Genomic DNA, 144179 nt, shown 5'->3' on the forward strand with positions numbered 1-144179 from the left:
GTGATGTGGAAATGTCGGTGTGCTCCTGCAGTTGAATGTGCACAACAGGGTAGGCTTAAGGAGACAACGTTTTCATCGACTGATTAGTTAATTAATCATCTTATTTGAAATCCCTAAACGACAGATTATATTCAGAGTAATAATATGGATTTTACTGTATTTTCCAGTTTTTTGTCATGTATTAAAAGACAGAACCTAGAGATTGACAACACATGTGTGTTCATTATTTTATTATTTCATTTTTACATGTGATACATATATATGTATATTATTGTTCTATAGTTGTAGAATGTGGTGTAATGCCTCTTTCTGTCGATGACCAAGTCTGGCGTGTGATAACCATTACAGTGACATAGGAGAGTGCCTGTGGGGCCACGCCAATTATTGTCCGTGTCTGTGTGTGTTAGTGATATTCAATGGACTCCCGGTGAAACGCATCGTCCTGCCCTCTTTTATATCTCCAAGAAAGAGTGGGGAGTCATGAACCGCTGCAAGGTGACGCGTCCTCCGTCAAAAATCGAAACTTCAACCTAAAAGGAGAAAGAAAGGTTTTTTTCTTAAACACCAGCCATTTAACCATTGGACTCCTCGTCGACTATCACTGGGACCATCTTGCGCAGTAGTATACTACGGGCGGAGTGAGAGAGTGGTAGCGGCGGACACTTCGGGGAATGTCGGCCGGCCGTCAGTCTCTGACATCGGCCTCTCTCGTCTCAAGACAGCGGCGGCGTAACAGCGGGTTGAGTAGCCATCATTTCTAAAAAAAAAAAAAAAAAAAAAAAAAGAACTACTGTTAGCATAAATGCTGTGGCTTCTCTTGTTTCATTTGATCGCTTTTTCCGTGAAACGATGTACATGTTAACTTTCTGTTCCCAAAAGTCTCCGTTAAACAAAGTTTAAAGCCCCGTTAGCTAGCGTCGGTTGACGGCGACGTCAGTGTACCTAGCGCTTAGCATGCTACGTTAGCCGCTAGCTCCAGTCTTCACTTAATGATTACTGGTGGAGGGGGGGGGGTGACACATCACATCACATCATGGGGGTGGGGGGCATGTGACTTCTCATTACCCCCCCAACACGCATACACTTATTGTCCATCGTCATCGTCATTGCACTGGTTTTGTTTGTGCTTTATGCCACATTTCCCTTCCAGATGTGTCAACAACAACTAACGTTACTACTACTAGCTAGGCGGCGAGCTAATGTGAGTGATAATGTGAACGCTTGCAGCTAAACGGCTAACTGAGACCCAGTGACAGGCTATACATGACTAGAGCTGTCACTCCTACCGTACACGCAGTCTAGCAACTCAGCCACAGGGATTCAACGACCATGCACTTTCCGCCGCATGACATGACATGCAACTGTTGTTATTACCTGTGAATTATGATTTACGCGACTGCGCTTGTCTTCCCTCTCTGTCTCTCTTTTCTCTTTCATCTGTGCTCCTTCCAGCAATACTATTTTATATATTATTAATATTCCCAGTAGCACATATTGGGAGGCTAGAGTGCATTTACTAACCACATGCCTAACAAAAAGGAAGAGAATATAAAATAGATGTACATTCTCTTGTCATGGACTTCGTGGTTGTGATGGAGTGGACTGGAGGTTGCTCCACGAAGGCTATGCGTCCACTTCAGGTATCGTCACGTTTGAACACTGCTTGTTTTATTCTTTAACATATCAATACTTTTTTACTGCATGTACAACTGAAATACACACACGCTGCTGTGTGCCTGTTGAATATGAGATAGCATAGGGTTTGCTTCAATTTGTTGGTGGGTAGTCTCAATACAACCTCTGTCAATCAATCGTGTGTGTGTGTGTGTGTGTGTGTGTGTGTGTGTGTGTGTGTGTGTGTGTGTGTGTGTGTGTGTGTGTGTGTGTGTGTGTGTGTGTGTGTCAGATCCATCCCAGTCAGCTATATATAGCGCCTAACAGAGTTTGCAACTTGATCCACATTTTCTTTGAGGGCTACAGACTCAAATCTGCTTACATGTAGACCTTTTAGGTTTAATATTGGGAAATATTTTGCAACCTATTAATTTGGGAATGCAGTGTGAATATAAGTAGAATGCTCAAATATACATTTTAATAAATTGTGGTTGATAGTAAGTGTGCTCATTGAATGAACTGGAAAAAGTGTACAAAGGAAATTGGAGTTGAGTCGTTAAACCGACAGTTATTTTCCTAATTTCTAAACAAGCCAAGGCTACAGCCTGCATTTGACTTTGAGAATAGGTTTGAATATTGGAAAATTCAGTGAAGCGTCAAAATAATGACCAGATATAAAAACTAAACAAGTCTAAACATGAAATAATTTGGTATTAAACTGATCCTTAATATTGCTGCCTTAATATTGCACAATAAAAATCAGTGGCTCTTCATGTGGAAACCGTTGGCAATTGCAATTGGCATAGCTGAGGGCATAGCTGAGCATGTGAATATTGCACCAAACTCGAAATGTCTGTTTTGATTATAAATATTTGTATGAATAATTACTTTTTCTATTTGTTAAAATTGTTCCTTTGGCTTTATCTGGGCAAACCGCATTTGTATAAGTCTTGAGGGTTACATGACCTATGTTCAAATATGGGTTCTCACATTAGATGGTATTTTAAGTAATGTGGGTGGCATAATAGGTAAATGTTTTGAAGTTCAGGTGGTGTTGGTGACGTCAGTGGTCAGTAAATGTCAATGGAGTGGTTTGCTCAGCCATGACTAATTTAGCAACACCAATGCAAGGTCGTCTTCCTTTCCATCTGGCTAGTTGGATCTCTGGTACCAACTAGTGCTGTATGATGCGAGACCGTGTCACTCACCGCACCTGTGACACAGACGATTAGAAAAACCAGAGTAACCGCTAAAGGAAACTGCATTCAACCATTTTATTACATCAGCTAGCACACTGAAACTGCTAGGAGAAGCCCATGAAAACATTGAGATTTTTATTTTTATGAATTTGAATGAGAATTATAAGCAATGTCTCTACCTGAAAGTCTCTCTGAGTGAGTTGTGACATATGGCGGTCGACTCCGATGCAAGCAGAGCCCCAAGGTGGTGAACAGCTCGGCAAATGTGTGTCTTATCTGGCCAGGTGATCTGAGAGCAGAGGGGTGAGTTACAGGGAGCTCCGCGAAGGCGAGCTATGAAAGAATAATGTGATATTGAGAACTTTTCCACCATCAGGCTGGATGAGACCGTTCAGTGTGTTGTCACAAACTCCCAGCGAGAACAGTAGTTCCTCTTGAACTGTCGGCCTCGCGCTCTTGGCCTCTGCTGTGTTCTCCCGGGAATGAGAAGTTTTTAAAGATGACACAGGGAGGGGAAATGGAAATTACCTCACAAAATAAAAATTTGTGAGGTGGTTTCCTTGTAAACCAAACAAAATATAAAATCTGAATGAGATTCAACAGCGGTGGTGGGATGTCCTCTCGGTACTTCACCTATCAATTATCAAATCCTGAACGATAAATACACACCAATTGTTAATTCAGTCCCAACCCAAAAACCCTGTTTTACATGCAAATGTATTATTCTTCTCAGAACTATGAATTCCATTGCACTCCATAGATAAAGAAGTAGTCTGATCTCAGTCAGATTATTGAGACACATTGGTGTGTATCTTCTTCTAGCCACTATTACTATTTCGGACAATATCTTTTGCATCATAATTTGCATGATTTGCTTTGTGGCAAGGATTGGGTTCTAAAGTTCTGCCTGAACTTTGACAGGATGTCGCAGAACTAGCTCACCAGAGATGAGCACAACCACAATAGATAATTTAACATAACCTGAAGTGTTGCATCTTTTTTCCCCAATCAACTCTGATTCAGTTATGCAGATTTGGGTTAGGTTTTTAGCAGAAAAGCTATTTAACAGTGATAATGTTGGGAGTACTGAGGTTAAAATCAGAAATTACCCTGGCAAGACAGATGACTCTATCTGAATCAAATCTAGACATAAACCCATTGTTTTCCTCCTTGTAATGGAAGTGGCCTAACCTGCTGCTTAACTATTTACCAGAGCATCAAGTGCTTTTATCTAACCTGCAAAACGGAAGGCTTGAAACAGTGCTTGAAACCACTGTTTCAGTAGAGGTGTGGATAAATCCATCCTAAATGCTATTATACAAAAATACCTTATGCTCCTCATTCCCATCTACGTGAGTGGAAGTGTTCCCGCAAGAATTGGCCTTTGAATTTTTCATAGGCGCTGCAGATAATCAGACAGTAGAGTCTTAACGTGTGTACCCCTGCATGTTGCCAATCGCCAGGTGTGAACCACGGACCCGACGGCCAGACAAGACTGATTGTCAAGACCAGTCTTGTTTACTGCCGAATTCGGCCATGACTTCTCAAGTCGTCAAGTGTGCAGGAGCCATAAGTCCCTCTGCTCCGGTATTACCTCCCATATGCGCCTAGAAAGGGCAACTCTTACTGTAACATACCATTCACATAAAGATCCATACACCTTTCCCATATGAACTGCAATCATCATAATGAAAGTATTGGTGTATGTGGGCCATTATGTTGGCATTTATGCTCATTTTAAGGCCACACTTTATATTTCCCACAATATGTTTTGATTTACTTACAGTTGGTTTATCCATGCATTGAACCTCCTATGCTCTTTTTTTTTTCTTTTACTTTTTTTGTTAAACTGTATTACTTAACATTCATCTCTGATCCATATTCATTGTTTCCTATTTTGTTACGGAAATATTCTTCCCAAGATGAGCTCATTCACGAGTGCAAGATTGGTTGTTTAATTTGAATAAACATATATCTCTTCAGGGGCCAGTCCAATACATAGGGGTGATTTCAAACAGTTCAAGACACTTTATCTAAGAACGTTGGTGACCGGCCTGGATGATTTGCCTTATCTCCCCATCTGCTATGGGAAAAGTGTAGTTTATGAGGGCTTGCCGAGTTTGCGTGCATTAGTTACACTAGTTATCAGTCCTCTTCTGAAGCCGAGATTGATGGTCAGCCATATTACGTATGTTGTGGCACCTTCCAGTCAGCTTGTTTTCAGCAGCGAGGCCCATTCCATGTAGCGACTGCAGATCCCTGCCCCCAGCGACATGATTGGTCCAAATAAATTTGAGGTGAAAAAGGTTTTGAGCTTGTCTACCATCAGACTTCAGATGTTAATCTAACGTCTGATTTGTGAGACTACTTCAAAATTGACTGACATGGGAAACTTTGCTCATTAATGCTACATGTTATTTTGTCCACCCCTGGCTGTAAGCTGTCATTCCCATAAACAATATGCAATTCATCACATCCCTTAAGACTCCTTCTTTCTCCACCAACAGAAACCGGTTCAACAACATTTTCCCGCCATAAACACATTCCGTCAACTGTCACAACCTTGGAAACAACATTCATCCAATGGCCACACATAAGCAGCCCTGATACTTTCCATTTTGTATGGCACTGAACTTGACTGTGTGTGTGTATGTATGTACGTATGTACGGACAGACCTATATTATCTGGTGGAAGTTTGACTCGGCTCCTTTTAGTGTTGTTTGGTTATTTAACGCGGCGTCCAGGCTGGTGTTTGCTAAACACAAGTGTGTGCTGGAGAGTACAGGCAGTCTCTTCTCTCGCTGCCAGTCAGGGGTGTGTGAGCGCTGAGCGTTAAACAGAATGCCCTCTGTCCCTCCCGCCTACATAGGTTTTTTGTATTTCTTCCAGCTCTGTGTCGTACGGCCTCCCTTCTGTCTGCAGCTCGGTCTTTTCTGCATTGCTCCAGTTGGCGCACTTCCCAGAATGCGTCGGAAAGGATACGACCCTCGACCTTTGACCCGCTGTACGGAATGAGCCTAGCGCTTCCTCCCGGTCCGCGGTGGGCCCAGTTACCGATGTGACCATCAAACGTAGGCCACACGCCCTTCATTTCTCCCGCGAGCCTACTCTGATTGGTGGACATTGCCTCAACCCGCCTACTTGGATCGCACACGCACACACACTATATGAGTTTTCTCATATAGAAACATTCGGGTTGAATGATGAGTTATTGCAAAGAGGGCATGAAATATTGCATGGGGTACATAGTAAAAGACTAGGCCTAACGCATTGTTATACTTCAAACCAAATGTTCACATTAGGCTGTCTCTTCAGTTCTCACCAGTTTAAAATGAGATCTTGTTACCAGTTTTGGGTGTTACCAGATTAACTAGGTTTGTTAACAAATAAGGGCCGTACCAGTTTAACCAGAATGGATTATCCAAGAGTTCTCTCTAGTTTGTTGACCAGACCACTTGTTGCAACTTACCAGTTTGGCTTATTAACGGTTTGGCTTATTAACGGTTTCACAAGATAACTTAAGACTAGTTCATCATCATATTGCCTTTGCGTGTTTGTCGCACGTTCATGGGGCCATGTAGTTTATCTGTGTAGACTAAAGCAAGATCTTTATTGAAAGCTTTTGAAGGATGGGTTGTGAATTGGACATAGCGTTGAGGCAGGAAATATGTAAATATTCCTTTAGCGTCGGCATTATTCTACTATTTCAGCTTCTCTCGGTTACACAGCATTGCCAAGCCTATATTTACCTAGCTCCATGGCATGTTTTGTTGCCGCAGCAACCTGCCTCCCCTCACGGCCTCATGTCCCTCCAATGAGGTGATTTCTTGGCTGTCACCTGTGGGCTGTCCCACAATGCACAGCAATTTAACCTCGGCTTGTAGTCGTTCAGCACAGGAGCTGCTGGCACACAGAACTGAAGTTATGCAAATCACCTCTGGAAAAACACATCACTGATGGGCTGCGTCTTTTCTTCAAGGAACCAAAACTAGGAGAGCAGCCCCCTGCTGAGAACTCATCTAATGCTGAACAATGTGAGCATGTAGCGCCTGTGCCGAAGCTGATGCTGATGGTGTCTGGGGTATTCTGCTCAGCTTAATGCTGTGATTTGTTTTCTGACCCTGTACGGCAGATTTTCTTGTTATCCTTCCTGCCTGATGCATCACCACGACAACAGGCTGCAGGAAAATAAACTGCATGCTGGGAGAGAAGAACAAAGGTGCGAGTGAAAAAGGGAGCGTGTAAAGATTGCCCTGGCGGGGAGTGGGAGAGGTGTGAAGTAGGTTTTATGAGAGCAGACCGGCTGGTTCAACGGTCGCGCTGTGAGGAGATACTTTGAAAAGACTCATTAAGGTTTCCTTTCTTACATCTGAGGGGGAGCGAGGGCTTATCTCTCGCTATGCTCCTCAATGCCAGAGAGACACTCTGCAGCCATGCCAGCTATCTCCACTATCCCTGCTCTGTTTGGATTAGTACAAGGAATAACAAGATGTCCTTCACACAAACTGCACATTCATCACATTTGTTAGCGTTGATGAGACACAAATACGGATAGTGAAACCTTTGCCACACACCGGCGGCACGCTAAAAGCAAATCACGTAAATAACCTTGGATGAATCCCCCTGCTGATGCGTTTCAACCATCTTTTATATTAACGTTGACCTCTGAAAAGTCAGGTCACTGAGCAATAAGTCCTGTATAGGCATTGATTTACCTCTACACGGTGACGTTTATATATTCAGCCGAAACCTCAATCTGAACAATTGTGCCCTATAGAAACCGTCTGGGTTGGAGTGGCTGCTATTACGTATAAAGGCATGTTTTTCTGTAGACCTGCGGTGTGTTTTCCTCCTTCCCTTGAGAGCATTATTTTCTGTATCAATAAGCATCAGTCCATTTTAGTCATCCTCTTCTGAACATAATAGCTTTTCATCTCCGAGCTATCAGACTCGCTCCCGCTGCTAAAGCCTTAATATTAATAACTAGGTCTGTCTTCCTGGAGACTGTACTATTTATTCATGTTTATGTTTTAAATATTCCACTCGCTATGGAATTTGCAACTTCTTTACGGAATCTTAATTCTGTTCTGTTCTCCACATTTCCCATATCAGAGGAATGTGTGGGTCTGATCATTTAAGTATTTCCTTCTTAGCTACTTATTCAATTTTATTCCCCTCTGATCCAATCATCATTAACTATGCTATAACGTGTCTTTTTTTTCCGTGGGGGTTCTCTCCACCACTTGTAACAAGACCCAAAAATGTTCTTGTTTCACTGTTCTGCCGATTATATAGTGTTTGTATATTCCTGTTGCTTACAGTGACCAGGCTGCCATAGTGTAGTTCTTAACATCTCAAATCATCTTCTGGACTAACCCTGAATTCATCTTAATATTGCAACAAAAGATAAATTCTAATCCTTCCCGCATAATAGTCCCGTCATAGCGTGTCTTTGAATCTTTGGGCTCTTGACCTCTTTGAGCAGACCTTGATTCTTTAGCCCAATGAACAAATCCTTGTGCAATGCTATTTTCAGTATTTGGAAAATATAGCCAAAGTTAGGTTCTTCTGCCTTGGCCACAGATTTAAAGAAAGTCACACAGACCTTTTTATCTCTGTTGGCCTTGACAGCCTTTTACTCCCTGACCTAGCTCGTTCGAAAACTGATCCACCACTGATGGTTAGCCGAAGCATGGCTGATTGCCTCAAACCACTACTGGTCCCTTCACCCGGGAAATTAAACTCCTGTTAGTTTGAATCTCCCTTTAACCCGGATGCCTGTTGCTTTTAGGATTGATTCTTTTTTTTGCTCTTACACTTCTTTTGAACCACTTTTTAAGTTCAGGCAGGAGCTCCTCTACAGGTTCCGCATGAGGCAGGTTATGCAGGCTAAGTAAGATCCTATGGCACCGCTGGCTGTTCCAAGGTCTCGGCCATAAAAAACTGAAGGAGACAGCGTTTTATGTTTTAATGCTCCCTCACTGTCTGCTACAGGAGGCCCTGCTCGCACAGCCGGGTCCCTTCGACACATTTTCTCAGACACATCTTTACAGAAGAGCTTTGGATCTATGAAGATCTGTGATCGTCCCCATTTATGTTACTCTTGATTTCATTATACCCTGAATCCATTCCTTTTTGGTTCTTGTTATGCCTATTGTATCATTGTGATCATTTCGGATGTTGAATGTAAGGCACCTTGTTAGACTGATTGGCATTAGTCGCTTGGATCTTTCTCTACGCTTCATGTATAGAAATAGCTCCATGTGCTGTGTTTAAAGTGCAAAAATGATGAGTACTGTTCTCTGTGTGCGTGTGTGTGTGTTTGGTTTTTGTGACATGCTCCCGCAAAACAGGTGATTGGATAACTTGTATGCCAACTGGCTTATTAGACGAAGGAGGATTGTTTTCCTTGCGGTAAACAGCTTGATTTTGACGGTTGGTTCGTCTGCACACGTTCCTTGGAATTTCACTTCTCCCTTTTGTAGGGGGACATGGATGTGAGAGAGACCAGAGTGGGTTGTCCATCTCCTGTGTAATTTAACCAGCCTCTATCCCTGGTTCTCCCTCTATTGTGGGGACATGGATGTGATGGAGAGCCCAGGGTTGGTTGTCCATCTTTGGGCGCCGGGCAAAGCCTCTATCCCTGGTTCTCCCTTGGTCGGCTCTGTTCTCAGCCTGCCTGCCAGTATGATTCTATATCAGACGGTCCTGCAACCCTTTGTATATGTTTCTACATGTAAAAATACACAAGTCGCTTCAACTGAGCAACATCGGCCACTTCCTCCTTGTGGTGCATGAGGGGACATTTACATTCGGCAGGATCACTGTTACCATCGATCCGACCAGGAAGTCGGTGCCCTGGGTCCTACAAGGACACCACTCCCTTTAGTCCTCCCGCAGCATGGCTGTCTTGACAACAAACATCCACCCTTAGGACTCGCTGTGGCCCCGCCCCCTTACGCCTGTCCACGCCACCGCCGTCTGTTTCAAGTGTTCATCAGTCCAGCCGGTGTCACAAAGTCTTGCTGCGTTTGTAAGCGTGTGTGGGCGGAAGCTGAACTGTGGTTGCACGTGTAGGCTGAGCTGTATGTGTGTGCGTGTATAGGCTGCGCTGCGTGTGTGGGCTTAGCCTTGTGTTTGCATGTTTTTGTGGAGGCTGAGGGTACAGACGGTATGTGTGACTGTGTGAATGCACATGGCTGAGGGGTGTGTGTGTGTGTGTGTGTGTGTGTGTGTGTGTGTGTGTGTGTGTGTGTGTGTGTGTGTGTGTGTGTGTGTGTGTGTGTGTGTGTGTGTGTGTGAGTTTGTGTGTCGTATGCTGAGGTGTGTCCGGTGTCCTCCTCTTTCCTGTCCAGCATGTCTCTATACAGCCCAGCGCTCTGCAGGTCGCTATTAATATCTCCCTGCCATCTATAAATACAGCGTACTATGTGACCCACTGGGACAGAATAGCACCGCATTCTCCAAACTGTAGACACACACACGCACGCACACACACACACACACACTGCTATAATGCTCTCCTATCTGACCTACATGTTACTCGCGATGCCCTTGTCCATCAGAATGTGTTGAATCCTGAAATCCGTTCCTTGATTTTCATCTTTCTTATTTTGTTTGTCGACTGTGGCTCTAGGGACCCTAAAATGTATTTAACAAATCATTTTTTAAATGAGTCTCTTTTAAAACTGGGTGGGAGGTAATTGGATGAACTGGTAGCACTCTTCAGAACCGTCCGGGCTGATTGAGAACAGGGATGCTTGTTTCCACGGATACTCAGAAATACAAGGGCTCCTTGTGCAGCATCTTGAGCTGTGTGTGTGTGTGTGTGTGTGTGTGTGTGTGTGTGTGTGTGTGTGTGTGTGTGTGTGTGTGTGTGTGTGTGTGTGTGTGTGTGTGTGTGTGTGTGTGTGTGTGTGTCCGGCATTTACAACAGTGTGGATGTGGTAAAGTAAACGCCATGTGCTCTGCATTTCTAAATAATTTAATAATTTCTCGGGCGTAGAGAGCTGTGGGAACAGATGTCAACCAGATTTAACTCTAAAAGACTTCTCCGAGAGCTCCTTGAAAGGGTCAATCATCATGTTGTTGAGGTAAAACCCATAACTAATATTACAATGAAGAACTGGCTGGTCTCCTCTGTCTAGTAAAGCTTTCCGTAACATACGGCGTAGTGAAGCCCTGCACTGTGTGCATGTCTTGTAATATCTGTATGAACTATAAATGTTAGTTTTATTTTCAAGTTCATCTGTGTCTTACACCTTGGAATAAAGTCTTTCCACTGAGAGAATTTTGGACAAAGGCGTGATTGTGCCTGATGCCTCTCTCGTAAGTTGGGACATGGATTTGCTCTAATAACTTCAGGTTGGATTTTTAGCTCGGAAAAAGGACTGAAAACTGTTGAACTGGCAGTAGCGCATGAGTTTAGCATGTCTAGCTATTGGGAGGCTGCTGGTTTGATTTCCTGCCAAAGAAAGTTGTCCCCGAGCAAACGTCTTATGTGTGAGTGTGTTCACACTTTAAGTGGCTAGCAAGGCACTGTATCTGTATATAGTGTATGTGTCACTTCAGTACAACTTCTTACTCTTTTGCTTTTCTTCTAAAATCAGCTGACAGAATCTGTGTGACTCACCCTGAAAGAAGCCCACAAAAAGTTACGTTCTTAATTTGAGTGTATGACATTGTATTCAGCTCTCTTCCGCTATCTCGATTAGTAACTTTCTAAACAGCCTCATCTTATTCATCTTAATACTAAACTGTGAGCTTAAAGGAGTACCTGGTCCCTGCTATTTTGGGTATAGGGGACTAATGCAGGCAAAATAAATGTAAATTTGTCCAGTATTGTTTAGTGAGAACAATGTAGTTGTAATTCGCAAAAACGGACTGCATTGTAATCCTTTGGGGCAATAGTGCAGCGTCAATGTACGTCCTCTAAAAGTGCTTGTTTTTACCACTGACAGGCTCAAATCATATTCTAACATTATGTAAAGGATCCCTACAGAGAAACACAAATTGTCCTTTACCTTTCGTTAGATCCTGTCTGTTTTGTTATTGTGTCCCGCCAAGTCTCTCCAAAGGAGAAGTCGATAGTAGATTAGTGTAGATCGGTGATATGGATATGAGCCTGTACAGTCACACACACTTTTGATATATCTACCAGCTAAATATTCCACATAATGGAAGAATGCTTCACATTGAACAGAACTAGTTCTAGAGTGAAATACAAACTAAATCAATATAAAAGGGTATCATCTTCATCTTACTACTATTTATGCTCCAGAGTAAGGAGTACGCTCCAAAATTGGCCATTTGATTCACTTTAGGTCCATGATTTGTTTGAATGTTGCTGTGATATTGTGTTCATTGAAGGACAGAATGAGCAATAAGTTGCATTCACCTGATTGGCTCAGTCCTAATGAACGAATGAACAGGTATTAAGGACCACAATTCATGCTGGTGATTTTGGATTTGTCAATTTGATGTTTCTTATGACCCAATAGAATGGTGCCTTCCATGATGTGACTACTATTACACTGCATTGGCTTAGCCACTGCATTGGAGATGGGTACAACAAATTGGGCTGAGCGGGAAGCAAAAACATGGACCGCATTTAACCTTTCTGGCGTGAGATTTGTTCACTATTAAGTCAGGGTATACTCTGAGCCGAGCTTGTCATTTCCTACTGATGATACGGACAGTAGTTGTAGGAACGTTACAGAAAATAATGGATTTCAGAGAGTACCTCAAAGCCAAGTGCATCCTATCTGCACAACCTCACCAGTGGGCTGCTAGCATCTTTAGCCAGGGAGAAAGACCACAGAAGTTAATGAGAAGAAGCATAGCCCTGTTCTTCCCAGATGGAGGCAAAAAGGTTTCTGTGATATGATGCTAAACTCATTAACTGTTTATGACAAACTAATGACTTGGCCTACAGGAAAACATGTAATCAAATAAATCGACAGATAATACAAAAGATAGTCCCCTGTAGAAAACACTTGCGTTCAGTGGAATTGCAATCATCATTTTACTCATTTATTTTAATCTACGATGTAAATGTCACTACCATTAAGCAGTAATGGATGATCAGACCAAAATGTCCGTTAGTGCTCGTAGACCTCTCCCAATAATAATAAGTGTCTCTGATGCTGTTTGGTTCAGGAATAAAACCGCAAAGGTCGTTTGTGCAACGCGTTGTCTTTAAGAAGATGGCGGTGTGGTTACTTCATTCTTGGTGAGTCCAGTCCATGTGTGTTCTCTAATGAACAAATGTTCATTAACCCATCCACTATAGGCTAAGTTGACCAATACACAGCCCTTACATAAATACATCACTGCATACATACAACCTGGACACAGGTGAGTCTAGAAGCTAACCACAGATAGCCCTTGACCAATGAAAAAATATCCTGGATATATATATAAATATAAATGGAACCAATATACTCTTGATACATTCATACTCCACCCATTTTAACACGTCAACTTAAGTTGCGATTAAGTTAAGTTGGATGCGACGGCTACGATTGGCTAAGCCACCATCCAATGCGTCCTCCTATTAATAGGTTCGGCATGCAAACTTGTGGGATCCTAATCCCTCCCTTATGTTGCTTTGTTTTGGCACGGTGCTCCAGTAGTCCAGTATTACATCATAGAAAAACACCAGGTCAGAGCCCGTAGTGAGAGAACAGCCCGTAGCATAAAGCCTCTGCCGAAACCAAGCACGGACATGTTGGTAGAACATGAGGCCTTGGTGGACGACAGGAGCAGAGATGCAGCCTGAGTGGATTGCGCCCTGCCACAGTATATGTGTTGTTTTAGATTTACTTTGAGCTGTTTATGGTGTACTACCAACAAGCTACAAAATAAATTACTGCACAACCTAGGAACAATTGCATTAAACGCATTCGCGCTTTTTAATGCGTGTTCACAAGTCTGATGAACTTTACTGGGGCAGGATAGAGTATTGATTTGATGTTTTTCTCCCAGCTGAAAGGTTCTGAGTTTGAACCCCAATGTCCACAGTCTATGTGTGTGCATCCCATGGCAAGAAGACTTGGGCCTACCTGAGCTCCGCCTGGCCAGCGGTTGTTTTTTGACAGTCTGGGTGTTAAGATTCTTGGACTCATAGTAATCCATTGGTTTGTAATGTCTACTGTAGAGTCAACCTAAACATGAGTACAATATGCTTCATCATTCTTCCTATTGGTGGGGTTTCAGTTCATGGTTTTCGGAATTGTGTGATCAAATGCTCGGTTCCTTGTCCATGCCCTAACAGGATTGTGTGCCTTAAAGAGTATATATTGTACTTTAATTATACTTTTATCTTTTCATTCTTTACATCATATCAAAAATGAGAAGTAAACATAACACAAAATAAACCAATAGGCATTTAAAGTGCAATAATCATATGTTTGTAAATCCTGCTCCTTCAACCCTGGAAAATGGCTGTGAATGCTATCAACGCCCCAAGCCTTTAGAGACTTCCTTGTATCGATCTGAGTTGGTTGAAAAATGTTGGCTGTAGAGAGAGCGAGTAAATTAGTAAGTGGGTGTTTAGGTTCAGCCCCCACCAACTTTGCACCCCTCAAGTCGTCACATATCGGATGGCGTTGCCATAATGGCTCAACCTGTTTGACGTGCTCAAGCTTGCAAGGTAATGCAAGTCGAGAATGGGCGGTGATTTATATCGCTTTTGGTGCCATTGCATTTTGTCGTTTACCGGATTTGAATGAGGTGAGGTGATATAACAACTGCTCTCTCTCTCTCCGCCTGCCATTCTCTGCCATACCCCAGTTAGTTTAATAAAGTTTAACTTATAATCAAACTGACCAGAGATCAGTCGGTGCCGCAATCACTGACGTAATCAATGGTCGTCGTTGTAACTGTTCTGTGTAGAAGTATTATAAGTCTCACTGATATAAAGGGTCACTGTTTTTAATGATTATATGTCATTATATGTCATTCCCTTGAGCCGGGCTGTGACATATGTGACTCCCAAAGGGGCTCAAATCAGGCATCTCTCTTTCTATGCCGTCCTGTATTTCAATCTGTCCCGAACTCTGTGTTTTCCAGTATGATATGTTATTTTCCATCATCCCTGCTTCCTGTGCTAGTCTATCTAGTATATTCATTCAGTTCTTTTGTTCACTTTGAGTGAACAATGTAAATGTGTGAAAAGAACCAGATTAATACATTTCTTTGGTGTAACTCAGTCTTCTCCACCTTGTGTTGCGAGAGTCGAACGAATGTAGTCTCACAAAGGTGAATTGTTAGAATATCTTTCCATTCAATCATACTCTATAGTATGGAGTCTGTGCAAACACAAGGTCTTCTCACTTGCGATGCGGGAATACTAAGCAATGGTAATCAAGTGGTACCTTGAAAAGCGTTTTATAAATTCAATTTATAATTAATTTTTAGTTGTCCTTTGGCCCTGAATGTTTGAAACCTTTTTATTATTGTGGCATCTGCAATATTTAATATTCAGAGTGGAAAAGTTTAGTAAAGACATATCTTTGCGAACTTCACCCTAGTTAATGTGATTTCTGTCACAAGAATTCAATGTCCCCAAATGACCTAGCATTTGAACACTTTGTCTCTATTCATAAAAGGTTTTCCCCAAAGGACTATCATAAGTTTGATATCAGACCAGCAGTCTTGTTTTTCAAACGATAACAACACCTGTAAAGAGGACAACCCTAACTCACCCAGCTCACTATTTTGTGTATATATACAGTATTACATTGAGTTGCAGAGATTGCTGTGGTTGTGTGCAAAACCTCAACATGACTTCGCTCTGTAATGAACAGCTGCAGTCACCTCATGTGAGGCTTTAATTTAGGTCGAGGGGACATATGTTGGTCTCGTATTCTGGTGTGTTTCGAAGTAACACACAATATAAACGTGACGTAGAACTGAGGAATGGTATCTAGTCACTCATGAGTTCATGGCCACTGTACCCACTGATACTTTTACCTTGAAAGTAGAGCCAACCTCATACTGTTGGTTGGGCTGTTCGGACTAAATGCTTGCTTTGTTCAACAGATGTATGTATGAATAAATGTGCTAACCAGGAGAGTCAGTTTCCATGTAGTTATAAAGGTTTGTTGAATCAGTGAGTTCCTCCTATCATGTCTCTTAGGACTATCATGTCTCAACCCAGCCTCTACTCCTGGTACTATATGTCTCAACCCAAGCCTCTACTTGTAGGTCTTTCTTGTCCAACACTAGCCTCCACTTGTAGGACTATCATATGCAACACTAAACTCTACTCGTAGGACTATCGTGTCTAACGCCAACTTCTACTCGTAGTACTATCATGTCTCAACCCCAGCCTCTAGTCGTAGAACTATCATGTCTCTACCCTGGCCTCTTTTCAAAGTCATCTCATTTCCTAACCCTATTCTCGTAGGACTATCATGTGTCAACCCTAGCCTCTACTCGTAGGACTATCGGGTCTTAACACCCACCTCTTCTCTTACAACTATAAGGCTCCAACCCTGGCCTCTGCTTGTAGCTCTCACACAGCCCTACATTGTGAGTAGATTCCACACAAACACACACACACACAGCCTCCTCCCCCAACATTGTTTTGCTGAGATCTAAGTGAACCAGACGGTGTGAGTCCCTCTCCCCACTCGGGTTAATGACTGATTGAGTCCACCGGCGGCGAACAAGGGCTGGCTCTGTGTTGACCTGAGCCGGCATTGGTTAATGACTAATAGAACTAAAGGCATTGTCCCCTTTTTGTCTTTACCAGTACCTGTCCAGGTGAGCAGACTGGATAGTTACCCCCACATCCCCTCCACCCCCTCCTCCCCCCCGTCAGATTTTTCTCTTTCCCTTCTCTCGTTTCTTTTGTTTACAGCTGTCCTGAAAGACGGGTCCGCCCGTGGTCTGTTGGGTGATGTCATAGTTCTGAGTCATCCCCGGAGACATTGCAGCGGTGTTGAAATGTAGTGGAGAGGTTTGCAGGGAATGTGGAATGCGTAGGTTGAGGTTCACAACAGTTGCCCGACACTTAAGGCGGGGGGTGGCAAAATGGCTGCTCTGACAACGATTGGCCAACTTGTGTTTCGTTGGTCCCCATTCGTACTGCTTTTCACATTGGTGCTTTTTCATATTGTTCATGTTGTTGTTCACCTGTGCTAAGGTGTGGGGAAACAGTTCATGTCGAGACCTGTTAATATATGCAAAATGCTCAACACACACAAACACACATTCACATACACATTCACATAAACACACACACTGTCCCCAGAAGGTATATCTGCTATAGGTCTGAATTATTTAATGACATTTTACGCATGTTTTGAATTCAATGAACACACACTTGTGTCGTGTGTGTGTGTTCATTGTCAACCATAACAACATACAAGTGTGGTTTCAAAACAAGTTAGAGAAAGACTTTACTAGATACATATCCACATTTTTTTACTATTAAGAAAACTTGTTGTTTGGAATGCTGACATGATGTCTTCACTTCTCATTTCCTTGTTCTAAACTGATTAGTTAAAAGGAAGTGGTTTGAGTTTCTGATCTCATTAGAGTGTAAGTGGATGAATAAAATGGACGAATAGATGACAGGACAGCAGTCAGAGAATGCCTCTTCCCGGCCTGCTCATCATATCCACTTTACTGTTAATAATCCTTTCATATCCCTCAACATTCGCAGTACAGGACAAAACAGCTAAAGACTTTTTTGTTGCCGATACTCCCACCTTTTACGTTGAGAGCTGCAGTAGAACGGTAGAATCCTAGGATTTGAAAAGTGATGACACAAACAAAGACAATTTATTCCACAAGCATATTACTACCAACACAATAACTAACATGCTACTAAAATGGAGGCGGGCGTTGCGTTGTGACGTCACGATGTCCAAGCCGGCCCTATTGATTACTGCGGTTATGGGTCATCAAATATTTGGACCATTTTAGCCCAGCTCTGACGATACTAAACCCACTGTCCCAGTGGAAAAGGTCAAAGTTCAGCGCCAGAAGTCTGGGGTTCACAGGCACAGGCAGGTGTGGGTGTTTTGACGAGCGCAGGCCAGCAGCTTTGGACTTGAACCCTGGGTCCTTTGGCCGGGGGGGGTGCCTGTTGTGGCTCCACAGTCCCATGGACAGCCCGACACGATGGTAGCTTAGCATCGAAGCATCTGTGTGCTACAGAATCTCCGCACATTTTGGGAAATGCAGGAGTTAGGCATCGGGTTGCCTGCTCCGAAACATTCTGGTGTGCGCTGCTGTAATAATGGGAAAAGCCGAGGAAATGTGTTTCAACTTAGAATCTGTGTGACGTGTAGGAAATGATTCCTGTGTGTGTGTGTGTGTGTGTGTGTGTGTGTGTGTGTGGAAAGTGAGTGAGGGACTTTACTAAAGTAGGGGCAGGTAGTGTGAGTTTGAGACACACAGTTGTGTGTGTGTGTGTGTGTGTGTGTGTGTCTCACACTCACACACAGGAATGTGTGGTGGAGTTTTTGCGGTTTGCAAACTGTCGGGGAGGGGGTGGTACCCTGCGCAGCGCGGAGAGTCCCTCCCCCTCACTAAACCTTTCTCAGTCTGCCCTCTTTTCCTTAAAGGGGAGGTCACAGCAGTGATCCAGGGTTTGGGCTCTTAAAGGGGTGGTCACAGCAGTGTTCCAGTGTTTGGGCTCTTAAAGGGACGGTAACATCAGTACACCAGTGTGTGGCCTGGCCCTGAAAGGGACAGTAACAACATTAACTCAGTGATTATTTGACCAGGCTCTTAAAGGGATAGCCGGATCTCAGTTCCGCTGCTTATCAACACCCTCATTGGTCATCTAATCGCTGACATAACCCCCTTTCTATTTCTTTTTTAACTTAAAGATTTGACTCTTCAAAGCCTATTCCACAGACACGCACACGCAGGTCACAAAGATAGTGTTGTCAAGGCAGTGCTTGTGTTGTGTTGTTGTGTTGATGTTGTTGTTGCTGTGTTCCCCAGGTCAGCGTGTGGCCAATGAGGATCCCTGTAGACCAGCATGTCCTGCTCTCAGTTCACCCTCTGGGGGAGATGAGGTGAGGTTGCCAGACTTGTGGTTTTTACCCAGGCCCAGACTTTATTTTGTAGTCTTGTGCCACGAGTTTGACTCATTATCTGTAATATTTTGGATATACTAATTGCCCAAATACTGATTTTATTTTCCATCTGGGAGGAAAGAACATCATTACTTACTGAGTCTATCCCGGGGCAGATCAGTCCTGATAGTTGGGGAATTTAACTCCCAGCCGAAAGGTACTGGGTCCGATCTCAAATGTGTGTGGTCTACATGTACATGCCTTGAGCAGGATGCCCGAACCCCTGCCTTCTCCTTAATGACATGTATTTTAATTTATTCTTTCACATTGGAAGAAAGCCTCTGCTCAATATCTTAAGGGTAAAAGCGGGAGTCCTTATTTTTCTGGGAAATAACACAAATTGAATAAACAAATGATTGAATTTATCTTTATCTTGTTTTTTTCTTCTCAGTGTTGCTCGCAAGCGAGTCCAGAGCCACTCAGGCGCAGCTTAACCACCAGCCAATCAGATGCATCCGGACAATAAACTGGCCAATCATGGCAAGCAAGTGACCGGTGACAGCCGATCCCAACTAGCCAATGTAAATCAGCAGAGTCAGCAGAAGGCGGGAGCTGTGGCCCACTGTCAGAGTCCAAAGGGGGTTGGCGTCGGGGGCCATGCAGTCAAGACCAATCAGATGGCTCCGGCGAACCCTGGGCTGAAGGCCGCCAGCCAATCGGCGAGCGGCGTGGGAGCCATGCTGAAAACCAAATCGAAGCGGGAGAGGAGCGTCTCCGTCGACTCTGTGGAGCCCAGAGATGCCCTCGCCTCGGCTCTGGAGGCAGAGGCCAAAGCAGGTGAGCCGGACAGACACACAGGCGGGCAGACACACAGGCGGGCAGACAAACACACAGACAGGCAGTCACAGATGGGCATACGCATCGACAGAAGAATAAACAGACACACAGATGGACACACAGATGGACGCATAGATAGACAAACAGAAGCATAGAAACAGTTGGATACATAGACAGATGGACACAGACAGACAGACATACATAGACGGCAGACACAGAGACAGACGGACACAGAAAGGCGGACAGACAAATGCAGACGTGCGCATAATGAACGCGGAGGCACACTGAAAGACGCAGATACAGCGACACACAGTCACAGGCAGACAGACGGACCGTGAGAAGATTGTGTGGTGACGTGCGCCTCTGTGCGAGAGTGACTTCCTCCAGCTGCTTATCAGCCCCCATCTCGAGCAGAAAAGCCACAGTAGGTGCTTTCACCACCTCCACCAGGAACCTCCAGTGTATGTGCTCCTGACCTTTCTCTCGCTCTTCTGGATTCCCCCTCCGGCACTCTGAGCACTGTTGCACGCTGGTGTTTTTTTTTTTTTATCTTTTACCATGCGTGACATTTGTCAAAATACCCCCCACTCCCTAACAAATGCTGAGTTATTTGAGGAGCTCGGGGTTTAGAGGCTGTGTAGATTTGGGTTGTTTTCTGTGAAGTTGTTTTCCTCATCCCCAGTGAGACCAGGAGATGGGGTTAGGGTTGGATCAGCTGAGGATTCTTCACAAAATGATTCAGCGGCTGTGTTATTCCATTTAAAACGTTAAAATAAAAGACTTAGAAAGTGTCAAAAGCAGCGGTGGAGAGATAGCTCCTTAAACTAGAATTAGATCTGTTTTGATTCTCCTCTCGTACGGAAGTGGGTGTTCTGCTAGAGCCCGCTCACGGGAGACCCCTGTAATGTGATTTTTATAAAGCAACATCCTGCTTCAGCCTGCTGTGTGTGTGTGTGTGTGTGTGTACGCAAGCACATGCACATACACACCCACACCCACAGATACGCGTGCACACATTCACACGCATACACGCGTGTGCACATCCATAAACATACAGTCACTCTAGTTACTTAACATACAGGGTGGGGGAGAAGTATGGTTCTGACACAAGAGAATGAAAGCTTTTTGTAGATCCTCCCCTGGCACCATTTTCTCTCTCTCTCTCTGTCTCTCTCCTCCTGTGATCTTAAAACGAAAACAAAGCACATTCAAATTCACCGCACCAGGGCGTGCTGTTTGAAGTGTGCCGCTGCCACACCTGTGACCAGCCAATCACAGGGGGTAGCCCTCCAGTAAAGTTCTAGAATGCTGTGTCACCCACCAATCACGGCAGGTCGCCCTCCAGTAGAGTTCTAGAATGCTGTGTCTCCGACCAATCACAGCAGGGCGTCCTCCAGTAGAGTTCTAGAAGGCTGTGTCTCCGACTAATCACAGCAGGGCGTTCTCCAGTAGAGTTCTAGAAGGCTGTGTCACCGACCAATCACAGCAGGGCGTCCTCCAGTAGAGTTCTAGAAGGCTGTGTCACCGACCAATCACAGCAGGGCGTCCTCCAGTAGAGTTCTAGAAGGCTGTGTCACCGACCAATCACAGGAGTTGGGTCGCCTGGTGGAGTTCTGGAAGGCTGTCTCACAGACGAGTGACAGGAGGTCACCCTCCAGTAGAGCTCTAGAAAGCTGTCTCGCTCAGTGTCTCAGCGGCGGGAAAACTACTGTTTTCACACCGCTAAAGGTCAGCTATATATCTCCCTGGTCTTTGAGACGGCCTGTCGTCACTACGAAATACCATCCGGAAGCGCACTGCGCTCTGCTAAAGGCTGGACCCCACACTGAGTAAAGCGGCTGCGTTAATGTCGGACCTTCACAAGCAGCACATTTCTCTGTTCTCCTGACTTGAGTGTCTCCCTCTGCCAGCACAACCCCCCCCCTAACCCCCCCGAGAGCTGCCAGACATCAGTGTTGACAGAATGACTGAATTAATATAGGTCTGCGCAGGTAAGTGTTGGGGATACTGGTCGGTAGAATCAAGACCAGTCAATACTTGTTAGGCTCTGAGTTGCTATACGTTTAAATGAAAGGATAGAGGATTGGATGGATGGATTTAGTTTTTATATAACTATTCTGAATAATTTTTCCATTCTGGTTGAATTCTGCAGCTTGTTGTATGTTTGTTTATCATTTATTTCTGATCTAACTGTATAATTTGAGCCACTGGTCAGCTCACTGTGTGTGTGTGTGTGTGTGTGTGCGTGCGTGTGCCGTCCTTCACCTGTGCAGAGGGTGTGATGCGTAGCAAGCGGCGCTGCGTGCTGGAGAGGAAACAGCCGTACAGCGGGGATGAATGGTGCTCCGGCCCCGACACCGAGGAGGACGAGGACAAGCCACGCGCCGCCGCCCCCCCCCACCGTGAGTACAGCGCCAACACAATGCCCTCCCCCCCCCCACCTCCGTCCGACCGCCACAGCACCAGCTAACCCCACCCTCGCCCCCGCCTCACGGCAGTGCAGGGCCCCACCACAACAGCAGGAAAAGGTGCAAGAAAGGGGGGCCTTTATCCCGTCTGTTGGATGGATGAAGGGAATAGGTGGTCTTCAGCTGTTGTTTTTGTCCTGTACCGCGAAGGCAGAGGGATTTGTGCCTGGGATATTTTTGCCCTTTTCTAAAGGACTTTGTGTGGTGTATGGTACTGGGTGCACTTTGTGTTGTGCGTCGGCCTCATTGTCAAATTTTCTGTCCGACTATGGCACTTGTGACTCAGTTATGACAATGACGCCTGTGACAATTTTCTGAACAGATCAGACAATAAGACGATATCTTATCTGAACGCCCCCCCCACTGTCCATGTTACACAAATGCTCGTTTGACCTCCCCCTCCCTGTGGGTTTGAACAGTTTTCGCCAGAACACACCCAGAATCCTTTGCTTTACATTCCAGTGTTGTTGCTATGGAGAGGACCGGTTTAGGCTAGAAATCGCTATCATTACGTGTTTTTATTTTTTTCCCCTCGTGTCATTGACAAACATCAGTACAGAGCATGTGACTCTCCCCCCTCCCCAGCTAAGCCTCTATTTTGTGGTGTTTGGCTCCACCTAGTGGTCAGACGGCTAACCTGAAGAATTATGTCTGAGTTCCAGACATCTTTATATATATTATATTATAATGATCTTTCGCAACTTCGCTAGATTTCAGTTCATCAGCAACTTTTTTCCCCCTATGTTCATTCTACAATAAATGTAGTCAATTTAAATATCCAAACACACTCTTGCTTTCTGTCTTTTTCTTTCCCTCTGTCTATCTATCTGTCTCGGCCCCTCTCAATTTCAACCTCTCTGTCTTCCTCCCTCTCTGTTTCTCTCCCTCTGTCTTCCTCCCTGTCTGTTTCTCTCCCTCTGTCTCCCTCACTCTCTGCCTCCGTCTCCCTCCCTCTCTGTTCCCTCTGTTTCTCTCCCTCTGTCTCTCTCCCACTGACTCTTTGTATCCGCTCTCTCTGTCTCTGTCTCTCTCTCTCAGGGGATCGAGGGGGTCCTGGTCCCGGATCTCTCCAGGGCCTCGTTGGGCGTCCCTCTGGGGGCTCGGGGTCAGACCCCGGGGGGCCGGCGCTCCGGCGTGGAGGGGCCACTGGGCCTAAAACAGAGCCTTCCCTGCCTTCCTCCCAGCAGGTTGTGTACGTCTTCACGACCAACCTGGCCAACAGGTAAAGCGCCTCATGTACTGTTGCCAACTATTACCGGAGCCTGCGTACTGACACTTAATGCCACATATACATTAACGTATCTTAAAGGGGAGTTAACCGCCAAATCCTTTTTGCTGTAGAAACTGATCCTGTTCGGGTCTGACAAAGTGTGAATAAAATATCTTAAAGTCATCAAACGGGAAATTCTCTGGAAAATGCAGTCTGCTAATTCCGGTTAAATACACTTAGTTTGTGGACATCGTATGTGGGGATGTCACTCAAAACCATTGAAAATGCCCCATGGAGACTTTTTTTCATCAAAGACGGAGGCTGCTTGAAGAATAATATCCTCACAGAAACCTGTTCTCTATATCTTTTGACGTTACCAAATTCATTGTGCAAATTCATTTCTATTTTGGATTTTCTTTGAGGTGGCTGACAGACTATGTTTTTTTGCCGTTGATGGGATTTTGGTGTATCTTTTGAAATGTGTGTATCATAACGCTAAATGATGAGCACATGATTTGAGTGTGATATGTAGTAAATCCATTGTTCTGCTTTGACTTTTTTTATAATAAAGTCTTCATCACATATTTATATCCCAATAAACAATCTAATGCAATGTTTATGGACTGCAGCTGGGTCTCCATCTTGGCCCAGGCTCCTCTAAATTACTTTGTGCTTTGTTCCTATTTAGTTAGGGCTGGTAATATAACCGTTTAAGTATGCAATATTCATGTTTGTGTGCTTTTTTGTGTGTGTGTGTGTATTTATAGTGCTGCCGAAGCAGTACTGAACGGACACTCTGGATCCATCCTTCAGTTTCACCAGCAACAAGTTCCACGCAGCAAGCTTGAACAGGTCAGTAGACATAGGAGGAGGATGAAAGTACTCCACTCAAGTGGCTCAAACCACGCGTGCCCCAACCATGTAGGCGGTACGTGTTGTAGCAACCCAGGCTCGATTCCCACCGGTGGGCCGATGCTACAGTTCATTCCCTCTCTTCCTCAACCCACTTTCCTGTCACTCTTCACTGTCCGGTCTATAAAGGCACCAAAGCCTGATGCTGATAGACTACTTACTTGGCGGTGGTTTTAGATGTGTCTATAAAGCATACAATTAGGGTGGTGTGAGATCCTGGGTTAAATATGTAACTGTGTTTACTTCTCTACTCCTTCAGGGCCTCAATGCGGGGAAGATCCCCAGCCTCCCGGAGAAGATGAGTTCCAGTGGCTCCCCGCCAACAGGAACGCCGAAACCCCAGGGCGGGACCCCCAGCTCTGGCTCGGCCGGAGGGGTCGGGGGCCCCCTAGCTGCGGGAGGGCCGTCGTCGGCGGGACATTCTGACAATGAATCTCCTCACAGCAGGACGGGCGGCCCCGGGCCCTGCAATAACCTCCGCCTCGCCAGCCTCAAGGCCCAGGGAGGAGGCGGCGGCGGCGCCACCCCCGCCGGCCCGGCTCTGGGGCCCGGCGCCGGGGAGGGTCCTGGAGGGATGGCTCACCCCAACGCGGGGGTCTCTCCATCAGACAGCCCGTCGGCCGTGGCGGCCCACCTCCAGGTGGACCCGGGGGGGCTGGAAGGGGCGGGCGGCGTGGACGGCCTCTCCAAGGAGCAGCGGGAGCACCGGGAGCGCTCCCTCCAGACGCTCCGAGACATAGAGCGGCTCCTGCTGCGTACCGGGGCCCCCGGAGGCCCCCCGAACCCAGGCGGCCCCAACGGCAATCCGAACAACAATAACAACAGCAGCCCCTCCAGCAACAACAACAACAACAACAACCTCCCCGACGGCGGCGCGGCGGAGGACGGGGACAACGGTACGAACAGCGGCGGGAACGGCGGGAACAACGCCCCCGCGGCTCCCATGGGGGGGCCGAAGAAGTACGAGGAGCCGCTGCAGTCCATCATCTCCCAGACCCAGTCCCTGGGCGGCCCCGGCATGGAGGGGCCCCCCGTGGACGCCCAGCACCACAGCATGCCCCAGCATCCCCACCACCCCCACCACCCCCACCACCACCTGTTCTCCCCGGGCCTGGACATGGGCTCCATGATGGGGCCCGACGGCCTGACCCCGGAGCAGATGGCCTGGAGGAAGCTCCAGGAGGAGTACTACCAGGAGAAGCGCCGGCAGCAGGAGATGCAGCCGCCGCACCCGCACGCGCAGCACTTCCGGATGATGTCGGAGCACGTGGGCGTGCACGGCGGCCCCGTGGTGATGAGGGGGCCCCCGCCTCCCTACCACAGCAAGCCCGACGACCAGCCCTGGGGCCCGGGCGGCATGATGGGCGGGCCGATGGGAGGGAACGGGCGCCTGATGGAAATGCACCCTGACGACCCCCGCGGGCCCCGGTTCCTGGGGCAGATGCAGAGGGGGGGGCTCCCGCACGGCAGCGGGGGAGGGGGCGGGTTCCCCGGTAGCCCCGGGTCGGGTCTACCGATGGAGGCCATGGGGCCTCAGAGACCTCCCCGCGCTGGGGTGGTGTGGCTCGACGACATGCCCAACAACATGGGCGGCGGCGGCGGCGGCGGCGGCGGCGGCGGCGGTGGCGGGCCGCCTTTCCAAGGGGGCTGCTATCCCGGCGGACCGCCTCAGCACCTCCAGGGCGACCCCGAGCGCCTCCTGACCCGCGAGGAGATGTTCCGCATCATGGAGAAGCGGCAGCTGCAGGGGCTCCACCGGCTGGAGATGGAGCGCCTGGCCAAGCAGCAGCAGCAGCAGCAGCAGCAGCAGCAGCAGCAGCAGCAGCAGATGCAGCAGGGCGGCCTGGGCCAGAGGATGGTGGACCACCCCGGGGGACCGGCCGGCTTCCCCAGCATGGGGATGGGTCGCTGTGCGCCGTCCCGCGGGGACCCCATGGACTTCCCCGGCTCCCGGGAGATGCTGGGCTCCCCCGGAGGAGGAGGGGGGCCGCCCCAGATGAGAGACTTGGTGGATTCCCCGATGGGGAGCAACCTGAACCTGAGCATGAACGCCCAGATGAGCGCTCAGCAGGAGCAGCAGCAGCAGCAGCAGCAGCAGATGATGCTGGCCCAGAAGCTGTGTGGCCGTCCTGGAGGCGCGGGGCCTTTAGGGGAGATGCTGAGCCCGGAAGCCATCTCCAGAATATGGGCAGCGCAGAACGGACGGCCAGTGAAGAGAGGAATGGGGCCCGGGCCCGATGGCGGGCTCCATTTCCCCAACCAAGGGCCCTTTTCTGGCGGGCAGATGGAAGGGCCGTACCTCCAACAGCCCGGTCCAGAGATGTTTGGGCCGGAGCAGCAGGGACCCTCCCAGATGGGAGGCACGCCCCGGCTCAGTCACATGACCATGGCTGGAGGCATCCGAGGCCCCGGGCCGGGTTCTCGCCGCCCATCCGACCTGTCGATCAACGTGAACCCGATGGGGTCCCCCTCCATGCCTCCTCCACATCAGCTCAAGTCCCCGTCCCTCAGCCAGGAGCCCTCCCCACTCCTGCCTTCCCCCTCGGCACCTGGGCTCAAATCCCCCTCTCAGATGTCCTCGGCGGGGCCTAACCCCCCTCTTCCACCGGCCTCGGGGGCCGGAACGCCCTCCTCTGCTTCCATGAAGTCCCCCCAGCTGATGGGCTCTTCCTCCCTGAATATGCGATCGCCGTCCGCCTCCCCTGGACACCTGAAGTCCCCGGCCCTGCACGGGGGCTCCCCAGGGTGGGCCTCCCCCAAAACAGCTCTTCCAAGCCCGGGCAGACCGGCCAGTGGCAAGGGCCTGGGCAACGGAGGGGGCAGCTCCACTGAGACGGGTACGGTCAGAGCTCACCCCACTTACACAGTGCCTTTGTACTTTTGAAGTAGTTTGGTATTCATTGGTGAACCATTCCACATACTTGCCCTGCTGCGCGTACTTAACTTAACTTTATTAATTAACTTTATTTATTCATCCCGAGAGAAATTGTCAATTTTTTTTTTGAGCAGAGCCTTGACAATTGCTCTGCTCAAGATGAAAAAACTTTGATAAAATAGTGGACAGTGTTATATATGATGATGAAGATGATGATGATATTCGTGTGTGTGTGTGTGTGTGTGTGTGTGTGTGTGTGTGTGTGTGTGTGAAATATGTATATAAAATAAATATGCAACCTTAAACGTAGTAATGTATTCATCTGTTTCCCCAGGCCCGTCCCTCCCTCCCAGGAGCTCCAACTCCACGCCGGGCAGCCAGCCAGGCTCGCTGAATCCCAGCATGCCGTTCAACTCCTCCTCCTCCCCCGACGCCCCCCCTCCTACCCAGAATCCCCTGTCCCTCATCATGAATCAGATGTCCAAGTACGCCATGCCCAGCACCACGCCGCTCTACCACGACGCCATCAAGACCATCGCCACGTCCGACGACGAGATGATGCCAGAGCACCCTGCTCTGGCCGGCGTCAGCATGGGGGGTAGGAACGTTACGCAACTGGTTTTACATTCAGCCAAGATGACCTCATTATATTGTGGAGATCTGTCGAAAAAATTGGTTATTTATTAAAGCGTCTTTGCTGTTTGCAGCCATTGCTGACAAGCTGTAGTAAATAAATTGTCGAAACGGCACAATCTCAACGGTGTTACCTCATGGATGACGATCTTAAAATGTATAACCTCCCACCAGGGAACATGGGGAACCCACAGGGGAACCAGATGCTGGTGTCCCAGGGCGCCATGGGACCCAACGGGGAGCCCCAGAGTCCCATGGGCGTGATGCTCCACGGCCAGCCACAGATGGCCCACGACGGGCCCCGCTCCATGTTGTCCTCCCCCAATCCCATGGCCATGGCCGGGATGAACCCCGGCATGATGGGCCCCGGCCAGGGCGACGGCATGGGACACTGCAACATGTCCCCCATCCCTCAGAGCCAGATGGGCGGCTTCCCCCGAATGCAGCAGCAGCTGCAGCAGCAGCAGCAGCAACAGCAGCAGCAGTCCCACGGACCCATGCACTCTCCCCTCGGGGGACTGTCGCACCACTACCCCCAGCCCGGGGACGACGTCATGCCCTCGCAGCAGCAGCAGCAGATGCTGCGGGAGCAGATGCTGTTGAGCAAGGCCCACCCGCACCACCGCCACCCGCACCCCTCCCACCCAGACTTCTCCTCCATGGGAGACGGCCCGGACCTGAGCGAGGTCATGCGCACTTCGCACACGGGGATCCCCGAGTTCGACCTGTCGCGCATCATTCCGTCCGACAAGCCCAGCAGCACCCTGCAGTACTTCCCCGCAAAGAGACCCCCGCAGAACCCCCACCAGGGCCAGGGCCCTGGCCAGCACCCGGGACCCCCGCCCCAGCTCCTCAAGCAGCTGTCCTCCGGGGGCCCCCAGCAGGGCGGCCCCATGTCCTCCAACCCCCACCTGGCCCACCTGCAGAACATGATGGCCGAGCACCAGCTGCCCGCTCACACCGCACAGGGAGGCATGCGCCAGGGCATGGGCATGCCTCCAGGTGCTTCCAGGGGCCTGGGGCCCGGCGGTGGAGGCATGGGCCCCGGGGGAGTGATGGGACCTATGGGCTCCATGGGCCCCATGTGCCCTCCAGGACACATGATGGGGAGGACAGGTATGATGCCCCAGCAACATCTCCAACAACAACAACAACAACAACAACAACAACAACAACAACAACAACAACAACAGCAGCACCATCACCACCACCACCACCACCAGCAGCAGCAGCAGCAGGCCATGATGGCCAGCCTACACCAGGCCTCCCAGCCCCACCCAGGCATGATGTCACCCCAGCAACACCCGCACAATCTCATGGCTCAGCAGAACCTCATGATGATGCAGGCCAGGGGCTCCCAGGGGCCTCTCATGTCCCCCCAGGGCCCCATGATGGGCCCTCCGCACCGGGGCATGTCTCTTGACGGCCCCCTGGGGCCTGGAGGGATACCCAACATGCCATTCTAGTCCAGCTCGCTGATAATCGACAACAAAAAAAAGAAAGAAAACAAAAGAAACAAAAAAGCTTATTTCCATCATGTTGTTCCTGCGTTACATCAAGAATGTTTTCATTCATGTTATTTCTGCAATTATTTAAAAAAAAGAATTGTAAAAAAAAAATGGATCACTGATAACCTTCGACTTTTGGAGTTCCAGCTGATAAAAAAAAAAAGGAATAATGAAAAGCACCGTCACATGGTTAAGACATATGAACCTGTTTTCTAAAATACTGTAACATGTGTATATTGCACTAATGTGTGTATTTGTTGTGGGGAAGCATTGCGGTTGAGGGGAGTAGTGCCTCACATTTCTATTTGTTTTCCTATTGATTCTTTTCTTCAACTATAAACTGTTGTGCAAAGGAAAAAAAATAATATAATATATAGTTGCTGTACATAAAAATGCAATTTGTGATTGTTTGCCATCGTTGTGTATAACTGTTTTAATAGAAGTCTACAAAAGAATAATACTGTTCAGTTGATCCCATCGCGTTAGTCTCCGTTTATTGTCTGATGTGTGTTGCATTGATAAAACCAATGAGGAGACGTGGTTGAAATATACAATTAAACTTTATTTGTTAACTTGAAGGTATCTGTAAGAGGACATTCTGGTAAAACGTTGTACATTATTAAACGACATCTAAGTGCAATTACAAAAGCTGTGCGGATTCTCAGTACATCTTGGAGACTTTTTCTTTCTTTCTTTCAACATCTACTTTACTACAAGGTCCAAACGACGGGCCTGATTATGTCGGCGACATTGTGTGGCCGCGACTCTTTGTGTGGCTTTAAACTGGAGCAGAACCAAGACTGGGTGAGCGGCTGGTTTGACCTCGAGCCAAGGTCCAATGGAGGCCAGCACCACTGCATCGTTCCCCCCCCCTCTAGTGGATCTACCATGGTCTGCTTAGATTCACCCTCTCTTTTAGTCTTGAATGCGACCATGTGTGTCTGCCACGGCGGTGAGGTTATAAGCCAACCGGCAAAGATGGAGCACAACAGGGAGGAGATTGGCGCTGGGTTTCTTCATGTCTCCTCTGACTGTCATAAAGTGGAAACCACAGCCCCGAAGCGACAGCACATAATAGCTAGATGCAGGAAGGCCAAATGTGGGGCTAAGGAAGGATGATGTGTCATTTGCATTTAATCAGCACAGCTTCTTGTTGAGCTGATTTAAATGGGATGTGTTAGGCAATGTCTCTGAACTGAGAGGAACAAAACTTTGTGAACCGATTCCAGGCCTAAACATTGGCCAAATTCTAGATCAAATGTACAAGGCCAAACACTTATTTACCTCAATTCTAAAGTAAGTGTACTAAATATTAAACCCTACCTATTAAATAAGTTAACTTAGACAAATACACTCCATATACACAAACCATTTTTTATCTGATAAAAATGTTACCTATATCTTTTACGTTTCAGAATTTGGGATTGATGTATATTGGATCACTGGGTAAAACATGTATGGGTTAACACATTTCAATGTTCTTCGAGACTTCTAAAGTGGCCGCTTGATTCTCAAGTGAAATCCGCTGATGGCGTTGCGCGTGGGCGGGGTTACATAGGAGCCGAAGCCTTCGGGACCGTTCGGTTTAACTCGGGCGATTTTATTCCGACAGACCCGCTCCGTAGTCCGCAAAAATATATACTGCGTTCAACGCACAAACATTTACAAGAGTGAAACGGCGCTTTCATTCATTCGAAGGTACATTTCTGCTAACCCTAATGTCGAACTAAATGCTATTTAAATGTCCAGGTTGAGTTGTCCTGCGTTTGTTTAGAGGTGGCTGTATACTGTGTGGAGCGGTAGTCCGGCTAGCTGGATGCGGCTAAGCTAAGCTGACGTTAATGTTGGCAAAGGTAAACTTTTTGTTCCTGGCAAATGTCACTCCTAGTTCTAGGTACCGATATCCACCCGATACATTAATGTATACTTGCAGACACGTCCACGGTGAATAGGATTAACCAGGATAGCACAACAGGGCTTGTTGGCAGCTACGTGCTACTATTGCTTGCTATTAGCCGTTAGCTTGTCCTGCTAGCTTATTGGTTAGCCGAGTGACGGGTGAGACAGCAATAACAACAAGGATTAAAATGCCATGAATCTGTCGTTTTTATCTAGTTTGTCAGTTTATTATGAAGTATTGCCTGGCTGTGGTTAATTTATTTTGGAAATGTGTGTACTACTCCGTTCCGAAATGGACGAGACCTCATTAAGATTAATTGGTAATTGGTGTTACGGTCACAGTTGTTTCCTGAATTGTCATTTTTTTCCCCCAGGTTTCTGAAAACACCTAGAAGACGAAACGGTGATGCTAATCCAGATTAGATAACCCGGTATTTGATAGGTTCTAGGTGAGACGATACCAGCAAACACTTTCAGAGTTATAGGTGTGCTCAATTAATTCGTCCCCAGCTTTTTTTTTTCTATTTACCTTGCGCAAGGACGATTTCATCGATTTGCTCCAACGTGGGATGCTCAAAAAAGATTTGATTGAAGAAACAGCTGAAAAAAATAGGGTTCAGGCCATACTTAAGGTGGGGGAACGGACAATCCTCCAATATTTTGAGTAGTCCCAACGGGGTGGACTAACTCGCAATTTAAAGACACTCAATTAAAGGAAAAGTGAAGGAGTGCGGAGTCGTCCACATGAGCGCCGCCAGAACAGAGAATCCAATTATTTTGGGCTTGTCCAACCAGAATGGACAGATGCGGGGCTCGGTGAAGCCTGCCGGGGGCCCTGGAGGAGGGGGAGGGGGAGGAGGTGGTGGAAGTCAGCATCAACCAAGCCAGATTAAGGCCTCCTGCACAATCAACAATGGCAGCTCCCAGCCCACCACAACAGCCAACACGGTCATCAAGTAAGATTGGTCAAGAGGCAATGGGGTAGATTGCTATCTTATATGCTATAAAAGTTATTTGGTACTACATTTTGTATTTATAATTATTTGTGTTGGGTAAGGCCCTTGTATACCTAGATTTCAAACGTGAGGATTATTCCGGCTGGTGGGTTCCTTGCTGAAATGAAACCATTTGATGGCTGGTTGGACAAATGCAATCTGAATGAGAGCATGCACTTAAATGTTTTTTCTGCTTGTAATCGTGTTGATGGGACTTGCATTTATCAAACTTCTAGAGTGATGTTGTTGTTTGAATTACTTTCATGTGTTAAATATTTTCCCCTCATAGGCCCGGAGATGATTGGAAGAAAAATTTGAAGCTTCCTCCAAAAGACACGAGGATGAGAACTTCTGTAAGTGTTCAGCAGTAATTATTATTTCCCTTGCATAACTTACTTTATATTAATGCTGTAGGGTCAATTTAGCTTGGAGCCCTATAATTAAAATAATGACTACAGTCAACAAAAACAAAGCTGCCAAGCAATATGGGTTTGGCCTTTACAAGTGCATTTCTAAATTCATTGTTATGCATGCTTGATGAGGTAATTGATTGTCAGGTAAAGTGCTGGAAAGTTCCCCAGTTTGAAAACCACTGGTTATAGAGCAATACAGTTCCTATATTGCTTCAGTTCAAACTAGATAAAAAGACTTGCGTTCAATTTGCGAGCTTTTTGAAAATTGCGCCACCATAAATAGTGGGTCTTTGAACACAATGCATTTTCTGTGTTTTCTATAGTTTTATAACTTTTTAAAATGTCCTCACTCATTGTAATCCTACTGCCGTGATCTTTTGAAACAATTGTTGCTGGGGCAACAATTGCCACGGCAAGATTAAGTTAATAAAATAACTGCCTTTCTGTGAATTACAGGATGTTACAGCAACTAAAGGCAATGAGTTTGAAGACTACTGCCTGAAGAGGGAGCTTCTCATGGGCATCTTCGAGATGGGCTGGGAGAAACCGTCTCCCATCCAGGTAGGTTCTGCAGCCTCTCGGTACCTCCAAAAATTTTTGATTGTGGTAAACCATGATCAAAGAGGCAAATAAATGAATGTCACTCAAACTTAAATTAGTTTGAAAGTTTATAAAAAATGTTAGTCATTATTATTGGAGGTGCTCCTTTTTTTGTTTTACAAGAGTCCTAAACATTATTTTTGATCTTTTGTCACTGTCATGATTCTATTTAAATGCAGCATATTTGCTGATGTAAATATGTGATTCTGTGTGATTATGTGATTCTGTTGGTCCAATCTTTCACACAGTATATCCTTTTCATGTCCTTTATTCATAATGTACCTGATGTAGAAGGACTTTAATTTGTCTGACCTTCGGCTCTTTAGACCATGGTGGAAACACAGAAAACGGGCTGAAGGATTTTCATTCCCTCTCAAAACACTACTACTTTTACACTTTATTTGTATTATATTTTGTGCTTGCATATATATACCATCACAGTAAACTGACAAAAATCCCAAAGCACACGCATCCTTCCCTCAAGGTGTACTGGTTGGGAACTACTGCAGAGACCTTGGGGGACCCTATTGATGTCTGAATGTCCATCACAGGAGGAGAGCATTCCCATTGCACTATCAGGACGGGACATCTTGGCCCGAGCCAAAAACGGCACAGGAAAGAGTGGGGCCTACCTCATCCCCTTACTGGAACGCATTGACCTGAAGAGGGACTGCATACAAGGTGAGGAAGCTATTAGTTATGTTGTCATAACCGTGTTGAATGTTGAAACCTCGTTTAGGTGTTCACCCCCAAGGTAGTGAACAGAATACTTTTTTATATGGTCTATGAAGCAGACGGGTTGTGTTGGCATTAGGCTTGGGTGGTCTCTTGGATCAAATTCAATTTTGTATTCTCATGATGCCATTGTTAAACCATGCAACACTTGAGATTTCTCCTTTTTTTTGGCTAAATTGTGTGCGTTTTGCTTTTACAAAATATAGTAAGCAAACCAAGTCTATTGTATCCCCTTATCGTGTTCGTGAACATTTCTGTGGTATTTTGAACAAAATGTATATATTTGATGGCTGGAGAAAGCTTATTCTGCTATGAATGGTGTTTGTTGACCCTTTAAAAGATATTTTCACCTTACAAAGGGCTTTTTCAGTGCCCAGCTCATCTGCAGTGCTTTGGAAGGGCCACACATTCTTGCAAATACGTTTTTGTATTTATATACTATCGTTTTAGTATCGTTTGTATAAATAATGGCTTTATCCCATATCATTTTTAGTATTAAGTTATATTTTTAATCCTCAAATATAGCCTATTAATATTTACTATGTACCTGTACATTGCCAATGCCACTATTGTCATGTTGTTGTTAAACGTTCTGACCACTAGAGGGCTTTCTACCATAAGCTTTTCTTTCTTGGCAAGCAAATAATATTGGGCACAAAATGAGATTAACGGAGGTAACTTCCTATTTTCAATTCTTAGCTGTGTTCTTACTGCATCCATAGTGCCAAACTACAATCATAGGAGGTGCTTTAAGCGAATGTTTAATGTGAACTCTGTACGGAGTTATAGGTTGCTTTTGATAACATGGAGTACAGTTGTATCCTAACAGTTTTGTTTGTCTACCAAGGTATCTGTTAATCTGACTTGGATTCTGATATTGACTATCTGATTTAGTATCTGATACGCTGACTCAGTATCTCTATCAGATACTCTGACTCAGTATCTGATACTCCATTTTAACTGCCGATCCGGCAGTTAAAATGTTATCCGCGAGTTGTTTGCTGACGTGTGGTTTATTCCCCCAGCGGTGGGCATCGTGCCTACCAGAGAACTGGCACTACAGGTGAGCCAGATCTGCATCCAGGTTGGCAAACACATGGGCGGGGTGAAGGTCATGGCAACGACGGGTGGCACTAACCTCCGCGATGACATCATGAGGCTTGACGAAACAGGTACAGCGTGACTCGTTGGAGGTCTTTTCAAGTGAAAGTCAATCTAGGGTGAGGTTTCGTTTCAACTGGTAGTTTTGCTATTAAAAATGGATGACAAAACAAATTGCTGCCCGGCAGCATATAAATACCGCCGCCTTTGCTTGTGGGTGTCCCATGTCATACATTTTGATTAGAAAAGGTTGGCGGTAGTAGTGCCTCATGGAGGGAGTGAAGTGATCAAATGAAAATGAATCCCGGGTCCATCCATCTGAACATATTGACTTCAGCAGTGAAAAAAGCAATTAGAAAAGATCATTAAAACAAACTGAAGAAGCTGTTTATGGAAAACTTAATTGCCTATTTTATGTGCAAATGGAAATGAGACTGTTTCTACTGGTCGTGTTTTCAGTGTAATGGCTCATCTCTAACAATGTACAATGAACCACTTTAGTATTATGAAGTCATCACCAACATGCAAATGCTTTGATGATTCCCCCCCTTTCCAAGCACAATATTGGCAATTTATCAAACGTAATCATGACCATGGGGGTTCTATTCCCCTCTGGGGGCAATGTTTACATGCAAATGTCTTTACGACTTTTCTAGGAATTAAGTGGAAAACTACTCTACTCTAAATTCATGTTAGTTTTGATTTAGGATAGGCTACTGGCTGGGGTGTTTTGAATCCTTGAATAATAATCGGAGCCACTACCTACTCATTAAAGACGTGCATCTGGGAAAATGATGTATAATTCACTTAAAGTTGTTTTGGAACGAATTGGCTTCTAAATGGTGAATGGTATTTCATCATGGCTGCCTACTCAGTTGTTGCAATGCTTCTGACCTTCCTTGGACTCTTAACGCCTTTTTTATCTGAACCACGTCTAAATTTGATAAAGTAGTTGCACAAATCGACTAGATATGCGAAGACATCAACCTTGGTGAATCAATAGATCAAGGCTTTGGTTTGGGCAGAACTGATCTTCAACCTTTACTGGCTGACGAATCAATCGCTCTTTCAACTTGAATCAGTCTTGTGTGTGTGTTTGTATGTTTGTAGTGCACGTGATCATCGCGACCCCTGGGAGAATCTTGGACTTAATCAAGAAAGGAGTGGCCAAGGTCAACCAAGTGCAGATGGTCGTTCTGGATGAGGTCAGTTGGTTTAACGCTTGGTTTCCCGACCATTCCTCCCTGGTTTTAATCAATCATGGGCTCCGTCTGTGAAGACGGACCAGTGAGTGATCACGGTTCAAACTACCTCCTCGGATTTATTAACCTCTTCATCACTAATGTTTGAGTGTTTTTCTGAAAATGACTAAAGTAAAGTGTGTCAACTGCAAGGCCTATAATATGCGATCTTTGTACCAAAACAGACTGCTGTGAGAATTTGAATACTCCTTGTTAGAGAGTAAAGCTAGAACATGACATAAGTGGAAGATTTCCTGATGCGTTTCGTTGATGCACTGCGAACAGAAAAAGGTGCCAGTCAAGCCTTATTTAGCTGCGCAACTCCTTGTCTTGCTGTTCCTTTCCCTTTCTCCCTCCAGGCTGACAAGTTGCTGTCTCAGGACTTCATGGCAATGATGGAGGAGATGCTGAGCTTCCTGCCCAAACAGAGGCAGATCCTGCTCTATTCAGCCACCTTCCCCCTCAGCGTTCAGAAGTTCATGGTTGGTTCCCTTCTTTAGCCGTTGGCCTTGTCTCACAAATCAGATTTTAGATTAATATCTCGAGTCCAGTTGTAGACAATCTCAAATCTGGGTGACCGGGAGGTTTAGCTTTCTCTCGCTTCAAATTAGTTTTGACCAATCACCTTGCTGGCGGCGGGGTGCTGCATGCGTCTTAATTGGGAACACAAACCCAGCCAGCAGCAATGAACATCAAGAAATAAACCCTGTAGTCTGCCCCCTGTAGAAATACTTATTAATTTCCCCATCTGAAGCCCCTTACCCTTTAGTTTAAGCACTTGGGCCCGTTATTTGTTTGAGCTTTGTTTGTTTGACCATGAGACTCCATGCTAACTTGTGGTGTGTGTGTGTGTGTCAGAATGCTTACTTGCAGAAGCCTTATGAGATCAACCTGATGGAGGAGCTGACCCTGAAGGGAGTCACCCAGTACTACGCCTACGTGACCGAGCGGCAGAAGGTCCACTGCCTCAACACGTTGTTCTCACGGGTACGCATGAATCCCTTGCACTCTATATCACTGACCAAACAAGAATTGGCTCAAGTAATATTGGCCTTTTTTATGTCTTATTTCAATGGCCTATAACTGGATAAATTACAACTGTTTCTATCTAAATAATATTTCAAACATTCAGTTTGTTTTGCACAACTTGAAGGCATCCAGGTCGCTTTCTTTGTGATAGATTCAGTCTAGAAAAAGATTCAGTCAATACAAGAACTACTACTGCTGAAGTGCCAACTGTTGGTAGTCGACTTGTATAAAGTAATTTATTTAGAACTTATGTTGCGTGCGCTGATTGAAGGCAAGTTTTGGATGAACAATTTCACAAGGCTCCACCGGTTGGACCTGGTGGAATGCCAACCAACAATTCGGTCGCTGTTCCTCAGTCGTGTGATTTCTGAGCTGTAAAACACTTTCTGCCCTCCTCCACAGCTCCAAATTAACCAGTCCATCATCTTCTGCAACTCCTCTCAGCGAGTCGAGCTCCTAGCCAAGAAGATCTCCCAGCTGGGCTACTCGTGTTTCTACATCCACGCCAAGATGAGACAGGTCAGCCTGCCCGCTGCTCGTTAAAGCAGCCCTGCTGCTGTCCTCCCAGGCCCTGCTGTGTGTATATATATGTATGTGTGTATGTGTATGTGTATGTGTGTATATATGTATATATGTATATGTATATGTATGTATATATGTATATGTATATCTCTCCATCCCAGGAGCACAGGAACCGCGTCTTCCACGACTTCAGGAACGGACTCTGCCGGAACCTCGTCTGCACTGGTAAGGAACCCTGCCGTGCTGGATCCTAGCCAATCAGGAGGAGGCTTGTATGTCGTGCCTCAAAGGATCTTGGATAATAGTGTGGTTCTTATGCAGTAGTGAAACAAATTGGGCAAGGCCCAGTATTGAATTGGTAAGCATTGATTATTGAGTGTAATGTTGTTGCAGTAGTTGAACGGGTATGCCAATTCATTTACTCTGGTACGATTTCTAAAGCTTCTGAGCGAGAAAGTGGACCAAAACGATTTAACCAGTGTAAGATTTGACCTTAAGCAAGTGTTTAAATGTGCTTGTGTAGTGAACAAAATATGATCTTGAAATAAAACTTGCTGCAATCAAATCATAGACTAGGTAGAATATATTGCTTCTATTATCACTCCATTAGTGGTTGGGAATAATTCACCAGTATACCCGCTACACCTATTTACACCCGCCCCCCTAATGGAATATTTGGCTATTGAACGGTAATGGAAAACCTATTCAAAGATCACTCCTTCTTGGCCTACTTTTAATATCGTTGGTAGTGCGCAGAGATGAATCTAAATCAGAATGATGAATCTTGAATTTGGCCCAGGTGTTGGTTACTTTAATGGACTATGTTGTTGGCTGTGATCCATCACCATCGACGGACTGTTGGCAAACAGACTTTCATAATGTTGTAGCTTTTCAATTTTGAAGTGGCTCTATATTACCACCTGGTGTGTTTAGCCATTGCTTGGGGTTTCAAAATCACTCCCATGACATTGTAGATAGGACTGTCTAGGCAGTGTGATGGATAGATCTAGCCTTCAAGTTGGTACAGGCCACTGAGTAGACTGGTAGGTTGAGTGACAAGTAATAAGGTTACCCACATCGGTAAAAAGCCTATTTAAAAAAAATAAATACATTTTTAGGGCTTGAAATGCGTTAAGACGGACTTACCACCATGGACACGCCCAATCTTGTCTGAGCATCGGAAGCTAAGCATGGTCGGGCCTGGTTAGTACTTGGATGAGAGACTGCCTGGGAATACCAGGTGGTGTCGGGTGGTGGCCAATAGGTGGCACTCTTCCCTCTGGCCTTAAAGGTCCCATGGCATGCTACTTTATGGATGCTTTAATGTAGATATTAGTAGGCCCCAAACACAGTATTTGAAGACGTTGCCGAAATTCAGCCGTGGTCCAGAATTACAGCCACTACGAGCCAGTCGCGCATTGAGCTTTCCCCAAATGCGCCGTTTCGGTGTCTGTAGTTTTAATGCAAATAAGGAGGAGACAGGTGGGTCAAGGAGGAGGGTGGGGGTGTGGCCCTGAGCAGCTTGCAGACACGGTACCAAGCGCTCTGTTTACAGTGGGTGTATCTTTAGCCGTGTTCTGTAAGTATTCTAGAACACACGGGAGTCCTGGGGCTCTATATCTAAATAATATCATATTATACATAGATATCTATATCATATAGATGTTATCACAGCCAAAAGCTGTGTGAGCCTCCAAACGATATTATGAATCTCAAACGACTGTCGGGTTCTCCGACGTCTCTGGTTCTTCCACGTCAACATCAATCTGAAGTAGACTGAACCACGACATGGAGGAGAAAGGGATTGTTGGCCGTGATTATTGACCGCGGTTGTCTCCCGCCGGAGCCTCGCTGCCGAGTGACCACCGCCTCGGCAGAGGTCAGCGCTTAGGCACCACCGCCTCCCGAACCGCCGAAGCGGTGGTCCCTCGGGGCTCAAGCGGGAGACATTCGCGGCCAACAATCCCTTTCTCCTCCATGTCGTTCATGTAATTCAGGGAGTCAAAGCCAAAGTTCCTTTTTCCCCCCCAATTCATTCTCAACCATGGCTGAGATAACCCCCACTAAGAGTCTCGTTGTGGAAATACCAGAGACGAGAGTCCGACGTGTTATGTGTCATACAGCATACCAACAGCAGAACGGTTATCCAAATAACACGGAAGTGTACAACACTTGCGTTACAGTCCTGGACCTCTATAGCCAAATAATATCATATAATGCATAGATATCTATATCATATAATACATATTATCATGGCCAAAAGCTGTGTGCGCCTCCAGACGACATTATGAATCACAAAAGACGGGTTGGGTTCTCAGACGTCTCTGGTTCTTCCACTTCCACATCAATCTGAAGTAGACTGAACCGTGCGCTGCTGGCTGCCCGCTGCCGGGCGGTGGTGCTTCACGGCAACCAGCGGCAGGCAGCATGTCGTAGTTCATACTTCAGGGAGTCAAAGCCAAAGTTCCTTTCCCCCAATTCCTTCTCAACCATGGCTGAGGAACCCAATTACAGTCTTGTTGTGGAAATACAAGAGACGTCAAAGAACCGACGTGTTTTGCACCATAACACCAACAGTTGTGTTACAGTGTGTGTAATCACACACACACGTGGCACTCGCACGGCCGTGTCTCATTGGCGGGCCAAATTCTCTGGGCAGGCAAAGGCAAGCTTAGATCCTTTATGACGACATATGGGACCACATTCCAAATCAGTGCGCTTGAGCCTCCATTTTTTTCAAAGGTGAGCAGAACACCTAGTGCTCGTTTTACACCGAACGCAAGTTTTAGCCACCGGGGTACCATAGGCAGGCTAAGGGAACTCATATTTATGTTAGAAAACCTCAAAGTGAGATTTGCATGCCATGGGACCTTTAACATCAATCCCGATACCCCAGTGCAGTGATGGGGACACTGTGCTGTGGAAGGCGCCGTCCTTCGGAGGAGACGTAAAACCGAGGTCCTGACACACTGAGGTCATAGAAGATCCCAGGGCACTTATCGCAAAGAGTAGGGGTTTCCCCGGTGTCCTGGCCCAACCAGGCTCATTCAATCTGCCCCCCTAATCATCCTCCTGTATAATTGGTTGACTCATTAATTTCCTCACTCTCCACCTCAAGCTGGTGTGTGGTGAGCGTTCTGGCGCAGATTGGCTGCCGTGCATCACCCAAATGGGTGCTACACATTGGTGGTGGTTAGTGAGGTCCCCCCTTCACTGTAAAGCGTCGGAGTGTCTAGAAAAGCACTATATAAATTCAATTCATTATTATTAAAATTCTCAAATGACATTTGTATAAGGCTAAAATTGTTTTGGGGCTATATGGAGAGCAAAATAAACAAATGCATTTCAAACTGTAAAGCATTATTGTGAATTTGCCTCATGCATAATGTCCAAGCTGTGTTGATCACTGCTTAGGGGCGATAACTGCATGCCCGAACGGGATACTGAACAAGTTACTAAACACATGTCTATTCATATGGAACAATTCCGTTTTGAGGGCTGTCAATTACCCTTTATGCTGTTCAGCGGTGCAATTGGTATCAAATTGTGGCGTTGGTTGTATTAAAAAGGTATTAAAGTCTTGGTTGAAACCTGCTCATACATCTGGGTGGACACTCCCAGGTTTGATGTCCTCATTTATCTCATGCGTGTATTTTGTCCTTGGTGTCTAGACCTCTTCACGAGAGGCATCGACATTCAGGCGGTGAACGTCGTCATCAATTTTGACTTCCCCAAGCTGGGCGAAACCTACCTTCACCGCATCGGCAGATCAGGTAAGGCCGACTTTACTGCCTCCCCACATCACATAACTGCCTCTCGTGTCACGTTACTGAATGTCCAGGGAGTTTTGTTTTCCTGTCGCTCCCTTTTGTGATCGGTTACCTCCACTCGTCCTTGTGAATGTATGCTGGCTGTGAGCACGGAAAGTCCCAACCCATGTCGGCCGTACATTATCCTCAATATTGAGTACCATGGCAACCCGGTTAGTGTCGTTGTCAGAAATGGTGAACCTTCTTGGACACTTGTGTAAAGGCACGCTGTGGCTCCGCCCTTCATCAGCAGTTCTATGTTGCAGTTAGTCATAGAGGGAAATTCTCGAACACTTGTAGTTTGAAATATGGCAGGAAAAGTAACTCTTTCCTAGGCAACCTTAATAGAAACGGTTACTTATTCAAAAATGTGCCTCCTTAAAGACCTTTGTGCTGTTGCAAAGCAGGGGTTGTGGTGGGCTTCTCCATTGTTGTGTGGTTGGTCCGAATGTAGAAGTCTTTTCTGTATGGCAAAATAAAGTCTGACTTGTATACATTCCCCACGGTTCCCAGGTCGTTTCGGACACCTCGGTCTAGCCATCAACCTGATTACGTACGACGACCGCTTCAATCTGAAGGGCATCGAGGAGCAGCTCGGGACGGAGATCAAGCCCATCCCGGGCATCATCGACAAGAGCCTCTACGTGGCAGAGTACCACAGTGAGGGCGGGGAGGAGGGCAAGCTGTGAGCAGGTGAGCCCTTCACCGTCTGAGGCAGTCAGCCCTCGGCTTTGGTTAAAGCGATACTCCCTTTTTGGGAAATAACATTATTTTCTACTTGCCCAAAGTCAGACGAGAGGGCAGTCTTTTTTTATTTATTTTTATTAACCCACCCGGTCATCTCCAATGCTCTAGTTTCGACAGTTAGCATTTCAGTTGGCCTTCACTTCGATGAGGGCTGCTTTGCCAAATTTGCTTCCATTGATTTTGGCAAACGATTTCAAACTTGGTGTAATTGGTAAAAATGGAAATCTTCTTGCTAAACTTTTTGAGTTTCTTGCTGATGGCTGGGTTTAATTGCCAGTTTCCATAAATGGTCCAATAACATGGGGATTGTAGTTTTATCTGAAAAGGATTTTTTTTTAAAATCCTAAATATGACTAATAATGGGCATTATATTCCTAGTGCATATTTAGCCCTAGAATAAAATAATTAGAAAATATTGGTAAGGGTGATTGTCTATTTAAATGGCCTCTTATACAATTTTCCTAACAGTATTTTGCACCTCTGCCCATGCAGTTTGCTTGAAACTGAAGGGACATAATCAAATCTAACTTGTTTGTTTCTCTCCATAGATCCATCTTCAACCCCTTAACACCCCTCCCGCCCCACAAACCCCCCACATTCCCGCGTCCCTTTCCAAGCTATCTTGGCCATCTTCCCCTTTATATTTCCTTCCCTGTTCCTTTCTTAAATGTACAGCTTGCCTCTGTCTTTATTTGCTGTGGTGCCACCATGAGGCTTGTGTACGCTGGATGTGACGGGTATAAACCGTTCCTTTCTGCTGCAGAACACTGACAATATGAGCGCTGGGAGAGTGGAGGAAAGCACTGGGGAACCCTCTGGGGGGAAAAAAAACAACTCTAGACGCACATCTAATAACCCAATCCATATCCACCAGCGCCCACTGACCCCTCACCCAACCAACCAACCGCTACGCCCCCTACCTTCCATCCACCGCTCTGCAGTCTTGCGTTCCCTCTTTCATATGACTTGGAAGAGATTTTAAGGATTTGTATCAAGTGCCTTACCAAGCAGTAACTTGTTCAGAAGTAATAACCCAACCGTCCTGCATCCTGTCGGCCCCTTCCAACACTTCCTTCCGCTCACAAACCTCAAGTTCGCCTGCGGGGAGAAAATCAACCCCACCCACCACACCACTTCTATAGTGTCTCCATGACAGTGTATCACCCCCCCCAACCCACCCATCTTCCTGGTGACTCTGAGGCAGAAACGATCCACTCAGGGGTCTGCATCACCTCCGAAGGCTTGGTGGCGGTGCAGGAGGCTGGCGGCCAGAGGAACACTAACATGAAATATCTTCGTTTATGGAGACGCGGTCTTTCCATTAATAACAAGAGAACAAAAAGAAAATCCCAAGCGGCTGCCAGGAACTGTCCTGTAGCATCGGGAGAAGGTGTGCTCATGGAGAAACAACAGGCTCTGGTCCATACCGCCTCTCGTCCTCGCGACGCAACACTAAGACTTGATGAGCACCTTGCGGACGTCGGAGCACGGGTTCCTGTCTCTCGTTTTTGGTTCCCCCCCCCCCTCACTCCCCTACCCTGACCTCAGAGCTGTGCCACTGACTTGAGGCACTACCATGAAACCTTGTATATACCTTATTTCATTTTAAAAAGATTGTTTTTAAGCAAGTTTCAAAGGCTGGCTGACGAGAGGTTTTGTTTTTTGTTTTAACCTGTTGATCTAGACGTCGGCGATGGCGACTCTCCCAGTAAGCTCCCCTGGTCCCAAACATTGGCCCCTTTATTTATCCTTTTAGACATGGCACACTTCATTAGTGACTTCAACCAAATTTTTATCTTGTGCATGAACCGTTTTGAAAGTAGGTACAATTTCAAACTGACCTGTAGCCCATCTGAATCTGGTGGCGAAGTGCAATGTTTAAAAGAGAAAAAAATAAGAGCTGCACTTTGAATTTCCTTAAGTAACGGCCCTTCATGACCTTTGTGTTACCAGTGTTAACGGAGTTAACATTGTAGACGGACGGTGCTGATAAGCTTATGTGCGTAACGATAACCTGTTTGTTTGTTTGTTTGTTTGGTCACCAGCCTTTGCTTGTTAAACTTGACATATATAGCGCACGCCAGACGGCGCGAGCGTCGGTTCCTCCTGACAGAATATCGTGCCGTGTAGTAGGACTACTTGCTGCAGTGCAGCAGAGCCTGATCAATTCTGTTTAGTATTTGGGCAGTTATAAGCTGTTACCTTGTTCTCTGGTACATTATGTTTGGGAGAAAATAATGCTCCCGTTTTCAAGGATGTTTTAATGTACCACAAAAAAAGCAACGCATTGAACCCAAGTTGTAGCAGGAATCCAGCCTCCGTGCTGATGGTCTCCTTAAGTGAACCATTTTGGCAGAGGATGCTGCACAAACAAATGGGTTCGGAGTGGGATGGAGCGGGCGGGCCAGACCAGAGTACACGTCAGTGGGTTCAGGCAACCCATTGACAAGACGCCACTGCTTCTTGTTTAATGGTATAAATAGTGGTGTGTTGTGGGGTGGGCGTACTGGGCAGGAAGGAGTACCAAATTTATCTTTGAGACACTATTCCGGCTTCTCATCCTTCTGCCCAGTCTTGGGTATCGTAGCTCTTGGTGTATTACACATTAAAAGTCCGCATTTATTTTGTTTTCCAATTGGAACCTTTTCAGAATGCCAATTAGGCTCCCTTTCCAACAGAGTTGGTGAGTTGCTCTTTTATTTATTTTCTGGGTTCTAATCGATGAGAAGCAATTGCACACCTAATTTATTGAACCCCTTGAGAGCGTCACCAGGTTTCTCAGGGTGGCCTGTTATCCAACGCTTCTCAATGGTTAGGGCCGGATCCCTGTTCCCTCTCTTTACCAGTCTCCCAAGTGTCAACATTTCCTATTTGGCCTTTTTTGTTTTTGTTTGTTTATTTTGTTGGGGGGGGGGGGGGATCATTAAGTTTTAAAATGTATGAAATGTTTGACTGGGCGAGGGAGCGGGGAGCCAACACCAGACACTTGGCAGCTGTCTGTTTATTAGACCATTGGTGTTAGCAGCAACTGAATGCCTTGACCTTGTTTTTTAAACTAATCCCTTGGGTCTTAGTTTAGTGTACTAGGTTTTGGTTGGATGTTGCTTTACTTCCAATGGTTGACGGGGAGGGGCTTTGATGCATCTTAAAGACTGAGACGAGAGCATCTCGCCTTTGATTGGCTGACCACATTTGAATAGTTTCTGTGCAATACAACGGTCTCATTCTTTAAGATGTACATTTAAATTTAAGGGTGGGTCAAATTTGGCTGCTGCCCTGATGCAGGTTTCAATATTTAAAATGTAGAACAGGATAAAAGGTAAAGATTGACTCACTACTCCAGCAGAGGTGAAGGCTCCTTTTCGGTTAGTTTGTTTGATTCCTGCATCAGTGAAACCACGCAGGGAGGGGCCCTTTGGGCATTTTGAACCAGAAAACGCAATAGAAGAGACAAAAATAAAGTTCTGGGTTTCAAAACATGTTTCACAAAATATCTGCCCTTGAATTTGGAGGAATTTTGTTTCAAATAATGGCGTTTCAGTGGAAAGACTTTGCTACAAAAATGACACCAAATTTAAGCGTTTTGTTTTCTTCTTCGGAATTCGCACTTTAGTTAATTGGCAATTCAGTGGAGCGGATTTTACTAATGACCTGTGTTCAAAAAAAGTAATGGTTATTGGAAGTCATTAAACGTTTATGTTGACATAATAAAGCTCACTGAACTTAAATCGTGTCTGTATTTTCCTTTTTCCATGTTTGACGTCCACAACATTAGAGGTCACCCTTTGGTGGATTTTTTTTAACACTTAAGAACGGTGGCTCCTGTAGACACCGACTACTGCGTTTAACAGCAGCTTGTCATGACCAGATAAGCTCACTGAAGCCCTATTGCGGCGCTGTTGTGCAGGGCCGAGCTCCGTGAGTGAACAACGACGTGCGTCGTTACGTAGTCGCAATGTCGATGTGTTGGTCGCCCGGCTGGCTGCTTTTGGTCGCCCACTGGTGGCAGGCTGGCTTGGTCGCTCAAAGTCTATGGGCGGTACATTAGGTACATGTATCTTATTAGGCTTAATGAACATTTAACTAAACAATAGGTTATAGATCGAAAATGTATTTCAATTTCAAATGACATCCAATAGATTTTGTTGATACTGATAAACAATTACATCGTTTTAAACTGTACTTCTATAGTATAATATAATGGCAATAAAGAGCTGTTGGTAGCTTTCGACAGAGATTATGGCTTTCTGGTACTTGAACTGTCGACCGCCTCGCTGCTTTCACACCGCCGCGCGGTAACTCGCCGTCTCCATTCATTTCAATGAGGGAAGGGCGGCAGAGGGGAGGCGGTTACAAAAGTGGCTGGGTTGGGTTCAGAGCGCCGGGCGGCTGCCGCCGAAAGTTTCAACACGGGGAAAGCTGAGCGGTAGGGCAAAATCTGTGCGCGTTCACGTGGGCGGCAACCGCGTCCTGGTTTTCAGCCGCTATTGTAACCTCCTCCCCTCTGCCGCCCTTCCCTCATTGAAAGGAATGGAGGCGGCGAGTTGCCGCGCGGCGGTGTGAAAGCAGCTTGAAAGCAGCGGCCGAGCGACCAACACAGCGACCACTGCGACCTAACGTCGCGACGCACGTCTTTGGTCACTCACGGAGCTCAGGCTTCCTCCTCTGCTGGTGGTGCTGAATCGTGTTCCTGTTGGAGATGGCGGGTGGTGGAACCTGTACGGCGTTGTGGTTCCTCTTGGGACTCGTCTCATGTCAGCAGAACATGCCTCTTCCGCCCTGTGACAGGTAGAAAGGAGAATATTGACAATGTTTGGACGTTTCCAAGTTTATCTGGAAACTGAACGAGAGGAACAGTTATTGAGAAAAGCAGGCCTGTTTTTGCAATGTCGGAGTGAATGTTGACCCTAGTCTAAAAAAATAAAAAAACTTCTTTGGTTTTACATTTGAGAACATCCAGATGTAAAAATTGTGCTATGATTCTGGGTTTGGCTTGGCAGCAACCATGGAAAGTAACAAAAGACAAAATGAACTTCTCTGCAGTCTGCATATTTGCAGACGGGTTATTTTATTCAGGCAACTAAACATTCAAGCACAAGGGTGTTTTATGCAAGACTGACGTTATTGTTCTGCCTTATTTTATAAAGTTTGCGTGCAGTGAAGGGAGAACGTATACAATTCCTCCTTTATAAACCTTGCATAGTCTGACTATAAATCATAAAGTGTGTTAATATGTAATGTAATACTCATAGTGACTTTGGACCTGGGTTAATGGCAGCTGATAATGTCAGCGTTATTGCTTGGCCTAAGAATGTGAAAACCCCTGTATGGCCCTGTACTGAGATGGGATTCTGTGGAAGTCTTTCGGATGAGAAGTTGAAAAGTGGTCCTGACTCCTTGTGGTCCATAAAGAGCCACTTAAGAGTATGGGTGCTAACCCCGTGTCCTGGCAAATATCCAAACATGGCCAGCTAATCGCTCTTTGGTATCTTATTGGCTCGGGTTTTTCCTCACCTCTACCGTTTTGTGCATTCATTTGTAAAATTGATGAAAAGATTAATTCCAGGTAAATGTATCTTTACTTAACAGTGAAATATATTGCACCGGGCAACTCCTGCACCAAGTCCAAACGGCCAAACTATTTAATGACGACAAACACTTTGTTGATATGAAGTTGAAAGAACACCCTGGTATGTTTGCTACATTGCATATGAACACCTTTAATTTATTTATTTTTTTACTTCTACTCTTTCATTTGTTTTAATGTTTGAAAATAACCTTGTTTTTATACGCCTGTAAATTGTCTTGCAAAAATGAAATGTATTATATTTCAAGTTTATCTATGAACTATTCTTTTTAGATGTGGTGTTGTCAGCTTTTCAAAACCTGTCCCGGGACTGGCCCCGTGCCGCCGTCCCACAGGCCACCCTGCGGGACTTTGTGGGGTTGTACTTCGACGAACCCGGGCAGGAGTTTGAACCCTGGACCCCACCCGACTGGAAAGACAAGTGAGTCCTAGTCTCCCAGCAACAGTACTCAGATGTTTATTGTAATTGTGTGTGTGTGTGTGTGTGTGTGTGTGTGTGTGTGTGAGGATGACGTGACAAGGGATGTTCATCGCCCAGTCTAAAGGTACTGGGTTTGATCCACAATGTCCTCAGCCTTACCAGTAGGCATCCTAGAGTGATGAGAAGCTATCCTCCTGATCTGCCTTCATGTACTGTACTCAGTCTGCTTGGGATGGTTTACCAAATCAAGATTTGATGAAGTGACCCATTATTTTCCCCAATTGTGTGTTGTCTGTAAAGCCCTTAACATGATCAGGGTGAAGCGTTCGGTGCTAGAGTTTCCGACCCCTTCACATAAATGAGGCAAAGCGCAGAGCAGGTACATGTCATCCAGTGCGCCGAGAAGCTATTCCCCGTTTCTAGGTAACAAGGAACAATATTATATTTTTTATAATATCTTGGTATATCTTTAGGGTTATGTGTGAGGCAGGGGCAGTGCTACCATTGGGCCAGGTCGGGTGATTGCCCTGGGGCTTGGCCACCAGGGTGCCTCGTCATCCCCCTATCGTGTTTCGTATTTCTTTCTTATTTTTAAATTAATTGTCGTGTCAGGTGTAGGGGCCTCGGAATCCTTTGCCCTGGCCCACAAAGTTTCCCAAACCGCCCCTGGCGTGAGACTAGTGCAGCGCATAGTTGGGCGCAAACGCTCTCCCCATAGGGTAACAAGCGAAGCGCCCGTGCAGAACGTTTTCTGCCCTGATCAGGTGAATGGGGCTCCGCTTTGATGTACTTATTTCTGCCCTGTTTTTTCGATGGAATCCCAATGGACCTTACCTGATTAAATAAAGCTTGAATTGTTGATGCATAGGAACTATCTTGAGTTTTGCTAAACAGCTCAATAGTTGGCAAGTGGTTTGTTTGCCGTTTTCCCGGCAGGCCGAAGCTTCTGGGCAGGATAGAAGACCCAGCCCTGGCCGGCTGGGCTGCAAAGCTCAATCAACTGTGGAAGTCTCTTGGAAGGAAGGTGATGACATCATGAACCTCTTGTGGGATGTTTTGGTGCTGCACTGCATTTATTGTTTTTGTTAGTCAAGTCACTTGGGCTCTGAATACAGAGGTTATTGTAGACTGATTGGGGTGTTCATTAACGATATGGATCGGAAACAAAATTATTTAAGCATAACGGAATCTAAAAACATTTTATAATGGAGCTTTCTAATCAAATGGTGTGGATTTAAACGAAAGGATTACACATTTTAATAAAAATAAAGATCCATTTGAACGATTTCAAAATGCATCTCTGGTTCCGATTTGACTATTTTCCCTTGTTAAGTGCATGGTGTTTTGTTTTGCCTGAACACCCGCGTCTACATACGCTTTCACTGCTTGCATTCCCAGATCCGCCAGGAGGTGCGAGACCACCCAGAGCTCTACTCCCTGATCCCCACCCCCCACCCCCTGGTGGTGCCTGGGGGGCGCTTCAGGGAGCTGTACTACTGGTGAGGCCCCAGGGCTCTGGGGAAGTGACAGCCGTAGCGACATCACATCCTGTTCAGCTGTCACCGTGCGGAGTCCTGATGTGTTCCATCTGTCTGCATGTGGTGTCCTGTCTGTCTGCGTGTGTCGTCCTGTCTGTCTGTGTGTGCTGTCCCGTCTGTCTGCCTGTGGCGTCCTGTCCGTCTGCAGGGATTCCTATTGGGTGGTCAACGGGCTGCTCCTGTCAGAGATGACGACCACCGCCCACGGAATGATCCAGAACCTCCTCTACCTGGTGGACAGGTGAGAGACAGTCTCTCCCGCCTCACAGCACCACCCATCTTTTGTCCCCTTCTCTCTTCTCTCCAGGATATTGTAGCTTGCTTTTAGTCTTTGCAGCGTCTAACTCCCACTCAGCCCCTCCGCGACCAGTGTGAGAACCAACCTCGCCTCCGCTGTCTCAGCGCCGTCTGCTCACTGGCTCTCCCCGGTGCTCCCTCAGATATGGCTTTGTTCCAAACGGCGGGCGGGTGTATTATGAAAGGCGCAGCCAGCCTCCGTTCCTGACGCTGATGGTGGAGAGCTACTACCAGGCCACCCAGGACCAGGCCTTCCTCAGGTGATCTGCCCACCTGGAACAGCCCCCGCCGCCCAGACCAGCACTCCTGGAACGTAACCCCATAGCCTGCTGGCAAATATTAGTCCACTTACTTTTTCCCTTTTCCTCCAGCTTTTCCTACTTTTCTATTTGTCTTTCTTTCTTTATCTTGTTCTCTTATTTTTCTTTCTTGTTCTCTTTTGTCTCTTTTTTCATTCAAGAGCATGTCATTTGAAACTAGGTAAAAAGAGTAATATCTTTTATTTAACAATATCGTGGGAAAGGGATTGCTCTTATCCTGAATATCAGTATAGCGGTGTTTGGCCGTAGGTACAAGGCCGCATGCAATTTTAGCTATGCTTTGCTGATATTATGCAGTACAGCGTGACCTCAGGTTTCATAATGCTTTAATCCAAGTTTTACAAGCGCCATTTAAAAGTACAAGTTAAAAGTACTGGGCCACAACAGATTATGATTTGATCATTAATTTGGCTCCGCCAACACAAATGGTTCCAAGAGTGGGACTTGACTGTTGCCAAGCAACATAAACATTTTCCTAGACACTAGCTTGCTAATTTGTGTAGGTCTACACATTACCGCAGGCCAGCTACCTTGTATCCGGTAAATTTATCTGTAAATTTCCATTTATCTTGCAGCCAACAAGATTCTTTTGATGGTCACTTTTGTGGCATGTTTGTTTGCAGTGAGTTTACGGTGTAAGATTGTTGATGTAATTAATGTTATTAGAAATGTTATTAGAAATGTGTGAAAAGTCCCGGTGCTGTTGTACTCTTCATACGCCCTCATTGATCTGAACTTACTGTTCTATGAATATTATGTACATCAAATCGAATGTATACATAACTGAAGCATAAATTACACAGTCTCCTCAGTTAGTATGTAACACCGGTGCTGTCCCAGTGCCAGCTGGGAACACTGGGGACTAATGACTGTTTGGTGGTCCACAGGGGAGCCTTGCCCACCCTGGACAAGGAGTACTCCTTCTGGATGCAGAACCGCTCCTTCACCCTGCATAATCACACGCTCAACCACCACCGCGTCCCCGTGGGGTCCCCCAGGTCGGTAGTCTACAAACATTACTTCGGGTCGTTGGATGGTTTTTGTAATTTCAAGTCGTTTGAACAAAAGCGATTGCTGCATTGACACAGTGCAGGTTTATGCTCTAGAAGAGGATGACATTGTGCACTGAACTAGAAGGATGGTCATTTCCAAGTGAAGATGTGTTCTGCGGTATTGAGACGTGTACGGTTTATTTCAGGCCTGAGTCCTACACGGATGATCTGGAGCTCGCTGAGGGGCTAACCCCTGGTAAGGAGCCATACTCAGCCTACATTAAACCAGGTGTCAAGTCGACTTAAAAAGACCTATTCCCAGTCTCTTGTCCATTTCTCCTCATCCTCTTTTTGTATCCTATTCTCTTCTTCTCCTATTTTCTCACCTCCTTGCTTCCTCCTGCTCCTCCTCTTCCGCCTCCCCTTTCTCCCCTCCTCGCCCAGACCTCCAGAAGCAGCAGCTGTGGGAGGAGCTAAAGGCGGGGGCCGAGTCTGGGTGGGACTTCTCCTCCCGCTGGTACCGAGCCACGCCCCCGGGCCAGACCCCGTCCCTGGGGGACACGGTGGCCAGCCAGGTCCTCCCGGTGGACCTCAACGCCCTGCTCTGCCGCAACGAGAGGGCCCTGGCCTCCTTCCACAGACTCCTGGGTGAGCCCACACCAGACAGCTCCCTTCATTCCTTCCCTTTTAGGGAGGCAGGGCTGGATAGTCTAGTGCAGCGTTTATCAGTGGGTGGTACAAGTAACCTAAGCAAGGGGTTTCGGGGTGGGTACTTGCTGAAAAATGGATTCAGTTATTTTTTTCATTACTGATTACAATTGTAAGGATATCACACCTTAATACAATCAATTTAAACTTAATTGAGACCGACAAGTTTGGTAAATCTTTCCACTGTATAAAAAATTAAGCACTTCCCCAAACATTTCCTCTAAACTTAGTATTCATTTGTAAGTTACTAGCCCTGATGCAAATTGCATGCATCCTTTATTTCCATTTAGTGTTGGTGCTGGTTTAAGGGGAACCTGGCTGAAGAAGTGACTTGTGAGGTCCATTAGTACAAGTATATGAAGGGTCCATAATTACATACATACAAATATATATGGTGGTCCTGAAAACTGGCTGTTTACCCCAATGTCTGCCTCACTCTACCGGTAGACCTCTTTAAGTTAAATACCTCACTCTCTTCCGGATCATTGATATGTATCCAATGTAAAAAAAAACGACCAGTAGTAGTCCCTTTAGATGAAATCTGTCTGCCAAATCACTAAATGGTTATTGACTAATTGACCGAACGACGTTTCCTTGACGATGGACTCAAGACTAATTGACTAAATGGATGAATGACTAAATGGATTGCCTAATGCAGAATACAAAACCGCTCATTGACTGACGCTGAATGCTACTAGATGAGCAGCTGCATCGCCAGCAGCCCCGCAGGCGTCTCGCCCTCTCCTCACCTTTGACGGAGACGGGGTCCGGGGGGGGGGGATCGTTCAAACTTGTGTGCCCCGGGATGTTGCGGTGTTCTGACAGCTCACCATCACCTGTCGGCGCGCCCTGACATCACGGCGCGCGTTCCTGGCAGGGGACCGCGTGGCGGCCGCCGGCTACGAGCGTGCGGCGGCGGTCAGGCAGAAGGCGATGGAGGCCTTGATGTGGGACGAGCCGCGCGGCGCCTGGTTCGACTTCAGCCTGCTCACCAACTCCACGCGGACGCAGTTCCACCCCTCCAACCTGGCGCCGCTCTGGGCGCAGTGCTTCTCCGGGGCCGCCACGTCTGAGAGGGCCCTGCTGTACCTGAAGGTGCTGGCCTCTGTTTACTGGACGAGAGCCTTTCTTTATTTACCAGTCAGCTGAATGACCATACAACTATATCTACCTGTCAGCTGAATGACCATATAACTATATCTACCTGTTAGCTGAATGACAATATAACTATATCTACCTGTTAGCTGAATGACAATTTAACTATCTACCTGTTAGCTGAATGACAATATAACTATATCTACCTGTTAGCTGAATGACAATTTAACTATCTACCTGTTAGCTGAAAGTCAATATAACTATATCTACCTGTCAGCTGAATGACCATACAACTATATCTACCTGTTAGCTGAATGACAATATAACTATATCTACCTGTTATCTGAATGACAATATATATCTATATCTACCTGTTAGCTGAATGACCATACAACTATATCTACCTGTTAGCTGAAAGTCAATATAACTATATCTACCTGTTAGCTGGATTGACAATATACAGTAATTATATCTACCTGTTGACTGAATGACAATTTAACTATCTACCTGTTAGCTGATGACAATATATCTATCTACCTGTACTCACTCAATATACATAAACACAGTATAACCTCCAGAAGGGGTGCCCACACGCTGCAATAATCAATCCATCCATGCATCGCTGCCCGCCAGCTTGACTACAATTACAATTAGCAGACGCTTTTATCCAAAGCGACTTACATTGACACACCGACGGCAGAGTCAACCATGCAAGGCGACAGCCAGCTCGTCAGGAGCAGTTAGGGTTAAGTGTCTTGCTCAGGGACACATCAACACTCAGCTAGGAGGAGCTGGGGGATCGAACTAGCAACCTTTTCGGTTACGAGACAACTACTCTACCTCCTGAACTAAGCCGACCCTGTACTGACTACTTGTTGTTGCTATGGGTTTGTTTTGTTGTTGCTATCTGTACGACCTGTGTTGTCGTTGTAGTTGTTGTTGTTGTGATGTGTTCCGACAGGAGTCTGGGGCGCTGCGGTTCCCTAACGGCGTCCCTGCATCGCTGCAGGAGAGTGGGCAGCAGTGGGACTACCCCAACGTGTGGCCCCCGCTGCAGCACATGCTCATTGAGGGTATGCACTCTCGCCGTGTCTCATGATTAGGGTGGGTGACGGCCCGCTGAATGGGTCTGAGTTCAAGGTCGGAGTGGGGTAGCACTTTGTTAGTCTTGCTCTGGGTTTGATGCCCACATTTAGTTTGTCTTGCCGATGGTATCAAAGCACATACTATATATATATATATATTTGTTCCAGGTTTGTCGAAGTTGCCTTCGGATGAGGCCAAAAAACTGGCATTTGATTTGGCACAGAACTGGATCAGAACCAACTGGAAGGCGTTTGACAAGTACGACGCCATGTTTGAGAAGGTGAGGACTGTGGTCGCAACTCTGGTTTCAACATGTGGACCCCTTCTATCTCGCTTCTATCTTCTATCTCTCACTCTGTCTGCCTCTTCCCTCATCCTCTCCATCTCTCTCTCTCTACAGTATGATGTGAACGGAGACGGTAAACCCGGAGGAGGAGGGGAGTATGATGTACAGGTATTTACCTTTTTTTTTCCTCTTCAAACTATTCTGTTGGCAGGAATAATGCCAGCGTGGTCAAATCCTGGCGACGCAGCCTCCTTTAATTTCAGAAAGCCATTCCTCTGCACCATTCTTATTTCCTGTCTGCCCACATTATTTAGCATTTTCGCACACACACACCTACATGCATGCGCACGCTCGAACTGAATACATTTCAGGAGAACTAACTGAGCCCAGAAGGAGGCTGGTTGGATTAATTTCGTAGCCGCATTGAACTGTTGCTAGCATAGCATGTCGATGAAATAGGGCACCCTAAATCGATCCCTGAGGACAACCAAGGTCATATTTTCAGGCAAACATTCAAGTTAACTAAGAAGTCCTTCCTCTTTTTCTCTCTTGGATCTTGAATCAAGATTTCGATCATCAAAATAACAATTTGGAGCACTAAGATACATCTTTTATCTGTGAATGTCAAATAGTGTATTATCCTCTGTTGTGTTAATGCGTTGTTGTTGTGGTTGTTGTTGTTGTTGTGTGTCCTGACGTAGCTGGGCTTCGGCTGGACCAACGGCGTGGTCCTCCAGCTCCTGGACCTCTACGGAGACCGCCTCACCGCCGGAGGTCTGGGTGGGCCCACCACCAGCCTCCTGTCTCTGCTGCTCTGCCTGGTCCTCCTCACGCTCCAGTGACCTCCCGCCCGGCCGGCAGCGGTGCGGGATTAGCGTACGGCCGAGTTCACTTTACTGCACACCCGCCTCTGAACACACGTCAGCTCACCGCTGTGGCTCCCAGGGAGAGAGCCCACGTCGGACGGATGAATGCATTACCCACGGGGACGAGGATGTCTGTCTTTAGGTTTGGTTTTCATTTGAATAACAAATCAATGTCTGAGTGCTGTAGTGACTCGATTTATGGCGTTATATTAAAATAATTTCAACCATATTTGCCCACCAGCTGCCTCTCTCTCTCTCTCTCCCCGTCTTTGTTTTGGAGTCTTGCGGTACATTTATGGTATTTTATTAGAATAACCTCATATTTGCTGGCAACCCATTTGTAAACATAGGGGAACGGATTTTGCTCAGATCGGAAAAAATTCTCCAAGGATCTGCTCTTTGACTGATATCACACTAATTCTCTATTTCCACTTCCAGATGGTATTGCTGGGACCTCCTCCCAGTGAGTATTTGTAGTGTGAAAAATGAAACCAAATCCTGTGATTGCCTTGAAGACGCTAAATATATGTCACTGTTTCATTGATATACTGTGTATATATATATCCTTTGTTTAATTTTTAAGCAGATCATTAATAAGTGAGCCCTGCCCATGCACATCTCTACCACTGTACGTGTGCCTTATTTTATATTGGTATAACTGATGCTGGCTGCATTGTCCTCGGCATGAATGCCAATGTCTAATTACAATATAACTTCTCTTCGTTTGAAGACGGGGGACAAAGCAATACGTCTGAGTTTCCTTCATTATGCCTGCTCCTCTGAACACTACAGAGAGGCGATGCGTGAAATATATGACAGCAGACTGGTGCTGCGTGGGGAGGAGGTGGGCTCCACATATTGGATCCCTGGTGCTGGAAGCTCGACTCCTCTGAGTGCAGGCCCCTCCTTAGCGGGAGCAGATGGGCGGTGCACCGCCTAAAGGCCAGCAGACCCAGCGGTCCGTGCCCCCACCCAGATTAGTTCCTGGTAATTTTGTCTTTTGACAGCTACCGCCTCCCCCCCCATCCCAAACTACTACTTGAGCAAACGGCACGAAATCGATGATTACATGCATATCTAGTTCTTTACATTTATGTATTCTCTTTTTTTTTTATAAGCAGTAGAACATTGCATTTAAGTAGGCTTAACTGCAGCGTTGACTACAGGCAGGCAGTGAACATTGGGGTTTGAAACCGTAACCTCTCAGCTGCGGGCCGTTTACGCTATCCTCCTATAGAAGAGCGAAAATCTCAGTGCTTAGCAATAGTGGCTTATTGTTCAAACCTGGTATAAACATGTCTAGTAGGAAATCCGATGTGTTCAGCATGAGAGTGCCAAATTTGTTCTGCAATTACATGGTAATGAGGGGATTGTGTGTGTGTGTGTGTGTGTGTGTGTCTGTCTATGTTGATTTCTGGGTGTGTGTGTGCATATACTGCATATAGACTGTGTATCAGTGCAAGAGCGTGACACCCTGAAGTAGATTGACTGCCAGACTGTGAATTTCAGAGCAGCTCTCTGACTAGTGTGTTGCATGTTGGGGTGTAAAGGTCGCTAGGTCTTGTCCTCAACCATCCCATCTTCTACTGCATACATACCAGCTACTTACTGCATAATAAATTCAAGCCCTCCCTTTTAACGCCTGGCCATTGGTTGAACAACCCCTACCCTGCTTATTGACTCATTGTAACTCCCGACGTATGATTTAACCAACTCTACCCTGCTTATTGACTCATTTTAACTCCTGACTTATGATTTAACCAACTCTGCCCTTCATATTGACTCCTTTTAGCCCTCCCTTCTAACTTGTGACATAATGGTTCACACAACGGCCCCCTCACATCAACTTAAACCCTCTGTCCTCCTGAATGAGTGGAGTGATCAAACCCCCTAGCCTCTACCACCCTGCCCGTTGAGTGTAATTACTGTATCTGTTCCTTAAGTCATGTCTGCTTTTGTCGTTGCCTTGCGAGGAAAAAATCGACAACATTGACACGCGCACTACCGCAGCAGATATGCTGGGAGTTATCTGATGAAAGCTGTTGACATGATTAATTCATCCACTGTAGCGTGCATGTATTCATGTGGGAAGCGGACAGCCCTATCATCTTCTCTCTATGGAGGATTGCTGCTGGCAGGGCTCTGACTGACGCTAGCACGTCCACAGGACCGTTCTGGGTCCCCTTAAAGCTGGCTGGCTGCCTATCTAGTTTCTGCCTGTCCGTCTGTTTGCATGTCTGTCTCTCTCTCTCTCCCTCCTCCCTGTCTTTTTGCCAGCCAAACGGTGTCTCTTTCTCTGTCTCTCCGCCACCTCTCTCTCCTCCCTCCCTGTCTCTCACTTTTTTGCCCCCTTCCTGTCTGGGTCTCCGTCTGGGTCTCCTGTCCGTCTCCCCTTCTGTCTCTCCCTCTCTGTATGTTTCTCTCTTTGTCTCTACTCTATTGTGTCATGTGTGCTTTGTAGACCCACTTCTTAAGGGCCCCTACAGCGGTCAGAGCCTCGAAAGAAAATACCACATTATAATATCCACTGATTCTTGCCTCCCCAATCCACAATGCCCGGTGCTTGTCCGTGGGGGGTCCAGGAATCCTGTCCCTCTGATGGAGGATCAAAGAGAAGGAGGAGGGGAAGGTTCTGATACCTGATCGATACCTTAGCCGGAGTCCGTCCGGACCACTTCATTACCAACCCCAAGTGTGTGTATTATTAGATATACGTGTGTGTGTGTGTGTGTGTGTGTGTGTGTGGGTGTTTGTTACTGGCTTTGCTGCTAAACTGTTTGAAGAGTGAACCAAGTCGTTGCCCTCTGCGCTGGAAGGGTTTCATAACTGAAGAGGGCCGAGGCCTACGTTGAGGGAGATATGAGAGGGCTTAGGAGTATCGATTTTGTGCCGTCTCTTAGATTTCTGACTTTTCTCGGATCGATAGTTCCTGATGAACTATTCCCTCTGTTGCTAAGAGAGAAGGGGCTTTCAAAAGAGCATTTGATGGAAGATTATGTGTTGGTGATTGGAAATGTAATGTATTCTCTACACTGTTTGAATTTCATTCTTAGAAATCCTTACGATTGGAAACTTCTCCACCTATATTCTATATGGTATAGGGAAGAGCACTCACCTTATTCGCACTCTGCTTGTCATGTTTAATCTCTTTGCCAGTTTCTCATGTGTAGGCGGCGGCCTACTTTAAATATTAATATTCGTCTGTGTCTGAAGATTCCAATTTGAGACATTTCCACCAGAGAATACACTAAGTTATTAATATATAAACCAGGAATGACACCTCAGCAAAGAAAGTAGGATTTTCAGTGTTTCTAACTATTCATTGAAGCATACCGGTAGACTGCATTTGGATTTAGCCCTGAAAAAGGTAATATTAAACAGATAATAAAGTGTAGATAATAAAATGTCTTGCTCATGGCCTAATCTAAGCCTGGTGTAATTGTAAGGTGTCCGTGTAATATATTGAGAAGCCAGAATTGTGCTTATTATTCCAGTAAGTTTTAATAAAAGGGGGCGTTATTTCACCTTTGCAGCTCTGAGACTGTCATCCCCGGTTTGACCACTGGGAGGAGGTAGAGATCTGTGACTTAACGCCAAGGCTTGTGTTGGAGTGGGCCTTTTGTTCAGGTGGGGAAATTAAATATGCACACAACGGAAACTCGACCGTTCTCCCCTCATTGGCTGTGAGGTAACCTTGCTTAATGTCACTGCGTCGGTTCAATTTTGGCGTCACGTCAATTGGTCACGTTTAGAAATAAATACATCTAGAATCAATATCACCCGCTTGGAGGTGATTCAGAAGTTCTGTGTTGGTGGCTGCGCATACATCAGCCCGGATCATTCACACGCTATTGTTCCTCACTTATGTCCCCTATTAGCCTACATGAGCTCACTAGGATGTTCTGCATCTGGTGGGTCGATACCCATCTGCTGTAGACTTCCATGGTGGCTTATTTTTTTTCGTTTTGAGTCATATTGACAATTGATGCAAATTGTGTATACCCCTTTCAATACCCTCTCGGTGGGGGGGTAAAAAATAATAGTGATGCGTTAATCGTGCCGGTTTAATGGCGGTACACGACGTGTGACGCCAACGTTTAAAAGCCATTTGCACAAAGTGAGTCTGGCTGCAGAGTCGTTCCTCTGCGGGATACAAACATAGTCAGGCACAAGCCGTCTGAGGCCACGCGTTGACACGGCAGGCCTGCAGATGGCAAGAGAGACGAGGGGGGGGGAAGTAGTAAGTAGAGAGGGGAGTAGAGAGAGAGGGAGAACGTAGGGAGTAGAGAGAGGGAGTATTGAGGAGGGGAAGAAAGAAGAGAGGTAGAGAGAGGGGGTATTAGAGAGAGAGAGAGGGAGGGGGTATTAAAGAGAGAGAGGGGAGTAGAGAGGGAGGGGGTATTAGAGAGGTAGAGAGGGGAGTAGAAAGAGAGGTGGGGTATTAGAGAGAGGGAGGGGGTATTGAAGAGAGAGGGGAGTAGAGAGGGGAGTAGAAAGAGAGGTGGGGTATTAGAGAGAGGGAAGTAGAGAGAGTGAGAGGGAGGGGGTAGAAAGAGAGAGGGGGGTGGTATTAGAGAGAGAGAGGGAGGGGGTATTAGAGAGGTAGAGAGAGAGAGGGAAGTAGAGAGAGAGAGAGAGGAGTTGAGAGATGGAGAAAGTGGGGTCAAAGGAGACGGAGGGAGAAAGGAGAGGAGAGCGACACGGAGGAGGGAGAGGGCTGAGGACGAGCGTTGTGGGGTGCAGCAGGGTCTGCTGGTTATAGCCGCACAGATGGCCCAGCAGATGAGGTGGGAGGGAGCGAGCGGGGATGTGAGAGTGTACGGCGACGTGTGAGAGAGGGGGATGGCGCAGGGGCACCCGGGCGGCGGTGTACACAGGGAGCGCCGCGTCGTACGCCGGGGCGCTCGCCAGGCAAGCCCTTTAATATTTATTGTTCAGGGGCTGCTGGGAAACCTTTTTTCCAGCGTTGATTCGTCAGACGGAAAAATGGCCCAGGAGCCGTCTTTGAAATATTAATTCTGTTGCGGTGGGGCTGGAGGGGGGAGTCAAAGGGGGGAGGACAGGTGAGTGGGGGAGAGCATACGGCACAGCATCCTGAGAGGAAAGGGCTCGCGACATGGAAGATACGAGGGAGAGCCGGGGGGTGGGGGGGGGGGGGTCGGGTAAGCAGAGAGGAGTTGAGGAGGAGGAGGTTTAGAAGGAGGAAGTGAACTGCTGGCCAGGAGATGGCCGTGTAGATTGTGTGGGATCCACGATGTCCAAAGGTGTTGGTAGAGGGGCGATGTTAAAAGAAGCAAAGCCCAGCCCCGTGCAGCCGTGGGAGTTGTAGCCTTTAGTTCCGAGGCATGGCAGTAAAGTTTAAATGCAAAGTCGTTAAGGAGAGAGAGTTGTACGTCATTGCTCATTAACGGGTAGAACAGGATTAATCACAGAGAACGCGTTGACAAGGCTGCTGAACTCACTCTGGTACACAGCTTTTAATTCCCCCATGAACCAATGGGGTACAGTGCATGTGAATAACCTTTTTGATATTGTAATCACATTTCCCGTCTTTGAATTGGCCACCCCGTGAATGGACGTGTACAAGGGGCTATAACTGCGGTTTGTGAGTTGAGTGGGCACCTCTCCCTGGATGCAAAACCAGAATTGCCTCTCTGTTCAGACATGCGTTTGCCTCCACGCAAAAAGGAAATGAACAAACCAATAATGCACCTTCGCATTATGAGACGAGATGATTTCTGTTGTGTTTGAGGTAATCAATATCCAATCAGTGTTAATGAGTGTCAGGTAATGGGGGAAGCACTGTGATTCACAACAACCCAACACCCCTTTCCCAAAATCCTTTGCTTGATGAGTGGGCTCATTTATTTCCTCTTTATCTCTCTCTCGCTCTCGCTCTCTCTCTCTCGCTGTGCAACAAAGGATGAGGGGAGATGATTTCCCGCTCTCTGCCTCGTGGCTTGCCCTTGGCTCTCCGACATGGCTGTTTCTCCGGAGTGTTTACTGAGGAGACGGAGAGGAAAACAGCCTTTGTCTTTTTGGAGACTCGCTGTGTTTCAGCGAGCGGAACAATAAAGCCCAGCCTAAGCCTCCTCCCCACTGTGTGGCCCCTCTACCACACACCTACTCTAAATGAGAGAGAGGATGAAGGGAGAGAGACGCAACGGAACGGACATTGTTTGATACCTTTCGCCTCACTCATTTGCAAATGAGCACACACACACGTGCACACACACAATCCCCCCCCGCCCCCACAATATGACCCAACGAAGGACGACCGCAACGAAGAAACAGATGTCTGAACAAATTATAAAGTCGCATTTCAAAACAGCATGGAAAAAACTTTGGCTCAGTCACACACGACGACGCACAACCCTTAGCCTTAGACACTTTCCCCTCAACTACGCCACTGTTCACGCCAGGGAACCGCCACTAGTTTGAGGGCTGGGTATGAATCTTTTATCAGTGTTATGTCACCGTTAATAATGAGAGGACATCCTTGTGCAGACCTCCCGTGTGGAGCCAAGAGGATTGTGGGTAATTCAGCCTCCCAGGTGTGGGTTAGCCAGATGGAGTGCATGTGAAATGGTAATGCGGTCCCCAGGCGTCTGCCGGGGGTGTTTGAAGAGCCCGCGGTAACCCGGGGAGAAGGGGGGCCCCGGCGCCAGGGGCTCTCAGGAGTCCTGGTGGGTGGAGGTCGTGGAGGTGGGGGACAGGTGGCTCTGATATACGCTGGCGGGGGGGGGAGGGGGAGGCGGGGATGTAGCCGCAGTCGGTGCATTGGCCTTGAAGGAGGCTGCGGGCTGTACACCGCAGGGGGATTCTCGGAGATGGCGTTGACGGTGGCGGGGCTGGGGAGGGTGGGTGTGGGCGTGATGAGCAATGAGAACTGACCACCACTTGTTCCAGAATGTCGTTGATGCAATGTTTCCCCCCAACACTCATTAGTTGTTGGTTGCCTAAGCAGGATGAGTAAAACTGTATATATAAACACACACACCCCCTATTTTCACAGGCAATGAAACGGAGGGGGAGAAGTAAATAAATATGAAATGCTCCTTGGTTTAGAAACATAATATTCACCTCATTGCGCCCTGTCCGGAGGCTGCTTGGTGCAGTGGTTAAACGCTCTAGAGTACATGAGAAGTACTTTACTTCAGGAGAGAGAGAGAGCTCCCTGCTTGGTGGTGTCGCATCACAGGTCAAGGTGAGCTGGTGACCACCGCATTCATCACACACTACCACCCTGGAGAGCGGTGGGTGTGTGTCTGAGGGTGTATGGGTGTGTGTTTTGTTGTGTGTGTGCATGAAGGTCTGTGTGAGTTTATGTTTCTTGGTGGAGTGTGGTATTAGTGTACATGAATGGATTTGTGTGTATGGAAGCCTGTTGGGGCTTGTGCAAATGTGTGTGTGTGTGCATACGTTGACATTTTGTGTTTGTGCGTGCATGTCGTGTCTTGCTTCGGCCTTATTGAGTTCCGGTGGGATGTGTGTGTCCAGAGAGTGTGAGTGTGTGTCCAGAGTGTGTGAGTGTGTGTCGAGGGCGTGTAAGTTTATCACTGCTAATGAGAGGCTGGTGGTGAGCTGTACTCCATTACCCATGAGCAGGGTGATGAATTACCGCTCCCTCCCTGACTCCTTGCCCTCCTGGGAATGTTTAATTAATCAGAGTCTGGACACGGCCGCCATTAGTCTAGAACCCGCGGCCAAGCCTCGGCTGGACACACGTATACATGCGTACGCACACACAGTGTAATTTGACCGATCCTTTCTCCCTTCGTCCTTTATTACATCTCTCTCTCTCTCTCTCTCTCTCTCTCTCTCTCTCTCTCTCTCTCTCTCTCTCTCTCTCTCTCTCTCCATCAGTATCTCCATCAGTATCTAACTTTTTTTCCATCAAGTTGTCTCTCTTTCTTCATCTCACTCATCCTCTGCATCTCTCTCCCCATAACCGTCCTCCTGCCTCCATTTCACTCTCTCCATCTCTGCATATCTGCTACTGTCCTTCCCTCCTCTCCCTCTCAATCTCCCCTCTCCTTTCTCTCTAACTCTCTCTGAGTGGCTTGCCAGGTGTGAGTAAATGGACGCTGGCAGGGGCTGTACAGGAAGACATTGCGGGGCAGCCCTAGGGTGCTCTTACCATCACTAACGGTCATTTGAACGCCAACCGGAGCTCTTAATCAGCTCAGGAAATAATGAACTGAAGGCAGTGGAAGCAGGGCTGTGGGTTGTTGGGGGGCTTGGCTGCTAATGTGCGGTAATGAACGGACTAAATAAACCATAAACAGTACATGCATGATGCAGTCTACCTGTAGGCATGCTTATAGCAAAATGCTCAACCCCTACCTGCTCCTTAATGACATGTATCTGAATTCAATGCTCTGTTCACTTTGGATAAAAGCGTATACTAAATGAGCGCTTTATAGTCTTTAAATATATATACACTACCGTTCAAAGGTTTGGGGTCACCTTGACAATTTCAAGTTTTCCATGAAAACACACATTTATTTAAGTTTTCAGGTCTGCTATAATTGCACAAGGGTTCTCTAATCATCAGTTAGCCTTTAAACACGATTAGCTAAACAATGTACCATTAGAACACAGGAGTGATGGTTGCTGGAAAAGGGGCTTCTGTACACCTAATGTACATAGACCCCAAACTTCTGAACGGCAGTATTAGTAGTGGACTTTGTGCTTACAATTGTTCCGAGGAGGAGTTCTCCAGTGGAACTCATTCATGTATCGTCAGCGTACAAAAGCAGCTGTGTGCCCTGCGAGGAGTTAGGAAGATGCTGTTCTGGAGTCTGTTCTGGATTTGAAACAACATCTCCCTGGACTTTTTGCAAACAGCTGCCTTCACTCTCTGGTGAGGGGCAACACAATGTGTTTGAAGACGAGGAGACGGGGGGGGAGGAGAACAGAAGAGCAGTTTGGAAATGTGTGTGAGTAATTGCGGATATGAATTGTTCTTTTCTTTGGTCCTTAGCCTCAATGAAAGCCTCAATCCAGGAACGCATGCGTTCTCCACTTTCTCCTGACTCTAGTAATCCTGTTGTGTTTATATTGATGACTCTAGGTTTGAAACCCTCAGGGAGGTCAAAGGTCCACCATATATATATATATATATATATATATATATATATATATATACACAAATATACAAATCAGGGTGGACACGTTTATCGAGACCCAGTGGTCCGTCTGTCTGTCTGTTGTACCAGGTGGTCCACAGTTGTTGGTTCATGTGTGTGCATGTGTGGAGCCAAGCGGTGAACAGTTCTGTGTGTGTGTGGCCCTCTAATCTCTCCATTCAAAGTCTGCAATGTGTGTGATCAAGGAAAAAACCTTGGGATTGATGGAATGCAGTTTGTTAAAGTTTTTTTAGATTCCCAGAAGCTGCGTTTATCAAGAGTAGTTAATCTAGTAGTATTGCTACAAACAATCCTTTTGATAATCACAAAAATCCATGGATGATCCATCCTTTAATCGACTCCACACTAGAAATACAGCTTGAATTTAAAGGGCACTACTGATCGTAAATACACTTATCAATTGTTATGATCATATCTGTACAAGCATTGTACTGGATGTTTTTATTTTATTTATTAAGTCAAGAGGCATCACTATCACACAGGGCAGCAATGCAGAAGGTATTTAAACAGAGTAAGCTTTCACTTTCAGTGAATTAGAGTCTGGGTTTTGTACTGGCGCAATTTTGAGAGGTGTGTAACTGGGGCAGAGGATGTGTGTGTCAGCAGCAGCAGCGTGAGGGATGTAAAAGCACAGAAGTTATCAGAATTGAGTGTAACAGTGTGTTCACTGCAACAAACAGTGCAGCCACAGAAAAGACATCACCAGTTCTGTTTAGGGATGAGGAAAATAGTAATTTTGGCATCTACTCCCTTATCTTAACCACAGTTGAGAGCATTCCCCAGGAATGCTGCAAAAAGTAACAAAGTGCTTCATTCAGAGACATTGCTGTGCAAAACAACAGTTGTGTCTTCCTTGTCAGATTCCCTTGTCCTCAGGTTTTTGGTACATGTAGTGTTTGGTCCCGCTACACCTCTACTTGGTGGGGAAAGTAGCTCGCTACAAGGAAAGTGACATTGTTTTAAAAGAAGCAAAGCTACCGTAAAGCTATCGAGAATGTTAGCAAGGTCGGTAGCATAAATACTCCAAACGTCTTGCGTAGTAATTGTAGTTTCTCATCAGACTCCTTAAAACCAAAATGTTTCGAAATAAGGTTCGAAATATGGTTATATTTTCTTGTCGACCAAAGTCCCTCTGTCCGTCCTTTACATTGAGGTGAAGTAAACATGCCAGTGTTAGTGCACTGCTGCAAAGAAAAGGGTTGCGCTGTATTTACAACCTAAGACCAAACGAGAGCATTATGCAAAACAGAATTGGGCACAATAATCGTTTTATCTTGAGTTACTTTTTTTCAAATTCGTCACAAGCACTTATCGTGCATCAGAAATGTGTCCTCCACTCTTTGGATAAATATAGGATGGACTACAATAATTACACTTCAAGTCTTATCACTGCAAGAATTCCAGGGTTACTCCTAGTTCTGTTTAATAACTGATGTTGAGCAGGAGTTGAACATCAGTACAAGGGCTACTACAAAGTTGTAAAGAATGGACTAACATCAATACTATCTAAAGACCACAATGACAAACTTCTGTACTGTATACTGTACTGCACTGTGCTATATACAATACTGTATGCTATACTGTGTATAGTTCTGTTAAGCCTCTACAAAACGCCTCCACTTTATATGAATGTCAAGTTTCTGTATGCAAAACACCCCAGAAATATTAAGGAATGTGATGTAATTTGTAGTTTTGTAGTTTGTCAGCTATTTGCGAATTTTTTCTATTCTTTCTGTATAGTCTCCAAATTGATAATTCCTCTGACATTTAAAAGACAAGACATTTCTAGCTTACTCCCAAGTCCTTCGGTGCCCCATTATTACGATATGAGGAATATGGTTAGATTTAGAATGCTTATGGTAAGGGTCAGTACTGGCATCACACGGAGGGGGCGGTGTTGAGGTGCTCATTAGCTGTAAATGGCAACAGCTGAGTTTGCAGATGAGTCTCTTGAGTTGAGAGTCCCTGGAGGTGGTTCTGCAGGTGAGACTCTGGGTTTGTGGTACTAACACGAAGGACACAGGTTTTTGTCAAGACACTTGTATGAGGGAACATTTGGTTGTACATACACGGGGAAACTGAACGACTGGAATCAAAGCACGGGTTGGTCACCTCGGTGACGTGGTGCCGGTTCGACGTGTCCCGGAGAGCTCTTCGCCTACGGTGGCTGTGGACCAGGGGTGAGTACCTCGAAGCTAACCCCCCTAGATAGGTAAGATTGCACTCACCCAGGGAAAGTTTAGGAACATACCTCAAATTCAACGCACCTCGTAGGGACAGACATTAGGTTACGGGCTACCCAGATAAAAAACGAGTGAGGTAATAACTGGCGCGTAAAACCCATACTCAACAGTATGCTGTTTTTTGGATCTACTGACGACCCCTCAGTGAGGAATTACATCTCTTCCTGTCTGGGTAGAGCCACAAAATGGATAATGTGGGCCCTTGCGGCCATCTTTCATGCAGAACGATGAAAGTTAAAATGTATTCAACTTTACAACTCACAACTTAACCGTAATCAGTTTAACCGTCTCATAGCATATAGTCAATACCTTTTAAGGTTTGTAAAGTAGTGGTCAGGCTAAGCAAAAATCGTTACTTTTGTCATTTAAACAAAAATAACAAAATGCACAGAGTCCATCAGGAATCCATCAGCTTGAGTGTTTTGTTCCCCTTACGAGTGCCGGCATGTTGTTCCCTGTCTGTCTCGCGGCCCTCGACAGCTCCCCAAGCCGCCCATTGAGACTGATTTGCTTTATTCCCTCTCGCTCACAACCCAATCTTCTTTTCACAAACTGTGAGCTCGCTCCACCAAGAGACACGGGGGGGGGGGGCGCGGCGCTCAGCGCACCATGCGGTATTGATAGAGGCAAACGGCGGCACTCGCTCGCTCACCTGAGGACCGACACCCGTCCTCAGCGAGTCATCGATGTGCGTTCGCTGCCCGCGGATCTATTTATTTTCCCACCCCCCCGAAAAGTGGACCGGTGGCTGCGTATTGAAATGTCAGCAGTTCAAGCAAAGTGAACGAATGGTTGGATGACGATGATACTTGCGTCATTTACAGAGCACCTCTCGATTCAAGTGTGGCTGGTGGAATAGATTCACACCGGGGAAAAGGAAATGGAGGTAAAGTAGTAGGGTTAGGAACATGAAGGAATGGAAATGCGTACACTAAAAGACAATGAAGGATATGGAAATATACATTTGGAATTTGAAGAGTTTTTGAAGAACGGTATATGAATGAAACATGTAAAGTAAAGACATTTAACGAGTCGGTTCGTAAAAAGAAAGAAAAGGACATTTAAAAAAAAACATTAGAAATGAATTGTGTAACAGCATGAAATGGCGTGTATGCTTCCATGAAGGGGAGATCCAGTACACCAGCCATGTCCCAACACCAATCCGCCCTGTACTCCACCCGTCTCTCTGAACCACCACATGATTTCACCATGTCCTTGCAGTACCGCTGGATTACACCCATAAGCAGCTGCAGATGGTTGGCTAACAATACGAGCCATATGGAATCTGTCTGTAAAGTAACTTGCAAAAAACACATTCAATGTGGTAAGGAAAGAACTGGCATCTGCAATGCTTCAAGAATTCCCTGCCTTTTTTTTTTTTAAGCATAGCAACGCTACCACTCAATATTCATATACGTTCAGAAGAATTAAGGCCATCAACATCACTTAATGTTGATGTGGCTGTGTTTTGTTGAATGCTATGTTACACACATCTCTTTTTTTTTTATTGCTGTGGAAAATCCTGAAGGGTCCGCCTTTGAATTAGCATTTTAGCTCCATTCTGTGTCTCCAGTCTCTGTAGTGGTAGAGGACGACCGAGGAGGGAAGAAAAGGGTTTCTACTGCAGTGGACATTGCTGTGTTTTGTGTGTGTGTGTGTGTGTGTGTGTGTGTGTGTGTGTGTGTGTGTGTGTGTGTCGGCAGAGCCCGTTCTTGGCATCCATGCAGGTTTTTGGGGCGCCCTACACTCACACTCCTTGCGGCTAGTCGTGCACGTGGGTCTGTGTGTGTGTCTGCATGCAGTGTGAGTTCCAATTTGGCCGCAAGCAACACGGTGACTGGCGCTCTCTGTGTCAGCTCCCCCCCGGATTGTCAGAAGCCCTCCGTCAAATCCACCCAGCAGGGGGCCCTGCAGGCACATGGAGGTTCACTGGGAGGGAGGGAGGGGAGGAGAGATATAGGAGGAGATGAGGGGGAGAGGTAGGGAGAGACAAATGGGGAGATGAAGGGCAGAAAGGAGGGACAGAGGGAGGGAGGGAGAGAGGGAGGGAGAGGCAGGGAGAGACAAATGGGGAGATGAAGGGCAGAAAGGAGGGACAGGGAGGGATAGAGAGGGAGGCAAAGACAGGGGGAGCAGGAGGGAGAGTGAAGGGAGGGAGGGAGCGGTAGGGAGAGGCAAATGGGGAATGGAAGGGCAGAAAGGAGGGAGAGAGCGAGAGAGGGAGGGAGGGAGAGGGGGCAAGAGGATGCAGATACGGAGGGAGAGTCAATTCGGGATATGAAGGGAAGAAATGAGAGGCAGGGAGAGATGGAGGGAGAGAGTTAAGAAAAGACAGAGGTAGGGGGAGGGAGAGAAAATAGGAGATGAGGGGAGGCAGAGGGAGGGAGGCTACACAGGCAGTAGTTTTCTATCTTCTGGTTCCACTTCAACCTTATTTCTGCTTTCTTTGGTCTTTCCCAGAGCCATCCCCCGTTATCCTGTTCAAGGCGCAGATGTAGACACAGAAGCAGTCAGTATGCAGCACCAAAGCTTTTGTTTGAGTGTCTGCCGTCTGCCCTTGACTTCTGTTGCAGTTGTTAGTTTTAGTCGAACCTATCAGCAGTGCTGTGTCCAGACTCAGGTAGTAGGTAGGGCGCCCAGGCAGGGCGCAGAATAACACATCATTCTGAGGCACCAGCCATACCCACTGCCCAGCACCCAACCCTTCAGAGACGTGCGTCGAATGCATGCTTAGGGTGACACTCAGGGTGGCCAATCCCATTTTCTGGACGAGGGGGCATGTGCCACCCCAAGCCCCCGATTTGAAAACCCCCCTGTATATAGAACTTACCCTCTACAGTACGGCCAGGTGAGTAAACCTTCCAGAATCTTTGGAGAAATGGTGACAGCTTGATCCGAATGCATTCTAACACCTGGGTGGCGAATTTGTATGCAGCACTAAAAATAATGCATTGAGTTGTCATGGTTTCCCATATTCTAGAAGGTTTCTCCACCAAACAAACCCAATATAGAGTGGCCGACCTGTGAATCGCATCCTTAACACCAGCAATCAGCAAACGCTGTCGAAATCATAGGCAATATTCCAACATATACTTTTGGATTAAGATACAAAATCCAAACCAGAAAGGGCTCGTCTGCCCCACAGACTGATGGGGGGGAAACAACGGGAGATTGTCACAAACAAAGACTTTGGCAGCCGTCTGCGACTCCCCATTCCTTCCCTGTTCCTTCCCAGTGAAGGAAGGATCTTTGGCGTTGAGATCTGTGACGTTGAGATCTGTGACGTTGAGGACTTTGACACCAGATTCACAGGGTTCCTACTCAGTGGGACATTTTGTTTTGATTTCTCACGGAAACGGGATCCTTTGAAGTAATCTGGGACGTGTCGGTGCATTATGCATGCAGGGAGCTGCGAGGTCAAAAGCCAATCCAAAATAGACATGTGATTAGCATGAACACAAGAATGATATGTAACACATCCTTTTAGTGCATTTGATACTGCAAGTATGCCTGGCAAGGGTAAAAATACCCTCATTTAATATCTGTCATTGCTACTGGAAACATTTCTTTTTTTTTTACTTTGGGTCCTACAACCTGAACTATGAAGGTGAATAGCCTCAGACAAGCTAATCATATTGACAGTCTAATCCCTAATTATGGCGATACTGCTGAATTTTTTCTCTTTCTGCTCCAAACTTGTTTCGGTGTCGATATGTCTGATAATATGTATTTATGCTAGACAGTGTCTGTCATTAACGCGACAAATTGGAAAAAAACAAAGTGATTTGGAGAATTCTCGCTCAGATGCGCACGCTCTCAGTTTTGTTCGGAAGCTGAGCTCAGATATCCCCTTCACCCTGGCAGTAATGAAGAGGAGGAGGAGGGAGATGAGGAAGGGTGGGGGATCAGGGAGGGGGAGAGGAGGAGGAGGAGGAGGAGAGAGGAGACGAGCTGGGGAAGCGGAGGAGAAGAGGGAGAGGAGAACCGATGAGACGGGGGAGAGGGGAGAGGTGGGGGGGGGAGACCGAGAACAGGGGAGAGGAGGAGAGGAGTAAACGGAGAGCGGGGGCGATGGCAGCACACTGAGAGGAAAGGAGGAGGGGGGGGTGGAAGAGTGGATAATGGAGGAAAGAAGAGAAGCGAGGCAAAGGGGTTAGGCGATGCGAGAAGAGGATGAGGGGAGGAGGGAAGTGAGAAGATGTAGAGAGAAAGAGAGCAAGAGAGAGACAGAGGGGGTATCTGTCTCTGTCTGTCTCTGTCTCTCTCTCTGTCTGTCTCTCTCTCTCTCTCTCTCTCTCTCTCTCTCTCTCTGTCTATCTCTTTGGTTCGCTCTCCTTTTCGCTCTCTATATCTATCCAATACTCTATCTGTCACTCTGTCTATCTCTGTATCTATCCCACTCTCTCTACCTCTCTTCTTCTCTCTCTCACACACACACACGCACGCACGCACGCACGCACGCACGCACGCACGCACGCACGCGCACACACACACACACACAGAGAGCCAGCAGGCCTATTCCAGACCAATTATGATTGATGAGCAGATTGGTCCTGAACTGGTTTTGCATACCTAAGATCTCTAATGAGAAATCTCCCTTTTCAACACACACGCATGCAGACACACACAATCACTCACTGTTGAACATACTAAGGCATACTGCCACACACACACACACACACACACACACACACACACACACACACACACACACACACACACACACACACACACACACACACACACACACACACACACACACACATTGTAGTTTCAAGTACATCCTAGTAATTTCTAGAAGGGTCTTGTTTAAGGCTTGCTGCCATCTTCAATGGGTCTGGTGATCTCCTGAACTCTATTTGTAGTTTCAAGTTTGTGGCCACACTTGATAAACGCTTCTTCATTTCCTAGACGTGGCTAAACTTGTAATGTGCTGGTTGCCGAGATGGGATTTGCAAATAGCATGTTTTGGAAGGAAAGACTGCAAAAGAGATCTTTTCTGAAACTAACTTGAAGCAAGTTACGCCATCTTCGGTGTCTTCCATTAGCCCGCATAGCAGGACATGGCAAACTGTTTTCCCCCCGAGCATAAACAACATAATCAACCAGATACAAACATTGTTTCTCCCGAATTAGCTGAGAAATAAGAATGCAGATCTCAGCCCGTCTAGACACAAAATTAATTTGGTTCATTCAAAACAAAACTGTAGATTTAAATGAGTTGACGACATCTTGATTCCTATTGGAAAAAAACAAGCTGATTACAGAATGGTTGAGCTAGTTAAGGGAAAACTTGTCTAAATATATTTAAAACTGGTTGATTTACACTCATAAGCCTCCAATTTATTTTGTTTCTTTTACAAGCTAATCAGTGATAAAAAAATATTTTTGGGTGTAAAGGCAAAACCAAAAAAACACTACTTCTTCCTTTGTTTAAGAACAAATACTTTCTCACACCATCACTAACTGTTGATTGTATTAATGTCATAGAGTAGCAGAGTTTTTTCATTCACTGGGTGTTTCTGATGCCAGAGTGGCGCTAGGGCCAAGTGCAATTCTTTATTTAGGCTAATTAGTCTAATTCAAAATAGTCAAACTCTGAAATAACTTGTTAAAGCAGTACCTCAAAATTACACACAATTGTCTTCCAGCAGGCTCTTCCAGGTTCCCTCGTGGTTCTCACAGCTCCCTGAGCACCTTCGCTACGATAGGATTCAAAATAATTAGACTCTAGCCTACTGTATGATTGCGACGCATCATACTCGAATAGACTGATAACTGCCACTGCTGCTCAAGAGAACAGAGCACCTCATCCTAATCCCAGCTGTTCCCTTTCTACAGAGACAGTTAGCCAGAAAGCAAAACTGTCAGGGTAGAGCTACACACGGGATACAAATGACCGTTTCTCTATGCTAATGCTAATCTTGCGCTCAGACTGGAGCCGGGGCTGCAAACCTCTGTTGTGTTTTCAGACACAACACAGCGGCCGCGACGGCGAGAGGCAATTTAATTCCGCACTCCTTTTTTCCCCCGCCTCTCGAGATAATATTTTTATTTATTTATTTATTCACCAAGGTTTTCTTCTCGCCACCCAAAATGTCAGCGCGACTTTGTTAGTGCAAAAACCCGTTCTCTGAGGTGACAGATATCACCTGACCTCAATATATAAAAGCCAGCAAAGAAAACCATTCCACTTGCCCAATATGAATACATTATCCACCCAATGTAAAGAGCTCCGCACTCAGTGTTTATATGGCGGCTTCAAGGCAAAACAACCTTTAGTTTAACTTAAATTAATAAATATATGGATTTAAAATAACTAAATGGAAAAACCTCAAGGGAAACACCATGACTATATTATAAAAAATGCGATGCCTATTTGAGCGTAAATGTGTGTCAAATGAACGGCTGATGATCAATAAATGTTGTTTTTATCTGTTTATTTATGTATTTACCATAAACCATGTTACCATGGAAACAAAATAAGTGTATTACAGGAAACACCTTATTTGGTCAGTCATTCACACAGCACTACTGGTATCTGTAATGTAGGGCCAAGATGGTATAGTGGCTAGTGGTTATTTTGACTCCCAGTGTATATGGACTGGGTTCGATTACTAAGCCCCCAGCCTATCCTGTAGGCATCCTTGGGCGAGATGACCTCCTACCTGCTCATTAATGACCTGGATCTGAATTCACTGGGAGTCGCTTCGGAGGACAGTCTCTGCTAAGTGAATAAAGATAAGAAATACAGCTAGTATCGACCACGTAGAGCAGCAAGACAGCTCAGCAGGAGCAGTTAGTGGACTGTCTTGGCTGGTAGGCTGGTCTATCCATCACACATCTGTGCGGACACTACTGTGTGTGATGCCACATAAAGGTAGATTTTGAAGTGGCTTGTAATGGCCGCTCAACATCACACCTGGGGGGAAATGTGAAGGCCATTGAAATAGGACTGACATGAGTCCAGGACTGAAATGCAAAAATCCCATCTGTGTGTTACATGAACATGTGTAACAATCAAACACCCACACGATCGACGAACACCCACACGATCGACGAACACGCGCGCGCGCACACACACACACACACACACACACACACACACACACACACACACACACACACACACACACACACACACACACACACACACACACACACACACACACCAGGGACAGATGTAAATTAGCTAATAGTTAATTCTGGTACTGCTAATGAGCAATGCATTGTCCCTGTCAAATAGATAGACACACACACGTGTATCCCCACACATAAGCAAACATTTCACACCCACGCCCACACACATACACACATAAACAGACACACAAACAGACCCACACACATGCGACCAGACGGAGGTACACACACACCCTCAGTCATATGAATTCGATCTGTGGGACATCTGAGGTCACGTGACCGGCGATCCTGCGTGAATGAATATGAAATATAAGCACGCTCCCCCTCTCCCCGCCCCTGGCCCCGAGTCCAGCCGTTATCCCAGCATAATAAACACATTCGCTTTCCTCTACTCAATTCCTGCTCCTGAAATGAATCCCCCCCCCCCCACCCCCCATATCAAATAATTTGCCGACATTATCCGCTGCTGATGAATAATTCACGACAGTTCACGGAAAGTTCCGGGTCCATCAGGAGCCCAGGCGGTCCCCGGTGATGACACACACCCAGCCGCCCGCGTTTGGCCTTCAATTATCAGAGTATTTACAGAATTTTCTTTCAGCGTTTAAAAAATGACAAAGTCATCGTTCTATCCCTTCTGAAGGGCTAGTCCCTCAAAGCAACGCTGCGGCGGGGGGGAAATTGCATTGCCACATCTTTTGATCTGCATTACGTCCGTTAAAAACATTTTCCACTTTAGGATTTAAATAATTTTGAGTGTGCCTGGCCCTGCTTTTTCCTCAATGCACTTAAATCCCAGGGTGTCTGTCTCTCCCCCAGTGAGATGATATCAGGCCAATTTTATTTAATGGAAAGAGTCAAAATAATGTGGTGTGAAATTTTAAATTAATTGAAAAATAACTTAAAAGATGGAGGGGATGATGTCAATAATGAGGAAATAATATTTCTAAACATTGAAAAGATTTGTAGGTATTGAACAGACGCAAACCTTGTTTCTCATCCTCAGTTCACTTCAGTTTCATTCTGCACACTTTATCGCACATATTTCTTAGGGGATGTTCCAATTATTGATATAAGATGGTCGATTTTAGGGGGAAGTATTATTGGCTGTAGAGAACTGAATCTTTGAGCAGAGAGTGGGTCATACTTTAAAGGGAATCCAATGGCTGCCTTGGGATTTCTGAGGTCCGTTATACAAACAAGAGCTTCCCAACACTATATACACAATTTAGCAAGATGGATGTCTTACAAGCACACAAAGACAACTTAAATTCTTATCGTTCTAGAGAGAGAAGAGAAGCAAGTCATAAATAAAAGTGGCCCGTTGGATAACAAAAAAGAACAGCAATAGAAGATGAGGTTAAATGAGACTGTAGAGTAACATGACATCAGGTGTTTGAGAGCGAACAGAACACTGTTACTGTATTTCTCTCTTCAATTCTTCTCTGAAGGCAAATTGATCAAATCCCCAAGTTCGTTTTCCTCTGCTTATCATACACTTGTTGGCACCTTGTTAAAACAGCCTCACTATGACTGAATTACAACTATACAGACCAGATTTACAGCATAAAACAGTTTGTGGATCTGAGGAGCGCCCTAACACGATAACGTTTTGGCATACATCTGACTCGTTAATGTTTAAAGTTTGGCAGAGTTGACAGTTTGAGCAGATGTTGTGAATGCGTCAGCAGGACTGATATAATACATTTTACTGGCTGACAGTAAATTGAACATTCATTCTAAGGGCCATCTGTAATTCCTCAGACTAAACTTTCAGTTCACTGTTAATATTGCATTTGGTGGATGGCGAAAAAGAGATACAGATAGAGAAACGGATGGATGGATAGACGAATAGACAGCCGACTAGAGCGATGGATGGACGGAAGGGTCGGGATAAAGACAGACAGACAGAGAAGGACAGATTGTTGGACAGATGGGATTGACGCAAAGAAAGATGAATAGATGACTGGGTGGATGGATGATACAAAGAGAAACAGAGAGTGATTGATAGATGGACACATGGATAGTCAGATATATAGAGACAAACAGGCAAAGAAACAGAGATACTTAAGTGGATCTTCAAAGACTGGTATTTCCCCCCTGGGGTAGTTTTGTAGCAGAACTCAGCCGACCCCAGGCCGTAGCTGGGCTCCTTGTACCTCAGATGGGCAACCGCTCTGAGGAACCGGGTGGCGCTTTTGGAAAGAGGAAGTGAAAGTGCTGGGAGCTCACTCTCCAACTGCTGTGTCGGATTGAGACCAAAGCATGGGAGACTATGAGCCCGAAACAAAACCAAAAAAAAGGATCCCCAGATTTGTATGTCAAGCATGTGCTTCTGGAAAAGTGCCAGTGTTTGTTTTTGGTCCACCAAGTTCTCTCTCTCGTTGTCCAAAGCTTTGGCAGGCATTGTGATAGAATGGCCTTTGACTTGACCGTAGGGGGAGGGGGTGAGGAGGAGGAGGAGGAGGAGGAGGAGGAGGAGGAGGGGGGATGTGATAGTGAGGCCTACCGGATCCAGAGTAATTGCCTCTGACACGGTGAGCTGCCACAGTGTCGGTCTCCATGGATCACTGTTTGTTCTCCTGCTGCTGTAGCCCTCTCTCTGCTCCTCTCCTTGCCGTGGTAACGCCTAGCTGGGGAGGGGATACATGGGGATATGGGAAAAGATATATCGTACCTGAATCGCACACTGTTCCCTCTCTGTGTGAATGAACTTCCTTTCTAAGTTGAGATGGCTTTTAATTTAGCACAAAATATGCATTTTAATTTAGTATGTCACCGCTTTGCCATTTCACCTGCAGGCACAACTCTCCCGGGTAGTGGTCTCTATGGATGGAAGTCCTTTCTATCCAAGTCGGCTTTTCATTTGCTCGAAGCATGAAAAGAGTGCTTCACAAAACACAATAGACAAATTAGACAATGAGGAATATGTAAAGTCGTGAACCCGGCGTTGCGGTTAAGTTGCACTAGCAATACCTTCTTTGGTAGTGAATTAAAAGTTAGTGTTTTGGGGACTTTAGCACTCATCACAGAGGTCATATCAGGGCTGAAGCATAAACACAAACCCAATCAAACCTCAAACACTGAGTGTATGTGTTTCCTCCCGATATTCCAGTATAGACTGCAGTTATGTACCATCTGAAGTGAACGTGGATCTTGAGTGTAAAGCAGGAGTCTGTTTCAGCATCTGTTCATGTTCCTTACTCTGTCCAGCTTGAACCTTGGTCTGTATGCTGCTTTGCTTAGCATAGTAATCTTCCTCGTTCTCATATTCAAACTGAACATCTTGCCTCTATCTGAATGGGAGTTCATGAACGTATCATAGATGCTCATCCACCACACATATGTTCATCAAGTCTTTGCAGACATTGGGTCAAAGGGCCGACACAGGGTGGCCTGATATGCGTTCAGGGTCGCAAGAGATTGCTGACTCAAAGCTAAATAGGCTATCTTTGAAACGTGCGATTCAATGTGTATACTTTCACCAAGACATCAAAATGACGAACAGGTTTGACTTGCATACATAATACCAGGGCCATTTAGGAAGAGATGGCTCTACATTTGCTACATCTAATATTAACAGCAACGGCAAATCAATAGAAACACATTGGAGTTGCAGCACAATTGACCGTTTTTGATGCACTTTTAAAGGGTAAGGTGTTTGAATAATCAGATTGTATATTGTCAGCACATATACATGTACATTAAAATATATGTATGGATTATCCCCACTTAACTATTAGATTTAGGTTGCCTGCTGATGTTCCTTTTCATCATTTTGAATTGGCTCTTGGTTCCAAGATGGCCATCTTTTAAGGTTTTCTTTTTATAATTTCATAATTCTTTCACCTCAATTCTCAACCTGAACGGTATTAATCTTTTAATGATTTCCTTCTTGTACTCCACAGGATGAGGGAAGCCAGCTGGTGATTGCCTGAGTTTCTTCCTCCAAGACCCCTACTGTGTTAGGTAGCTCCATGAGGGAGGAACCAATTTTGGTCCTGAATAGTTCCTCAATTAGGTAGATTCAATTGTGGGCTTCTTGGGAGGGACGACAAACAGCAGCAGCTTTGAAGTCTTGAGTTCACTAATATGCTATTTTCTCCAGCAAGACTCTTATGTTGCATTTTAGCATTTTTCACAGCGGCTGGCTATGAAGATCAAATGGTGTTGGGACAGTTTTGTCTATCTCTTGTAAAGCATTTCTCTGTTCATTTGAATACATTCAACACCAAGCTTCCCAATGGTGTGGTCTCTGTTTGTGAAAAAATGCAATTGCATTGTTTGAATATAATTACCTCATGTATTTCTTGTTATTGCAATCTTTGATTAGCTAGATGAGTGCCGATTCGAGCCAACCATTTGTTCCTCCTTCCTGCGTCAGTGAGGACGAGTACATCCATACTCCTTTCTCTGAGCGATTGGCACAATCTCATGGAGCACAGTACACCGCAGTGGAGCGGACAACACGGAGGAAAGGACATATCAAGCTGCTTGACATGCTCTCAGTTTAGTGCTGTGCATTCGATTAATATAATGAATAGCGGGAATAAGTACAGAGTAGAAACACAAGATGTACTGTATATATTTTAATGTGTCCTGTGATTTAATGTTTCCTTTTAAATAGCAGATTTCTGCAAATATCAACTATATGTTTCTGCCCTCTGCAAGCACAAAGTTGACCACAAATATCAATTAATAAGTGCAGGGTGCTGAAGAATTATAACCCGGAAGAAGTTGCTTCATTCTATTTATTTGCATTGTATTTCTTTGCAGTAATTGCAGTTCTGTCTCTTTATTTACGCTTTGTAATCATAAATAAAGAGATTAGTCTGCCAAGCAGTCTCCATGAACCACGTGACGATTAAGTTTTTTGAACTTCCGTTGTCATAAGTCTCTAAATAGCTCTGCATAATAGTACATATTCAGCCTTAACCTTGTTTTTTGATCACTAGGAGCAAGGAATCACCAGAAATTAATATTCCTCAATAATCGAATGCTCCTAGGCTGGCAATTAAATCATATAATGTAGATTTTGCTAAATTATAAAAAGATTGAACTATTCTACTTTCCATTACTGTGTAATCTGAGGGTTGGTTGTCCTATAAATTAAAGATATAGGATACAGAATGTCCTAACCTTGGTCTCCTATCATTAGGAAGTTATTAATTTTGATCAGCACGTCTGACACATCTAACATTTTAATAGCCATCATTTATAATATAATTTGTTAATGGTGATGAATGGGATCCATACATGACGATGTAAGGAGCTCAGGCCTGCTTTGTCCAAATCACTGCATTCTGCTGCCATTTAAGCAAAGATAATCCTCGGTAGGTAGAAGAAGCTTATCATTGAAGTCAAAAGACAATTATCTGTCCTCAAATATCTGTAGGGTATAATCAGCAGAAATACCAACATTTTAATAAATTCCCCCTGTTTGAAAGCTGCTATGATTCTAAATACTTATACAGGGGAAGGTGCTGGTACAGTGTGCGGTGGCGTTAATTAGAGAAGGGGACGGTTCTGTTAAAAGGAGATGTTCGTGTTAAAGGAGGCAGATGTTATCAGAGCTGAATGTTAACTGTCACCAACCCAGAGGAATTGTAAATTACGTTGTGCGTAAAATGTCTACTGAAATGTCTATTATGTGAAATGTCAAATGTCACCCCATTGGGATATCGGATAGGAATAATATACCTCCATTGTTGATTCATAACGTTTGGAGCCAGCAATCGAGAAGGTTTTCCTTGACACACTTTTCTCACAATGAAATCCATGAAATCCAGTTTCAAGCAGTAAACATCTTTAAAACATGGCTCCACCACATATTTTTTTGAATTATCCCCAGAAATTAACAAACAAATCATTGATGGATTATCGGAGATGAGCTATGTTTCTTTCAACAGTTTCTTTCACGTTGACTTTGGCAAAAATAACATTTAGTTAAAATGCTAGCGCAATTTTTTTCACGTTTCATCTCTTTGCTACTGTCTGTTAAATAACAAACCATTGCCCGGATGGTGTAGTATTTTATGTGACTTTATACAACTTTCTCCATTTGTGAGCTAATGGCCTGGATGGCACTGATTGAGAATGAAATGAGGAGGGAGACTTTACGAGAAAGATAACTATTCTATGAAACATTTAACAGCTCCAAAAATGATGGTTCTTTCACAACGGTGACATCTGCTCCGAGCTGACTGCTGGAGCATGGACAGTTAAGCGCTGAATAATTTCTCGCCTTGTTTTCTACGCCCAGTTAATCTATCTCTCAGATGAACTTTAAAAATAGTTCATTGTCGCAAAATTCGAGAGTAAAAAACGTGCAGATTTAAAGGACAAGGTGGTTGTCCTTTAAAATATGTGACCTGCCTCAGGAAAAGTCCCCAAGTTTCTTTTGGGCTACTCCGCAGCGTCCAGAGAATTCTACTCATGCTTGATATTAGTGTCATAGCCCTCCCATCGTTGGTTCATTAAAGTCATGGAGCAGTACTGTCTCAAGGAAATAGGTCTTCACCAATTAGTATGTAAATACAACATAATTTACAGGATTTATTTTTGGTTTGTATTTTACAGCAGTTAGCGGCAGTTAACTGCTTGGTTACACCCTTAACAACCTTCCCCTGTTAATATTGTATTTGGATTTTCTACCCATAATGCATAGTAATGCAGAGTATAATTTTGGTTGTAAAATTATGAATAAATTACTGTAGAATATTACTGTAGACATAACAGCCATTTATTATAGTGTATTTAGACATTTGGCTGATGTTTTATATCAATGTGAGTCAGAGAGAAACATATACATGTCATACGCGTATTTGTATATATATATATAGATATCTATATAGATAAATGTCCCTTAATAGCAGGTAGGGGTTAGGGGGAATGTTGCGCAATTGGATGCCTACAGGGTATACTGCAGCCACTGGGAATCCAACCCAAAGTTGCTTTCAGCTGGGGGTTGAACAACCTAACCGATACTCTATCCTGCCCTCTTCAACATGGAACGAGCGAGACGTCTCTGAACAAGCAAATTTGCTTAGGAGATCTTTATCTGTGTTTAGCATAATCTTATGTTCTGAAGCAGTAAAAAAAAAGAAGAAAAAGACAGGATTATGATGAGTGCTCAGGTGCTCAAATCCCTCAAATTCCTTGACTTATCTATCTGTTTATAATTGATAACCTGGCGTCTTAGCACTTGAATCAGAAGAGAAAAAAAGAAAAGGCGATGGAATCGACACGAATAGCGCGATGGAAGTAATTCCCTTTATCTGCTTCATCTGGGACGTTGCTCTGAGGAGATTATCTCTCTGTGCACGCTAAAGTAGCAGCTTGTTTCTGCTCCTCCCAGAGTCCCTGTTGGGCTCTGCGCTACATGTGCTAAATGTCACAGCTGATGCAGTGTTGCTGTAAACGTGCGCCCCCCCCCCCCCCCCCCCCCCCCACGAATCCCTTCCATGTAACTCTGGGACTCCCTCTATGACAGATCATTTGTAGCACTCTGATAATAGCACATCCATGTGAAAAATGTATTTTTCACAAGCCAACTGCATTCTGGCAGGGAAAAAACAGACTGCCATTTCTGCGTCAAGTCGAAAAAGTAAAATAAGGAAAACATATTTTCTTCGTACACTTTCAGAAAGTTAGGATTGAAAAAAACACGATAAAACTCCCACAGACCATTCCGACATTCTCATACAAAAAAATATCGAAGGCAGAAACCAGTCCAAGCCAGTGCAGGTTTCTCTCTCATGGCTTGGCTAAACTACTTCCCATTCCCTTCTGCAGAGCAGGTAGCCGGCTGGCGTGTCTACCCTGAAAGGTTTTAAATGTTAACCCGGGGCAGGGAGATTCTATCTGGACCTCCGCAGAGCGAGGGGCGGGCTCGCTGCCCCCCGGTGTGGCTAGCTGGTGACGGATGATAGGATGCTCTCCCAGCGGGGGGGGGGGGGGAGGGACGAGGAGGGGACAGAGAGGATGGATGAGAAGTGGAGGAGGAGAGGAGGAGACAAAGAAGGGAGGAGGAGATCAGAGGAATAGAGAAGGTAGGAGGGGGAGAGTCGGTGGGGGGAGGAGAGGAGGGTGGGAGGAGAAAGAATTAGGAGGGAGGGGGGGGAGTAGAATAAGGGATAGGAGGACAGGAGGAAGATTAGGATGGGAGGGGACGGGGGTGAGGAGGATGCAAGAGGAGGAGAGGAGGGGAGGAGAGGAGGGAACGAGGACCTTAGGGGGTAGAGTGGAGCAGATACTGAGCGTGAAATGAGCATGGAGCTCTCGTTAAAACCCCCCGTGTGCTCCACGCTGCGAGGGTCCGTAGATGTCAGCGATGAGCAGGTACCCAGTGAGTGTGTCTGCGTGTGTGTGTTTGCATGTGTGCATGTTTGTGCGTGCATGTATGTGTGTGTGTTTACTTTTTTGTGAGGCAGAATGTATGTGTGTTCATGTTGTTGCAATCACTAGTGTAGATTTGTGTTTTGAATGTGTGAGACTGTATTTATCTATGTGTGTGTTCATCCGTGTGTGAGACTGTGTGCGTGTTTGTGTGTGTGTGTGTGCGTCCACATGTGTGAGACCGAGTTTATACCTCCAGGAGAACCACCTGGACAGGGAATGAACCTGAAGCAGGCGGCAGGTGTTCCCGCCAGAAGTTCCCCTCGGGCCACGAGATAGTCAACATCACCGCCACCACCGAGGAGGGGTGGGGGCATCCGCTGCCATGCCGCGGTAAACATCGCCGCCATCAGAGGAGAGAGAAGAGTCCAGCGCCGTTGTCCCACCGCCACCTCCCCTCTGTTGACTACGGGCTGTCTTTCTTCTGACGGCGCTCCTCACCCCAGGCCTAATTAACAGGCTGTTCACCAGGTGAGCGAGAGAGAAGAGGGGTCCCCCCCACCAATCCAACACCATGCCGAGCCCGTCGCTAATACCCTAGCGGCGGCGGCGGCGGCGGAGGCGTCCGCAGTCCCCGGCACCCCCAGCCAATTAATCCTAATATAATTAGAAAGTGGTTAGGTGCGGGAGAGCGGATATTTATATCCAAATCACCGGCGTCTCCCTTTGTTGCTGTTTCACACCGGCGTCCCGGCGGTGCGGTCGGACCTGGTACCCACGGCTCTGCCTGGCGCTGGTCCAGAAGCAGGAGATGAAGGGGGCCAGGCTGGCGGCGGCGCTGGGCAGGCCGGTCGCCACGGGGACCGGGGAGCCTGCCGGAGCAGATGTTGCGATGATGCAGAGTAACATTTATCAAGCCTAGCTCGTGTGAGTGTGCTTGTGTGTGAGTGTAACGTCTCGGATGCTTCAAACTCGTTTGCGACTCGTCGTTTCGGAAGACGCTTTTTCTTTGTTTACATTTGCGTTCATACACTTTAATATACTGTGAAGTGCTGGCACTTTACACATTACAATTTACACTTTGAGCTTTATCATTTATAATTTATATTGTCTATACCGTCTGTTATGTTTGCCGTGTTTCTTCTGTTTGTTTTTACTTTAGCATTTGGGAAGAGAAGGAGAGGATTTACTTTGTCGTCTATTTTAGTTTTTCATGAGTATTTTGTGTTTTTATTGTATTGTATTTTATCCTGTGTTTTCGAATGCTGCTGGGCTGTTGTAACAAAGGAATTTCCCCTCCGGGGTATAAATAGTTGTTATCTCTCTATCCATCTCTATTTTCTGTCTTTCTATGGTTAATTCAGATCCGTGTCGTTGAGGAGTCAATAGGGGGTGAGGGCATCATCTTGCTCAAGGGTATTTACGGGAAGTGTGGTATATTGGGGAATGGAACCCAGTACGTTTTGGCTAACCTTAGGCCCTACAGTATAAGTACGCTTTAAACAGTGCTTTTTGGTAGTATGGGGTACTGAACTGAAAACTGTTAAATGTACGCCTGAACTCTGTTGAAGTCTTGCGGTGAACTGTGTTGCAAAACTTCTAACTTCTAACTCTCCTAACTGTCGGAATTGGTTTTATTAGAGCCTTATCTAAGCAGAAAAGGCACGTTGAGATTGCAAGATCTATTTTCCAAGAGCAGCAAGAGCTGTATTTTACAGACAGACAACATTAAACCATAAATGTCTAATAAAAATGATGATATCATAAAAAATATTCACAAAATTCAAATTAAAAGTTAAAAGTTAAACCCGTTGACAGGTTAAGGAATCTCTCTCATCATTGATTTAGCAGCACCAAGCAGAGTGTCTTTGATAGTCCCTGAATGAAAAAGTCAGTGGCTCACATTTATTAGATATTATCACGTATTCTTCGAAGGGAATTCTTTGAAGCATTAACGCTTAAACAATTTCATTAGTCAGATTGTTTATTCATTCATTCTCGACTCAACACACCGTTGTTCATGTTGTCACCAGCTCTAGTGTTAGGGTAGTCTCTCAACAGTTTTTTTTTTTTAATGCTCCACCCTACGTAACTGTACTTTAGTCAGTCAAACTGTCCAGAACCGGATCCCTGAACCCTGAACATGAAATACATCCCCCCCCTATGAAACATAACCAGGGGCAGGCAATTTTAACGCATGGCTTAACACTTTGTCATGAGTGGTCGGAATACTTCCATTACACTTATTATGGAGCTCAAAACCTGGCACCCTAAAGCACAGACGTGCAGTCTGGAGAATTTAAATGAACAGAATTAAAGTTGTGCAAGCCTCTCATCTGTCTTGACAGCATGACGTCAGCATAGCCCTGCTGTCCTCTCATGCAACATCCAGCAGTCATCATCCCAGAGTCACATGTGTTTAATAAACATAGACCCGGTCGGATCCCGGTGGTGCTAAGAACACACCCCAGCTGACCTCTGACCTCTTGCTCCTCGTCTGAAGGCCGGAAGGGGCGGGCTTCCAGCTAAGACTGCTCCAATTGCTGAACCTCAGGTCGACCCACTGGAGTGTAATATTCCAGATAGATATTTTGATATATTTGTATAGATATACAGTGCATAGAAGGTCAGGGCACACAGGTTACAAACATACTGTTTGCTCTTTTACGCACTGTCTCTCTTTCCATTCTCTCTTTCTCTCGCTCTCGCTCTTAATTAATCTCCCGTTCAGTTCAATCCAGCTCCCTGTCTCTCCCTCTGTGCCTCCTCTCCCTCTCTCTCTCCCTCTCCCCTCTTCCCCATCATTCCCTCCTCTATCTTCCTCTCCACTCTCTCCTCCTCTCTCCTTCACACCTCTCAACCTCTCCTCTCTCTCTCTCCCTCTCCCCTCTTCCCCATCATTCCCTCCTCTATCTTCCTTTCCCCTCTCTCCCCCTCTCTCTCTCTCCCCCTCTCTCCTTCACACCTCTCAACCTATCCTCTCTCTCTCCCTCTCCCCTCTTCCCCATCATTCCCTCCTCTATCTTCCTCTCCACTCTCTCCCCCTCTCTCCTTCACACCTCTCAACCTCTCCTCTCTCTCTCTCTCTCTCTCCCTCTCCCCTCTTCCCCCATCATTCCCTCCTCTATCTTCTTCTCCACTCTCTCCCCTTCTCTCTCTCCCCCTCTCTCCTCCTCACACCTCTCAACCTCTCCTCTCTCTCTCTCTGGACCCATCTCTCTCCAACCCTTCCTCTCCCCATTCCCCTCCTCCCCTCCACCCTCTCCCTCTCTCTCTCAGGAGTGTGACCACACCACTTGACCTACTCGATAAGGTGTTGCCCAAAGTGCCCACAGGCCCAGGGGCCGCCTTCAGAACCGGACATTTAAGTACTTTTTCCACGATCTGCGTGACGCTGCGCCCAATATCGGGAACACATAATCTTTTTGCAGCAAGTAAACAACTCTGTCTCAACACACCTTTCGATTTGACCTCTGTCGGAGCAGAATAATCGGCTGTATTTTAAAACGGCGATAGAAGACATTAAGGATGTTTAAAAATAGGTTTAGCACTACGTTTCGCTGCGGTTGCTTTGAGTCATTCAGCGAAAGGTGAGAATGGACACAATCAATATCAGTGCAGCTGTTGTGCAAGTGTGGCATGACAAGGGCAGGGTACATTTACATTTACATTTAGGGCATTTAGCAGACGCTTTTATCCAAAGCGACTTACAATAAGTGCATTTGTTACAATAAGTACATTTGTCATAAGAAGTGAAACAATATATCGCTGTACAGTAAAGTACAGTAAAGATGTTCATAGAACCAAGTGCAAGTATTACAATCGCTAGGCTAACCCATTCCCCATGTAAAGCAATGATAGCAGCTACTGTAGATGCTACACAATTAAGTACCTTGAATAAGTGCAATGTACAAGTGCCAGGACGTACAACATTCAATGGTGGCTGTGCATTGGTTTCTATGCAGAGGGTAGCTGCGGTATCTGTGGTTTCAAACACAAGGGTCATTTTATTCTTACCTTATTTATTTCATTGAAATTATTTTAGCATTAATCAGGTTCTCCAGGTCCAAAGCTAACTGCTAACCAAGACTTCTTTAAACAATGAGAGCATCTTGTCCCTACACAGTGCTGAACAACAGATGTCAGACTGGGGGAGCGCTTGGCTCTTTCACAGCATCCGGTATCGCATGCAGCTGATCGAGATCATGTGGTCTCACCTTTCTGACGTTGGATGGCTGAGCTCTGCATGGTCATTATTGACCCCGGGGCGATCAAATATTAATAGACAGTGCCAACCTGTCCTCTCTCTCCCTCTCACACGCCCCTGTCTACCACATTGATATCCGCTTTGGTGGCTTTGGAGGAGCTGAAATCACACAGGCTTCACACACACACACACACACACACACACACACACACACACACGCACACACACACACACACACATGCACAAGTCCCACTCATACATTCACACACATATAACATACCACATCACACCCTCCCGACCTTAGACACATGGTTGCAGTCACTGTCTCACCTCCTGTGGAGAGGAGAACTGTCACCTGAATTTCCCTTCACTCCCTCCTTCATCCTCCCCAGCTCCTCAACCCTCGTCTCCTCCTCCCATCTCACCTTCCTGCCCCAGAAGTCATTTATCACACTGCTTAGACAACCACCTCCCCCCCCCCCCCCCCCCCAACACCACCACCACCACCACCACCACCACCACCTCCATCACTGTCACCGCCTTCTCCAGCAGGAAAGGCATGATGTCTAATTACACCTGCTAACCGAGAGGTTAAGAGCCAATTTCATGCACCTTACTCTTGATAAATAGAGGCAGACCTCCTGTCCTGCCCCCTGTGCCCTATTCGGACATCCACAGCACTCCTCCTTCCCCTGGAACTCTTGTGTTTTACACATAGCCTCCACACCCACTGTCTGAGTCTTTTGGTCGAAGTTGAACCCTCGTTCCCTCCTAGTCTTCCAACCCTCAGAACTGACAAATTTAGCTTTCATTTGAAGAGTGTTTCGAGACATTCCGTACTCATGAATTGATAAATCGACAAAAGAGAGTTCACCTTTGACATGCTCAAAAACAAAACATTTCTTCTCTGGAATCGGCCGCTGGTAGTAACCTTGACTACCGAGATATGGACGGAAATACAGATCTCTCAAGCAACAAAAGATTGTCTTTCGGTCAAAGTTGAACCCTCTTTTGTCACTTTGTCAATTCACGAGGAGAACAATTGTTCTGATTAGAAAAATTACAAAAGAGTGTCCAACTTTGATTAGAGACGTTGAGAAATACTGTTCTATTGATCAAAAACTCGACAAAATATCATGCTTTACTGTACATAACCTCCTGCTCCTATAAATATCTAACAATATCAGCAGTTTAAAGATAGCCTTATCTATGTTTTATGTGGAAACCCGACTTGCTTCGCCTCATTTGGTCCCACTATTTGCCACACATCCAAATGTGTGACAATATTAGATTCCCCCAATCTTTGATGGGGTTCACAAACAGGGTAGGTTTGAAGGGATTGGGTGTGTGTGTGTGGGGGGGGGGGGGGTGGTTAAAAACCAGATGTGTTATCAATCAAATCGATTGCCCGGGACAATTCAATCAGCTCTGTATTATCAGTCGGTTGGGGGGATGGTGAATGCTGCACGCCCATGGCCACAACCACTTCAGTCGTCTGGCATTTTTTCATGCTTCTGTTGAGATGGATTTCTGTTTCTTTCCATATCAAGTGTCTCCTTCCCGCTCTCGCCGTGCTCCGGCATTCATCCAGTGCTTCTTATCATATTCTAAATTATCGATTTCCCCCCCCCCCCCCCCCCCCCCTCATGGAGAGTGTTGCATGACTGACTCAACACAGTGATCCTCCCCCCGAGGGGGGAATTGAGCTTATGGATGCGGGGGGGGGGGAAGGATTGATCATCAGGGTCCCCGACTAATGGTCCTGCTTCATAGAGCTGCTGTACAGACAGATTAGTGACTCCCCCCTTCCCTCCGGCCCGAGGAAGGGAAACATTGATCTACCTGGGACGGTGGAGGAGAGGAGGAGGATAGGGGTGAGGAGGGAGAGGAGGAGGAGTGGTGGAGGAGGAGGAGGTGAAGGGGAGGAGGGCGAGGGGAGAGGAGGGAAGGGTAGAGCAGAGAAATTAGATGAGAGGAGGAGGAGGAGGTGACGGGGAGGAGGGAGAGGAGAGGAGAAGAAAGAAAGTTGGGGGAGGAGAGGACAGCAGAGAAACAGGATGAGATGCGGGGGAGGAGGGAGGGAGGAAAGGAGGAGGAGGGGGGGAGTCTGGAGGAAGGAGAGGAAGATAGTTAGAGAGGAGGATAGTTAAAGAGGAGAGAAAGAACAGGATATGAGGTGAAGGAGGGACAGGGGAGGGATTTGTAATGGGCAGAGGCGGGAGGAAGAGGGGAATGAGAGGAGCTTTGATGCTACGTATGTGTTTAGATAAACTCACAGGTACAGCTCTAATAGCAATGGGTAAAGAGATAGCTATAACTCACAAACTAGTGAGTAGAGGCACACAGAAGAACTCTGAGGCCGGTGAGATGGGTGCGCGTTACGTGACATTTTCACCACGGTTCTTTTTCTCTTATATAACTTTTTTTTTACCCCCTGAAGATTGTTTCTGGAGAGAGGTCAGTGGTCGACCCAGTCTGAGGTGGTTATAGGTCAGTGCTTGGCTCAAGGGCACAGAGGCAATCATCGTGAGAGTCAAAGCTGCTCCAGAACCGCTCAAACCAGCCATCCTCCAGCTATTTCTCTGGGTCCTTAACCTCCATACTGCAGACCTGTGTGTGGCTGTGTGTGTGTCTGTGTGAGAGAGTATGTGACAAACAGCAATACTGTGTGTGTGTGAGTGTGCAAGTGTGCGTGCTTGCATGTGTGCATTCCACAGACTAGGTGCGTGTCTGTGTGTGAGTGCTTGTGTTTGTGTGAGTGTGTGTGTGTGCATAGGATGTGTATTTATTTTTGTGTGAGAGAGAGACGAACAGCAAGAGAGTGTGTGTATGTGCGTGTACGTGAAAGAGAAAGACAAATAGTTTGTGTGGGTGTGGGTGTGGGTGTTTGTGTGTGTGTGTGTGTGTGTGTGTTTCCTGTATAACCTTTGAGGAGCACTTCAGCAGATGAGTGACAGGAAGGGGTTGTTGCTCTTTCAGGTCCTCAGACCAGACAGCAGACCGTGTGCCAAGCACAACCTTTCAGCAGAGAAAGAATAACGATAAGCTAAATCAGCACTTCTGCTGTGCCTGGGCACCAAATAAACCATTCACACCACAAGACAAGTAAAGAGAACACATTATAAAATGATTCCACCAAGCGGTAGATTCCTCCTAAGAGCTGGAAAAAAAAACAAGGAAAGATATAACTGTTCCGAGTCTAGCGTGGTCTTGTCTCTCGTAATCGCCCCCAGACTCTTTGAGATTAGGATCAGAGCCAACTTCCTCATCTATTAAATACATCAAACTCCTCCGTAATGTATTCACTGATACACTAATCACCCTGAGCAAACACTTTGAGCCAGGGATATGACAGCACATATTTGTAATTCTGCACCAAATCCATCTAGAGACGGCCACCACTGTCAGTATATTATATATATTATATTTGACTTCTTGTTTTTCTGTGTGTCTTGGGGTGTGTATCTGTGTGATTGTAATGCTTGTCTGAATAATGTGCATATGTGTATATGATGTGTATACGTGTGCATAATGTATACGTGTCTGTGTGTGTATGTGCGTAATGTGGGTATGTGTGTGAAAGAAAAAGAGATGGTTAGTGTGTGTGTGGGAGAGAAAGAGACAGATAGTTTGTACGTGTCTTCGTCTGTCTAATGCCCATCTGTGTGTACATAATGCGGTGCACTCCAGGAGTGAATTAACTCCTAAGAAGGGGAATAAGGTCGCCTGGCCTTCTGTTCTGCTGAATCATCCGAATATTCTTCCACACTTTAGGACTCAGAACTGCCGATTGGCACTTCAGCATTCCCTCACAATTACCATAAGATACGGTGCTCCTATGGTGTTGTTCCTCAGTGTGTCATTTTAAAGTTTCAAGTATCAAGTTTGTTGTCATTATTAGAATCAGCAACATTCACTAGGGAAAATGTTATCTGTGTCCACATGGGTCAATCCTAGAAAATAGTAAATAATTGATATATTTCCCCTTTTTGGTGAATTGACATTACCGCCACGTCCATAATACCACTAGTCATTACTGTGTGATAGTCAATGTAGCTGAATGAAATATCATGAAATTCATATGTAAATATGTGTTATAGGGAAATATTGTCAGACTTTTTATGCAATGTGTAATTATATTTCTCTATTACGCATACATAATTACACTATGCATTAACATTGTTCTTCTATAACATAATAACATATTTGTTCCTTGTTACATGTCCCTCTCAGTTTAATTTCAGTTTAATTTCAGCAGTGCACCAGAGTGCATTTTTAAGGGTTTTATGTCCACATCCAATGTGATGAATCGTGAAACTTGAACAATGAATATTCTTGTGTCCCCTTGCAAGTGCTTAACTGCCTTCGTCAAGAGCAGCTTCAATTCATCACCGATCAACGCCTAGTTGATCGCCACACTTCAGAGTTGATTGTTCACCTCAAGTCATATATTATTTAACTAGCGGTGGTATACCAACCTCAAACCAGAATGGATTCCTCTATAGGTGATTGGGTGGCCAAGTGGGACTGGGCCAGGTGCATTAATACTATTGGTCTACAGCTGACAGCTACTAACAACACATCTTACCCAGAAGGATCGCAACCTATTTTGGCATATTTCACATGCCATTCTGTTGAACGTGACTCATAAGAGACAGACAGAAACTTATGACTTATAAACTTAACTTTTCACCATCTTCAAACACCGCATTCTAGTACCCTCTGTCAATTGAACGGAACGAACATCAGGGACACCTCCACAGCACCATTGTTGCGTTTGATATCAAAGAACAAAAGCCTGTATGCTCCTTTTCCCCATTTTGGGGTCCTTGAATTTGTCGTTTCTCTGGCGTCGCTTCGCTCTCTGCAGGGTAATTTTCTGCTCTTGGATATAAACGGCCTGTCTTTCCCATTGGGTTGACTTACGTCATCCACTCTTTCATCAGTCGAAATTCATCTCTTTTCTCTCGCCCAGGTCGTCTATTACAATTAAGTTCCTATCCTTCATTTTGATTCAATGCTCACACTCATTTACGCTCAAAGATACACGCACACACAAACACACATTCACACGAAAGGAGAGAGACAGACTGTCATCCATTTGCTCTGGTGAACTCTGTTTTTTGAGCTTCAAGACATCAGATGAGCCAGGAGAACTGAATGCATACTTAGGAAAGGTCTGCTTAGTATGAAGACATAATTGCATACTCAAGTGGCTGCTAGGCTGTGACTGCGTCAGACAGCATTGTTCCCCTTTAAGTCTGGTCCGGGACAGAAACGCTGATCATACTGATTATACTGCAACCACGCTTACTGAGCACAAGACACACGCTTCTGTCGGAGCCAGACTCCCTCAGATCCAACCTATTAGCGTTTAGTCATTAGCAACTTGTGAATTCAGAGCCATATCATTAGGAAGCAGGTGGAGGTTAGGCCTGTCTTTCCCACCAGTACCGTACCAGCAGCTTCTCGCTCTTCCACGGGTGTTGGTGCGAGGGGCCGGAGGGTGTTGCTAAATGGAACGTAGCTAATCTGGCGGCGGCGGCGCAGGGGCCCTCCTGTTGACCAGCGGTGTTTGTACCTAGCGAGGTGCGGTGCGCCCTGTTTGCCGTGCGGTTGACATTGGCTGCTTCATCGTCCAGTGGGGTGTTATCGCGCCGACCAGCTATTTGCAGATCATTACGGGGGGGGGGACGCCACCACCGGACCACTCTGCCCCCACCCCCACCCCCCACGAAACCCCTTTGTTTATTATTCATTTATTAATTCATTTATTTATGCTTATTATTGTTTGCTCTAATCTCAGCGCCACAGGCACTCATCTGGGAGGCTAAATAGAAGAGATCCAAGGTTGTTGTCGTCGTTGTTGTTGTTGTGGTCAGAGAGACAACAAGAGGGGAGATAGGGAGGGACAGAGAGGAGGGGGGGGGTGGAGGAGATGATAGGGAGGTATGGGGGGTGGGGACTAGATAAAGCAAGCGAAAGGGGGGAGAGGGGGATAGGGAGGCAGAGAGAAAATGTGGGGAGAGACAGAGAGGAGGAGAGGGAGGGAGATAGGGAGAGAGGAGCAGAGAGAGGGAAAATGAGAGATTCAAAGATTGAGAGAGAAAGTGAAAGCAAACAACAGGTAGAGAGAGATAAATCCACAGGGAGAGGGAACTAATTAGTATTAGAGAGAGAGGGAGAGAGAGAAAATGTGATAGAGAGGGAGAGGGAAAGAGACCAGAAACCCAACAGCCATCTTGGAGAAGTTAATCTGTGGAGCGCGGCTAGTGCCAACACAGGAGGAAATGAGACGGGAGAGAGGGGAGGGAAGGAGGGAGGGGAGCAAAAGGAGGGAGTTAGAGGAGAGAGTTCCAGAGAGAGGTACAGAGATAGGCGGAATGAGAAGGAGAGGGAGCGAGAGAAGAGTGAGAGTGGAAAGGAGTGAGGACATTGGGAGAGGGAAAGATGGGGGAAGATACAGAGAGAGAGAGAGAGAGACAGACAAACTGACTGACTGACTGACTGACTGACTGACTGACTGACGCAGAAACAGAGCGATACAGACAGACAGTCTGCACTCCACCGCCGGGACGGTGTCACAGGTTGCCCCCCCAAGCCGGCTGTGACTCGACATGCCGCTCTCGACACTTTTGACATTTCACCCCAAAAAAAGCAGCAAACAACCAAACATAGCTCCACTCCCTCTACGTTCACTGCTTAGCTAGCTCAGCGCTACTCCGCGGCGCGCGACCTTTCCCTAGCGCATGGAGAGTAGCCTTGATGGGTCTGCTGCGCTGGACCCTAATGGCAGCACTCAGAGGACGACCTTCGTGCGTCGTTCTGATGGGTTCTCTCATCACTCAGGACCTTTGCGGAGCTAAACGCCTGCGTAGAGCACGGCTTGGGCGGGAGAGCAGCTTGAAAGCCCTGTTGTTTGACTTTGTTTTCGTGGCATTGTCCTGTAAACACTCTTTTTTTTTTTTTTTTTTGCTGGTCACTGGAAATTGTTGCGAAACACTTCGCCGTTATATTAGTTTTGTTAACGAATTTAGATATAATTAGGCATCATCCTGGTATGGATAATGAAGGATTTGTTCTAGGCCAATCCTTCTTTCAACACTTTAAACCCCAAAATGATGAGCTGCACCATCTACTATTTTTATTGTTGGTTTTCCCATTTTTTCCTATTTTCATTTTATTCAATTCAATTCAATTTTATTTGTATAGCCCTTAATCACCATTACAGTCTCAAAGGGCTTAACAGGCCAAATATTTGGCCTGTTCTCTGCCAATCGGTTCTCTTTGTTCTATTCTTTGCCAATCGGCTGGACGGTAGTCAGCCGATTGAAGATAATTCAAGATAAAAAATCGTAAAATTCATAATCCTAATTATTCAATAAATAATAATTTTAGTAGCAGACCAGCTATAATCTAAAAGATAAAAGCGTTTCACTTTCTTTCACTTCATACATGCTTCGACCAATCGTTTTGTTGGAGGCCGTGATATGTACGCTTGTAATTGGCAAACACAATCTCGGCCAGGGATCGAAGGTTTCGAATCAACACTGTGTCGGCTGCCTACTTTAGAAACACACTTCAAAATCTCCTTCTGAAAGCTGCATCCACTTGTGCGGATGAGCTTCTCTTCAAGAGATTATCTCCGTAATTTAGCAGCTAACTAGGGGTAGCTCCGCCCCTTTACAGTTATTGGTTTCCGGCCCAAGGCTCTGTGCCATCACCCCCGAGTATTTCTTCTGTAATATAGTGGAACTGCTGGATCAGAGACTTGCTGGACCCCAACCCTGCACAACAGTTTATAATGAGGCCTTTTATCCAAAACGTCTTCAACGGTGGGGTTGGGGTTACATGTGTGGGTCATTAAGGAGCAGGTAGGCGTGAGGGCATCTTACTCCAGAATACAGGTTAGGTTGTTGACACTGGGAGTCGAACACAGAGTTATTCGCTGCATGGAATTTCTCTGTGCGCAGGGACTAAACCTGCGCTGGGAACGCCCTGTAGATGCGGAGTCCACTGCATCCGGTCTTATTCGTCCTCTTCTCCTCCTTCCCTGTACCCGCTGACTTCACAGTAAATTACAACAAGGATTAAGTTGTGAATCCGAATGATCTCTGTGAAGCCTCTTGATCACAAGGCTCCTTAAAATACCACAGGAAGATCCTACAGCTTCGGAAGAGGCTTTAGAGAGGGACAAGGGAGCCAGACTTTTCCCGGCTCACTTCCCCTTACATCACCTCAATCACTATAACTTTAGAGTAACAATTGATCGATTCACTTTTTTCCTTGTTTTTTTACACAATTTCCCAGGGACCAAAAAGTAAGCCAAAATATCATTAGATGTATTGATCAGTGTATTTGTTATGTCTTTAAGCAAATTATAAACTTGTTGCATTATTCACCTTGAGCAGAAGGTTCTTATTTAGGTGGCAATACAGCTGGCGCTAAGTGAAAATATTGAACACATAATATTATAATACATATATCACATTAGAATAAATATAGTATTACAGACCAAACACATACACATACACAAACACACACACAAACAAGTGAATGAATGCACATATACCAGCACACACAAACACACACACAAATTTATACACATAGTGAAATACACAAACAGACCTTGGCTGCATATTAAATGTCCTCTATCTCTCATTATTGTTTGGACACACAAACAACATAAATACTCACACACACTCACTCACACTCACACACATCAACACCAAGACATAATCATGCCAACAGACACACACACACACACACAAACACACACCGCAGCAAGCATAGCTGGGTTTAGAGAGTCCACTGTGCTCAAACAGAATCTGCATACGCAGCCTGCATAATGACCTGCCATCTCCACAACTCATAAACACTACCTGCGTCTAAAATGACAATCCAGCTGTTTCACCCTCTCTATTTTCCTCAAACACCACTTACAAATCACGCAGCAAATCAACCTTCACTTCTTATCATCAATACCTTGAGGGCTTCATTTCAAGTACAGGTTTTATATATTTTAACTACATATTTGAATGACATTTCGATATTCTATCCACAAAGTCAAGGTTTCATGTTCATTCAAACGTGTTCATTCATGTTTATTCGACAGCGAAAGTCATGAGAAGCAGGAATGTGTTTACAGTTTGCGGAGTTTTACATGGAATGGGCTTCAATCTGGATGGGGGGGGGGGGGGGGTGATTCTCATGGACATCGTATATCAAATTATTGATGGACAAACTTTCTGTCAGCTGTACAGAAATGCCTGGGTAGGTTGGAAAATAAGCCCATCAACTGATATTTCCCTTTGATGGCAGGTTATTTTATTATAAAAGTAAGTATTTTGTATACAAATCAAATACATATGCTGACAAGTCATCTCTGCTCTTGGGGAAAGGGTTCACCATTATGAGCTGAATGATGGTTTGCCTGCCAAGCGAAGCCCTCCTATTGGTTGCGTGGGGCCTGAACTTGGTCCAATCCTGTTGGTGCTGGGGGCTGGAATCTGGTGACCCCTCTCTGATCCCAGACAATTGGGAATGGGAAGCTACGTCACCAGAGGTAGAAACCTCTGAGCACGGCTCATTCACCATAGCGTTCAACATTGTGGGACGTCAACTTTAAATTCCCTATTGACAATGCCATTTTTGTAATATTCTCGTGCCCTGGGACAGTTTCTGCGTTGTTTGAATCACTGCTCTGTTTGTATCACATCCATCCAGGATTTTAGATATTATTCATTCCACAAAATAATTTGATCATGGGAAAACATTTCGATATATATTTTTTTCATTTCAGAAGTTTTGTGTCTGTAATCGTGTTTTCAGCTGTGATTTCAAACCAGAATGCTGTTTTGGCTGTTTCAGTCAATGCCTCAGAGGAGAAGTTAGATTGATGGACAGATGGATGATGGACAGATAGATGGATGGATGGATGATGGATAGAGAGGGAAGGATGGATAGATAGCTAAAAGGCTAGAGGCTCCAGCTTCCACTGAGCAGCAGAACAACAAAGTGTTGTTGTTTAATTGCAAGGTTTGGTTTTCAGAGGTCGGGAGAAAAGGCCTCGCTTTTCAGAGTAATTTCGTTGGACGTGAAACAAAAGCATAAACATTTCATTTTGAACTGGAGTGTAATTCCCTGTTAATTGCATCAGTGTGGTTTTGGAAATGCTGTGCCGGTGCCATCTGTCATTGCCGCCTCCCCTGTCTCTGTGAGGGGCAGCGCTAGCGCTCGCTAGCGTTAGCGATCTGTCCACTGAGTGTCAGTGTTGTCACACCATGTGGTGAAGGAAGCCCTGCAAGAGAGAAGGGGGAGAGAGGGTGGGAGAGAAAGACAGAGAGGTGGATACACATCGGGCTGAACAGAGAGAGAGCGGTAGGGACAGACAGGTAGGATGAGAGGGTAGGCTGTAGATGGGGGTATGTTTACAGCACCGGAATGGTGCTGAAGGATGGAGAGGGATAAACTAGAGAGTGAGAGGCCGTGAGAGAGTGATAAGAGAGATAAACAGTAGAAGAGAGTGAAAGGAAGAGGAAAAGAGACAGGGAAGAGACACGGCGTGAAACATGGAGAGAGTGCGAGCGAGGGTGGGCGAGAGATAGTAGAGAGATGTGTATCGGAAGGGCGAGAGAAGAGTAACAGAGATGGAGCAGAGCATAAAAGATGGAGGGAGAGTGCGAGAGAAAGAGCTCTCCCTCAGCTTGATACAACACAGAATCACATCCCTCCTTGCTGGCCTTGCTCACAGATCCACCCTTTCTGTCTCTCTGTCTCTCGCTCTCTCCCTCTCTCTACCCTGGTCTAGTACCTCCCTCGACCCCTCTAATTACTCTAATAGCGTTTATACTCGTTAGGCTCTTGACCGTGGCCATACGTGACAACAGCCCGCCACTGTGCATTTCTAAACACACAAACGCACACACAAACACGCACGCGCACACACACACACACACACACACACACACACACACACACACACACACACACACACACACACACACACACACACACACACACACCAGGTCTGCTCTTGTCCCGTGGTCAATACCACCGCCCCATCTCTGTCCAATCAAGACCTCCTGCTGGTTTATTTCTGGTTTCCTGTTGAACGGCAACGTTGATGCCACAAGCTACAGCTAAACAAAACCCACTCTCCGGTCTAATGCGTCTCCCCAGTCCATTTGATTCCCCCCCCCCCCCCCCGAAACACACTCACATTTGCAGTCAGCGTACAAGGCTAATCCCCGCCATACCCAGACTTCAATTATGATTCAAAAAATGTGTGAGTGTTTATTCTTTAAACTAGGTAGCACATCATTTGAACTTTGGACGACTCCTATTTCGATTGTGTGCTTTGATTCCCTCACTTGTGAGGCGCTTTGAGCGTCATAAATGAAGAAATTAAGCCATAAATGATTAAATGTTGATTCAATACACTTTATTGAGCATCTACATTTCCAAAAAGGGGAAAAAAGTCCCTCTCTTTATCAGACCTTCTGTTTTTAGTTCGTGTGTGTGTGTGTGTGTGTGTGTGTGTGTGTGTGTGTGTGTGTGAAAGAGGGAAATTACTCGAAGGTGCAGTGTGAAGAATTTAGGGGTATCTAGCATGAACGAACCTGGCAGAATTGGAATATCATTTTCACAGCTATGTTTTAATTACTGCATACCAATGAAATTATGAATCTTTGTGTTTTCATTTCCTTCCATTGAGCCCTCTATATCGACATAGGGAATGGGTCATCTAACCCGTTGCTGCGCCGCCATGTTCCTACAGTAGCCCAGAACGGACAAACCACTCTAGAGAGGACAATTTTTTTATGTATAATCATTATTGCTATTTTAATTGTAATTTGTGATCTACGGTTTACAGACTAAATAAAAATAATAAATATCTTTCAAGGAGCCCCATCACTGTACAGGTGGCCAATCGACGCTGGGGGGGGGGGAATTCTGTTTGTTGCATTCTGCAGCCTCACCCCTAGAGGCCACTGAATCCTAAACGCTGCACCTTTAAAGGATTTGGCCAGGTTGCTCAGACCCCAGGTTAATTGTTGACATTGTGTATGCAGAGATGTAAATCAGCCATGATTGTTGTTCAACTCTCCACTCTCGCAGTGTAAGCACGTTCAGCATTTGGCAGTTGTCAATCAATTGAAATCTATTATATTCCAAATGAGTGTTTAGCAGCTCCGATAGCTGTATCTTTGTTTTGTCTAACACAAGTAAGCATATAAAAACTGCCCTGGCTAGGGAGCTTTCTCCAATAGTGCCCATAAACAAACCAAATCCCCAGTGCGCAAGCAGTGGCGTGACTTAGAGATACTTAGGGACAGACTAAGAGACAGAGGCCACACAGTATTCAGAGCAAAGATAGTGGCTGCATTTAAGGCAGTGAGATAATTCTTATTATAGTGCAGAACATTTCAATAAGTTGCGAGGGTAAGTGTAGGAGGGAGTGTTTTTTAACAGATTGGAATGTAGCCTAAGCATTCACTCCTGAATCTGAATGAAGAGCTTGGTTACTGGTCGTGAGAATGTAAGTAGAATGAGACTGTCAACACAAATTTCACATTTTTCCCCGCAAACTCAATCCATCTCATCACAGAATCTAAATTTGTGGATTGTTGTTTGTTTGTGGGCACTGTTGGAAGAAAACTACCAAACCAGATTGCGTGCGCTGACTTGTGTTGGCCAAAACAAAGACACAGCTATGGGAGATGCTAAACACTCATTTAGAATAAAATGGATGTCAATTGCTTGCCAACTGCCCAATTTCCGAGTGCTCTTACACTGCGAGAGGGGGCAAAATCATGGCTGATCTACATCCGGACATGGATAATTTCATAATTTCAACAATTAACCTGAGGTCTTGACAGACCAGCCAAATCCTTTAAAGATGTCATTGATTATAAAAATGATTCACCGCTTTGCCATATTGGTTCCAGCTATTCTGCATTCAGTTCCCACCACCCAGCAAGCGTTTAGAACCAAGGTGAAACCAAGATGGCAGCTAGGGGAAACAGCCCCATCTCTGTAAAGATGAGAAAATATGTACACTTGGAGACATTATGAAGTATGGATCTGGCACTTATCCTGTGATCCTACTGGAATTAAAATATAATTGATCAGTGTGCGGATAGCCTAATTTATTTAGACTTAATCAGCAAAATCAACAGATTTTTGCTAAACTCGGTGTCATCCATCTGAACGAAAGAAATCTAAATATGAAACCACAACACGTCTATTCATCATGACCTGAAGGAAATTCAGACAAACCAGCAACCCCGGTCAAATATTTACCAAGATTGACCAGAGGTGCAGAAACTGTGGGCAGTATCTATATATAGATGGCAGAGACATGGGCAACTATGATGAATGTTGAATAAACAGTACACATGTTGCGACCTAGAAATATAACATATCCAAATGGTATAACTTGTTTATCGGAAGTAGACTTATGACCCGGAACGTCATCAGGGGCGGTTCCGGAATGCGGGGGGGAAAAACATCACACTTACCACAAGCAAGCTTTCTGGTGGAATATGTGGTAAGTCAGTGATCTGCACAAACGCTAATACTCTTATCTTGCTGAAATCTTGACAGATTTACAAACGGTTTCTTACAAACGTTATTAACGTGGTTATAATCTTGTACCTATTATGAAATGTTTCTATTTTTTTAGAACCTAACATAATTATTCATAAGTATGCAGTGTCATAACGACATCTCTGACGTTTATAACAAACCAAACCGTCTGAAAATCGGTTGAAAATTGATCAAGTTATGGTTATTACATGGTTATGGTTAAGTACATGGACCACTACCAACACAATGTTATGGGTGAGCAGCTGACTGTGGCAAGATGGCCGCCAGTGCGGACGAGACATGTGTTCTATATATATCTATGGGAAAAAGTTGACGTAAAGAAGACACAATGTGTAAAGGTACGGCCACACCAAACGCGTTACGCGCGTAGGCTTATGCGTAACGCGCCTAACCTGCCGCTTGATCATTGTGTGTCTTACACACATACGCAGCTAGATGAGCCCGCCCAAAACTTATTTTCCCCCGCTATTTCTCTTTTGCTCCACAAACATGGCTGAGATCACCATCATCGCTGTGCTTGTTTCTATCCCTGTACGACACCAACGTGGTGTCGTACAGGATAAGACGAGCACACACTGAAACGGTGACTTGGTCGTCCATGTTATTTCTGCTTCTGTGCGTCCTCCGTCTCTCTGCCAGTGACGTCGGGTCAAGCTCAACGCTGATTGGCTATCGCGGCTAGGCGTCACGCGTAGGAGCGTAAAAAGTTACATTTTTTGAACTCCGCTCGTAGGTGCGTTGGGCACGTTAGGTGCATAAAAACGCGGCTAACGCGCTGCTTTAGCTCGTGTAACGCATCTACGCGCCTAAACCAATGGTTCCCTATGCAAAAATGCGGATTTTCTATGCCTCTTACGCGCGAGTGCGGCTGCTTGGTGAAAACCTTTAAAAGATATGCAGTCCGGGGAGAATAAAGTTGCCAAACTAAAAAAAAGATGGAGTCGTTCTTTTCAAGGGTGCACCATCATTTTGGTGTTTCCGCCCGGTCCCATAATTTGCCATTGCAAAGTAAATGGTTTGTGAGGAAAAGAAGACCAACGCAGTACAGCGACGCACTGACAACAACAATAGCCGCAAAGCTAGCATGCTGAAATCTGAAACAACGTGATCCGAAGCAGTAGTGAAGGTATAAGTTTTCTATCAAGGCTGAGGCACAACCAATGTCGCTCACTTGGGAAAGTGTGTTGGCAGAGATAGAAGAAAAGTTACTGACATTATCTGCACCAGAGTTAAATAACGTCTGTGAAGCACTAAGTGTGATCGTGAAGGAGAGTGAGAAAGACTTACCCCGTAAGTTGAGGAGAGTTATCCTTAATCATTTAGAGAGTGAAGATGTAACTTCCCAAGAGGATGAGGGTATGTCCTAATTACTGACGATAAGTGACACGATTGATGAGATTAAAGAGAAAAGTCACGGTAGTGATGAGCGGCGAGCCCCAGGTTAAACGGACTGAGCAACTGCTCCATCTAGTGGACGTAGATGGCACTGCACCCAGTAGTGCAGATGACGACAATCCGGCTTCAAATGTTACAAAGTCAGCCACTGTCTCTGTCAAAAACCCCACACTTGTCCATCCATTCTTCAGAAGAGATCTAAAAATAGTTGGAAAAATAGGAAAACCTAATCAAAAGGACAAATTAGGATATGCTGGCCTGGGAAGACAAATCCAAAGAGCATTAGAAAAAGGACAAGATGAAGGGGAAGTTCTTGAAGCCGTCATCCAAGCCATTGTCCCGGGAATTCAACTGAAGAGTTACCTTGAAAGCAGGGTTGATTTGACATAACAGGCTCTCAGACAGATATTACGGACGTATTACATTGAAAAGGATGAAACAGAGCTGTATCACTCCCTCACTCTGGCAGCCCAGGAACCAAGGGAAAAGCCTATTCAGTTTTTGATGAGGGCAATGGACCTGTGACAACAAATCCTTTTTGCCCCAGAAGGAGTCGAGTCTGGAGTGAAGTACTGCTCTGAATTAATTCAAAATCAGTTCCTACAAACGGTTATCAATTCAATTCAATTCAATTTTATTTGTATAGCCCTTAATCACCATTACAGTCTCAAAGGGCTTAACAAGTCAAATATTAATGACCGGTCACTGGTCACTGGTTTCCATGATGACGCTATTCAAGCTGACTAAAAAAATGACAGCTGCATACAAATTGGAAATGGAAATAAAGACCAAGTTGTCAGCAAGGACGACAAGAGTAGCATTGGTAAGCAAAGTGAATGAGAAAACTGAAGAAGAAAGCTACACGCAAGATCCAGACAACAAGAATGAAAAAAGTGAAAGACGTGACACATTGATGGAAAAGGTTGACCAAGGTAACAAGGCGATATGTGAAGCTATCCAGAGCCTGACCACTCACATTGCAAGCCTCAATCAGACTCCCCGACCCCAAACAATGAGAGTGAGTGAACAACAGACTCGGAAATATCAGCCACAGTTCAGAACCACAAACACAAGACAATGTCAGCAGTGTCAGGTGTCTAACCCGGAGGGAAGGTGTAGTCACTGTTACAAATGTGGCATCCCAGAACACCGGTCAGCAGGTTGTCGTGCTAAAAACATCTCAGCCACAACCAATAAGATTTACATCTCTCCACATCCTGGAGGAGATGAGGATAAAGTGGACACGTTTGCCCTGACAACAGCTCTTTCTGGTAAGCAACAACAAGCCGCTAAGTTTGTAGGAAAGAGATGTCTTGTCCGAGCCTTCCTGGGTGGGGTTGATTTTGACATTTGTAGTTTGCGCCCGAAAAAAAGACGGGAGTCTTCGACTGTGAGTAGATTACAGGCTGTTGAACGGGAAACCAATACCTGACCGTCACCCAATTTCGAGAATACAGGAGATCCTGGAAAACCTGGGAGGCAACTCCTGGTTCACAGTGTTAGACCTGGGGAAGGCCTATCACCAGGGCTTCATGAGTGAGAAAAGCAGAAACTGTACAGCATTCATAACACCATGGGGACTCTACGAATTGGTCAGGATCCCATTTGGCCTCACGAATGCGCCAGCTGCTTTTCAGCGCTATATGGAGGGATGTCTAAGGGACCTCAGACACGAGATTTGTGTCCCGTACTTGGACGATGTGCTGGTTTTCAGCCACAGCTTTGAGCAACACATTCAACACGTGGGGCAGGTGTTGCAGCGACAAAAGCAGTGTGGAATAAAGTTAAGGGCGAAGAAGTGTGACTTTTTCAAACCAGAGGTGTGTTATGTGGGTCGAGTAATCTCTGCAGAGGGCTATAAAATGAATCCTGGAGAGTAGGAAGCACTGCAAGCCCTGAGACATGAGACGCCAACTACTGTACGAGAGGTGAGGAAGCTGATGGGTTTCCTCAGTTACTACAGGCCATACATACCGGACTTCTCCAGGACAGCTAAGCCTCTGTATGAGCTGCCAGCCAAGCCAAAGACAGGACAAAAGATCACTCAAAAGAAAAAGTGGTCTAGTTGCCAAGCTGCTCAGTTACCACCATCTCACCCAATCCAGTGGACAGAAATCCATCAAGAGATACTGAATAAGTTAATTATTCAGTATATATTATCTATTATGGCATATCCAGACATCCGTATCCAGGATACGGATGCCTCAGAAGAGGGCCTGGGTGCTGTTTTATACCAGCAACAAGAGGGAGCACTCAGAGTGATCCTGTACGGATCCAGGACATTGTCAGCGGCCTAAAGGAACTACAAGTTACACTCTGGCAAATTGGAATTCCTGGCGCTGAAATGGGCCATAACAGAGCGTTTTCGTGACTATCTGTTTCATGCATCCCATTTTACTGTGTACAGTGACAACAATCCACTGACGTATGTCAGCAAGTCGGCCAAACTCAACGCCACAGGACAGCGCTGGGTAGCGGAACTGGCAGATTACAGGTTCTCTCTCAAATACAGGCCTGGATCATCAAATGGAGATGCGGATTTCCTCTCCCGGTGACTAAAGCCCATGGAAGATGTTATGCAGGAATGCACAGAGGAGTTTCAAGAGGAAGTTATGAAAAGCTCTGAAGGGAGAATGAACGGGAGAAATTAATTGGATCTCTGCTACCACCTGTAATATAGATGCACTGCCGGAGGGGACCAATGTCTCTGAGTCAATTCAGCCTCTTTCAGTGGAAGACGTCAGAGCTGCCCAAAACGCAGACCCAGCCATCAGTTTCGGCTTCCCATCCAGGATCCACCATGACCAAGGAAAAGAGTTTGAAAATAACCTCTTTCACCACCTCCAAGGTTACTGTGGCATTCGCCATTCCCACACTAGCCCATACCATCCTCAAGGCAACCCGGCAGAACGCTTTAACAGGACTCTGCTGGGAATGTTGCGCACACTGGAGGAGACCCAGAAGTCCAAGTGGAAAGAGCACTTAAATAAGGTAGTCCATGCCTACAGTTCGACAGTACATGAGGCGACAGGGTTCTCTCCATTCTTCCTCCTCTTTGGGCGTGAGCCAACACTGCCAATCGATTTATTGTTCCCAAAAAAAGCAGAAGAGGGAAACCGGTCACACACTGACTACGCAGATAAATGGAGAGAAGCTATGCATGAAGCATATGATATTGCAATGCAAAACATGAAAAAAATGTACAAAACGAGAGAAACTACAATCAGCGTGCATGGAGCTCCACTCTCCATGCACGCTTGGGGCAGGAAAGCTGCGTAGTTACTGGGAGGATAGGATCTATGTGGTCAGTGGGAAGAAAGGCCCTGTATATTCAGTCGAGCCATTACAAGGCACAGGGAGAAAATGAGTGTTGCATCGTAACCTTCTCTTGCTGTGTCCCTACCTGGTTGAAGAGCAAAAGGTCAGTGACCCCAGCCCAAAGGAGAAAGAGAGGGAGAACAAAGAAAAGCAGAAGGTGAAGAAAAATAGGAAAGCCAAACATGACCGTTACCCAAAAGACAGCTCTGATGAGAAGGAATTTCATGTTTGGGCTGCAGCAAAAGAGGCCAAACTTCCACTTAATGCAGAGGCACAGCAATTCTGCTCTCAGAGAGGGACACCGGGAGAGAGTGCCAAGGAGCTGCTCATACCTGAGGTGAACACTGAAGAGGAGCAAGGACAGGACGAAAAACCAGATGGCAGGACAGGCAGAAACTTCTCCTGCTGGATCTGAGGACGAACAGGCAGATGCTGAAACATGGACTGATAGACCACTTAGAGCCAGAGAGCCCAGGCGTATATACACACGTATGACCAACTAGGTCAACCGACCTTTCAACTGCTGAAAACCTGCACCAGCTCCAAGACCTGTCAAGGCCGTCTCTTCAAGATCATCATCTATGTATCCTTGTAATGAGTAAAAAAAAGAGGCACAGAAACTAAGTTATTTTTGGGCAAGTTAAGGTTGTGGCCTATTATAACCATCACGTTACAGTTCATCTTGAAGCAATGTTGCTACCTGTACAAATACTATATTTAATAGAGAAACAGGCAATCTGTGCATTTTATTTGCGTAAGAAGAAGTACAGAGAAGGGTTACTATCTGAGCATATGGGTTTATCGAGTTAAGACAATGAGGTGGTGCACATGATAACGAGAGAACATGGGTTGTGTGCATATTTGTTCCAATAGACTAGCCGAATGCTTGACATTGAAATGTGTCAAGACATAATGTTGTGCGTATATGGTAATTTTCTTGTCCCTGAGCGAAGATTGGGGGGCCCACCGATACTTCTATGGACTATTCACACTTCAATACTGATGGATTTGGACACTGAGTCGTGTATTTTTGCCATTGCTGTTAATGGGATGAGAACTGAGTTTCTAAATAGAGATAGTACAACCTAAACCTGTCATATTTAATAATGTGTGTTACAATTCATCAGTTACCAAGAGTTTTTTTGTTGATACATGTTTAGTATCATCGTTATAAAATAGAAAAGGAAATGTAAGGCAACATTTATTTGAGTAGGAGAGGGTGCTGCAACCTAGAAATATGACATATCCAAATGGTATAACTTGTTTATTGGAAGTAGACTTATGACCCGGACCGTCAACATGGGCGGTTCCGGAATGCGGGGGGAAAAAAGTTGGCGTAAAGAAGACACAATGTGTAAGAGTGCAGCTGATGGTGAAAACCTTCAAAAGATATATATGCAGTCTGGGGGTGCAACAGACACACAAACACACACACACACACACACACACACACACACACACACACACACACACACACACACACACACACACACACACACAGGTTTGAGAAGTATGCATGAACACACACACACAAGCATGCATGACCACACAGGCACACAAACTTTTGATGTGCAAAAAGGGTTAAAGGTTTCATGATTCTTTTAATTTAACCCCGCAGTTCAGTCCTTTTAGCGGACAGAACTACCTCTGTCTGATTCAGCCGCAGACTAACCTTTAATTGAACAAAAACAGGGAGAGGAAATTGAAATATTAAAATGTCAATTATTCTGTTGTGCACGCTGCATAGTGCACAACAGAATCATCCCGGGGGCTCATGAGAGGGGCTTCATTTAAGACACAGCATTTAAGCCGAGCAGTGATTATTTTATTTTGTAAGAAGCAAATATGCTCTAAGAAAAAATGAACAGACAGGAAGGATGATCATGGAGTGTACGGAGAAGGATCAAAAATACATCCCATGGCCGCAAGGGTCCAGATTTATACGGCCATCGCATTCTTACAACATGTTCAGTTAAACAGCTTATTTAATCTATTTAGATAGAATCATGGTTTTCATTTCACTTTTATAATGGTTTTCGTTTCACTACAATGGCCTTAATTGCGCTATTAAAGGTCTTCCGTTAACTTTTATAACGGTTTTCATGTCACTATAACTGTTTATAATGGCCTTCATTTCACTTTTCGAATGGTTTACATTTCATCATTAAAATGGTCTTCGTTTGACTTTTAAAATGGTTTTCATGTCCCTATTATAATGACCTGAATTTCTCTATTATAATGGTCTTCATTTTGAATTTCAAATGGTTTACATTTTGTCATTATAATGGTATCCATTTCACTATTCTAATGGTTTCATTTCACTATTATAATAGTTTTCATTTCCCTATTAAAATAGCTCTCCTTTCACTATTTTAATGTTTTTTTATTTTCACTATTCAATTATTTTGCATGTCACAGTTCACTGTTGGTTGTTTTTCTCGTTAATGCAGATCAACAGATCTTTCACGTAAGGCTGTTTCGCTCAAGACTAAAAATATGCAATTTCATCGATTGTCTTGAGTCAAGCCAAATATATTTCCAAATGCTCCTATTGCAATTACAGACTTAAAGGTCTTAACTGGGCTATGTTTGAAATTATAGTGTCCGAACACTGTCCTACCGCAAGACCTCGCACAGGAACGATGAACAACCGGACTAGGAACGGCAGCCTACTTAAAAACGATTCGTATTCTCTAAAGAAAATGTACTTGAATATACAGAAATCACCAAAAAGTGGTAGTTTTGGTGACTTGTTTAAATAATCCCCTCCCGCTTGCAGAATTACCAATGTTACTTGCCTTGCTGGTACAAGGCTTGTTTCAAATCCCAGTGCGAGACAACTACTTAGATGTATTTCTGTGCAGCGCTGCAGATTTCTCTCTGTCGTGTTCTGTCTGATGTCTAACTGATCTGTTTGAGGTCATGAGGGAGAGGGACCGACTGATGGAAGGAGGGAGGAAGGAGGAAGGGAGGGAGGCAGGGAGAGAGAGAGAAACAGAGGGAGAGGTGAGGAGGAAAAGGCAAAGATGAGGGAGAGCAAAAGAGAGGGAAAGAGAGACGGGGGGACCGATAACATTTAAAGAGAGGCAGGGAAACACATGGTTGGGGAGCTAGTGAAAGAGAGAGAGGGAGAGATGGAAAGAAAGGGAGAGAGAGATGGAGAGAGATAGGGAGAGAGGGAGGCAGATAGGGTAAGAGAGGGGCTATAGGGAGGGTCAGACAGAAAAACAGGGAAGGGACAGAAGGAAGATGGAGGGAAACACAAGGAGGGGAGGGAAAGAGAGGGAGGGTTGGAAGAGGGAAACGAAGGGAGGGAAGGAGTGGGAGGAAGACAGAAGCAGCGGAATGGAGGGAGAGAACGAGAAAAATAAAAGAAACTGATAAACTAGGTGAGAGATGGAGGCAAACACAGGGAGGCGGGAGTGTAAGAGAGACGGAGGGAGACTCAGGGTGAGAAGCATCCTCCTCCTTCAGAGACACCCCACCACACCACTGAGTGTGGAGCCTCTCGGCAGGCAGAACGCAGTCATCATGTGAGTGGATCAGGCCATTATTAGACTCATCTCCGCCTGGCAATTAGCCTGTACCCTGCTCCGCACCCAGGGAACCCTGCACGTGCTCCAGCACCTCAAGCTTGTGTGTGTGTGTGTGTGTGTGTGTGTGTGTGTGTGTGTGTGTGTGTACACGTGTGTGCTCACCGATGGATGCCTTTGTGTTTGTATGTGTGTGTGTGTGTGTGCTCACCGATGGATGCCTTTGTGTTTGTATGTGTGTGTGCGTGTGTGTCTGTATGTTCTCACAGGTGGATGCCTATTGGTCTGTGTGTTTGTGTGTATTCACAGGTGTATGCCTGGGTCTGTGTGTGTGAGAGACAGAGCACGTTTTGTGTGAGCATATCTGCAGGTTATGCAGTTCATGGAACAAAGAGAGAAAGTACTGCAATCTTGTGTGTGTGTGTGTGTGTGTGTGTGTGTGTGTGTAGTGCCTAAGATGTGCATTTTGAAATGGAGGGTAGGAAGACAATACTTTTCTGTATTATTGCAGTTCTTAGAAGAGAGAGTGTGTGAGAGAGATACAGAGAAGGCGATTGAGGGTGGCATACCAATCTGTTATTTGTTTTGCGTGTGCAATATGTCATTTTCTTTTCTTTCATGCCAATACAGCAATTGAATCGAATTGAAAATTGAGATGAGAGAGAGAGAGAGAGAGAGAGAGAGAGATCACATTTGCTATCACAGTACATGTGTGATGTGAGTGATACATAAAAAACTCATCACACTGGACTTTGCTCACCTCCACTGCAGCCTTAAAGCCTCCGTTTGAACCTACATCTCCTCACCATGCTACCATAATGGAACCAATTAGATGTACTACGTTAGTGATGCTGGGGTGCCGCCCCCACCATCGGAACTGTCCCCTTCGCTGGCCAGAGTTGATGAGCTGTCCGCAGCCACAAAACAAATACATCATTTATATTTGAACAAGTTCATTATTTTTCCTTCAAGAACTTCATCCAAGGTTACAGTGCATTAAGACAAGACATGACACCATACAGAACAAACAAGGCCCTATTAAAAGCAGTCTAAACTGTCCAGTCAATTGTATTTTTAAATAGACCTCACGGTTTCATTCCCAAAGGGCTTCAGAGGCCACAGTGTATAACACCTCCCAAACCCTCGCCCCCTCCAAAGAGGGAGGGCAAACTCCCTCCATTATTAAGGAAGAGACATTTGGCAGGAACACAGAGAGAGGGATCCCTCCTTTAAGGGATGGTTTGGAGTGCAATGGGTGACATAATGAACAGACATAATTGTGGCATGACAAGCATGTCCAGTACAAGGGTTCACTGAAGGGTTAAAAAACAAAGAGCATGATGAGTTGGAGTGAGCCATCTGTGTCCTGAGGGAAGGAGGTCGTGACGGCAGGCTTGGTGTTGTGGTAAGGTCAAAGTGTGTGAAAGCAAACCGCGGCCTGTCTGCTGTGAATGCTGAAACACTGTGGTTCAAGGACATGGGATCTGAGACCTGGAAAGGTTCACAGCAGTAATTAACTCTAACTCCTACGATGTATTTGCACACACTGGGGAGTAAGCAATATGGCAATATTGCGAAAAAGGTCATATGCAACCGATAAAAGACTACAGAGAAGATGATTAGGTCTGAAGAAATTGTTGCTTCATTCTCATATTTATTTAAATAATTGTCGCCCCAGTTTAAGCTAATGGCCGGATTTCGCTTCCAGGCGATTGGGGCATTAGAGAAAAAAATTAGTAGCTTGTTTCTTTGAGTTGAAAAAACACTTTTGTTGCATCCCTCCGTGTAAATATAGTTACATTTCTTTACTGTCCATTCATAGTGCAATCCATACATCAATCTATCCAGCTTTCCTCCAACTCAGACACAATCCATCCATCTTATTCCTCCGTCATTCCTTTATCAATTCATCCAAATATTCATTGTCCAGCCATCCATTCATCCATCTATTTGTCTTCTGTCCTTCAATCCATCCATCTATTCATCTTCTGTCTGTCCATCCCTCCATCAATCCATCCATCCATCTATTCGTCTTCTGTCCGTCCATCCATCCATCTATTCGTCTTCTGTCCGTCCATCCATTATCAATCCGTTCATCTTTTCATCATCTGGCCGTCCATCCAACCATCTATTCACATCCTGTCTGTCCATTAATCCATTCATCCGTCAGTCCGTCCACCCTTTTTTCTTTGTGCTCTCTGGATTGCGTTGGTGGTAAATTTCCCGGGCTCAGGTGTGAAAAGATGATTGATAGAGCAATGATTACCACGTGGAATAGAAAAAACATTTTAAAATATGGTTATTATTGCTGTCTGGCGTATACTATGTTTTGCTTACTCTATGTCAGATCTAATCAAAAACCTGCCTCAGCGACTCTATTTTTCTCGAGCCATTCGGGACGGGAGCGAGACGCTCCACCAAACAGAAACAGCTCTGCCTGCTTTCATTATGTCAAATCAACACAGGAACAAAACAGTCCGACTAAATAACTCCCTAGCCCAAATGACACCAGAAAGTCTGTGAACAAATGCAACAAATGAATTATCATTACCATCGCATTGTTTGAGAGCAGGCCTAAATCTGTGTGCACACGACAGTTGAAAGCCAACAATTCCAGAGGCAAGCGAGATGATTTCCTGGTTCCCAGGAAATCAATCGCAGTTCAGCTTGATGGAAACCTCTCTCTTCCCTCTCTCTCTTCCTTTTTTTGCCATTCTCTCTCTCTAATGTTAAGTGGTTCCTATTTCCCCACCAGGTGTGGGGTTTATTAGCCATTACAAACGATTGTATTTTCAGACCCCTGGGTGGTCATTAACCCTTTGACCTCAATATAAAGGTATATTTTTAATTGCCATTTGATGGCTCATCAGTGTCACCCTTAAGATGTGTAAGTGTATCTATATAACCTTAGTCTCAAATGAGCCTGATTGACAGTTTCATGAAATTGTAGCTGACTGTTCAAATTAGGACTTTTTTAAATTTAATCTTAATGCCCAAAGCACAGTGTCATGTTGGGGCAGATTCTAACTAATGTTTTCAACCTGTTTCTTATTGGAGAAAGCATAATAATACAGACACGCTACATTTGCACTCCATGTGCTTCTTTCAGGCATTTGTTGAGAGAGTGAGCCCCCAAACAAACGATAGTCACCTTGAGAATATAATACGATTATTAAGAGTGAATGGAATCAGAAATAGATAACCTAATTCATAAAATAACTGTGAAATGGTTTTTACCTAACTTAAAACAACTAATCAAAATCTATAAATGTATTTTTAAGTTGTGATAAATAATTAAACCTACTCCTACTTATAATGACCATGACATATCTTTAGTGAAAGCTGAACATAATGATTTCAATAATTTTATCTTATATTTATTTTATATTTTATTTTTATATTTAATTTTATCAATAAAATCATGTGCTATAACTAATATATTCTACAAATTAAAAGTACTGGGCAGCCTGTACCTCTCTCTTTGTTTACAAGGCGTGTTAGTCAGTTTGTGTTACACAGTTGCACAGCTAGCGTTTTTAATTCTGAAAGAATTTTTTTTGAATTCTCCAACCTACTTACTGGGAGGCGCTCAATCGAACACATTGCGACTTTAATAAGATATAACCATAATTGTATTTAAAATAACATGTAATATGGTCAATCATTTTAACCAAGGCAATCCAATTAAAAAAAGTCACCTAAAAATATGTGAGTTTATTAAAATTAACCGACAAATAAGAAGAATGTAAAATGGTTGCTTTTACTTCATTTTTCAGGGATGGTCACGAATCCCCAGAGCGTGCTTACGTGTGTGCCCTGTTTTGTGCGTGAGCAATGTGTGAGAATGTGAATGTGGGTACCGTGCATGTGCATGAGAAGACGTGCACTCTAAGTTGTGTGTGCACTTGTCTGTATGTGTGTCTCTGTGAGTGTGCACTGTGTATGGGCATGTGTGCCAAAGAAGTGTAGTGTTCTGTGTGTGCACAGACCTGCACTCGTGGGGATGTGTGCACTGTATGTGTTCTGAGCGAGATGGGCAAACCCAGGGGTCCGTTTATCTAGGCTGACAGAAACAATTTGCAGAGGCATCAGAGGAGAGCAGGGACCCCTCAGACGCACAGCACCAAGAAAGCCGGTAGCCGAAAACACCAACACAGTGCTAAACCCAGTCCAACCCTCTAGCATGCTATTCAGCGCCAATCAACCAACACCCCCTAAGCCATGCTAATGGTTTCAATGTCACTCGTCAAACACAATGTTTAAAAAGGGAATCGCTAACCCTATTTACTCAAACACCATCACTCAACATGTCCTCAACAAATGTACCGTCAATGCACATATTATTCAAATTGTACACCTACAAATACTATAATTTGTGTTTATGCTTATTGAAATGCCCCCACTTGACATAGCATCTACTAACATTCAAAACTTAGATTGCCACCTGACATCTACACTTAACTAATTTCCGTGGCCTAGCGCCAGTGCTAAGCTACCTGAATGGCTCCACTTAACAAATGACCAATGCTAGCACCACACTAATAGAATACCACACAAATAACAAAAAAAAACAACTTACAAAACCAAAATTAATCAATCTTTAATTTAAATGGTGTGAATAAAAAAGTGCATGAAGTCACATGTGTCTAAAAACACAGTAGAACAGTATTCACCGAGGAAAGCTGCTAAACTGGCTCATGCTCTACATCATAAAACATATACAACTTAAATATACAAATAATAGAGAAGTGAATATATGATGCCAAGCATCAGCATGCTAGTTCATCAGAGTTCATCAGAAATTCAAGGATTGGTTAGGTAGGTTATTTGACTTCCAAATTTAAGGTTCTGGGTTCGAACCCCAATGTTCACAGTCTACCTGTAGTTTATTCTTCAGCAAGATGCCCTACCTGCTCCTTAAAGCAGGATTGCCGATTTTGGCTGTCTGGCTGTAGTGAGATTTTGATGCCGTGGGGCTTGATCACGCATAAGCGCACTTAATCGAGTGCTCATATTTGGACTAAATTTGCCATCAGGGTTTAAAAAAGTCTGCAGCTTAATCATGTGGCCAGAGTGGGAGGTTAGGTCTAAGAGTTAAGTATATCGCCTGACTATGCCCAAACCCTGACAACCTTCACCCAGAGAAATGCTCACAATTACACAATATTAGACATACACTAACCCAATAAATTGCACACAGGTTCATTCACTCGTGGAAGTCAAAGACCTTCATCTTGCTTGGAGTCCTTCTTGACTCCCGGCTGGGATTCTGATCAGCTGTCCAATCAACACGGAGATAAGCATTGTGCACTAATCAGTGTGCAATGCTACAAAGCTGCCTCACTTTAGAGGCAGCTATGTAGAAAAACCATATGAAACATCTTTTTTTCCAATACTCTAACTAGCTAACTTCTAGAGTCAAGGTAGTTTGCTTGTTTTAACCACTAATTTGACCATAATACATTCAGCTGTTCATCCCGGTTGCTGTCCTTGTGTTTTGGCGGGAGAATTTTTTGGGTAGCATGACAGCGTGAAGCTGAAGGTGAAAGCGTGTGTCATGAAACCCTGCTACCCTGTAACAAAGTATGTCTTATGAAGGAATCTCACTTTCAGTATCTTTGGATAAAACGACTGCTGAATGTCTCAACGTAAACAGACCAGAGGTAAACGGAATGGGAACACATGTAGCAGGCTGGCCCGTTGGTAGGCCTTTAAACAAAAACCAAAGAGACTAGACCAAGGACGCCTTGGCAACATCTCCTAGAAACTGTAAAGGCATTGCAAACGAAAAAAAAAGACATGCAGATCATAAACTGACAAAAGCAAGCTCGGGGGAAAAAGTAATTTGGATTTAAATCTGACGTGCAGCAGAACGCAGCATAAGGAACGCCGGCCAGAGAACAAAGACAGAATGAGGAAATAAAAGCTCTCTAAGCAGCCTTGTCTCTCACGGCCCACAATCCTCCGAATTACACTCTGCCTTCTCCTAGCCCTCAGAAGGCTGCTGATGCTGCTGCTGGAGTTATCCGCCGAAGGGAAGGACAGCAGGGGAACGTTCATAGAGATAAAAAAACGTTACAAGTCTTTCAAAGGAGGCCGTGGCGGTTCCCTTCCCTCTGGTGTCAATGTGTTCTTGCCATTATACCACCTCCACTAATATTAGTTTATTCTTATGTGTATGCAATTAAACACAGGCAGTTTCAAAAGTATGCAAGGAGATGTTGACTTTAGGCTGGTGAGGTCAGGTTGGATTGAGAACCTGAGTTGCAGGGGGGGGGGGGGTTGGGGGTTGTAGGAGTGCATGTGTGAGTTAGTGAGTTGGAGTCAGAGTGCACGTGTGTGGGTGGCTTACAGCCTCGGATCAGAGTTGCTGGAGAGAGTCCGAAGCCTCTCATGTCCTGGCAAAATGAGGAGGTATGATGATAGATGGAGGGTGAGATGGGTGGAGAGGTGGCTGAATGGAGGGATGGAAGGATAGATGGATGGGAGGATGGATAGAAGTTAAATGGATGAATAGAAAGATGGATGGATGGATAGATACAAGGTAAAAGGATGATGGGTGGACTGATGAATTATGATAGAAGATTCATGAATGGACTGAAGGATCAATAGAATATATATGACTGAATAGGTGGATGGACGGCTGGTTGGATGGAGGGTAGAGGGATAATAGGAGGATGGATGGTCGATTTGAAGAATAAATGGATGATTAGAGGATGCGTGGAGGGTTAGTTAGTCGGTGGATAGCTGGGCAGATGGATGGAAAAAAAGACTGTACGCCTGAAAATGGCAATGAGTTGCAGAAGCCAAAGCAGCTATTTAAAATGCTTCCTCCAGAGAACTCGTAGCTTCTCAAATAAACTCCTCATCCATTCCTGACCCTGAATAATTCCTATTCAAAATAGAAACATGTAACAGAATTTCCTAGGGGAACACTCGACACACATACAAAATAGCATCGAGTTTCTAACAGAGAGATGCTCGTTTAAAAAGGCGGTGAGTCTGGTGTGTTGTAGATCATCACTGAATTCCAACACCGAAGTTTCAACCACAACTAGAATCAGAAACACAAGGGAATAGACAAGCAGGATTTAATGTTGATAGTCCAAGCCTGTCTCACCATCTTAACTCCTCCAACCTTCTCCTTAGCCAGGTCCTGTTACCCTGATACTGACCTTCTCTGACCTCCACAAAAGCACAGACAACACCATATCGCTATTTTAACAGCTTTAAGTGACTATTTAGTCATTGTTCTCATTGGGAACAAATCATTTTGCGTTGCTTAATGCCTCAAGGTTTTTGCTTCGCCTCATACGCGCCTGTATTTTTTTGGTGGCGTGCCAAATGTTAAACTTACGAGAATAGGCTGCTTGTGTATTTAGATGTCAAAGTTCCATGGTTGCTTTGCAAAAGTATAGATTTGCAGCACACGGCTTGGCTATTTCCTAGAGGCTTGCGTTTCAGAGCCGGTAGGATTGCCACCTTACTCTGGTAGAGTGGAAAAGCTTGGAGGTCATGTTATTTATTTGTTGTACAGACCTTAGCACAATGATTGGTCATATAGTGTAGAACACAATATGTATTAATGCATGGCTTCTGTTGGCACCACATGATATGTTTTTCACTCCTAAACGAAAGATAGGGGATAATAGAGAGTCAAAGCACGGGGTATACAAGCCAAGACCCCGGACAGCCAATCAGCATTCGCCTCCAGAAACATCCCTCTCCTCCCTCCCTCCCTCCCTCCTCTCCCTCCTCTCCCTCTCTCTATTTTATACGCTCTCTCCATCACTATCGCTCTGCACCCTTCCCTCTTTCTTATCTCGACCTCACAAAAACATTTTTCATAGTCATAGTCACTCTTCTCCTCTCAGAAGGAGACAACAAATGGAAGCGTAGTCGGTAACTTCCTGCACAGTCTACAACAACAGTAAAAACAAAACACATCAACAACAACAACAACAATGCACCACAGTGGAGGAAAATGTGTCAGAATGAATTGGTTCGCTGTGAAGAGCTCAGCAAACGCTCCCGCTCTCGCCTCCCGGTCCATTGAAGAGGGAGTAGCAGTCATCCGGGTGAAGTGTGCCGCTAATGGCCCATTACTCTTTTATTATTGTTGACGTATTCCGAGCACAGATATACTGCCTCGTACTGCCGAAGGAGAACGGATGGACTCGGACCGGGAGAAAGTCCTCTCGCGTGATAACGGACGACCAACGGATGAAAAAAACGTAGTCAATTAAAAACAAAAGGAATTTCAAGGGCAGAGCGGGTGGAAAGTTAACGCAACGGGGGGCGATAGGAAAATGAAAAATTGGTTGTGATAGAATAATGCCCCGGGAGAAAATAGTTCCTGTGGTGCGCTGCGTCATCCTTACGGAGCCTAAGACAATATCAAGGCAATCCCAGCGCAGCATAAACAGCCCCCTTGGTGCGCCACATGTGAACAGATAGCATCTCAACAGCAGTCCTCGAGGAGAGGTCACTGATGAGACCCTTCGAAGGAGGAGGGGGGAGGAGAGGAGGAGGAAGAGGAAGACCGGGAGGAGGATGAGGAGGATGGGGAGAAGGAGGTGGAGAAGAAGAAAGGATGGGGAGCAGGAGGAAGAGACGGAGGGGAGAGAAGAAGGGGGATGAGGAGAGGGGGGAGATGGCGTTAGGGAGAGAAGGGGGAGGGAGGGGAGGGATGAGGCGGAGGTTTCTTCTGCTCTGCGTTTCTCCTATGCTACCCTGATTTCACTGAGCCATAGTTGGGAAGAGAAGGAGGAGGGAGAAGGGAGGAGGAAGATGGGGGAGAAGCAGGAGAAGGAGTAGAAGGAGGAAGGGGAGGAGGACGAAGAGACGGAGGGGAGAGAAGAAGGGGGATGCGGAGAGGGGGGAGATGGAGTTAGGGAGAGAAGGGGGAGGGAGGGGAGGGATGAGGCGGAGGTTTCTTCTGCTCTGCGTTTCTCCTATGCTACCCTGATTTCACTGAGCCATAGTTGGGAAGAGAAGGAGGAGGGAGAAGGGAGGAGGAAGATGGGGGAGAAGCAGGAGAAGGAGTAGAAGGAGGAAGGGGAGGAGGACGAAGAGACGGAGGGGAGAGAAGAAGGGGGATGCGGAGAGGGGGGAGATGGAGTTAGGGAGAGAAGGGGGAGGGAGGGGAGGGATGAGGTGGAGGTTTCTTCTGCTCTGCGTTTCTCCTATGCTACCCTGATTTCACTGAGCCGTAGTGCCGAAATAAATCTACAAATGAATAATAAACAAGCACATAATAATAAATTAGATTATGATTTCAGAGGGGTAGCGACGGTTGACAGTTTCAATTATTAAACTGCACTGATTTTGTAAATCCTTGTGAATGTGTTTGTGTGTGTGTGAGGGCGGGAGAGTATTTGTTTCAGATATTTTGTTTATATTTATTTAGAATATATTTAATCAGAATGCAATGAAACGGAAATAAGTAATCTATTGAGAACAAACATGATTGTGGTGCTCCAAGTGGATGATGGCTGGTTTAAGCAGCCTAACCTGGCCGAGCCAGACTGATTTGACTCTGGGGCTGGGAGAGGCAGCACAACTGTTGTGTATTGAGAAATCAATGTGCACAGGTTAAACCACCCATCACCACACACACTCAAGGGGAGATTTACGGCATGGTAGCATGTTACACCTCCTGCTCCGTATCGCTATACACATCCTCTGCAAAAAAACGGTTTCAACCCCACCACCCTGCGGCCTTGGTCTGGGGGAGCCCAGTAAAAGCCACCTAGGCTGAGTGGTACAGCAACCTAGGTAGCGTGTAGCTCTGGCACTGCTTCAACGATAAACGGTACATGGTCTGGAGAGCATTGAACCGATGTGACATTTAAAATCATAATTAAATCAGGATTTAATTGAATGAATGCCATTTCATTTTGAAATCATTTCAACTATTGACTCACATAAGTGTGCACATTATTGAAAGCACACATAACAAAATGAATACAATTATTTGATTATTTATTTCTTATTATAATAGTCGTCTTTAGTTCCTTTGGCACTGCGTAGGTGTGTGTGTGTGTGTGTGTGTGTGTGTGTGTGTGTGTGTGTGTGTGTGTGTGTGTACTTGTCTGTGTGCCTGTGCGTGTGTGAGTGTGCGAGCGTGTTGGTGATCACCCTAGGGTGCCCTGCCACTGCCTGTATATCGCTGTGCTACACACGCACATCACACAAAACCAATCACTTTGTAAATGACATCAGTGGGTGGCTAATAATACGCTGCCCCGGTGTCAGCGATTCGTACTGCCGACCAACCACGGGCGTCCGTGGAAACCTCTTGCCTCCGGCGGCAAGCTCACGGCCACGCCCACTGCGTCGCCGCACAAGAGGCGCGCCCACTGCTGCCCGTCATTTTGGCTCCGGGGGATAAAACTGTAGAAGAAGAAAGAAATGTGGGATATTGTTTGTAATTTTTCTCGTACTTAAGTCAGGTGGAAGTTAACTGGGGAGGAAAGGAAGATTTTTGTGGAGTTTTCTTTGATTCAACGCTATTATAATCCTTTATTAATTATTCCTTTTTTGCGATATCTAAACTGTTAAAAAAATCTGTCAAATATTTCACATTCAAAGTTTTCTTGCTAAATAATTAGTCAAAGGAGGGGCAATAGTGCTTGTTTAAAAATACTTGGTGCCTATTTTAAATCGGTTGAATGTGCGCCACAGAGTGGCACAAGTTTAGCATCCTCAGAGATCAGCGGTGCACACATGCTTCATTAGCCCTCATTAGCTACCGTTATGGAGTATTTACACTGGCCAAGGAACATGGATACATCAGCGTTAGGCCCACACTATTCATACTTACCTAAATAAATGTATTCAGATCTGTCACTGTATCAATTTCTCTGTTAAATCTTGCCCCCCCCCCCCTACCCAACTTCTCCCAATGAAGTCATTGCTCACCTCCAAATATGGAGTCCTGGTAGCTGTCACCAGGGCAACAGATATGCCACTGGGTGTGTTCAAATCACAAACGATAGTGAGAGTAACACTGTATGTTTGACACATCCTGTTCAGAAGGTAAACACATCATTTGTAAGCAGGAGGGAGAAAACATAAAACCCACTCTGCATTTAGTGGGCAGTAGTGTATTCAGATATGGACTAGTAACTAGGTTTGTAAGGAGGTAAAGAATTAAATGACAACACAATGATTAACTGGAGCCACAGGTTACTTTTAGATTAACTGTATTCAACCTTGTAGAAAAAATAATAATAGATTTCAGTGCAATCAAGAATATTCAGGAATTTCACAATTTAGAACATAACATTAGGTCAGAAACAATTATCTTTAAACACCTTGAAAAAAAGGGGAATGTCAAGTCAGAAGTCAAAAAGTAAAAGTCAATTGGTCATGTGTGGCGCTTCACAGCGCTTTCACCTGATATGCTCAAGTGATGGATGTAAAGGAAGATTGGCATCCTCCTCGGCTCAGGTGATATCGGTCCACCCCTTTGGATAAGGACGTATCTTCACTAGCTCGCCACCCCTTCGTCAAATGGAATTCGATCCAGATTCTCAAGGGTTTCCAAGAACTCCAAAAAACCTAGCCTATATGAAAACAGACTATTACTACATGGGTCCTAAGGTACCGCCACACCAAACAAAGCCTAACCTGCCGCTTGATCATTGTGTGTCACAAAAATGGTTCAATGCGCCTAACGCGCCTTACGCGCCTATGCAGCTAGATGAGCCCACCCAAAACTTATTTCCCCCCTCTATTTTTCTTTTGCGCCACAAACATGGCTGAGATCACCACCATCGCTGCGCTGTATTTGTTGTGGGAGTCCGAGGAACGTAGGAAACCCAAACGCATGACATCCTCCGTAGGCGCTCACAGCTGGGTGAGTTTCACCACCTCCTCCAGGAACTCCGCCTGGATGACAGCCGGTTCCAGCGGTATTTTAGGTTGACTGGGGTCATGTACAGAAAGGGGAAACTTTGAGAAATAAGTAAATAATATGGAAATAAAATAATATAACAGGGCCCAATTTTCCACAGGGTTACACATTCACACATGTTCTGTTGAAGAGGTGTTGATCCAACTTCATCTGTTTCTCCCTTATATGTTAATGTGTTACCCTGAGAGCTGCAGACAATACCCTGAAGTACCCTAATGTACTTGAAAATGTGCTCAGCATAGCAGCTTGATAGAACTCTGAGTGGCTTGTAGTGACACAATTGGCTGCTCTGAATACACCCAGGTTAAATGTTGAATTTAATGGGAAAAAAACGTAGAATTAATCAAACAAGAAATATTTATTTGCCAGGTAGAGACCATGTAGACAGGAAGTTCCCAACAAAGCATCTTCACATAACTGGTAAGTTTGTTGAATGGTAGATGCAGTTAAAGTACAATGTCTGCCCGCCAAATATGTCATTGATAACCAAACTGTTCACTAATGGCAGCTACAGTATTCATAGTAGTCATATTAATTATACGAAACTGGGGCACAGTATATCTTTTACAGACCACTACTTGGGCAAACTGTCGTATAAACATAGATTTATATAAATTGTTGTTCCATGTTCTTCATTGTTTAAGGTTTAGATATAAATTACAGTGCATAACATATGTACAAATTCATGTATGTATGGTATACAATTTGGTTGCCTGTTCACAAAGATGCCCACCTACTTTAGCAGCTCAAGCAAGTACTCTTTGCCCCTGATAATCTCCAAAGAAAAGACTTCAAAAAGGCTTCGAGTCTTAAGATGCAATAAATCTTCAATAGAATTCTTTGAATGGAGCCTTTATGAGCATTAAGCTGTTCTTTTAGGGATGCAGGTTTCTTTGTGTGGCTAATATCGGACTTTAAAAACACTAAATCGTTTCTTAAGGTTTCCTGTGCTGCTTAATTCATTTGATAAGTGGTTTTCTTTCCCTGCTCAACACACACCCATCAACTCTCACCCACTCTCTCCCCTATACTCCCTCTCTCTCTCTCCATTTCCTCCACATTTAAGGTCATTCACATTCAACCCGCAACCCAACACCACGTGTGTATGGAGGTGCCATTTCATATACCAAAGTGTGACCTCATTTAAAAGTTTCACAATACTCAATTAGAAAAGGTCACCAGAACATTCTACCAGGTACTACTCATTGCTATTCAAGCTCAACCTCTTCACTTCCCGTGTTTTTTTTAACTCGAAGAAATTGCGAAATGTCACATAAATAATCGCTCTGACAACTAAATTCAAATTACCACAAGTAGGTTTTTCTTATTGTGTTTCAGGGGGATTTATATTGAATAGTTCTGCTGTGAGACCTTCCACAATAGAATAAAGGTGCTAAACCAAATCAGTTGGCATTCATTTATGCCATGACTCGCTGGGAGTGATGCTATATTCAGTCCCCATTTTGAGGAACTGAGAACAGGCTTTAATAACTGCTGCTGTGTAATAAACACATGACTCGATAATCGCAACACACTATACAACACTGTAAAAAGACTGTTCAGTTATTAAGGTGTGCAATATTGAATTTCAAACCCTGATCTTTTGCTCAGAAATGTACCAATATTTGGGAAGATGCTCATTAATAGGATATGACTCATGGAGATGTTTGCAAGGCTAACAACTGTGCGCAATTTTAACAATTTATTCCCGGATCAATATGGTGATCGAGTTACGGAAATTTATGTTAACAGGCAGCTGCCAATCTAGCCACAGTAAAAAAGAAATGTTGTTTTTTAATGCGCCAGGCCAGTATCTTCGATAGAAGAAGAGTTGATGGACTTGAATTGAACCATTGCTCTCGTTATGTTTTGGGGGGGGGGGGGGTACAACGCTAGCATGGATAGGAAATGTAAAAGAACAAAGTCAAAACTTAACAGCTGAGCACACATACCAATCTAATCAACAGAGCAAATTTATCTGGGTCCGATCTAAGTCCATTATCAGCATGGAGCTACCAACAGCTGCTGTCTTGTAATGGGAATCCTAATTAGACACATTCATTATCCCCGTAAATGAATGAAAGTGAGACCGATATATAAGCCTTTATTGTCAAAATCAATTGAACCATGCTAGACATAATGGGCGCCTGAATTACAGGCGAGGCGACTAGCCATGTATCGGTAACGTACTCTGAGATGAAACTCCGTCCCGTAGGATAGCCCCCCACCACCACCAGCTCCCCTCCCTCCTCGCAACCCCCACCCCACGTCATCGAGCAGAGCAGGCGTTTAAGGCCGAGAGTTTGTGGAAGACAAGCAAACACCAAACACCACCCTGGCCTCCTCCACCACCACAACCACCACGCCACCATCAGCGGCAGCAGCAGTCACACCTCTGCCTGTGATGAGGTTTTTATCTGCAGGCCCCAGGGAGGAGGGAAGTGTTTGAACAGAAGTCAGACAGGCACAGAGATAGCCTACCATTACCAACACCGTCACCATCCATCTCTGAGACTTGTTCTGTTTACACTCAGGGGGGTCCCGCTTGGAATGATGTTCTCCCCCAGACCGCGCCTGTCCTGGGCCCCTAATGGGCCCCCAGGGGGTCGGTGGTGGTGGAGAGGCCGGTCGGAGGCAGATAGACGTATGGATGATAGAAGGGATATATGTGTGTTTTGATATTTATATATATATGTTTGTCCATCTGTGTATCTATCTATATCCATCTGCCTATCTATCAATATAGGTCTGTCTGTTTGTCTTTCTGTCTGACAGTCTCCCCGCCCGCCTGTCCGCCCATCTGCCCGCCTGTCCGTCCATCCGTCCGTCCGTCTGTCTTTATGTCTCTGCGGCTCCTTGATAAATCCTCCTTTAGTTCCTGGTTCTGGCAGAATCCTAAGAACCAATTCTCCATAGGACCTGAGAAAGTGGAAACCGATAAGGGAAATTCTGTTGATGAGTTCATAATGCTGCCAAAACGGGTTCTGTTTTGCTATGAAAAAAGTCCCATCGTTATAAGAAATAAAAAATGTAGATCATTAAAATAAATATTAAATAGACGTACTAACCCATCAAATTTATTTGCACTTTCGAACGTGGCCAGAGACGCTAGAGCATGCCTCATGTGCACTACACACGTGCGTTACACACCAGCACTACAAACGCTCCTACTGAGTCAAAAGTACTGCCATTATTTCGGGAAGAGGGGAATGGGAGGCGTGCCGCCAGGATTTTAATGAAGTAGGTGGAGAGGCATGTTTCATTGGCAGTTTGTCCTGCAGTAATCAGGTCAAAAATCTGCCGGTCTGCACTGAAACAAACCTCCATGGGTTTGTATCAGCCAACATCATGGGCCGATGACATCTTGTCGACACGGCAGCCAACTAGGTGGACGTTTGGGGCATGCAGGCCGGATGGATGTCAGGTGGAAAAACATCTCCAGGTCCACTCACTGCACTGTTTGTTGTTGCTCTATGAACGTCAACAAGTTACTATAGCTGGCTTTCCGATCCCGGAGATCTGAGGCTCCTCAGGCCCTCATTAAAATGTTCTCAAGTTTTATTTAGAACATTTTATGTTAATGGCACTTTGCGGTTATCGAAAAATGCTAAGTCAAATCATTAGGGCTGAGCAATTTATAATATGACGATAATACTAGTGCCAGCAGTGCTACCTAAAATACCATTTAGCATCTTTCTCTGTGAATACTCTACGATTCATCTCCTGATTAATCATATTATAACAATAAAGTTCACTAGCCTGCGGTTTATCCTAAGTATCCAATTAGTGAGGGAAGAGGTGAGTACCACTAGTTCAACTACATCCAACATCAATATATGCAACATTGCTACGTCCAGCATGAAAACATCCAACATAGGAACAGCCAACAATTAAACATCCAACATGAATTCATCCAACAAGAATTCAACCAACATGAACACCAACATTAAAACAAACAACATTAATGCATCCAACATGAATTCATCCAAAAACATTACATCAATACACCCAGCATCAATACACCCAGCATCAATACATTCAACAATAATGCATCCAACATTAATGCTTCCAAAATCAAAGCTCCAATACATCCAGCATAAATTCATCCAACATTAATACATCCAATAGCAAAACATCCAACATCAATACATTCACCATTGATACTTTACACATTCAATATCAACCATCAAACATCTGTGCATCCAACAACTATACATCATCTAACAACAGTACATCCAACTCCAATCTGTCACTGCTCAATATAACAACACACACACAGTTTGTTACAGGAGACAGAACATCTCAGGGGATACGCAGGAAGCAATATGTGAGTGTGAACGACACCATGAAATTGAAATTGACTTTTTCACGCTATTAGTTCACTTCCACAGACATATTATTCAAATCAGTATGCAAAAGATTTCTTAAAAACAATCTTTCTTTTTCCATTTTAAAACACTATATAATCAATGTAGTTTCTTGATGCATGTTCGTGACGCTTGTTAAACAAAAATAACTTTATAACAACATGATATGAAATTTTATTAAAAGGGAAATTAAGGTATTAAACAAGAAGTTTCCTCTCATATGTCTGACTTGAATAAGGATTCAATTTTCAAATAAATTGCACTCTAAATTACATTCTACACTGTAATTTCAAATCTTAAATGCTATGTCATCTGATATCCATTTGCCTTTATAAATTCTCTCGTGAAGTCTTAAAAAGGCTCTAGACTTGCATCCTTCCTTATTATTGGAAGGAGAAGTTGTAGTAGAAGTAGTGGTGGTAGAAACCAGGAAAAATAAACCTAAAGTGTACAACACATCCCTATAGTGTACTCAAACAAACCAGTGATCCAGGTTGGTCTGGAGCCTCTGTATCTCACTAAATGACAATAAGCTTCCAGTAACACGTTTTAAACCAGTCACGCTTCCTTATTCTTTCGCAGAAAACCTTGCACTCGACTGTAGTGCTTTCCCTCTGTGAGGCAACAAAGAACATTAGAACCTTCCTCGGGTGTAATTGGGTTCCTCCCCCGAATGTTTGAGATAAATGACTTTTTTTCGGTACATTTTGTCGTCTAATTGCTGCTGTTTGTGCACAGTGGGGAAAGAGTAAAAGCCAGTGCACCATGAGTATAGACTCATTATATAAAGCAAACGACTTCTAACATCCAGCTTTTTAGTTAGAATAGCTTTGATGCAAAAATGTATCAATACGTCAGTAAGATTGTAGTAGAGAGAGAGAGAGAGAGCGTTTTACTCCTAAGGACATCTTACTATAATGATCATTTAGCATTTAGTTAATGCCGTACCATATTATAGATATAATCCTTAATTTAATAGAGCGTGTTAAGAAATGTATAAATTGTTCCTTCATTAACTGTCAGTGAAACATGTTGGTACACTGAGAATTAGCTTTTTAAGGCCAATTAAGACAATCACCTATCTGTCGAAATGACCAATAATAGATAGGATATGGCCCCTTAATGTGGGCCGCATAACGGGCGTATAATGTCCCCTAATGTGATTCCTAATGATGTACACATACTCCTAACTCCTCATGGTTATCAAGTTCATCATAAACTAATTGTTTGTGAAGATATGTAAGCATATCATTTTGTGTTTTTCACAGGTGTGCAGTCATTTTTGACTGCACCATTCTCATTGCACCATTTTAGGTAAAGATAAAAAAAAAGTTAATGTCAGCAAAGCACGGCAAACACATTTCTTTTAAATAAAATGAAACAGTTACATACATAATGTAACGTTATTAATGAGGCAATCCCGCTCTGTATTCCCCCCCCCCCCCCCCCCCCCCCCCCCCGCCCAGTGAAGCTGACGTATTCTGATGAAGTAATCTTCAGCAGACAAAAAAAAAAATCTCCCCTCCCACTGATACTATTTTTAAACGCTGTCCCCATCTGTCTCCTCTCCACAACAATATTGCCCGATGAACTTTCATTTTCCCGGGCGTTAAATAGAAATGAATGTGCGTTCCAACACAGGTGGGAGTCATGCCTAATTGACCCGCGTTTCCGCGTGTCTCCGTCGCGTCCACCTGGGCTCTGGCTGCTTAGCATACGCCCACGCATATTCATTTCCCCTCCATCCAATCATCTGACAGTTAACTCAAATTCATTTCACCTCCTCCCAATCGACTGACAGTTAACTCCCTGATGGATGGATCCCGGACTGCATCTCTCCCTCGCACCGTAGCGTTTGCGGTTAGCCGCTAGCCGTCTGGCATGGGGGGGTGTTGTTAACCCTGTTGCTCAGAATCTGGATTGAAGTTACCTCTTACATAGCACCCCTGGATTTTAGAGCAAATGTCTTATGAGGATGGTGATGTGCCAAAAACACAATCAAATTCAAACCCCAAAAACTGAAGAGAATTTTGGAAAAGGTAACTGGCGATTTGACAGAGGAATGTCTTCTGCGTGTCCTCTTCAATATGCAACAGGCCACCGTTGGAGGGAGGTAATTGACAATGTGCAGGGGGTCTAATTTGTTGAGCTAAATGGGAAGAAATTCTGAGGCAGTTTCAATAGAGGTTATGCGCATGTTTAATTGACTATCTATGTATTGCCACCAGTTTCACCATTCTCCATAAGGTTTGAATTCATCTGGCGCCTGACAGAACCTAAATTGGAAAGTAGATCGAATAAAATGACAGAAACAGAATCAACATGTCCATTTTGTCTGCTCCTGCCCTGTCTCTACGCTCATTAAGGAAAGAGATGGCAACTTAGAATCACAGCAATATGATATTAAAACTTTTAATAACACTCGTTCAAACATGCAAGGTTGAATTTCTTTCTCTTTGAAATGTGGTGTTGGGGAGCATTTTCTATGTAACTCTTAAGAGTTCTTCAACTCTTTATGGATATTATTAGATGTTAATGTTGGATGTTATTGGAGAGTAATAGATTTACAAACATAGCTACAGACAGGCATAAGGATAGATTGGTTGAGTGTAGGAAAGATTTAAAAACAGAAGAACGATACATAGAGAAGGGGTAAGTGAGAGAGAGAGTGAAAGTAAGACAGAGTTGGAGAGGGAGAGAGCGTTAAGATAGATGGAGAGAGAGAGAGAGAGAGAGAGAGAGAGAGAGAGAGAGAGAGAGAGAGAGAGCCTGTGGAAGAGGAAGAGAGAGTCAGTGAATAAAAGAGAGAGAGAGAGCCTGTGCACGTGGGCCTTTGATCTTCAACGTTGCAGAGAATAGTGATGCTGTGCTATTATGGTGCGTAGCTCTTTGAAGGCAGAAGGCTAAGGAGACGAGAGGGGCCTGTCCAGCGGCCTGCGTGCGTTTACATCTTCAGAGGGCCTACTTACACCTCATTATACGTGAGGCTCGGCTCAAAGGCATTCTCATGCAAACCGGAGGGAAAAGGTGCAGTCACTTCAGCCGATAAGCTGCGATACGATACATCGGACGACAAAAGATAATAGTCACTTCAAAAGACTGCCGTTCCGTTAATGACACTTAGAAATGAGCTGTAGACTGGGGGAGATAGTGCGCTTTAAAAGAAAACGGATGCCTGGAACACAGGATCTATCGGATGCTGGGAACAATCTTTTTAGTTTTATTTGTTTCCTCTCTCTTACTACTAATCCAAGAAACGTTGAAACGCACCAAAGTCAGGGTTCATTTTGTTCTAAACTGATAGAGGAAAAAGAAAAAAAGGTTTGGGGAAATGGAAAACAAGCATCCCAACATCGTCTCACCCAAAACCCCCAGTACTTTCTCACAGAGCGAAACGCGCTTGGGTACTCAACACCTTGCAGTGCGTTAGCTCCTTTTTTCATTATCTTCGCGGCGGGGGAAAACACTTTGACACCGCTTAATCACTTTGTCATTGTGGAATGATGAGGCGTCGCGTCACAGCCTTGATTGTGAACTTGGTACGAAGACCAATTCTTCTGGTGGCTGACATTGCTCTATCCATGGCGTCACATATTATCAATAAACGTCACCACAGAGCAAATCAACCCGGTCGGGATCCAAGGCGTTTTTTTTTTCAGTTTAATGCTGTATCACTATTAGCTACTACAGCTAAGGTTCAGTAAACACAGCTTAGCTTAGACAACATTATTGCTACATCTTCCCGAATTCTGAAGAAATCATTCTAATACTCAATACTAATCCCACAATAAGACTGTAATGGATCATCTATCATTGTCACTGGGTTTTAATCAGGGAAAGAACAGATGAAATCATCATCACTTTTATATTAAGGGCTTATAGTAGCATTATCAATTTTGTGGTGTGAATTGTGTGTTTCAGGGCAGAAATAGTGCCCATCCAATTGTTGTTATTAAAGTGGATAAAAATATCTAAGATAAAACACACAATGATACACTGTGACTAGGGTTTAAGTAAATATGCATTATGTTTGAAACCTAAATTCAATCAAACTACCACTACATCAGTCTGTATTATAAGCCATTATGCTATTTTCTTTTTTTTTACTTTATTATAATAAATGTTTGTAGCATTATTATAGGGTGCTATTATAATGATGAACAACAGCAATTAAATCATTATTGCTTGTTGAATATTTGAATAGTTCCTAACAGGTGATTACACTGTTTTCAGAATACATTTAATGAAAGTAATACTTTTACCTGTTGGTTTGATTGTCTTAAAGGTGTTTTTTGTGCAAATGACTTTTTTTTTCTGAAATACTTTTTGTGATTTAATTTTATAATGCTGGCGTGCATATTTGATAAAAAATGTGACGACATATTTTTCTTGTTTCAACATTTGCACAAGAGGATCATTTATTACAACAAACTCATTTACCATTAAGTAATAGTTCAGCTAAAGATAGGAGTGGGATATTATTTTCCAAGTCGTGGCAATTACTCCGACACACTCACTTTCAGTGACCACGACGGTGATTAGAATACAGTGGAATGATTAATAGATATGTCCGGGGGTCCAACGACAAAAGAAGTAGGCCTAAGCCATTCCCTTTGTATGACTGCCAACTCACTCAAAAATAGTTTCCTGGATGGATGGAGGGCACTGATTTAGCTGAGGGCTGCAATGCTGGGGCAGGGGGAGTGATGTTTGAGATGGTCCGGACACAGCAGGATACCCTTCTCCTATCTCTCTGAAGATATGTCCTGCTATTCCATCATGCACACAGTGTTTACCACAAGCCTCACTAGAATACTAAGCGATGGTTATAAGTATAACGTTTTTTATTCTTGGCATTATTAGATATTTTATCCCCATGTAACAAGCCCAGTCCCTGAGGCCAGTGGAAACATTGAAATGTGCAGTGCCTCAACGTTTTCTATATTCAATGTTTCTTTTATTACCTTGAGCCAATTACATTCAAAGTACATAACCTTCGCTCACATTACAGTTTTATATTATTTTGGTATTTTATTTATATATTCCTCTTTGTACCCCTGTGTTTTATATTTTTTGTTATATTATTTTATTATTTTAATTCAGTCAATTCATTCTGAGCAAAGCAATTGTAATGAACTACTCGTCCAGTATAGAGTTACAAACCAAAGTCTAAAGTCACAAGCCCAAGTCTAAACTACAAGTTGAGCCTTAAATTACAAGCCCCGGTGCAAAGTCACAAGCCCCAGTCTAGTTAAAAACGTAATAAAAAATGGCAAGCCCAGTTTGATGTTTAAAAACCAGTCTAACAGGTAAGCCAAGTCAAACGCAGTGAACCTAACCTGAGAAGTCTCTTTTATCGTCCTCATCAAACCTACCTCATCAAAGCCACCACAAATCCCCCACAGGATGTCCTCCACCGAGCTGTGGAGACGACGGCCGACTCCAACAGTGACGGGTGGCTCACAGCTCACCCTGGCCTCCGTCAGAACGGGGCCGCGCACAGCGTGCACAAGCAACGGATCACCCCTGCATGAGGTGTCTATGTGCTGCGCTGCAGTGTTCCGAAGTGAGGTGTTGCTGGCAACCCCATAAGTCTGGCACAAGAAGGAGCATCCCAAGCAAAGGCTCTAAGAAATCTCATTTGTGCTTTTCAAGCCTTAAGCTCCTTGTCTCTAATCTATCCCACTCGATGTGGAGGTGTGCAGCAGCTCTGTGAAACACGCTTTCCTTTCATAGCAGTGATTGCATATTGTTCTTGCCAAAAGGCCGGAAAAAGTGTTTGGTGAGATTTTGCACCCCCCACCACCCAAACAGCAAAGCTGTTGACAAAGCTGATTAAGGAGGGGTAGGGGGTGGGGAGCGAGGAAGAACTGTACGGCTTCTGTTGGCTTTATATGTATGCAACATAACACCTTTGTGCTCAAGGTTTGTGTCTGGCAAAAAGGTATTTTAAGTGACAAAAGAGGACTGGTGACCCAGTGTGTGTGATTATGTTTTTCTGCATTCCCTGAGGGGCTGCTCCAACACACCGCCAGAAATTCATTACAGTTGTTTGCTTTTTATTCCTCTCAGTCAATGAAAAAAAAACAGCAGTCTATTGTCATGCAAGTAGAAGTTGTAAACGCCAGTTTCATCTTGCATTACTATCCCATCCTTTCATTTAGCTGAATGAATGCATATTACTCTATCACATGTACTGTATATACAGTGTATATATATATATAAACAGCTGATGTTTGAATTACTTTAAATATCTAAACCCATTTTACCATTGGAAAAATAGATTTCAATCTTGGCCTGAATATTTAACCAGAATGAGAAATAAAAAAAACGGGTCATTAAGAATTTTGAATCATCACCTTGAATCATATGAAAACCGCAGTACAATCATAATGACCTAGCCACATCTCATTCTGCTTCGACCGCATATTAAATTAAACCAGCTCTACCCAGATGAGACGCAAACACTCTGGTAATATGTTTGACCTAACAAATGAGTCATTAAATGATTTTTTTGTTAAAACTCATTATTTTCGTCTTCTTCTGCTCGTCTTCCCAATCCAAAGCCCAGCGTGCGGCGTGTTAGCTTATTAGCTGAGGAAGTAGCCAGTCTCTCCTGACCCTTGAAGAAGTCCCACTCTAATGAAGAGATCCATCCACCTGTCCTCCTCCCCTGATTACATTCAAGGGGTTAATCTGAGCGCATGAAGCACCCCCAACCTCATTAGTTGCCTAATAGTGTTAATACTTATTAAATATGCCACATTTCCTCATCACAGCTTGATCGCTCTGAGGCCCACAGGCCAGATCGCCCACACCCGAGTTGGAAGCCTCTGCACTTTAACTGACGTTCATGTTGTCTGTTAGAGGGACAAACCTTGCAGCTCGCCATCTCTAAGTGAAACATTAGTGATGGTAAATCAGATCATGTTTATGATATCCATACATCGTGGCGAATTGCTTTGTTGTGTCCAGTACCGCTAAACAGAAAAGGGGTTTTAGTTGGTGGCGTTGGAGTAAAGCTGCCTTCGAGGGTCAATGGAGAGTGTTGGACTTCAAATCCCGAGACTCACCAGTGACAGCGCGGAAGGCGGAGGAAGTATGGCACAGTTGGTCACACAATAAGGCTGGTCTAGTATTGGTTATGATGTTTGACCCCCAACTGAAAGGTTCTGGGTTCAATTCCCAATATTCACATTTTTAACCATAGGTGTCCAAGAGTAAGATCACTTATCCCCTATCTGCTCCAGTGCTCCTTAATGACATGTAACTGGAATCAATGAAGTCCATTTGGACATCTGTTAAATGTCTGGTAAATTGGTTCATCAACAAAGACCATGTTTTATATACATTTCCTCAAGGTGGATGTCACAGCAAATGATCTGTGAGCCCCACTGGCAACAGCCAACACGGTTTGAGTAGGATAGTGCTGCTCATGTTTTTGATGAATGGTGGTAATAACTGGGGCCACTTCTGAAATCACGTTATCTTGGCACTGATCCACAAATACAGTGGCATGATTGGTCAAGCATCCGGGAAATGACTGATTTAATGTATCGTAAATTTACATCACTCGTCCAAAGTGACTTACAGTACATTTATGGCTGATTACGAATCACCTCAGATAATCTGTACCAGAGGAATATCTTTGTGGAGTACTCGGATAAAGCTGCAGCTTTTTTATGTAAAACAAGTCGAACTACAAAAGAACAGCAACAATACTGGCAGCAGGCAAGGCCGTATCCAAGGAGCCACCACCCCCCAAGAAACATCCAAACTATTTCCTTTGTTTCGAAAATATAAAAAGATTGAAACTCATGGGGTGAGCTTTTTATTTTATTTTATTATGCCTAATCATGGATTGTATTAAATTGCCAGTTTCATTCTTATTTACCGTTTCATTGTATGAAATGGCAGAGATTATGGATAATGTGTTCACGGTTTAGCAAATTGTTGTTTTTATTTACACATTAACACAACTTTTGTGGGCAGCAGGAGCGAATCCTGTGCTCTGCCCTCTTTATCTCCTGTGGTCCTATCTCCTCCCCACCAGCCCTTCCTGCTCCCCAGTGCATGTCATGTTGTACTTGTTATATCTGAGACTAATTATGACACAAAAGGAAATATAACGCTCTGAAACCGACTTTCTTATGAACTTTTCTTTTATTTAATGTGAGAATCTATACATCAACAGCTAAATGTAACTCAGTATTTTTTTGTCTATTACGTCTCCTTACTTATTCACATTGTCTGTGAGTCTCTTTTCCTCTTTACTCAACCTCTCCAGGCCTTTCCGCTCCACCTCTCTCTTCTCGTGTCTCTCATCTCCTCTCGTCTCCTGGTAACAGAAATACAAAGTTTGTCTTTTTTATTTATCTAAATATTTCCCAGACACACTCACTCCCACCTGATGTACCTGAAGAAATGAATAGACTTCTCTCAAATAGCTTCCCTTGTATGGCTTCAGAAGTATTATAACATTAACGTAACAATCAGGAATTGTCAGTGCATTGTTTATCATTCTGCTCCTTGCTGACAACGTGTCTCTATAAATCAATTTTCTCTCTTCTCACCTCTGGCCTGCTTTTCTCTTCGCTCTTCTCGCTATCTTCTCCCCTGCTCTCCAGTCATCTTTCTCCTCTCCTCTCCTTTGCTCCTCTCTTCTCTCTAGGTCTCTCCTCCTCTGCTCTGTTCATGTGTTCTCCTCTCCAGGCATCTCTTTTCCTCTCCCCTGGTCTCACGCCGTCTCTTCTCCTATCCTTTCTTCAAATCTCATCTCCATTTCTCGCCTCCATATCCCTGCACTCCAGTAGTCTTCTCATCTCCTCTCCTTTCCTCAGCTCTCATGTCCTTCCCAGATTTCTCCTTCTCTCCTCTGCTCCCAACTTACTTTTTTTCCTTTCCAAGGCTGCCCAAAATAACTGAGAAGCAGTTGGTGTTGCGGCTATACTTCTGCTTCCGGCTACTTTTATACACCGTCTTGAAAGAACTTTGAATGCTCTATTCATGTCATGTTATTACCTATAGTTAAAGAATTCCATGACAACCATGGTCACCGTTGGGGAGCTGGGCTCCAATAAGCTCCAAGGCTTTATTTGGCTGACCTCAGCAACACTCAGGGAGAAACTGGTCACACTGGCCTCGTCGTCTCAAAAGCAGCATGGAACTCTCTGGTAATAAAAGAGGAACTGTAGTGCATCATTCGAACACCGACCCTGTACCTGCATCTATGAGAGCCAGTGAAAGAGCTGAACAAACAAAAAAATGTTTATTTTGTCCCTTTCCGGTGGGTCAAAGTGAGGATAGCCCTTGATTAAATACAATACAATTAAATAAATATGTTCATTGTTTTTGTATAAAGTTTGGACGTTTGAAAGGAAAAATTGAAACATTACGAGATTACAATTATTTGTATTTAGGCGCTGACCCTACATCACATAGAGTTTCAGAACTTGTTTTGCACTCAACAAGCCTTTTCATAATTTCTTCTAATGGCATTACTGGCAATCACCCAACATGACTTTAAAACGTTGCCCATGTGATGGATACGAAGTTTCTTGACTCACAAAATCGAGCCATGAAAAGCAGAGGAGTAGCCCAATTAGAAATAACGAATATCAACCTTTTGCGCTGCATTTAGATTAAATCTATGTTTACCAATTATGTGTCATGTAAGTCAACAGAGGCTGTTTCCTGTTCACTGACAAAATTTGAATACAATTTTTATTAATTGTAATAATTTCCATTAGTCTATCAGGCCATTTGAAACGTGGCATGTAGAGGGTCACGTGACCCCGAAGTGACAATCCTCAACGCATGGCTTAAACCCCGTCAGCTCCTGGCGTCAGTGGTGACGGATCAAACAACAAGTCCACATGTCAAACTGAAGAGCGTTCGTACGGATTACACATCCTAAGCCCAGCGCAAACTTTTCCGCGGCAGAGATCTCCGCTGTCTGTTTCCATCAGCGTGCTGGAAGAAACACGACGCCACAAGCAGATTTGGCAGGCCGCAGCGGAGAGGAGCACTGCCACCAAGGTTAATTGGCGGAGGGAATAATTGGCCACCGCGCTCAATTTGTCTGACAGGATCACGGGCAGGAATTGAAAACCAATCTCACTGTCGGTTCAGTCACTGCCTTCAACGCACGCCATCCCTCCCTCCCTCCCTCCCTCCCTCCCTCCCTCCCTCCCTCTCTCCCCTCCTCCACACAGCCATCTTTATCTGATGCTCTCTGGTGGAACATGCGCCCTCGCCCTGCGATGGCGCCTGCTATCACTAGCTGCTACGGATGGCTGTGCTGCTAGCATGCCTATTTGTTAGCGTGAGTGTTGCTTAGCTGATTCCGCAGGGGAAAATGTAAAAGGTCTTGGTTCAGTGCATTTTAAACCCTTAACTGGAGATGCTTTCTCTCCATTTCTTCAGCATGTAAACACAAAAAATAAAAATGGAAACACACCAACTCCCCTAGGAAACACAAGAGTCTCTAGCACCTGTTTTACAGTTCATGGCGAGGGGACATCAACTGGCAGACACCATTCGGCTTCATATCAGGGCTCTGCCATAGCATTTCCCCGGAGCACAATTAGCCTCTCCACTCTCACATCTTTACTATTTTACTGAGCAAAAAATGAACCATGTATCAATTCAAGACGACCAAATGAAGGTAAACAGTTGTATTATTTATTCAAATAGAAAATGGCCTGAATCACATTCAGATGTGCAAACTCGTCACCTTTGCCAAAATGCACAGTTTTTAACTTGTGGAGCTAAAAGTATTCAACGAGTACTTGCCATTGAGAGGCAGAGTAGGCAGATCATGACTTCACCCTCTGTCTACTAAACTCTGCCTCTGCTGCTGAGGCATGTCTCATGCCACTCGATTGATGCACAAACTGCTAGCTCCACTTCCAGGCAGTGTGGAGAACACAATCACTGTAAGCAGCCTGTTTTTTAGAAGTAATTATGTTGCCGATAAGGTTTAATTGTCAAATTAAAGAGCCAGTTAATCTACCTTTTTAGCTCGAATCCGAACTCTATACTACTATAGGTGTCCGGGAAGCCTGTCCCTCTCTCGGACGTGGACTTTAAATACATGGCTGCTCAAATGGAGCTTCACCATCAACCCACACCATAGTTGTAATAGAATTGTATGATCACATGTAAATGGTGTGCCCGGATAGACATCGTCGCGTGATAGAAACATGTGCGGACGTCAACCTGAAGTGGACGGAGTAAAGACATTGTGTTAACTTGGACCCATGTGTGGACATCTTTTATTATTATTATTAAGTAACCAACTACTTTACAGTAGTGTTATACTTTAAGTGTCTGAAAAACTAAATTTTATCTCGGCCACCGCAGTCAACCGCTGGCTAGACAGAGCTCCACACATCTACACACAGTACCCCTGGGTCATGAAAAGTGTTTTGGGGAGAATGGAAAAACCATAGGATTTTGTATTTTTTTTCTCTAAATTGGGGACTTATTTGAGTCAGGGGGATAAAAAGGCTTAGATTATTAAATGGAGGATCATTTGAGATAAATTACCGCATTTGAAACAAAAAAAACGGTTTTAGTAAGCAATTGTGCTCCTCCATTGACATGCACGGCAGACACAAGAGTTTTTTTCTGATCCGTGCGTTTTGCGTGTAGGGCTGGTTAGTGTTACTGCTAGTTGTTATGAACAATGTTAAACAAGTCTGTGTTCTTCTTGCTAAAATTAACTCAGTATTGATCTAAGGAGAAATATTTATTGAATTGAAATTTTTGATTGTTATCAGTGTGTTTAATGGTGTTCATATAGTTAACTTAATTAGCTGTCGATATTGCTGACACTTTTTGTCACTTTAAAAGAGTTTGTTTAGAAAGAATTGGAAGAGGCCTGGGCTCCTTTTCTTTCTTTTCTGGTGAAAAGAATGTGGCCATAACCAGTTTGCACCTCTGAACATTAAAAAACTTGCTAGAGTACAATTTGATAGAAATCATTTCCTGAGCGCCGTGCGGATTGCTGATATCTGATTGTTATTATCCACAATGAGAGTCCCAAACCCCAGCTGTGGTAGATCCATACCCTTCTTCAAACGCATAGATGGCAGATCTCCTCAGTGACGCCACGAGACCCAGTGTAATCACGCTGCCATGAAGCGCCCATTTGGGCCGTCCTTGGCCCTCGACGCCACTTCAGTGGTCAAACGTTGGGTTTCCACGGTTACTATACAACCAAACAAAAGACCGGGGACAAGTATTCTTTTATCACGTGTGATTCTAGTAGTTTCCCAGGGACTCAAGTACCAAACAATGTAGAAGCTTCCCCCCCCCCCAATTCTGTTGTAAAGACCGGACCAATGCAGCCTTTAGAGACTGTGTGTGTCTACAACTATGTCCTTCAACTTAGCACAGGGACTGTGGATAGTGCTGTCACCTTTTCTACAAGAGTTCATGTAAAGTTTAGGAGAAGTTCTTGAGGGCCCATTGCTGCTCTGATCCCTCTCCAGGATTACCCTGTACTTAAACTAAACTCTTTAAACATTCTTTAACTCTGGCTTGATTTGGCTCGTTTTTAAGCGCTATTATTTATACTCACGTCTGACCAATCAGAACATCTCTTCCATGATTGGTTGGGGGAATCTTTCCTGTCAATCACAGGCGTGTGCAATGCTCCACTTCTCAATGGTGAGGAAATGTAGGGAGGGAGGGAGCATAGGGGGAGGGGACTTTTCTGTTATGTTTCAAAATCATACTCTCTTCCTATATTTTCTGCTGTCTCACTTTATATCTCCTGAATCGTACCTACAGCACCTAAATTAATAATAATAATAATAATAACAATAATTTGCATATATTAAGCGCTTTTCAATATACCAAACCACTTTACATAGTGTGTGTGCATCCCAGTAGGAGATGTGAGGAACGATGAAACTATCCAATAGAAGACGGGGGATATGTTGGCACAAGACCAAGGTTGGGATTTTGGCCAGGACTTCGGGGTTAACACCCCTACTAATGCAACAAGTGTGTTGGGACCTTTGGTAACCACAGGGAGTCAGGACCACGGTTTAACATCTCATCACTATTCACTGGCCCACGACCTGTGCCCTGGCCCATTAGGGATATTCCATTGAAATGAGAGATGAGCACCTTTTACTGACACTCCAAACAGCTCTACCAGCACCAAAGTGTCTAACATCTGGATGGACCAGTGTTAACCCTGCTTAGCTTCCAGAGAAGCCAGTATTGCTAGGCATGTAGGCACGGTGCTGGCTGAGACACTTATATGACCAATTTTGCGCTGTTTACGTAAACATATGGCATGAAGATCAAATGTTTAATGTTCAAGGATGACATTGGAATACTTTTTTGTCTATGACATGAATTGGTAAATATCGTTGAATAGAGCTTGCAAATTCTCTATCTTTCCTGCTAGAACATGACACATTGTCAAGTTACGGGGAAGAATAGTCTAGTAGTTGGCGGTGTTTGACACCTAGTTTAAAGGTTCTGATTTTCAACCCCAAAGTCTGCAGTTTACTTGTAGATATTATTGAGCTAGACTCCCCTTAACCCGCTCCATATCTGAATTTTTTATATATATATATATATATATATGTATATATATGATGTACAGTTCTACATTCTCCTCTTCTTTTGACCTTGCTGTCTCCGTCACCCTGGAGACCGGAGGCACTGCTGTGCTTAGAATCCCTTCAAAGGTAGCACAAGCAGAACTGATGATGAACGTTGACATTTGTATCCTTGCGGCAGTCCAACGAAGACGGTTGTTTATGATATTAATTGAAAAGCGGAAGTTAACTTGCATGAGCAAAGATTTTCCAAAGACGGTCAAACTATTAAGGCTCTAACTGTATTCATTAAGTTGAATGTGTTATTTGAATAGGAAATATTGCTTTTCATTTTGAAATGACAGTACTTCAGCCAAGACGAAGGCTACACTGATGAATCGCCTAGGTCTGCGTTGCCAATTTAGCAGAGAGTTTCAGATTCATTCTATGTCTGAAGTGCAGTTTCAGACCGCCTGAACTCCGAGACTTGTTCTCTGGTGGGTTTTATCTTACAAGGACGCCACATCTCTATTATCAGAATGAGGTCACACACATAGACGCACTCATGGACATACACACACAAGCACCCATGCAAAGGCACACCACAGTCACACACTCACAAATAAACACACACACGCTTGCACACACACACAGACATAGAAACACAGACTCCCAGAAAAACACACACACACACACACACACACACACACACACACACACTCAGGGTTTTCACATAAAAGAACACTTCTTAAGCTTAAAAATAAAACAATGAATAATAAATCCAATTCAAATAGGATTTATTAGCTAGTCTAGTGGTGAGGGTTACCTGCACACGTCCTTCAGCTAGATGTCCCCAACCCCTCCTTGCTCCTTAATGACATGTCTTTCTAAATACATTCACTGTGATTCGCCTGCCCGCTTACCGCACAACACCAACCCCTTAACCCCACCTAGCTTTCAGGCGGGGGGGGTGTACACACATGAGCAAACCAAAACCCAGCACCCTGTGGACGATTCCATGTCCAGTGGAGACAGACAATGCCCTCCCTGATGGACATCTGACAGCGTGGGGCGCTATGTCGGTGGTGGTGGTGGTGGTGGTGGTGGTGGTGTGGTCTGTGTTGGTTGACTGGACCTCCTGAACGCTCCCGTCTGGATAATCAGTAGTGACAGGACATGCAGCTGCTAATGATCTGCTCTTAATCACACTTAATCAGCTCATAACGATCTGGAGGTGAGAGATGATGCTTTCGCCACGGAGGTGGAGCTGTGCTCGCTGCTGTCCGACGCGCTCGGCTGGAACCCCCCGCATCCGCCGGACTAACTTTAGTTTGGAGGAGGCGTGGCCTGTGTTCAGCCATTCGGTTCTGGAAATGGATCGGAGAGGGGAGGGGGCGTGGGTGAGGCATTTCAGGGTCACTTTTTCGTGGAGTGTGTGGCGATCATTGAAAGAGGTGACTTGTGTTCAAAGCTATGAATGGCGGTCGTTAGACCTTTTGTGTACAAGTTCATGGGGAATGGGCCGGGGGGGAGGGGAGGGGGGTAGAGTGGGGGGTTGAGGGGGCTCTAGGTCGGTCCGCAATCACACAACGGAAACTTTGGGCATAGCGCTCTCGCCCGGTAATCGAATGTTCCGTTTCCGCCCGCCAACGTCGCCGTCCCATTCTGGGGGTCAGTGGAGCCTCGCGGGAAAGCGTAGCTCCCGCTAATTGTGAACTCAATGAAGCATTCTTAACAGATGCCGCTGGAACGGTTCCATTAGGGCCGCGCGCGCGTGCGTAGGCGCGGGTGTGTGTGTGTCCGTCATCGCGAGCAGGCCTTGAAGAGTCAAACTGTCATTATCACGCAGCTCAAATCACACTTCTCCCCTCGCCAGTTTAATTCTTATTAAATGCACATTATGAGCGCGAGATGGACGGTCTTGGATGAGTGGACAGCCCCCGAGAGGGGGAAAGAGTTTCTGTGCGGCGCAGATTGAAGCACGGACACACAACAAGCGCGTATTGACAAGTATCTGATGAGTTGGATCTGAGGAGTGTGGCTGTGGGCAAAACTTTTGATCATGGAAGGTTTTGATCGTCGTACAAAGTAAATGGGTTTTGGTAGTCAGTTGGATAGTTGGAATCATTTACTATACCTATATTGTGTACATTCTGTATGCAATAATTATTATTATTATTTAATAAAGTAATACATTTTATTTGTTTGGTGCCTTTAAGGACACTCATAGTTCCAGTAGGTAAATAGATGAAAAACGTTCAAACACACCTGTAAACACGGAAAGATGATGGCAAAGGTTGCACAACAAAGTCACAACCCTTGTTTTTTGGCACCGCAATGGTGGAACGAACTTGATGCCGATGTCAGGACTGCAGAGTCACTCACTAGCTTCCGCAAGAGACTCAAGACTCACTTGTTCAAAGTTCACCTGGACTCTGTATAGCCCCCCACCTTACAACCCCCATGCACCTTCACCTCCCTTAGTCTCCAAAACCACCCCTCTTACGCACTAATTATATGTTTGTACGTCCTGGCACTTAATGTACACACTCATTTTAGATGTACTAAAAATAGTACATCTTGTCCTTGTTGTATACAGGGAATGGGTTAAACTTGCAATTGTAAGTGCTTGACACTTACAAGTCAATGTCTTTGAACATCCTTACTGTACCGACAGAAGTATATTTTTGTTCATTTTTTTTCTGACAAAATTACTTTTTCTTTGTATTTTAAATCACTTTGGATAACAGTGTCCGCTGAATGCCCTCGATTTAAATGTGAATGTAAATATAGCAACCTGTATCTGGTGCTCCTATGCTTCATATTTACATACATTTTAGTAATCAACGTTTTTTTCTTCAAGATATTCTCTGAAATCAGGGGCTTTTCAATACCTGTCATAGCTTGTAATTGCCTTAACTGAAGTTGTTTGCTCAGGGAGATGACCAATAACGTATTATCACAGCCCAAAAGCAGCCTTCTTTGTGAAAATACAAACAAATCAAATAAGCACTAAGATCTCAGGCCTTATTTGAACAATATTAGGATACAAACCAACAGGAACGCAGGGAAACGCAATCCCACATCGAGTCAGGAGGTCAACCATGTTCCTGAGCTAAGAGATCTGTTTTCTGCTATTTACATATTGCTATTGATACTGAATGATGTGAAAACACTTGTTTCACACAAACATCCCATCTCGTATATCATAATCCCAGTCTATTTGCATCTCTCACCGCTCTTTTTTCCTCACTGCCTGCCGATAACGCTGAATAAAACTGTCAGAGCAATAACAATCTCAATTTAATTTAGAAAATCCACACTCCAAAAAAATATAACAGACTGTTCAATAACGCCGGTTGAAATTCAAAGCCACGTTAATACTTCTCTCCTCTCTCCTCTTCTCGCTCAGTTGTCTATCTCTCTCCTAAATGCAAACAGACACGCGAGCTCATCAAAATGTCCATCGTCTGTAGGGAAAACCAGGGCATGTCTGAATACATTTCTCTATAGCTTTATTGTGTTTCTTTCACCATATTAATGCTGTGTGTTCAGTTCAGCATCGAGTGATCCATATTAAATAAAAATGCATATGCGTGCATGTGTGTGTGTCTGCGTGTGTGCGTGCACCTCTGTGTGCATGTGCGCGTGAGTGTATTTGTGTGATTTATGAGATTGAAGATTGAACTATCTAGTCATTGAGCAGAGACTGGTATCTTTATCCACAGAGATGGCGGGTTAATTCAGACCCAGGACGTAGAGGAGCGGGTTGAGCAAGGTTAAGGAGTCAGGCTCAAGGTTGCCAAGACTGCGGACTTTCCAGATCGAACCCCAGTATGCCTAAAAAAAACTATCCTGTCCCAACTTTGGTTATTCAAGGACGAGGAAATAGTAATACAAGTACAGTGAACCTTGCTGTCTCGGGGTTTGAGGAGGACACATTCGCAGATGGAGCGAGCGTAGGGTGGTCTTCTAGGGAGGCTCGACATGGGGATGCTTTGACCAACGTCGTTTATCTCTGCGTCTCTTTTATTTATTTATAAACCGGGGGATTAATTACGGCTTCCAAGAAGCAGCAGAAGCTGCGCCCACTAGATAAATCCTTCCTCTGGGGGCGGGTTGTGATGCAGAAGGAAAATGAATACATTTTCATAATGGTGAATTAAGGCTAACTCAAAGTGAATAAGCGAGTCACATTCAAACTAATATTTTTGTTGAATTTGTCAAATCCAAAGTGAAACAATTACTCTGCTGAGTGTAGAAGGCCACTGGTTATGTTCGTTGAATGGAAAATTACATTAAGTGATTCAATTTATTGTTCTTTTGCAGTCATCCAAAGCGATAGACAATGCAATGTAAATATTTGTATTACATTTCCTCCACCGACGATTCCTTTGTTTGTTGGTTTCTGTCGTTTGCTGTCGCAATATATACACGTGTCTGTGTGCGTGAGCATGCGTCTGTGTGCCGGTGGGTTTGTGTGTAAATGTTTGTGTGGGCCAGCTGTTAGCGTGTTGTAGCCTTCTGCTGGTCTATGGTGTAGGGAGGATGCAGCGAGGGTCTTCGAGGGTCCGGGAGGCTGTGAAGAGGAGAGATTCTTATTCAGCAACTAGAGGGGAACAGCTCATTGAATAATGTCTAAAACAATAACTTTGAGTTTGTCTTTCGGTTTTTCTGACTAAGAGGTGTGTGCGCGCAAGCTTATCTCTGTGTGGCTGTATCGCTCTCCATTCATCTGCGCCTGCACATCAAGACTCTTAATTATTCGAGCAGTTAAAACCACGACATGATTTAAATCTCCGGTTTGGAGAAGCTTCTGTCTGATTGGCCGTGCTCGTGAATGCCAATCACCTATGTGATCGGGGGTCTAATGCCTCGGTGATAGCTGTCAATTTCACCGCCGAGCCAGAATGAGATCTGACCTGAATTACTCGCGATGGGCACCGGTGAATTAATGTCAATGTGGGATGATTTATAAATCGGCACATCCTCTCCCACGAGAACGATCCCGCCGCAGATTTGATACGGGTCACAGACGAGGGGCGGCGGCCTTCGGAAAAACGTTTAGCAGTTTCCCTCTACAGGCTCGCCAGTTTATTTATGACGTTTCGCTTTGGGATGTGCTCGCGAGGGCTGCTGGGATGATGTGTACCTGTAGGCAAACACATAAATGATGCATGGAGGAGGTGGAAAATAGACGCATAGTACATCAAAGACTAGTTGTTTTGTTTTGAGCATCACCAAGCGGGACGTTTCCCTTTTGTTTATTTAAAGTTTTCAGTGGAAATGTGGAACTTGTGCTGCAATGGCTGGGGTGGAGGGGAGTGTAAAATTTGTTGGAGCATACCGAAGTAAAAAAAAATCGTATTAGATGATAAACCGGTAAGCAACAAAACAGAGGGAGGTAAGCCTCTAAACCCAAATAAATTCAAACTAAATACATATGCAAAAACACACACACACACACACACACACACACACACACACACACACTTTTACAGAGACAAACACACGCACGAACACACACAAATACACACACACACACACACCCACACACATGCAAACAGAAGCAGACGCATGATATGCCACATTTTCACAGACAAACATTCTCACACACACAGGCAGAAGCCCACACACACAAACACACACATACACTCAAAAGGAACACACGTACGCAAACACAGATGGGGAGTTTATTGGCTGTTAGAAAGTAAACGATAACTTTTTAACATCAGGGAAGAACGGTGGAGCTCCCGCTTTCCTTACTTCCTTCTGCTCGGCCCGCGGCCAATCGCTGGCGATCACCGCAC

General features: G+C 45.0%; 3 protein-coding genes across 6 annotated transcripts; all 3 read left to right on the forward strand.

Annotated features, from left to right (window-relative positions):
- The first annotated feature begins 374 nt into the window (after positions 1-374).
- Positions 375-29926, forward strand: bcl9l (bcl9 like). 2 transcript variants are annotated; one of them, XM_079732081.1, is made up of 9 exons: positions 375-739; positions 18781-18854; positions 19306-19691; positions 21965-22093; positions 23198-23381; positions 24137-24221; positions 24541-27118; positions 27491-27754; positions 27964-29926. In XM_079732081.1, exons 3-9 carry the CDS (start codon positions 19364-19366, stop codon positions 29253-29255), a joined length of 4860 nt encoding a protein of 1619 aa, XP_079588207.1. In that variant the 5' UTR covers positions 375-739; positions 18781-18854; positions 19306-19363; the 3' UTR covers positions 29256-29926. The 2 variants fall into 2 exon arrangements, with proteins under 2 accessions (XP_079588207.1, XP_079588208.1); XM_079732082.1 differs by lacking the exon at positions 375-739 and adding an exon at positions 1057-1640.
- A 964-nt stretch (positions 29927-30890) lies between these two features.
- Positions 30891-46116, forward strand: ddx6 (DEAD (Asp-Glu-Ala-Asp) box helicase 6). Of its 3 annotated transcripts, none has more exons than XM_079732766.1 (14): positions 30891-30995; positions 31571-32152; positions 32481-32544; positions 33061-33165; positions 33756-33885; positions 34965-35111; positions 36151-36245; positions 36641-36763; positions 37140-37268; positions 37713-37829; positions 37994-38057; positions 41504-41605; positions 42155-42334; positions 42937-46116. In XM_079732766.1, exons 2-13 carry the CDS (start codon positions 31941-31943, stop codon positions 42328-42330), a joined length of 1464 nt encoding a protein of 487 aa, XP_079588892.1. In that variant the 5' UTR covers positions 30891-30995; positions 31571-31940; the 3' UTR covers positions 42331-42334; positions 42937-46116. The 3 variants fall into 3 exon arrangements, with proteins under 3 accessions (XP_079588892.1, XP_079588894.1, XP_079588893.1); XM_079732768.1 differs by having other exon boundaries at positions 31571-31645; XM_079732767.1 differs by lacking the exon at positions 30891-30995 and adding an exon at positions 31071-31150.
- Positions 46117-47087: 971 nt separating this feature from the next.
- On the forward strand, positions 47088-55560 carry treh (trehalase (brush-border membrane glycoprotein); the record flags this gene model as incomplete). Its single annotated transcript, XM_079731671.1, has 15 exons — positions 47088-47176; positions 47978-48078; positions 48249-48396; positions 49333-49420; positions 49795-49895; positions 50083-50175; positions 50375-50491; positions 51439-51549; positions 51750-51799; positions 51988-52191; positions 53129-53346; positions 54308-54419; positions 54600-54712; positions 54833-54886; positions 55420-55560. The coding sequence occupies 15 exons, from the start codon at positions 47088-47090 to the stop codon at positions 55558-55560; spliced, it is 1740 nt and encodes a 579-aa protein (XP_079587797.1).
- Positions 55561-144179: the final 88619 nt, after the last annotated feature.

The sequence above is a fragment of the Pollachius pollachius genome, assembly GCF_949987615.1.
Source record: "Pollachius pollachius genome assembly, chromosome: 3".
NCBI classification, from domain to species: Eukaryota; Metazoa; Chordata; class Actinopteri; order Gadiformes; family Gadidae; genus Pollachius; species Pollachius pollachius.

Excerpts from the sequence above, each read along its gene's own strand:
- bcl9l (XM_079732081.1), top strand. The coding sequence starts at position 19,364 with ATGCATCCGGACAATAAACTGGCCAATCATGGCAAGCAAGTGACCGGT. Across the intron at positions 22,094-23,197 it reads CGCCGCCGCCCCCCCCCACC|GGGATCGAGGGGGTCCTGGT; the intron begins GTGAGTACAGCG and ends TCTCTCTCTCAG. Across the intron at positions 23,382-24,136 it reads ACGACCAACCTGGCCAACAG|TGCTGCCGAAGCAGTACTGA; the intron begins GTAAAGCGCCTC and ends GTGTATTTATAG.
- ddx6 (XM_079732766.1), top strand. The coding sequence starts at position 31,941 with ATGAGCGCCGCCAGAACAGAGAATCCAATTATTTTGGGCTTGTCCAAC. Across the intron at positions 33,166-33,755 it reads AGAAACCGTCTCCCATCCAG|GAGGAGAGCATTCCCATTGC; the intron begins GTAGGTTCTGCA and ends TGTCCATCACAG. Across the intron at positions 36,246-36,640 it reads AGATGGTCGTTCTGGATGAG|GCTGACAAGTTGCTGTCTCA; the intron begins GTCAGTTGGTTT and ends TTCTCCCTCCAG.